Source organism: Anthonomus grandis, chromosome 12 (genome assembly GCF_022605725.1).
Source record: "Anthonomus grandis grandis chromosome 12, icAntGran1.3, whole genome shotgun sequence".
Lineage (NCBI taxonomy): Eukaryota > Metazoa > Arthropoda > Insecta > Coleoptera > Curculionidae > Anthonomus > Anthonomus grandis.
Window position 1 is genome coordinate 21427631 of NC_065557.1, and position 144179 is coordinate 21571809.

General features: G+C 31.6%; 2 protein-coding genes and 2 non-coding genes across 6 annotated transcripts in view; all 4 read right to left on the reverse strand.

Moving 5' to 3' along the window:
* Nucleotides 1–3573: 3573 nt before the first annotated feature.
* LOC126742945 (putative U5 small nuclear ribonucleoprotein 200 kDa helicase) lies at nucleotides 3574–93405 on the reverse strand. Its single transcript, XM_050449833.1, has 25 exons — nucleotides 93163–93405; nucleotides 89624–89787; nucleotides 89184–89458; nucleotides 88815–88964; nucleotides 88602–88696; nucleotides 88240–88489; nucleotides 88030–88149; nucleotides 86286–86507; nucleotides 81853–82053; nucleotides 80189–80464; nucleotides 66633–67028; nucleotides 63451–63677; nucleotides 63086–63224; nucleotides 59494–60202; nucleotides 57180–57770; nucleotides 47485–47761; nucleotides 36756–37045; nucleotides 33657–34053; nucleotides 33121–33310; nucleotides 32878–33041; nucleotides 31100–31412; nucleotides 26606–26834; nucleotides 25766–25994; nucleotides 19421–19663; nucleotides 3574–3938 (listed from the first exon to the last, which is right to left on the reverse strand). The coding sequence occupies exons 1-25, from the start codon at nucleotides 93205–93207 to the stop codon at nucleotides 3699–3701; spliced, it is 6432 nt and encodes a 2143-aa protein (XP_050305790.1). The 5' UTR covers nucleotides 93208–93405; the 3' UTR covers nucleotides 3574–3698.
* On the reverse strand, nucleotides 6126–6199 carry Trnan-guu (transfer RNA asparagine (anticodon GUU)). Its single transcript has one exon. It is a non-coding gene; the product is annotated as a tRNA-Asn (tRNA).
* Trnan-guu (transfer RNA asparagine (anticodon GUU)) lies at nucleotides 10889–10962 on the reverse strand. The gene has a single exon. It is a non-coding gene; the product is annotated as a tRNA-Asn (tRNA).
* Nucleotides 93406–115833: 22428 nt separating the features above from the next.
* LOC126742674 (uncharacterized) overlaps nucleotides 115834–144179 on the reverse strand; it is a 71652-nt gene continuing 43306 nt past the window's right edge. For all 3 annotated transcript variants that reach the window (XM_050449419.1, XM_050449421.1, XM_050449422.1), the window contains exons 3-8: nucleotides 140803–140966; nucleotides 140002–140196; nucleotides 134000–134103; nucleotides 133639–133752; nucleotides 128388–128490; nucleotides 115834–117439 (exon numbers count right to left, since the gene is read on the reverse strand). In XM_050449419.1, coding sequence (XP_050305376.1) covers nucleotides 117233–117439; nucleotides 128388–128490; nucleotides 133639–133752; nucleotides 134000–134103; nucleotides 140002–140196; nucleotides 140803–140966 — 887 coding nt within the window. In that variant the 3' untranslated portion in view covers nucleotides 115834–117232. The remainder of the gene's footprint in view (nucleotides 117440–128387; nucleotides 128491–133638; nucleotides 133753–133999; nucleotides 134104–140001; nucleotides 140197–140802; nucleotides 140967–144179) is intronic.

Sequence of the window (144179 nt, forward strand, 5' to 3'; positions counted from 1 at the left end):
AAAACAAAGGTAGGGACACAAAGTCACGGTCTCATCCAATCTATATAATTTCTTAAAAAAGCTTAAAAGCTACACGTGTTTCGCTCCTGTCGGAGCATCATCAGGCCTAGACCTACACAGATCACATTACAACTCTCTCAACTAGAGTTGTAATGTGATTGGATGAGACCGTGACTTTGTGTCCCTACCTTTGTTTTTGTTTTCGTTTGGTCTCTTAGAGAAAAATGGATGATACGTTTCTATTAGACAAACCAGAAAAATTATTGCCTATTTTTTTTAAATGGTTTTGCATTTCGATGTCACGTTTAATTAACAAGTTAAATGTTCCACGAAAATTGCCAGTGTTAAAAGAATCGGATTTTTCATTGTGGCCTCTAAAAGATAATTCTTGTTTTGCAAGATGACAAGTAACATCAATCAAATAGCTCAATAAATTTCTGTTTTTTTCTTACATCCTCGTTATAGGATTTTAAAAACAAAGAAGACTGTATTTTTAATGCATCCTGTATAGTGCTACTATTTTTTTGCAAGCGCTTTAGACTAAGGTAGCTACTCATGCTTCTTTGACGATTCATGTTTTTTTATGCTAGCTGACAGATTTTTTAAATCGCAAAAACCCTGAGACACCCAAACATTATTTCTATTACCTCCTAAAAGTATACAAGGCCAACAAAACAAACTTTGTTTAAAATAACTACCACATAACCATTGATGGCTTTCGAACCACTGGGTCTTAAAGGATCGCGAGAATGCTTGGCCTTGCTTTTTGTCAGGTTTTAAAATTGAAAGGGTGGTGTAGGGCGACCAATAGAAATTATTTCCCTACGATCATTTTCATTTAGGCGGGAAAATGGGGTTTCTTGTAAAGAACAAATTACATCATGCACAGGGGTTTCGGCGAGATTATTGGCCATTCTAAAAAAAATAGTAAAAGGATCAAACAACTAGGTTAGGTATGCACCTCTACTTCTACAAAAATTACCTACTTTCTACTCTATATTATAATATTCTCAAAAATATACAACCCCTTAATAGGTACCTCTACTACCTCTACAAACTTTAATAGCACAATTATTATTCTAATATACTTATACTTATCTAATATAAACCAAATTCACTGGAGAAGCAACCATACGACGTACGACAGCAGAAAAATCCTTCAAAGCTGAAAGAAACGGAAGAAACCAGCCACAAACCGTTGATGAATAAAAACAAAACCCCGCCAAGAAAAATCTGGAATTATTTTCCTCCTATCATATTATTAGTATTAGTACCATCACCATCTTTATTGCTCCTATGTAGTTTTAAATAAGTGCAACAAAGACGCCACATAGTACAAAATCCCGCCCCACCATTGATTTTCCATTGAACGAGGGCTCATCTCATCCGTGCTTTAAGTATCATACCGAAACTCACCCAATTGTACTAAAAATTAAATACGTTATAAAAATCGTAGTCATTGTTTGAAAATTTACAACAAAAAAACCTAGACTGCCATGAAAAATGTACATTTTTAATATTTTTTACATTTAAGTAAGAAAACAGAATTTGTATTGCGTGCTAAATTTTTTTCCACTTGTGCTAGATTTAGTACAATCGTACTCTAAAATCACCAGCCCTTTCCCCTTTATCGATCGACGAACGAGCGAATTGACGAAGACGGTCGAAGGCGCCCGAATTGTCCGCCTAACAGTGCACTTTTTGTCGCCTAGAATAATTTTGTTTGACGTCGGCCGCTTAAGTTTTGTATGGGAGATTGCCGCCGTAGAGACCATTAAATACAGGCGGTTGGAAACATCGCCTTCCCATATATAATATCGTATTCATTTGATTTTATGAGGCGAGTCGCTTTAGACTAGCTCAGGTTTCACTTAAAGTGGCGATAGATGCATGCGTATTAACATTAGACTAGGAGGTTTATCAGATATTTTAATATCACATTAAAAAGAATGATTATATTATATAAATTATAATGATCATTTTTTTTTTCAAATTTACAAGTGAATTTTCTATCAAATCATTTCTATGATGCTTCTAAGTAAAATAAAATTCAATATTCTTTTTATTGCAATGCATAATTTTCCATACAAATCAGTTCTTCTGATAAATGATTCATGGACTTCGTGACAAAAGGGTAAATGTCTAAAGTGTACTTCAAAATCAAGTTACCAAAAAAAAAATCAAACTTCAGTCAACCAAATAGCTACAATACAATTTAATGATCACCTGGATAAACCTGTTGACAAGCAATGATCACTAAAAATGTATAGTTAATAAAAGCAGCTGAGCAGCTTTTACAAAGTAATGACAAGCCTTTTTTTCACAAGAATATCCCGTATTTGTTCATTGAAATATTACGCTAAATATTGAGTAGCGCTAACCCATTGGATTGTTCTTCTCTACTCTTCTTAGGCAGATATCTCTTCAATCTCCGTCTAAAAACTAGAAATTACCGTTCACTTCAAACTATCGTGACTGGTAGATGTGTGAGCACAGACCGATTGACCAACCAGAGAGCTTCGAGAAATGTTTTTGGTCGCTCCCTGAAATGAAGTTTAATTTTAATTCATTCGTTTGAAGCTTCGAACGTGTTAAGTTTCATTCACATTTTAAAATCGGATTTTATTTCTTCAGTAGTTTCAGTAAATTCATTTGGCCATAGTACGATGAAAACAGAGATGGTCTTATCCAATTCAACTTCATCAATTTCTGCACATTTTGCTGAGATCATATTTTGTATTTTGAAAGGCAGATCTCGTTGCTTTAAGAATTCCGATTCAAGACCGTTCTGCTTGTGAGTAACAGTCAGGACGGAACCAATCGATTCAGCAATGTATGTTGTTGAATCGAAGATTTCTCGAAATGTTTTTTCTGCTCTAGTACGCATGTCCTTTATTTCATCATGAACATCATTTGCGTAAGCAAAGCATTTACTCAAGTCACAGTCTTTTTTTTTTGTAAATTAAGACTCAAACTTTCAGTTCATCAGAAAATTGGTTTGAGCAGTCGAGGAAATCATATTCGTTGCTTCAAATTGAAGCAAGCTTACCGTGAAAGACTTGTTTAAAAATTATTCAGGTGGCCGATATTTCTCTCCCCTGTTGATTAATCACCTGCGAGAGCGTCGAATTTGATTCCCGCCCTTCTTTTTATGGGAACATCTGAAATCAAAAATTTATGCCACCCAGCCTACATTCTTAGAAGATTTAAGAAACCACATCATTCATAAATGCCATCAAAGAATTTCTGGTGTAAAATTCTTCACAATATGCGGAAACACTTTAAACAGTTGCCAAAGTTATATGGAAGTAAACACCTGATATTTTCAATAATTAATAAACGTTAAGTACTAATCACTACAATTAAATTTTCTAGCAATCAATAGCTTAAATTCAAAAAAACATCCCTTCTGATCCCGCCAGGGGTTACAGTGATGAAATTTATGTGAAAATATGTCCCCCTGATATCAAAAATATATGGCTTCGAGAATTATTTAAAATTCTCACCTTCAATCATAAACCTTGCTGGACTATTTTCGATGGATCGCACTGTAGATAAAGCATTGCAATATAGTACTATTACAATTAATTATATTTTATTATTTATAGAAATATAACTTGAAAACTCACTATTACTTCACAAAAAGTCTAAAACAGAATGAATAATGAAGATACAAATACAGTTAAATCTACACTAATTTAATCGGAATCACTAGCGCTCGACTCGAAATCCCCAACATCAATGGAAAATTTGTATTCTTGATCGCATCCTAAGTAGGCGTCGCTCATGAAATATAAGGCGTAACTGTGATGACCGGGACTTGGTGCTACGAAGTCTAATTTTACTCGGGCTTTCTGCTGTAGAGTGAGCCTTTTGATTGATAACAATGAGTTTGTCCTAGGATCTCCAATTACTACCCACCAGCCTTCTTCACGTTTCTGTAAGTAAAAAATATTTAAAATCAGTCCCTGAATAAAAGTACGTTAGAAAAAGTTTTATTAAGTATATTTTTAACATATCTTAACAATCTAATTTGATACATTGCATAGGGTCACGTTATAATTGTGTTAGCCCATCATTTTTATAATTTTGGTCTTGCATAGAACACAAAGTTTATTACAAATTAATCAAACCAGATGTATTCAGAGCAATTTTATTTTAAAAGCTTAGCAGAGCGCTTTCGGCGTATGAGCCATCATCAGTGCTAATTGTCAGTTAAGCCCAGAAGTTTACCATAGTGGGAACACATTTGATATTACTAAAATTATACATAACACACTAAACAGGACGAACAGTATTAAACTAAATACTGTTCGTCTTGTTTAGTGTTCTGTATAGTCTTAAGTGTGTCTAAATGTTATGTATAATTTTAGTAATAAATTTGAAAATAATTTGCACTTGTGCATTACCACATTTCCGTGCTACATGACGTTATTTTTAGATGTTTAATACGACGTTTCGTCTTTTGCTAACCATTATTTTGCCAACTTTGTTTTTTCTTGTAGGAGCCATATTTGGTTTTTGCATTTTTAAAATCTTTGCAAAATTTCCTTTTCAATAATATATCACAAGGAATATTTCTTATTTTTAAAAACCTGAAGTTTTAGAAAAAACTAAATTTGCCGCAGGGGTAGGCTGTGCATAAACCGGCAAGACAATATTTAAACTATCAATAAATATTACACGTTATCAATACAAGATAGACAGAAATACTAGCAATGCAGTACTGCACTAGTCCACATATTACTTCAGGGTTACAACCTTATTATTTTCGACACACCTGTAAAAATTTCAAAAGATACTAAATTAATCTATTTACTAAAAAAAAAAAATAGAAAAGTTTTATTGACAATTTTATTTCATATTGAGTTTAACACGCGTTGGTAAATAAACAAATAAAATAAACAAAAACAAAAAACAAAAAACATTTTTTATTTATCTTAAAATAAAATTACATTAAGTACTCAAATTGTTGTCTCTGGGTACCAAGACACAATTGCACGCTCTTACGAATATTGAGCACCGCGCAATTTATTTCTTATCTATTTAATATGTTAAACTCCCTTATAATAGTTGACCGCATCTCCTCAATATTTTAAAATTTCCTCGTATAAACTCGATTCTTTAGCATTCCCCATAAAAATGTATCTAAAACATTGAAATCAGGAGACCTTGCCGGACATCTTACAGGCATTTCTATTGTATTTATAATACATTTTAATCATATCTCACTTTTCTTCATTCGTAAAAACCATAATTGCTTAAATTATTAGTAAAATACCTCTCACTCTGTACTACAATACTAACAAATTTTAAAAATGTAAAAATCCAATATGGCGCCTATAAGAAAAAACAGAGTTGATAATGGTTGGCAAAAGACGAAACGTGGTATTAAAAATCTAAAAACACCATCGGATGAAAAAAGTGGCAATGCAAAAGTACAAATTATTTTAAAATCGGATAGGAAATAAGCTCAGCAAAAAATAAAATCGATTTTTCAAAATTTTGTATTTTTTCGAATATCTTCGGAATTTTTATTTTTTGTAAACGGCATATTGCTAAGCTCATAAATTCTTTACTTTGCCCTAATTTAACCATCTTCGTATCTCTTATAGATTCCGAGATTCTCATGTTGAGGGTCGAATTTGAAACACCCTGTATGATAACAAAATATAAATACTATAAAATGCCCTGAAAAATGTCTAAAAGATACACAAAACGAATAAATAGACATTATACCGAGTAGAAAAATTTCTATTTATATGCTTTTCACAAAATTTCGTTCAGCATTAAAATAAGTAGCTTGATTTTAATTTAACTTGCTACACATAGTTACAGTTTTTTCGAGATATTGTAAAATAATAAATAGCAATAATTAAATTAGTAAGGCAAAATAGGGTTTTGCTTAGCACTTTCCAGTGACTAAACATCTACTAGTATAGAGATTTAAGAAAAGAGTTTTTAAATCTTGTAATAAGAATGAAGCCATTAATCATAAAATTGTACTCATGCTAGTTTAGATTAATTTATTTGTCAAAAATCTATATTCCAAAAATTGTATTTCTTTGTTTAATGAATTTAAGGCGCACATCTTAAAACACAAATAAAAATTTTAAAAAAAAGTGCGCCCCCGGGTGGGCTCGAACCACCAACCTTTCGGTTAACAGCCGAACGCGCTAGCCAATTGCGCCACGGAGGCCATGAGTTTTTTTGTTGATCCGCACATATCGTATGTCGATTAGTCACCATGTATGGGAAAATACTATAAAATTAAATTACATGAACTTAGGAAAATACCATTCCTTATTGGGAATACACGTTTATTACAAGATATGTATTTAAAAGAAATGTGTAACCATATTGACAATATACTGTTGTAATATACCGACAACCTTTTAGTCCAATATTACAATACTGTCTCAATCACCCACATACCATATATTCACTAGGACTTTCTCGGGTGCAGTTGCGGAAATTTGCCCCTTGCGAGTCTTTCTATGTTAGCGTACTATAATATCGACAGACATCTTTTAATGGCTGTTTTACTTGCTTGCCATGTATTTATAAACATGTTGGGGCCATAATGTACAATAAAATAAATGTACTTTTTATGGCCTTTGGAGTAGCAGCCTATCTTCACAAACTCAGTTTGGTAAAGGGATCATCCTTTTCACGTTTTGTTATTTGATTTAATTACACTTTTGACAGTTTCGAATTTTAAGTTAAGAACTTAAATCATTAATTTCTCTTAGTAAACCTTAAAAGCAAACTTTAATATACATATAATTGTATGTAAAATCTGCATTGTTTTTAAAAAAATGTGATATTTACTTTTATATTTATGATAACATCTTCTCAAAAGGTAATGCCCACCCGAAGTATATACCGTTTACAGCATCTTGATCTAATATTGTTTATAATTAATTATAGTTAATCTTGGCGCACTTCCTTTTATTAAGATTAAAAATTGTCAGTATTTTTATACCGAATGTTTCGTCCTCGTCGTCCTTTTTTAGAGTTTCCTTGCCCAAAGAATATCTGTTTTATTCTGTTATACTTATAAATGGATAAATAAACATATATTATTTGGAATTTAAGTAAAAATATTTTTTTTTTAATATTCAAGTTCTAAAGCGTCATTTGAAATGATCTAAAATAGTCTTTAAACGTCGTCCTATGTAAATATTTGACGTCTACCAGAAGTCCTTTTCAATTCCGTATAGGACGACTTTTAGGCTTTATTTAGGACGTCATTTTGGATGTGACATTTTCACGTTACTTTAAGGTAGTAAGGACGTCACAATGATTCGTCATATAGATCAGAAGTACGTATTCAAGATGTCATTTTATTATAGGAAATTATGCATATATGGTATATCCAGAATATGTTTCATGGATACCTATATACCTTAGGAATATTAAAAACGTATTTGTATATTCTATAAAGATACATGTAACAGATACATAGATAGTTATATATACATAGATGTTTATGAGACATTCATAAAATATAACCCTTGGATATAGTTTAAATATCTAGTATATTCAGGATATACATTGTACCGGGTGTCCAAATAAGAAAGGACGCCGGCTGTATCTCGGAAACTATTCATTCAAATTCATTCAAATTTCGTCTAAAATTTCGTCTGTTCTGGATACCGCATAGCATATATTCGAGAGGCAACCGTTGAGTTATGATTGCATTCGAAATAAACTGCTAGCATATTTATAGGCTACTTCATTTGGAATTTTCATTTTTAAACTTATTAATTTGTAGTAAAAAAACACTTACACATAAGAAATAACTTAAAACTGACAACTGTCAATTTAAGTAACTTTAAATGACATTTTCCAATCCTTTGTTTCTGTTTATATTTCCATAGGCCTCTTGATATAATAGTAATATTCAAATAGAATTAATAAATAATGCTCTAATAAATCATATTCGGAGATTCTCGAATGCCAATTATATTTTCAAGTGGAAATATGATTATGAGCTTTCAAATAATTTTCAGTAATTTTTGATAATATTCTGTCACAAAGACCGCCCTAATATTGCTAATAATATTTAAAATTTGAAAAATAGGTTATTTAAAAATTACTCGAAAACAAATGGAGATATCGAAACGCGGTTTTCACTGGTTTGTTAGTATGTTTTAAGTCTTCGAAACCGCAGTGAAAAAATCATATCACGGCATTTAACTTTTTAGAGAAAATCTCTAAAAACCCAGTCTCTGTTAAACAACGCCCTCTGACGACTTCACTGAAAACAAAGTGACATTGACAGGTGCATATTTTGAAAGCCCTTTGAATTTCCTTTTAAACGAGTACCCACTCGAATTACTTTTAATAAAGAATCTGAGTACAGGGCGATTAAAAAGTTGCATTATTTATGATCTTCCCCCACCCTTCTCATTGGAGATATGAAGAAAAATCTTTCGCAAAATTAAGGCAAAATTAATGAAGATTATTCTGATGTTTTCAAAATGGTAACTAATACTGGCTATTTTAGACGAAATTTGAATTTTTTTTAAATTACTGTGCAGTTCTACGCCCTATTGTGGTAGTCTTAGGAACTTGTAAATATTTTCCAGCCATTTTTTTGGCCACTTTTCTTAAGAAATTTTTTTTTCAGCGCTGTGCGATGAATAGTTTCCGAGATACAACCGGCGTCCTTTCTTATTTGGACACCCGGTACATAATAATAATATTACATTACGTAATGATATTCCATGTATTACCTAGTGCGTGACCAATGTATATTTATTTCATATCCATAAAATAAACAGAAAATTGAATATATATATTATATGTATATACCTCAGGATAATATGAATATACATAACCATTTACATATAATATATGTTTGCTATGTGGAAGGTTGGCAGACGACCAAAAATATAAAAAAACAATTTACTAAGATTCAGTTTTCAAAAAGTTTAAAAACTTTTTACAAAAGATTCTTCTTTTTTATGAATATGGCTGACTGTTTAAAACACCACCACCCTAGTTTTGCTGCAGATCAAGTTGTGCAGGAATATTTCCGAATGACTAGAATAAAAAAATCTACGAAAAAGTCTAAAAAGTAAAGGCTGGACAAATAGAACCTTCAAAGCATAGTACAGGAACGCCAGCCAGAGTCTTTGAGGAAGACACTAAACGTGTAGTTAGAAAAAAAGTCTATTATTTTTATTTCAAAAAGAAATACTAGCTTTGGACAAGATTTTAATGGAGCTTGGCAGAAACGATAGTATTGCTTTCATGAGTAGTTAAAGACTGCATGAGAAAAACATAATTGCAAATTAGTTCTAGTGGAAAGCGATAAAATTGTTTGCTGGAGAAGAAAATTTCTAAGAACCATCAAGGAAGCAAAAGAATTTTCTTATCCTGACAAACCCTGCCTTTGCGAGGATTATTTTGGAGAAATTATAAAATTTCTTCCAGGTGATTCGGTGGTGGCTTGTACAACGCTAGCTACCGTTCACGGCGAATAGAGAAGACACCTGGAGAAAACAAGAAATTATGGATTTGCTAGACTGACAAGAATATTGACTTTGAACCCCACATGATAAAAAAGAGCAAACTAGCCATAACAAATATTCACAAATCACACAAACCCAAAATTACTGTGCTGCGCTTACCGCAATATCATTGCGAATTTTAAATCCTATTGAACTAATTTGGGCGCAAATGAAAGGATTTGTTGCAAGACGGAATACCACTTCTAAAATTATAGACCTTTTTCCTAACTTCTGTAGTACTAAGTGACTACAGAAAACTGGCGAAACGCAGTCGAGCATGTTATTAAAGAGGAGAAGAAAACGTGATCTGGACAATCTAATCGACCAGGCGGTTATCCCTTTAATTATTATTTCATGGGGTGATGATAGCTCCTCATCACATGACGAAGACTAATTTTTTTTATTATTACTACATAATCAAATTATGTATTATTTATATTTAATATTAATCATATTTTTAAGAATGAATTATGTTATTTTATTAATGTTTATTTAAATCAAATGACGAAAAATACAATTTTTTATGATTAAAAACATAATGTATTATTATTTATATTTTTTAAAGACTTTCAATAAAGTTATAATAATCGGTTTCCTTTATATTATAGTATCCTGGCTGCACTATTCGATGGATAACAATGGAAAAAGCTCATAGACCGACCCAAAACCGAGCAAACCCGGGTGTTACTACCTGCGTTCCGTAAAAAGAATTAATTTCGCAATGCAAATTATGGAAGTGGCATACATTATTGGAGGGTCACCCCTCTTGTTTACCACATACATATTAGTAAGCTTTTATTACTTTTTACCCATTTCGAATAGTCTATAGGTGATGTGGTTCCTAAGATACGTTTCTGACCCTTTGGATATATAAAAATAAGGCATTCTACAAAAATGGTCCTACAGACACCATTTTGTATCCAAATTTGAACAATACTTTTTTAACATTCTTTCGAACTTCATTACTTTTACAATCTTCACAAAAAAAGGTAAAGCCCTTTTTATTCCTCTAGAGTGCTATTACCACTTTATAATTAGTTAGTGTGTGCAATGGTTTAACGAAAATAGGTAAGTCTAAATAAAAATAAGACTACTCTTGTAAATTTTATAACACACCAAAATTCTTTGTTCTCATCTCATAATTCTTTGTTAATTAAGGTTATTTCCCAAAGTTTAAAACACGTAGCTACAGTCAGATTTTGTAGAATAACACAAAAACATAGTTAATTATGACATTCTGGGGGTAATTATGTAAAGTCAACTTTCAGGTTATTGTGTGTTTTTTAATTATGACTATTTTGATGTACAATGAAATCGAAACTCGAAACAAACATATTATAACATGCAAATGTAAATAAAAAAAAATCCGCCCCCGGGTGGGCTCGAACCACCAACCTTTCGGTTAACAGCCGAACGCGCTAGCCAATTGCGCCACGGAGGCCATGAGTTTTTTTGTTGATCTGTAGTTATCGTATGTCGATTAATTTCCATGTATGGCGAAATACTATAAAATTAAATTACGAAAGCAATGTCCTTATCAGGAATACAAGTTTATTGGACGATAGGATCATTAAATAGAAGTGTGTCTTTAAAACAGAACATTATTAATTATTGTCAAGTTTTGCTTGCTGATGGACTAATTTTAAAGGATAAATACAGGGTAAAAGATTTGATGAACTGCAAAGGTCGATTTCTCAAAAAGAATAATTTGAAAATGTTGGAAGATTTAGCAATGTAAATTAAAAGTAAAAATGTATTTTCTAAAAATATTTTCAGTAGTGCGCTGTCGTCACTTCTATATAAAAAAAACATCTTCGGTATTTTAAATAGAACATGCTGATTAATATATTTTTATTTTACATTCACGTATATGTTTATGCATAATGTCGTATATCTAACCGTTTTTACGTTATTTTAAATTTTACGTAAAAAATTACGTACGGTGATAAGAAGGGTGTGTGTCTATAATTATGTTGTTATAATTAAGTTAAATTAATAATAATAATAAATATAAATATTTAATATAAATAATTAAGTTAATAATAATTATGTTAAAAATCTAATGATGTTTGCTGACAGTTTTAATTAGGGATCACATGAGAGAAATTCTATGAAAAGCTTTACGTCCTTGATAGAAAATCCGTAATCAAAAATGCCCATTAGATACTGTAGATAAAATGCTATTTTTAAGTTGATCCTTGATAGATATTCATTATCAACTTTTATTTTAAAAAATGGCTAAATCGTTTAATTTGATGGCGTAATCATTATTAGCCAAAAAAAAATTGCATTCCCTAAATGCGCTTTTCAAGTATCTATTTAGCCTTAGAACATTAAAAGGCTAGAATTAGCATTGCCGTGGAACTATGGGCAGTTTGTTTGCTTGCTACAACTCTGATGCAATGATGTCAAATGCTTAGTAGAAATGGCAAAAAACACTTTATAATATCACAAAAATTTGTCACTTATTTTGACAGGCGCAAAATAATACTATAGATTTCTTTATAAATTTTTATTGTTCTACGTTTATGACGACGATTGGCTCTTGATATGATGTTATGACAATATCGGTATTTACTTGTGAAAAGATCGGCTTAAATCGCCTTTTTCCTATGGTGCGGCACAAACAGCATAAGTTTTTACTATAGTAATAGTTCTCAAATGCGTCTTTTTTTAACCAAAAAGTAAAGAAAAAACAGAACTTCACAAATGCCGAATGTAAATACAAAGCCGTTTGTCAAGATGACATCAGCTTTTGCCTGCGGTGTTGCCATTTCAAATTTGTTAGAAGCGGTTTTAGGAATAAGAATGTTATTTTTTTTTTTGCTTTGAAGATGTTATTTTTGCGCTTAGAATAATATATATCTATTTCTACTTTTTATTTTTAATCCAGAATCTAACATCAATGAGTTAAATTAACATTATTATATGTATTAATAGCTGAAAATTTTCTTTTTTGAAAATGCGTGTAAACTTGGCAACAGAGAATCGATGAATATGTTTGTAAACAAAACACCCCCTTGCCCCTGTGCACATGTTAAACTCAAACAAAGTTGTTGTTTACTAATTCTAGCCTTTCAATGTTCTAAGTATTTCAATGTACTAAATAAAGTTTTTACAGATATTGTTATACTGTAACGCAGAAGTTATCTTATCTTTGACTATTTTAGCCAAAATTGTTAACGTCTACAATAAAAACATGGTAGCATAGTCATGTTAAAACTCAAATTAAAAAAGTTATTATTTTTGTTCAATAATTATAAGTCATTATTAAATTGATCGGTAGAGCCTACAGTGGCGTATGTTGACATTTTCAGAATGGGGATTTCAAAATGATGGTGTGGAAAAAATGTTTGCCTGTTAAGTAACCAGGAAAGTTATAAAATCTACTAAGACCCACCGAGAACCGAGAGAGGGAGGGGAGAATGGGGAAATTCCCCCGGCCCGAGGTTTTTGAGAGGCCCGGAATTCTGAGGTAATGAGTTTTTCTTTTTTTTTTCAGATGACATGATGGATTTTAATTGATTTTTGATGAATTTTGCTGCTTAGTGTAAATACACTCGAAACTGTTAATTTACAGTGCCTTCTCTTATTTTTAGCTTTCCCTCCCACGATTTCCTGGTTTATACACTGAAAAACTTGTTTGCTTCGATTCATTGGTGATGTGCGGGTTAATAGTTATTTATAAGAATTATTGCAATGTAAGATTCAATATTCAACATCATTAAATGCAGGGTGTCCCGTAACTTAGTGGACATACAGTAACAGCATATTGTTTGTTTGAAAATATTATTTATATTGTCTAGTTCAAAAATTGACTGAGACAGGATGTAAAAGTTTTAATTTTAATTTCTTTACTTCTTAATAATTCATAAAAAAAGAAACATCAGCACAAAAATTTAGTAATACAGGGTTTTTGGTGTCTAGAAATTCTAATTCAATTTTAATTTATGTGTAAACCCTAGAGGGCGCTCGGCGACACTCCGATTAGATAAAAACCTGCACAACTTTTTTGTGCCTTAGTGTATATAGATTTTTCATAGAAATCTTAAAATTTCAATCAATATTCTTCAAAAAAGAAATACCTTTGTCGAGTCGAGAGCAACCTTTTTTCAGATAATAATTTTGAATGCTTCAATTTTTGATTTTGTTTAATTAATCAATAGTATGGAAATAAGGTGTCATAGTCATAGTAGTGTATTTTGTAAAGACATGATATTTTATTTAATTGTTAAATATGTGTTGCATACAATAATTTATTACAAAATAAATTATTTATTCTAATATGGTATTCTAAAACGGCAATATCAACAGCATTACAATTTTTTTTTATCTTACAACAAATGCTGAAGGTTGTCTTCGTTAACTTCCATACACTTAGCTACTCGTTTATCGAAATAATGCCTGATATTAAACAATATGTTGTTGTCTCGAAATAATTCTGCTGCATTCTGGTTTTTCTCCCATATCTCCTCCCGAGCATTGATTATGTTTTGATAAATAAATGATTTTATGTATGGCAATCTCCTTATATGGCAAAGTCGAGGGGGTTAACATCAGGGCTTCGAGGCGGCTAAGGCATTTGGCTCTCATCACCGCTCTCGTGATATTCCCTAACAGGTCTGGAAAAGTGAGCATGAGCACTATCCTAGATGAAAATCATGTGTCTCCGTTGCAAGGGGAGAATTTCCAAAATCTCAATCAGCTTATTTCGTAAAACATCTAAATAGAGTTCGCCGTTTGAATTTGGTGGTAATTCTGTTGGTCCCGGAAAGTAATAACCAATAATAGCACACGAAATATTTATTATGGTTTTTGAAAGTTTTTTGCTTACAATGTTTTTTAAGGACGCCAATGGTTCTAATTAAGCACCAAATTTTGATCAGAAATAATATTTAATATCACAATAACGCGATCCCTACATTAATTTATTTTGTATTAAGTCAACAACGCAGGATGTGGCGCTTTCTTATTTTTTTATATGGGTTAGTTTTAATTTGTACTGCTTAGCTCTGTATGTATTTTCGAATAATTTGCCCCTCGATAAATAAAAAACTGAACTTCCCTAAAAAAAAGCGACTCGAGAAATATATAACTTTTTAAAGTAATATTAATTGAAAAGAGAGTTGAGGTATTGTTCAGGGTGGAGTGTCATATTATTGAGGGTAAGAAAATTAAAAAAAAATCCAAATTTCCACTGTAAGTTAAAAACTTTAATTTGCTCGACGCGTTTCGGCTATTGCCATTATCAACAGCAATCTTGTTAATACCTAAAACGATTATGTAATAAGATTAAAAATAAAGGATAACAAAGGACAACATTTATATCACTCTCATTACATTACAAGAGACAACAGGGGCACTAATATCTAATTAAAACACTTGATGATAACATCACACATAAACAATAATAATATAAAATAGTACTGTATACAGTTGAAATTACTTAAAACTAGCCGCTATCACCAGGTATAATATGTTCGAGCGGTGAGCCTACCGGGGGGACCCAAAAAAGGTTTAGAACACTGGCTGGTTCTTTAAAATTATTTTTGACCGGTTTTTCACCGCCCGATCATTTAGACTTTCCTTGGCAATTTCGATGGACTCCAAGGCATCTAGTTTTTTACCATTTAGGGCGCAATGAAGCATTTTAAATTGTTTGTCAATATCAAAATTATGGTTTTCTTGCTTTAAATGTACCCCAAAGGCTGACCTGTTGTCGTTCGGTAATCTAAGGAAGTTGAGATGTTCGCGTATGCGCGTTTTAAAATTACGACCCGTTTTACCTATATAAGTAGCCTTACAGTCATCGCATTTTAGGTGGTAGACTCCGCTTTTGTGCAGATTAGGAATAAGTAAAATCTGTATTGTTGTGACGAATTTATAATGAGTTACTTATTTTATTGGGTATTATGTCACTAATAGCAAAAATCAAGTTAGAAAATACTATCTCACACGCTCAAAAATTAAAAACAAAAAGAAAATAGACTTATTCACTTATTTAAAAGATTATAGTATTTTTTTTTAAGTTTCTTTTAAATACGTGAATAAGTCTATTTCCTTCTTCTTTTTAATTTTTGAGTGTGTGAGATAGTATTTTCTAAATTGTTTTTGCTGTGACATAATATCCAATAAAATAAGTAACTCAGATTAGGAATGTTATCCTTTAATCTGCTAAATCTAATCTACTACTGGTTCTTAAATTAAGGGAAGATCCAAAGCATATCCTATATGTTTTCATATGAGTTCTTAAGTATATTGCCTAATTTTAGTGAGACAGGTCCCAGAAAATTCAAACATAAAAATTTTGGTGGTTGTTAAGGCGTAAACCAGTGAATAAACCCTTGTATGGTATGTTAAAAATTCATAAAATAGGAAATCCAATCCATACCGTAAACATACTTTTTACGGACGAAGCTGAATTTCGGTATGATGGTATTGTTAATTTTCATAATAGTCATGTATGGAGTGACGAAAATCCCCATGCTTACGTACAATGTCGCCATCAAGAGCAATTTTCTTTAAATGTGTGGATGGGTGCTGTTGGTGACAATTTAATTGGGCCTTTTTTTTTTACCCTTAAGATTAAACGGTGAATCTTACTTAGAATTTCTTCAACAAGAATTGCCCGTACTGCTGGAAGTTCCTCTAAAATCTAAATATACGTAATCAAATAACTTTTATGCACGATGGAGCTCCTCCTCATTTTAGGTTGGAAGAAGTGGACCAATTCAATGGTCACCTCACCCCCCAGACTTAAATCCAATAGATTTTTATTTATGGGGACACCTTAAAAGTCTGGTTTATGCTAGTCCTATATAAACAATAGAAGAGTTAAGAGATAAAATTGTAAATGCTTGCGAAGAAGTGAGAAATAGACCTCGAATTTTAGCTCGAGTGCGTCGTTTAATGATTCGTCGAATCAGAAGGTGTATAGAAATGGATGGTGGACATTTCCAACATTTGTTATAGCTGTTGTTGTTGCAATAAAAAGCTCCTCGAAATGTTTTTGATCTTTTGTTTTCCAAGGCACCTGTGATTTTTTTACCAAAAATTAATAAACCAATTTTGTCCAGTGGCATGCAATAAAACGGTATTTATTTTTTTTGTCGAAAAAGAAGTGAGATTTAAAAAAAATACAAGAGGCGAAACAGTTGTATTTTTAAATGCTTAATCAAACAACAAATATTGAAGTTGAAAAAAGGCAGTGGCGTAAATTTTTTTGCAATAATAATTGCTGAAAATTGCTTATAAACACTACTTTGCCTTGTGTGTACAGGAATGGAGAAAAAAAGGCGCCAGCTTTGTTAGGCAACGCATGTCGAAAGTTGTACAGATGGTCGATGGGTGAAAAAGAATATTTCTTATTTTCATTGCCAACCAACGCTTTGGAGAGAACCGAATTATTCCAAAAATTGCAAGAATTTTATATATCCTGACATTTCATGTCAAAACCACGTCACGAAAATAGGCCTATTTTCCCTCGTACGTAGTGTTGAAAATTCATTGGAGTTTATTAACGGTTACTCTCGAATCCTAGTAGATAGACTGATAAATAGAAAAATGTACCAAACTCAACTAAATTTAATTTTAAATTGAGAATTAAGACTGGTTTACGCCTCAAAAACCACTAAATTTTTTATGTTTGAATTTTTTGGAACCTGTCTCACTAAAATTAGGCAGTATACTTAAGAACTCATATGAAAATAGTAGGTTATGATTTAGATCTTCCCTTAATTTGAAAACCATCTTTAGTAGATTAAAGGATAACATTCCTAATCTGCACAAAAGCGGAGTCTACCACCTAAAATGCGATGATTGTGAGGCTACTAAAGTACTACTAAAGCGCATACGCGAACATCTCAACTTCCTTAGATTACCGAACGACAACAGGTCAGCCTTTGGGGTACATTTAAAGCAAGAAAACCATAATTTTGATATTGACAAACAATTTAAAATGCTTCATTGCTCCCTAAATAGTAAAAAACTAGATGCCTTGGAGTCCATCGAAATTGCCAATGAAAGTCTAAATGATCGGGCGGTGACTTTAAATGAACCAGTCAAAAATCATTTTAAAGAAGCAGCCTGTGTTGTAAACCTTTTTTGGGTCGTCCCGGTAGGCTCACCGCTCGAACATATTACACCTGGTAATAGCGGCTTATAGTTTCAAGTAGTTTCAACTGTATACAGTACTATTTTATATTATTATTGTTTATATGTGATGTTATCATTAAGTGTTTTAATTAGATATTAGTACCCCTATTGTCTCTTGTAATGTAATGAGAGTGACGTAAGTTTTGTCCTTTATTATCTTTTATTTTGAATCTTATTATATAGTCTTTTTAGATATTGACAAGACTGCTCTTGACAATGGCAATAGACGAAACGCATCGAGCAAATTAAAGTTTTTTACATACAGTGGAAATTTGGATTTTTTAAAAATTTTCTTACCTTTAATATTAATTGAAAAGCTGAAATTGCGGCACAAAAAAGTTGTACACGTGTTTGTCACCTCGGAGTGTCGCTGATAGCGCCCTCTAGGATGTACACAAAAATTACCATTGAATTCGAATTTCTCGCCCTCAAAAACCCCTTAGTACCAAATTTTGTGCTGATATGCCGCTTTTTGAAGGACTTATTAAAAAATAATAAAAATAAAATTTAAACTTCAACACATTTAGTATCTCGGTTATTATTGGTTTTCGGATTAAAAGAGTTTGATCAAATCGTAATATTTTTGAGCGAAGAATTTGCCGTTGCTCTGTGTCGATTAAATTAATGGACAATCTGTATACTTAATTAACACATACGTATATTTCATGATTAGTTTTATTCACTTGAAGAAATTATGGATATTTGTATAGCGACCCGTACATTTTTAGACCCGGTTCGGTTTTTCTCTCGGCGGCCCTAAATCTATTACTACATTACCATATAACTTTATTATTAAAAACTAGAAAAACGATGGGTAAGTATTTAAACTTTAAAAACAAACTAAAGTCTTTAGAATATATTGAAATTAAATACACCTGAATTCATCTTAGAAACAGTGCCGAACCTTAATTTATCAAAAACACAAAAATTAATCAAAGTATACCTCGAGATTAATTACGTATGTTAATTCAAAGAAATAATATTTCGAAAATTCGAAATAGCAAAATTTAAAGAAAAGTTATAGAATAGAAAAGAGAGTCCTCGTTAATAGAATGTATAGTTATTAATAACAGCTTGACATCTATTTGGCATGCTCTTAATTAAATTTTTAATGGCGTTTTGCTCAATTTGTAGTCATTGCTCTTGCATACAGTTCAGCAACTGTTCCCTCGTCTGGAACATTCGTGCCATATCTCAAAAGTGCTCCATCGGATTTAACTTAGGAGATTGAGCAGGCCATGGCAATACTTTATATTGTGCTACTCTACAAAGTTTCTAGCGGTTCTTGCAAAATCTGGACATGCATAAGTACAAAATTTTCTTTTTTAAAAATAGAACGGTATTATATATAGATTTTTTTCCTTGCACCCTAACTATTTTGATGTGTATATTATATTTTAAGTCTATTGTAATAATAGTTTTCCGATAATTGTTTAATGCAGGTCTTCGCTTCTTTCTTATAAAACTATTAATGCGCTTTAATACTGAAAAATTTTGTAGCGTAAATGAAGCACTTATGGTTGAAATGGTTAGTTTACTAGTATTTCCATACCGTAGTACTCAAGTACCCTTCCACATAGCGACTTATTTACTAATTTCAGTTTTTTCATAAACGACACTTCACTGGGAATGCAAAGCGGATATATGACACAAATATTCATAATTTAATTCTAGAGAATTAAAATAATTCATTTGTATAAATCTTTAAAAAAATATATAAAAAATGTCTTATTTAAGATATTTACCTGAGGGAAAAATGGTGCAATAACTGGTCCATTCACTTCGTCCTCTCTTTCCAATTGTACGGCAATATGTACCGATGAGCCAGAATGAATTCTGTCCTTATCCAGAACTTCATATGTAAGCTCAATATTGGGGTATCTGTTACAAAACTTGGCAACATCCGCCATTTGAGCTTCAGTTAGGCTTAAAAGTTTTTGACGATCTTCATCCTCCAACTCCATGATATCGAAGACAGTTTCCACGTTCTAAAAAAACACCAATAAAGGTTATCATCATTGGCTGATTTTTTTTTTGAGCTTTTTTTTTTGCTATATAAGTATTTATACAAGATATTGTGGTATTTTTTTTAAACAAACAGATCCTTTATTTAATCTTTTATAATTACAATAAATTCTTATAATACATCGCTTGTTTTGGCTTGAGTTACAGCTATTATCCTAAACAGTACCTCTAGCGGAAAATTTAAAAAACTTATTCTACAAGATATTTGCCAGAAAAACTACTGTTACTAAATAATACATATAGAGCATAATGTATTTTTAACGCAAATATTTTAACATTAATTTTGGTAAAGTTCAATATTTAAGATTAAATAGTATGACCTGATTTAGTAATATGACCTTCGTCAACCTCAGTTGATAAATTATTATGAAGGTCAACAAAAACACTAGGTGTGCTACTTTTTTCCTGAAACCCGTACTGAAAACAATTATGATTTATGTACTTTGTTACAAAAGGAATCATCTGTGTTTGAATAACCGAATCAATTATTTTTCAAAACACGGTAATTAAGGATATAGTTTATTAAGGTTTGCGTTTTATAGCCGGATTTATATATGGAACATATTTTAACAGTTTTAATTTCCGTTGGAAATACTTCTATTTCTCACGTTTTATTTACTAATTTTGCAATTATATTCGTTGTAACATTTCTTACAGGATTATTTTTCCTACTTTACTACTAATTTTCCTACATTACGTATTGGTTAGTTAGGACTAAAAAAACATTTTACGGTTAACTTCGGGAAATTTTATGATTTTATGTACCTTAATTTATCTGTTTCTGTATCATTGGTTATGTTTAAACCTAAGAACAAAAAATATGAGTCGAGAGCAGTAGTAGGCTCTTTTGGGTTTTTATTAATTTTAACAAACTAAAAATTCTAAAAAAAAGTAAAAAAAACAATATTAAGTACAAGTTATATTGTTGTGACAAAGTCATGCTGTGACAGTTATCTATTTTGTAACGTATTACGTCACTATAATAAATATTAATTTAGAAAAGTACTATATTATATACTCAATAATTGAAAAGAAAATAGACTTAGTTACGTATTTGGAATAACTGTAAACTTAAAAATTTTTAACAATACCTTTCGTTATATTTCATTCAATCAAAATCGAATAATTCAATAATTCACTTAAAGTATAAGTTATAAGTATAAGTCAGTAGAACTCTGAGCTCCTTTCTGCTATTCAATGCCCCATAAACTTTCACCGTCCGTTTTTTTTTAATGAAAAGAAAACCAGTTTGTTGAATAAAAAATCTTCGTTAGTCAAATTTACTACCCTCACATACTTGTTACATACATACATTACATAACAAGCATAATGAGCGATAAAAATTATGAAATTCAGCTTTCTGTTATAAAAAATATTGTAGAATTATAGAAAAAGAGAGTTACAATATAATACATAATAAATACTCTATAAGGTTATATCGTAGCCATACTTGATAGGAACCGGTACTCGGTCGTCCCAAGAAGTTAAGTACAAGTCAAGGGTTGCGGTAGTTTAGAAAAAATCTAACCTATGCGCTTCAAAAATGGCCAAAGAAATTATGAAAGAGTTTTCGAAAAATATTAGCCCTCCAACAATTACTTGCACTGAGCTAAAAAGTTATTAAATAAGCTTTTTGGATCCTCAGAGATGGGCTGAATAATGTCTTGAGGAAAAAAGTACAGCTTTAAAAGTCAAAAATGTTTCCAACACTGAAGCTATTATCCTAAACAGTACCTCTAGCGGAAAATTTAAAAAACTTATTCTACAAGATATTTGCCAGAAAAAGTACTGTTACTAAATAATACATATAGAGCATAATGTATTTTTAACGCAAATATTTTAACATTCATTTTGGTAAAGTTCAATATTCAATATTAAATAGTATGTTGCGGAGGTAAAATTAATTTTATATTGTTTTTTTTTTATAAAAAATGTTTTTTTAACGAATTGTACCTGAATGTAATTTTAACTGTGTTCTGGTTTTTGTTGTTTTAATTTTTGTACACGTAAAGAACATTTATTTTAATAGTGTTTAGTGTCACGGAGCAGGTAATGTCTTAGGGTCTATCTCATCCAATGGTACAGGTAATGTAATCTTTATTGATAGAATTTAATAATGACTGTATGGATAATTTTTTGACATAATTTTTTTGATAATAAAATTGCTTCATTTTTAATTGTTTTTCTTAAGTAAATTGTAATAGGTAAGAGTTTATTATAACACGAAAATACAAAATTAAAAGAGATAAAAATATAATTGATTATCCACTACGCATCTGGCCAAGTCTAGTACATGAACGGAGTTCTGCTTAACCAATCTCTATATTATAGTAAGAAAAGTTTATAAAGAACCGGTGACATCAACAGGCGGCAAAATCCGCGCATCTCGTTATTCTATCGATCGGGTCAGATGACTATGTCGAGGTCTGAAGACAGTGGAGGCGGCACACTTGTTGAAATTATTAATATTTATTTGTACTAGAGTTTAAATAGCCCTAGATTTTTAGTAGGTATAGCTAGCGATATTATAAGTGCGTTTGATTTGGTTAAAATACCAACTAAGAATGCATATATTTGAATTTAATTGCTCCGAGATTCGTTTAAAAAAATGTAGATAAATTAAAATTATATTTTTTAGCATTGTGATGTGCCCATAAAAAATCTAATAAAAAATAGTTTTACTTACAGGAGGATGCACTTCGCTAATTATTTTTAAAACAGGACTTTAAATAGGTAGCTGAAAATTATTCTTTATTCACATTTTTTTTGAGGATTAGGTATTTTAAACGACTTGTGTAAAGAAACAAATTGGTATAAGCTTAAAGTTTTATTTCATTATTTTACATATTATATATTTTTATTCACTATCAGATAGTGTATTACAACCTAAATCAGATTCATCCGATGAAGACGATTCGATCTCTTCATCAGATGAGCCTGTATTTACTGTAAATTTTAAAGAATCCAATGCTTCATCAAAAAGGTGATAACTTTCGAAATATTGTTTTTCTGTGTTGTCTATATGGTTGCAAATATTTATCCACTCATCATTCGAAATTTCCGCAATTTTACTTACCTTTTACAATAAAAATTGGATAGCCTAACTAAAAAAAACTATAGTCTATTTCACTATTATACTTTAAAAAAAAACACACAACAGATTTTAAATGCCTTATAACACGATTAATTCACTTCCCGTACGAGACGACACTGAGTAGGCCTTCAGGCTACGTCATAGGCTTTAAATCCCCGGCAGGTACAAAGAAACGAAGTACGGCGGCTGCTTTGTTCTTGCGGTTTCTTTAATAGGAAGCGAGAGAAAATATATTGCGGTCGTCTTTTCTCTCTGCCACCAGATTTTCTATCGATTTTGTGTTGAAAAATGGGTTTGTGCGCATATTGAGCAGCCGGTTCTTTATAAACTTTTCTACCTATATTGTATATGACGCAAATACAATAATTTTAAATGATTAGTAATTCCACTTAAAGATGAGAAGAGAAAAAAGAAAGTTATTACTGGAGAATCATGTAAATTTATATTTACTGATAATTGGATCTAATTATGAAAAAATGTATTTTGAGTTTGAATTTAAATTTTATTTTTATTAGTTGTATCGAAGTGACTTCAGTAAGATCGTTTGTATAAGAATACTTGTTCGGCGGTAGTCGTCCAAAGTTACTATGTTCGATTAAATTATACACACAAAGATGATTAAAGTTTATTTAAAATCTAAAGTTAAAACAGTGTCTATTTGTTAAAAAAAATCTATAAAATAAAGGGCAATTGTCTTGGCTGCTGCACGTGCTCGTTAAAGCGTATTTGCGAATCAGCATATATATTATATATATGTATCAATTTCTGCTGGTATATACTATAATATATCTCTTTTTTAGAGGAGTTAGTAGAATATCGAACGTATGCATTATAAAAACATATTTTGACATATTTTTATACCGAGAATATCGAGTTTTTTGTAAAATTTATTGACAACTCAAAATGCGAAATATAAGATTTTGAAAGGCTGCCATTTTGCTATGGGTAGAAGTAATGACTTAATATTCTAGGACCATAAATCATTCAGTGGGAGCTTTCAAACGATGTATCATAGACCCCCCCTTTCTATTTAATTTCGTTTTGGCGACGGGACGCCATTTTGAAGTTTTGCAAAATGATCTAGGGACCAAAAAGTAGTATTTAGGTTGCTAATGGTGTGTGCCAAATTTCAAAATGAACGCATTTAAAAGATAAGAGGGAGGGGAGGGGGACAATTAAGAGCCATACTGTATATAGAACTTAATAACAAGAGTTCGTTGCCTAGTAGATCAAGCATCGTAACCCTCCCAGAAGACCCATCACTGATGATCGAAGTGAAGTATCTTAAAAAAATTATCGAAGAAAAAGACCCTGTTATCAAGATATTACACAAAAAACATAAGCTTTTTTCATTATCATCCAGAAACTCAAAATAAAATAGTTCCTTATTTATCTAGCGCGCATGATCAGTTTGTAAATAAACTGCATGATAAAAATCATTCCTAATAAAAATTAAACGGAACTGACTTATTTAGCGTTTAGTTCAAAGTCTGCTATGGATACAGCCCGAAATTCCAAACAAAAAAACTCATGGAAAAGGACAATATAAACTGGCGCCAAATAGAAGAATTACCTTCCGTAGATCAGATAAAATTTGTCGAAAAACAGTCAACTTGCAATGCGTTCTTCAAACGCAAAAACCGTCAACCACAAACATCAAAACGAAACATCGGTCGCGAAAAAACCCGAACCGAAAAATTGAGCACAGTGAATCATAATTGTGAAACCGCAGATGCGATTAAAGTTGCAAAAACTATTCGTGGTTGAATGTGGGCAGGATTGAAGGTAATGTAAGCGTCCTAAAACCCTGCTTAATTGGTATCTGTGAGCATTGGCTAACTGAACAAGAACTTGAGTTCTATAAGAAAAACAATCATAGCTATTATTGTCGAAATTATACAAGAGGAGGAAATGTAGCCATATTTGCTTTAAACAAACTGATTTCTAAGTCTGTTGTATTCAATACTGAATGTGTTGAACATCTATAATTCTCAACGTTTTCCCTATTTTTAAATTAAAACTAATTTTTTATTGGACATGAATAAGGATTTTTGAGGAGATGGCGTAGCAGGTTAGGGACAGTAAATCAAACCTCAAAATTGGCCGACATTTATTTTGACGTTTTCGTTAAGACAAATGTTCTTATTTTAGAGGTTCATGTAAACTGAGATATGCTTTTAAAAGTCTAAATAGTTTTTTATGTTCCACAAAAAAAACAACGAACAACACACTTTAGACATAGATTTGTTCCGAATACTTTGGTGTAGTATTAGAAAAAAATAAAGTCGAAACACATCTTTTAAAAAAACCACGGTTAAAATGTGATTTTTCCCATTATGGTGCCATTTGGAAAAAAACGATCAAACGTGAAAAATATACGGTTATCCTTTTTCAAAATTAGTATGAATTTTGAATTTTTTTTCCGTTTCGACGTTATGTGACAAAAAACGAAAAAATTACCATTGTTTTTAAATATCTTTTTCTAAGAAACTTGTTAAAATATGCTGGGTACCCCATTTAAAATTAGAAAATTAAGTCAATTTTCCACTAAACCGGATGTGAAAAAAGGGAATAGTTCAAAAAATAACATTTACGTTTCATAGCCACATACCAAATTTAGTATATTTTGCTTAAAAAGCAAAATCATTATATTATTTTAAAAGCATATCATTCATTTCTTTACAATTTACTCAGTCCCTAACTATAAGATAAAATTACCTAGTCCTAAAACTATAGATACAGACCGACGTCCGCAATGTATTAGCGCAGCGCGAAGCACTGCTTATCATACTGAATATAAAATACTAAAAATAGATCGAAACGAAACCTGGCAACAAACCGCCATACAACTAACGTCTACTAAGCCACTAAATCGTCGGATGTAAAGTCCATCATAAACAAAAATGTTTATGCAAATTTTATTTGTACAGTTATAAATTAAAGAATATGGGTATTTAAAGTAAAAATGTACCTTTTCTGTACACCTCTTAATAATGTCAGAGTTGAAATGTGGTAACTGTTTCAAGTACGAATCTTTGCTCCACATAGCTTGTGTGACCATCTGAGCGAGCTCCATGGCTGCCACTGCTGGTGATAACCAGCCGTTTGAACTTAATACATCGACACACGCCTGAATAAGTCGAATAGCTTTGGCCAGTACCACTTCGGTATCGCCCTGAAGCTCGGCACCTAACTGTAGTCTAAAAATAACAAGTATTAAGTTAATTTAACGCAGTTAACCTTTAACCAAGGAATTTCAGGTTTCGCTAACCAAGCATGTTCACGAGAAGATTAAAACTAAACAACAAAACTAACAGCATACTTTAATACCAAATATCTATGAAATAAAGCGTATATACCATAGAGCATGAATAATGAAAGAAATAATGAAAGAAATTTGTTGATCGAACACAGTATGTAGATGTTTTTAAGACATTTTTCTGACTCAATTAATTGTAAAGATGCTCTAAACTAAAGTAAAACCTAATTAGGAAACTATATAAAACCGCATTGTGCCTTATCTGTCATTTTTAATCTTTTCTGTTAATTAATATAGTTTTCTGTGGCACTAGTTTTAAAACATATCGGAAAATAAAACGTGAAAATTAATTTTTTTAAACCCACTTCTTAAGCAGATATGTAAAAGCAACATTATCTATTAAGAAAAAGAATGCGACTTACTTATTTTACGAGTTTATGTTGGGACGAATTATTTTTTAATTATTGAAAATTTCACTACTTATAAAACTACCCTATAATGCCGTCACATACATTTCATCCCTTTAAGTTAAATATAAATAATAAACTGTACCTGCAAAGATGAGCTTGTAATAACAAATTCGTTTTAACATGTGGATCATTAAATCGAGGTTGACCGCCTGATGGTGAAGTTAGTTTATTTGGCAGCTTCTGAGCCAACTGCCTTAAAATATTATCCTCACGGTGCCTTACAGGAATGTCTTCATATTCAGCAGCTGATGAGATAATTTCAAGCAAGCCTCTGATTTTCGTCTTGCTGTTTAGTGATAAGCTAAAAAGTTCTACAAAGATAATAAAACTATTAATATGCATATATACTTCGTTAAAAAAAACAGTTACATTTAAATGAGTAGGCTTTGTATAAAAATAGTACAATCAGTCTATTTTTTTGCAGTTATACCTAAGAGTTTATGGCAAATTAATTTAACATAGCATACCTTCGAATAAAGAATAGCATAAATCGAATAAACAATTATATGAATACACAAGAATAATTGGTCTTTCCAATACTACTAAATCGCAAAAAAATCCTTCCAAACAGTGATAAGGTCGTTTCGGGTGTATCAAATAACATTAATTCAAATTCACCAAGGGCTCTAGTACTCAAAACTCTTTAAGGTCTTAGTACTCAAATTTGTCCATAGGCAAGGAAAACAAAATTTTGCTGTTTTATTTCATTTATATTACGTAATTTAAGTTAATATGTTGAATGGCCTTAATTGAAAAAGATAGTACTACATAGGTTAATTTTATGGTTGGTTTTAGCAACTCAATATCTCATAAATAATTTTTTGATTTTTCTGAATTTCTACTTTTCCATCCTGAAACATAGGCTGTAATTCAAATCGTACACATAGTGCGCATCTGTTATCCATGCTTATTCCAAATTGCGCACTCACCAAAAAAGATTTAACCACCTTCCCTCTTGTTTTGCTATAATTCAGCGCATTAAAAATTAGGGGACGTTAAAAAAACTGTTGCTAAAAAGGGTGTAATATAAATGAATTGAACATTTGAAATATACTTTCCGGACACCATTGAAAAAACCGTACACTTAGTTATATTAAAATAAGTACAGTTGTATAATACGAGAGTTTAATTTTTAGTATTCTATTTAATTTATACCTAAAGCATTTAAGGCTAAATTTGCTCTTGGATTTTTTAAGTCTCCTTTAAGACTAAGTTGAGTATCTAGTTCTAAGTTCTTTGGTGAACAATGCAGATTTGGATATCGTCTGCAAAAACCAGTACATTACAAAAGTTCATGACTTAGCAAGTCGGAAGTATAAATAAGAAACAATAAAGGGCCTAAAGTAGATCCATGATGAACGCCGCAGATTATAACTGCCCTATCAGAAACTTATTATTACAAAATATATATTTTTGTCTGTGTGTCAAGTATATGATGTTATAATTGACATATTTTATAATTGATAAACAGAGAATATTCAACAATAAAACCGTAATAATGTAGTTCAGTCACTAATAATCATTATTGACTCTATGAGATTAACGATGAAATTGACTCTAGCAGGGAGAATAGGACAGCACACAATTTTTTTGGTACACATTTTAAAGTTTTTAAAGCATACGAGTTTTTGGGGTTCTTATTTAGTGATTCCATACATCTTTTTTCTTCCTGCTGATGACCGCCAGCTTAAAACTTCTCAATTTATTATTTATATAATAAATATAATTATTTATTATCAATATAAATTAATAATAACAATTTTAGCTAGCAAAAAAACCCTTATTATAATTTATAGTTTAATTTTATAGGGCCCAAGTAATTTTACAGTTAACTAACTAATTATGCAACTTAGTTTTTATACTACTATACTTTAGTTCAGCGTTACTCAAAGTGTGCTCCGCAAAACCTCCGGTAGGGCTCCGCCAGCAGTCATAATAAATGAATGCTGGTATAATATAAAGGAGAATTGTTTGGCGCGGAGAATTGATTAATCAAGCAACGTACCGCAAAATTTACTCACACCGCGCTCAGTATTTTATGTTCGCTTGTCTTGTTATTGTTCGTAAGGTTGTGTTGCAAAAAATGTGGTTCGCTTGGATGATGCGTCAAATTCAAATCAAAGTGATATGACGGCGTCAAGTTCTAGTTTCATGGTTTCAAGTTCAAGTAGTAAAACATCTAACATGACAACATGACACACTGAAGGTGAAAAAACGAAAGTATGACGAATCATACATTAATCTCGGATTTATTGATTCCAACGGCTTCCCTCTTTGTATGTTGTGCAGTAAACTCCTTCCTAATAGTTCGATGGTACCTGCTAAGATGCGCCGACATTTAGAAACTGTACAATACTGTACAATACTGTAAATCATCTTTCTACAGTGCCGCTTTTGAACGATACAGTTACGCGCCGAATTGGGGATATCACAGCAAACATAAAACAAGAACTGGTTTCACGGCTTCAAAATAACAAATTCGTTTTGCAAGTGGATGAGTCGACTGATGTTGCTGGACTGGCCATCTTGCTAGTAATTGTGCGATATCCATATAAACATTCACTCAAAGCTCATACTTGCTTATGTGCTCATCGCTGCCTACACAACCGGAGAAGAAATTTTCAACACGATTAATATATTTTTTTAAGAAAACCAACTCGATTGGAATGATTGCATTGATATTTGTACCGATGGAGCCAAGGCAATGACAGGTAGAACAGCAGGAGCAATATCACGAATAAAAATGAAAGCACCAAATTGTAGTTCCAGCCACTGCATCCTGCATAGACAATCACTCGCGGTTAAGAAAATGCCACCAAATATAAAATTGGTTCTTGATGAGGCAGTAAAAATAATTAATTTTGTCAAGTCACGTCCACTACAATCCCGATTGTTCTCAATATTATGTGAAGATTATGGTAGCGATCATAAAACACTATTGCTCCATACTGAATATACTGAACAGAATTAGAAGCTTTTCTTACAGATGTTTCTTTTAATTTAAAAGACCGTTTGTCCGATAAAAGCAGGTTATTTAGACTAGCATTTTTAGCAGACATGTTTGGAAAACTAAACCAATTAAACCTGTCACTACAAGGAAAACAGACAACAGTTTTCAATGCTAGCAACAAAATAACTGCCTTTAAAAGAAAATTAGATTTTTGTATTACTTGTTTTGGTAAGAGAGAAATCGAAAGTTTTTTATTGCTAAGTGAGTTCCTTAGTCACCATAGCCTTAGTGATATTACAGAAATACTTAAAAATGAAATATTTGTTGAATTCGTGCAATATCTCCATGATCTGCAAGGGACTTTTGAATCTTACTTTCCTGAATAACAGAATACAAAACTGAAAATAAACTCATGGATTTAAAACCCTTTTTCATCTAAATTGCAGAAGCCTGAAAATATGTCAAATCAGATCTATGAATCATTTCTAGAAATGACATCAGATACAAGCATGGAATCATTGTTTAAAACAATTTCACTAAATGATTTTTGGTGCAGGGTTCGTGATGAATATCCACAACTTGCCACAGAAGCTTTGAATGTTCTTCTGCCGTTCCCAACAACGTATTTGTGTGAAACGGGAGTTTCAGCATATACAGCTACAAAAACAAAATACCGCAATAGACTGGATGCCGAACCAGACATGAGAATTCAACTTTCTTCTATCAAGCCTGACATTACCCAGTTAATGAGGAATAAAAAACAGTTACATGCCTCGCATTAAATGAACTTAGTGTTATCATTTGCTTACTAACTCACTACTGTATCTATCTTTTTTTGTATGATTATTAATAAACAATTCACATATAACTGCTTTTGCTTTTAGTTTAGAGTTTAGGGTTCCGTTAAAAATTTCGTTTTTTAAAAGGGTTCCGTCACGAAAAAAGTTTGACTAACACTGCTTTAGTTCATATTAAAACTTTTTTGGCAAAAAAAATTTCTTAGCATTAAGCATTTCATAGGCAATGTTTTCATGTTTTTTCATTTAATTTAGCATTTTTTAATTAATATTATATTTATGTTAAATATTAGGTATATGTATTACTACTTTATTATAATTTGAAGTTTATAATATTAAATGTTTTTATTTTTGCTAAATCATTGTATTGCTTAGGTATGCGATATTCTTGTTAACGCAAGTGTGTTATTGCGTTAACAAGAATATCGCGACATGTAATGTGTTATTGCGACAAGTATTCATAATAGAAATGTAAATCAAATAGTGTATCATAATTATTATTCTACATAGTTATATTCTAAATTTAGTTTGTATTAAATTACTGGAAATTTTGATTTTGGTGTCTATTAGCGTTTAGCTATTATACTACTAAAGATTATTTTATTATTATTTTATATGTATTAACATTTTTGCAATATATTTCCATAATTTTTATCAAATTTGAAAGTTAAAAATCTTACTGAAAAAATGGCAAGGTAATTTTCAGGTCAACAACAGAACTATAATTTCTCTTAGGTAAAGATACTATTAGTATTACAAATAACTAGTGTGTATTATGTGCATGTCACATAAGTCTCATAAACCAACAAAAAAAGAAAATATAACTTACCAATAGTTGTATAATTAATGTAATAATATGCAGCAATCATCCCCAAATTTAAAGGAACACAATCCATCTCATCTTCAATGCTTATACACTTGGACTGCTCCAAATCGGACAACGTATTTTCCACTAATTCTGATAAATGATCTGATAAATGTCGATAGGTAACTCCTTGTAGATTGTAATAGTTTGGATTCTGTGGAAGGCGTCTGTATAAGAATGTCCACGTCACATAATCGACGGCGTCATGCTTATTTTCTATGGTTTTTGTGACAATTTCGGCGTTAAAATGATCATGCAGTCTGTGGTCCAAGTGACTCTATTAAAGAAATGTTGAGATAAAAGTTTTCGAAGAGAAAAATTACAGAAGAAAAATAAACATGTAATAAAGATATATTTATATTCTATCATTGTATTACCATCTTTTTAGACAATTAAAGAAACCCGACATTGTTGTATTTTTTAAATTCACTTAACGAACCTCAGTTTTATTACAAATTTAAAATTCACACATTATGAAATAATGCTTCACTAATATTTACAATTTTAAAATTAATTAAATGTACTATCAAATAATCTTGTTCTCAAAACAAAGTTTAGCTATTATTTAATTATTATACTATTGACTATGGCATGAAAAGTTATATAGCAATAAAGCAAGCTCTAAATATTTAGTCAAATATTGGACTTTTTTAACTTCCAGTTAATCTTATGAACTTTAAAAAAAGAAATCTCTATATAATATATATCTTTATATCAAGCCTCTATCTCTAATAAGAAGGAAATTATGACACAATTTTTAAAAATCCTATAACGCAAAAATGACAATAAAAGTAAACATTTGATTTTCATAACATTTCGTAAACATTGAATTCCTAATTTTTCAGATTTTTTAATATTGCGACATAAAATAACGCGCTTTGTTATGAATGCGAATGTTCTAAAATTTCCACATTTTAGAACATTCTTGATAAGGTAAGTTGTGTTCGAAAGAAAAAAATCCTTAAATAACATATTTTTTTATTGACTGAATATTTTACACTTCTAATTAAATTTAAATAAACAATCTTTTATAAATTTTCAGTTGCTGGATTCAGCAAAAAAAATCTATACCTTTTATATAAAGAAAATGTATAAAGCGTTGTTCCGTATGAATTTTAATTATAAAAATAAAAATAACTAAAAAATTATTTATTTTTAAAATACACATAATAAATATTTCAATCTAAAACATATTTTTACTAAACTATGGATTTTTTCAAGTAGTTTTATTCTGATTAAAAAATTAATCAACCAACAAAGATAAGATTTTTTAAAACTGGTCCTATTCTCTTGGAATAGAAACTAGTAGCCTATGAAAACGCACTATTCACTAAAATAATGCATAGCTTGAAAATGTAACTTCACACGAGATCGAAGCGAACAGATGTTTTTTAGCATTATGATAATATACTATAAAGAATGATAAAATATAACATAAACTTATATTGACTTGACAAGTGGCATATATGATACATATTCGGAAAAAACATAATTTTATAGACACCTAAAATTTGACAAAAAATTTAAAAAAGAAATATATTGTAAAATTCTGTTACATGGTTGTTGGGGGATTGATATGTTAGGTTCCAAGCTTTTAATTAAGGTGGTTTATTAAAATATAAGTTATTTTTCCCTATAGAAATAGAAACGCCGGACATAACAGTTACTATATAACAGTATTTATCAAAAAAGTTTGCATCAGGTTAAGAAAACGAAAAACTTATGAATATTTTTTTACTTACCTCGACTGGCAAAGGATCGCTTAAGAATTTTTTAAAGAAATCTTTCCTTGATGACTGACACATCAGAATACATTTAGCATCATCATCTTCTAAGGGTCTATTCGCTCTGCCTACCATTTGTAATACGTCAGTAATAGGATAATCTTCGTAGGCATGATTTTTTCCTTAAATTAAAAAAATACAATAAACAATTGCATGTCATGAAAAGTTTACATTGAAATATGAAAAAAAAGCATTGCATACCATTAAAGAATTGTGTGTCCATAATAATAACCAAATATGCAAAAATATTAACAGCCCAACACAAATCTCGGGTTACTACTGCAACCTGTACTGCTCCTGAGTCGAATACCTGCTCAACTAAACGCAAATCTGAGGCATTTAGACCTTCGTGCATGTAGGCTACTCCTTGAGATAAAGTTTCTTTTAGTGTCTAAAACAAATATCAATCTTCGATCAACTTTAAATTTTGCGGTGATTATAATTTAATATGATAATGCCTGATACTGTATACATTATTTTTATTATTAGAATAACGCTTTAATTTTCATTTATACGGCATAAAACATCCCGCTGACCCATGCGGATTTTACAATCATGTATGTAAAATCTGCATGGAAAATTGGTTTGAACATATTTCGACTTTATTTCATCAAAATTCAGCAACCTTTAGCGTTTCATTAATACTAGGCGTATAGTAATTAAAGTACAAAAATGAAACTCATTTTTTAACGCTTCGCCGTAAGTAATTCATGAGCGAAAAATATGCATATAATTACCTTATCCGTCATTCTGTCCAAGAACGGCTTAATATCTTCTTCGTCAGCATGGAAGAATTTATTGGGTTGATTTTCTGCAGCAGCGTATGTAAGCAGATCAATAGCAGTCAACCTAGCCTGCTTTCTTGTCGGAACAAATATTATAACCGGCTTATGTGGGCTGTGTCGATTAATAGCATTGTAAGCCGGTTTTCCCATGGCAATAAGCCTAGACGCGTTATGAGTCAAGTTAAAGCCTTGAACATGTAGTTCTAGAGGTACTGGTCTCACGCTTGGGTGAAAGTTAAAAGTGGCATTGGCACTACAACCAAGCCATTGAGCCACATCTTTATAGTCCGTTAAGGATGCACTGAGAGCGATTATGCGGATGGGTTCTTCGATTTGGGAAGATATATACCTAGAAGAAATAATTCATTTAACTAATTAAAATTTTGAAGAGGCAGGATTTAGGATCGCAAACAATTAGTTGGTGTTCAGTTCAGGTTTGTATACTTAAGATTTAGATAGTGGGAGGCGAAATTCTAAATAAGTTACCACATACATATCAATGTTACAGTGCAATATTCCTTACATTTAATAATTTATATATTTCCTCTTCACTTAGAAAATTGTGAACACTCTTTTGACTCTATAATACTACTCCTTCAGAGAATTTGAATTTCAACAGTACCTTAAGAAATTTGCATAAGAGATTGTATCTTCGATATATATAGATGTCGATAATAGCTAACGCTTGATTGCAATTTTTGGGTTCTGGTAAATCTGCATTTAAGTTGGCTTGTTAATGATAACGTTTACGTTAACGTAAATCTTTTACAGCTCTTCTGATTTGAACGATCAACTGATCAAATTAGGTTCACCTAAAGCTAAATAGTAATAATAGTAAGTTGATTTATTACGACTTAATTAAGACCGGTCTCTTTGAGAAAAAATAATGGACTATTTCTTCGAGTTAACCTAAAGCTTTTATCTTTTACCGGGCCAATCTTCTGAGCGTCTTTTATTAGAAGGAGTTATACACAGGCAAATGGGTACTGATGTAATTTGTTTCAGCTCAGGCCAATACTTTTCTTTATTTTTTTATACCTTTTCATTCCCCTTATTTTGCGCTCCTATTGAAGAAGTATTAAGTGTGATATATTCTTTTAAAGGGCATACAATCCACCACCCTACAGTGTATAATGTAAGTTTATAGACTTATAAACAGTAAGGAAGTAAATAGATGTTTAAAAAATAAACAATTTAATCAGTTCATAGAATTTATTTTATTAATTGCTCAGTTATCCGCGAGATAATAATAAAATCTGTTTTGAAATTCCTCATGAACATTGGCAAGTGTTTATTCGCTAATATCTCTACATTAGCTAGCGAGTAATTCGATCCTTTAAATCATTAATATTTTCAGGTGGAGTTTTATAAACTTTGCTTTTTAAATAGCCTCAAAGGAAAAAATCTCGTGTAATTTTTTAATTTCGTGCAAGTCTGGCGACCATGCCTGCGAATCCACATCCCTAGAAATTGTTCATTATGCCACTCTCGAACTGTCAAAGCGTCGCACGCTGAGGGCGTAGTGCGACGGAGGGCTTCATCTTGTTGGAAACACAAATTATTTTCGTTTAGTATCCCGACACCATTATACTCTTTCAAGGATATTAGTTCAACCATTTGACCTACTAAAGAAGTTGATAAAATGTCTTTTATTTTCACACATTTTTGCTTACTATTGGCTTATACGTCAAACGATTTAATATTTTTTGGACTGTTGGGTAGATATTTTAATACTGCTTACAATGATGTATCACACGATGGGGTTCCCATTTGACATGTCAAAGGAAGGTTAGCTGGAAGTGAGGAGGTGATTGACAGAACTTTGTCAAATATAAAATTAAATGTCCCCCTATATATCTAAATTGACGTGTTTCTTTTTAAGAAGTTTTTAAGGGTGGTTCGTTTTGAAATGAAAGCACTGTATTTAATTTATAGTTATTATTCTTTTTTGTAATCTTATAAACTCGTTGACCTACTTATCTAATAGACTCGTTGAATTACTTAAAAACCGCGGCGATCTGACTGTTTTTTTTTTGGTCCTTAAAATCAATCGAGGCTGGCAACCAAACATGACCGCATGGCTTTAAGCTGATGCATCCTAATTTTCTTCGGACGATTTTTCAAGCAGTTTAATCGCAAGTTTAGGACCCATAGCCGTGCAAAAGTAAATTTAGTATTTTTTTTACAATTTTTGTTTTTGTAGATTTGGTGATATGCAGGTTATTTCAAATTCGACCCTCAATATGGAGATCTCGGAATCTACCGAAGAGATACGAAGATGTGTAAATCGGAGCAAAGTTAAGAATTTTTGAGCTTAACAATCTGCCATTTAAAAATGTTTAAAATTCCGAATGCTTCCGAAGTTCTAAAAAAATACTTTGAAAAATTGATTTTTTTTCCTGAGCTTATTTCTTATCCGATTTTAAAATAATTTGTACATTTGCAGATTTTTAAAAATAAAAAATATTACTTCAGGTGAAAGTTTTGACGTCAATAAAAAAAGGTGTGTTACTCACATAAAAATGTAACACTGAAGTAAGTGTATTCCAGAAGGAGTGTGTCTTTGAATTTCGTTACAATATGTTTCAGTTTCTTGTTTGTGTCTCGGTTTTTGTGGTATAAAATAATAATTTAAAAAATGACAGTGATTAAGCGCATTAAGGTTTTAAAAACCGCTAATGAATAAGTTTGAAAAGAAATTCGCGTTAAGGCCATCGGCAATTCGGCAGATTAGTAAAGACAAAAAGTATTTTCGCGAAAAACCATGTATGAATTGCGAAAGGTATGAAAATATTTGTACCAAACGTCGGCACTGTAGAATAATGGATTGCAATTTATTAAGTAATAATGCAATTAATTTATAGTCTGCCTTACGCGTAATCTTGGTTATCATATAAATACCAAGTGAGAGTCTCTGATACCCCCATTCATGCTTAAACAAAAATTAAAGTTAATAAATTAAATGCAAAAAAAAATTAAGTTGTGTGTAACAATTTTGAAAAAACTATTATTTTGAAAATAGAATCATTGTTAAAATAATTGATGCCATACCTCATACGTGAACAAACAACTTCGATGACGGGACCGTCCTCGCCTCCAATCAAATGCAGCTCATCTACGATGAATAAGTTGACATTTTGAACGTTTTTTCTTTGTTTCCACCTCCTGGATAACACATCCCATTTTTCCGCAGTCGTGATAACTATTTGACCTTTGGCGAGCAACTTAAGATCAGTACCGGTCTCACCTGTCAATTGTACTACTTTCTTTCCTAAAGTTTTTTTCCCAAATTTAGCATCCCAGTCAGCAAACACCAAATCAGCTAAAGCGTCTCTGGCTACCTATAAAAAATTATGACTAATATAAACTAGGGATAGTAACTATTTGAAATTTAAAATTTTAGTAAAATAAAAAAAACAAACATTAGGTTTAATTTTGAAAATATTTTTTTATGGAGGAATTCTTTGCTTAGCTTAACAAAGAATTAAAAAAAAGAAAGGAATTTAATATGTTATTTTAGTGATCCAGTCCATTGTTTTTAGTTTTTTAAATTTATTTGGTTAATGTTTGGCCCCATATGCAAACAAATCTAAAAAACTAAAAAGAAATTAATGAATTTTTAAAAAGAAAATGTAACGTAATTTGCAGTGAAACGCCTTTACTATACTAGATCCGCTCGTGCAATTCTGACAAAAATCGTGGAACGTAGTCGGTATATACCGCCTGAAATCTATATCCACAAGACGGAGTAAATAAAAAGTGTTCCGAGTGCACATAAATTTTGAAAAATAGTTAATACGTAAAATAGATATTGCTTTACTTAGTTACAGATAATTATTTTAACCAAAAACATCCAAATTGCTACAAAATTGCCATTGTTTTTATTTGTGTTAAACCGCATGTTACAAAAATTATATTGAATGAAGTAGCTGTGCGAACATTTAAATGTGACAACTGTATAAGGAGGTTGTGCGACATTTACGTCCTCTAAAGTGAAAGTAATAACATTAAAAGATCGTATTATGAAGTTCTTTTACAAAGATGCAATGACTTTCATACACTTAAACTTTTGAATGATCTTATACAAAGCAAGCAAGAAATAATATTAAGTAAAGATGAAATAATCTCAGTCCTTAGGCAAGAAGTAAAAAACTTAAAGTCAAAACTCGAAACCGTCCAAACTCCACCAGTACAATCATTTGCAGAAGTCGTTACCAATAAAAACAAAAAATCGACCAAACTTAATTACGAAACCAAAGACTGTGTGTTCTTTGTGTTGTTCTGTGTGACTTTGAAGATACAAAACAGGAAGCGGAGCTGCTTGAAACTATTACTAGTGGCATTTTTAGTGAAACGGTGGAACCTCTTCAGATCTAGACAAAAATAGACATAGATTAGAGACATTTAAGATTTCTTTTTGTGGTGCGATAGTTCTAACTGAATGTTTTCAACTTAGCTCTTTTTTAGAATTCACTATTCAAGGCTTTACCACTCACTATAGTAATGGGAATATCACACGAAATGATGGTGTTCTTATTATGCTATGTTCTAAATGCTTAATTAATATTTGATGAACTTGATTGCACTAAAATAAAGGTGAGTCGCATAACTCTGGAAGATAAAAATGTGCATTATGAAATCTCTTGCATCTACTGATCTCCTCACTCATCCATCGAAAGTTTTATATCCTGTATAAAACTTAATGTATATTTCACAGAAAACAAGTCAAATAATATTAAAATTTTGCTTCGGGACATAGATATTAACCTCTTAAATAATACTGATTTAAATGTCGTCAATTATATTTCAACATTGAGTTCATATAGGTTTCAATCATATATAAACTCAATCACCCGTCCGGAATCAGGCACATGTCTACCATATGTTTGTAAAGAATAATAAGAATTTTCCCACAAAATCGTATATAATAAATTACGACATAACAGCCCATTTTCCAATAATGTTAAATTTTATACATGGTAGAAATATTGAAAGAACAAAAATTGATGTAAGAACTGAACCTAAAATTAAAATAAACGATATAAAACTAAATTATTTATTTGGACATGAAAATTGGATTGATGTTTTTAAAACAAACAATTCAGAAGAAGCCTCTACACTTTTCATAAGTAAATTTTTGAACTCTACTCAAAATGTAAGACAACAGCAATTTCATACAATAATGTTAATAAATTAAACCTTGGATCACAAATGACATTATTGTATCAATAAAAAAAGAGATAGATTAAAAAAACAATTACAATAAAACTTTACAGAACAAAAAGAAAGAGAATATAAAACATACCGGAATAATTTAAAGAAAATAATTGACTACACAAAAAACTTATACTACAAGACGAAAATTGATGAAAATAAAAACAACTTATAGAAAATATATGAAATATTATATAAAAAACAAAAAGTCCCTATTAATACTCTCATGGAAGACAAAAATAATTGCAGATAAATCTAATTTTTGTAAAAATTACTTCTCTAAAATAGGCCTTGATATGTATAATAAAATACCAAACTCTTCAAATATATTTTAATTAAAACATGCAAATAACTCAATGTTCTTAAGACCTATAGATCATAATATATTAATAAACCATATAAACTCCCTAAAAAATAATAGTGCTTTAGGACATATGGTATTTTAGTCAAACTAATAAAGAAACCTCACATTTACCTAATTGAACCATTAAGATATATAATAAACTAAATCTTTAAAAACGAAATCGTCCCTAATTCTTCTAAAATTTCTATCATAACCCCCATTTTTAAATACTGCACATTTAACAAAAAACTAAATTTTTTAGTTTACAAATTTGACACCACTAGAAATATTTAAAACAAAAGTATGCTTATAACCATATACCAATGTTTAGTGGAACCAATGCTAATATGAAATATTACTCTGGAGCAGTATCTATCACAACTCTTTAAGCCCTCTTCAGATAATGCAGAATAAAATACTAAAATATAATCTTTTCAAGAAATTTATAATACAACCTATATGAATAATATAAGAACTATAATGGTGAAGCACTATATTGTGAAAGATCTTATAAGTTCAACTCGTTTTAACCTAATATTGTAGTTGCCTTCAGCATCTTAAATATTTTTTTTCTCGACTCCAAACATAATTTTCCTGATAGCCAAAAAAAAAATACTTCATCAGTGCAACAAAAGTAAAAAACTAGACTTGTTGGAGACAATGGAAATTAGTAAAGCTTTTAAAAGCCCAGATCTGTCCTGTGTTAATGAAAGGTTTGATTTTGATGGCCACCTAGTTTTTAATAACCTTAAATAGTTCTAGACTCTTAAATGATGTTAGATTTCTAAAATGTATAAAGTGATTTGATTGTTTAGTTGAGTTCTTTGTACATAGATAGTGCCACTTTATTGTAAGCCTTGTTTACTTATATGTCAGGTGTTTTGTGTATGTTATGGTAAGTTTTCGTTGAATTTTCCTTTTTTCGGGATACATCATTTTAATTATTGTTTAGATCTGATGATAATTTTATTAAATGTATTTGTGATGCTGTAGATTTTGTGTTTTTACCTTTTATAAAAGTGTATGACCAGCATCTTTGGGATAATGGATGAATTTTTCGAGTTGAATATTTTATTACTTCCCTGTCAAGTAAGTTGACCAAAAAAATGGAAATTATACTTTTTTTTTCCTATACAGATGCTTGCAATCGGTAAGCAGACGGGATGATGCCGAATGCTTGGTGGAAGAGACAGACTGACACCTCGCGAAGCTGACAGCTCTTAATCTCACTATATAGTAGGGCGTGGGAGAGCATTATTAAACAATAAGTTTTCGCTCAGTATACAAACACTAGAAACGCGGGTACAGAAAGTGATTTCAATAACCATTGCAGGTTAGACCATGACCGTCTTACTGAAAGAACTCATACGGAGAGATAAAATGCAGAAAATGAAATTTCTACTACACTAAAAAATATGAACTAAAATGATGTTGTTTATTTATTAGCGAAAGCCTAAATTAGATCAGCCACTTATTAAAAAAATTTTGATAAAATACTGGTTCACCTTAAAGAAACATGATCTGATGAAGAAGCCTTTGTCAGCCTCATACCTTGTCTTTGGAAAAAATAAATTGAAATCACTGAAATAGCCAATTCAAATAAAAAAATCAAACGGGATTTTTATATGGGTTCATATATCATGATGAAGAAGTAAACTCTATGAAAGAAATTCAGCGCACTGAAGAGGCTTGTGATGGTATTTGTGGTACACCAACATGTTATTTCCTACGCTTATAAGGAGTTGTGGACACGCCGAGCAAGACTTTACAATCGAACAAATAAGGACATTTTTGATCATTTTTGTAAAAAGAACTGATATAGGATTTTTCAAATATTTTATAGATGAGTATGATATAGTACAGTCATTCTATCTAAAAAAAAGCCAATTTCGTTCTTTAACATTTTGGGAATCGATCGAGGCTCACGTAAAAAAAATATTAATAAAGCATACATTTAAAGAGATGCGACTCTCACTCCATTATTTTTAGAGAACTTAACGTTTTGCATTGACACTTCACAATTTGCATCGATGTTTTTGATCAAAAAAAATATTGGGTAGTTAAATATTTTTAATATTTCCAGATTCAATTAGCAATTCGTAACAAATTTTAAATAAATTTTGGTTTCGAAGCCTTATGAAACCAAAATGCCGGAAAAGGAAATGTTTTCATGCCAGTAAGTAAGTTAGAAAATACATTTTGTCATATACTTACTACGCACTTATAATTACAATAATATGCCACCTTTTTTATACCCAAGCAGGCACACAAAAATTTGGAAACATTTTATATTTATTTTACGCGTAAAGAAAAATCTAAAATCAACTAATGTTCTATACATAAAATACCATAAATGTATATATTTACCATTGTGTTGTTCATATTCTTTACATGGTAAATATTTCGTAAAATAAACCTTTCTTTTTCTGCAGCCTCAATAGTTTTAAGTTTTGAAACAACCTTGTTTCAATCTAATATTTAACCCAGGTTCACAGCATTTGGTATGTAGAAAATATTAATGCAAGTGAACTGAAAAGGCAAAAGTAGAAATGTATTTAAGTGATTTGAAACATAAGATAATGAAGCATTTTAAAAGTGGTGTAAAAAATTTCAAATTTGGTAGACTATTGCTTTTGTATAGAGGAACAGTTTCCAAAATAATTAACGAATTTAAAAAAAACCTATGGATCCACTAAATTCGACCTAGACCCAAAAGAGTGAAGAAAACAAATTAGGTTGTTGATTTAAAGTCATCTCATTCGGTCCCTCAGACGCCAGCAACTGAAATTTTTTTTGAAGAAGGCGAGGGAAATATGGAAAATTGAATGGTTTGGGGATGTTTTTCTAGTTATACAATAGTCGTCTCGCCGAACAGATAGAGTTCTCATGGCCGCGTTATGCGGTACCTTTTGGCCTGGGATCCTTATATATTTAGTCGAGCGGAATAGGTTATTATTTCAGTTCGTAATTTTGCAGTTAATTGTGACTCATTTGGGCAGAATAATCTTGAAATAAAATATGGCTGATATTCCTTGCAATACTACGTTGTCACCCTCCCCCCAGAAAGCGATCTCGTAAACATTTATTTCTGCTGATAAGCAAAGTATTACAAATATATCTTAAACGTTTGAAAAAAGCCACCCAGAATAAAAGAAAGTACAAAATTTTACCGGGTACCTTCTGTTTTAAAATCAAAATACATTTTTAAATGTTTATTATCAATTATCAATTTAATCAACTACGTGTTTATCTGACGCCAAAAACATAAAGGTATTTTAAATCAACAATAACTTTTTGTCTGCCCCATTACTCTTTACTTTCTATACTCTTATATTTCTGTCGTAATCGTTTTAACGATTGTAGGGCTCAAGTTTATTTAGTGACCTTGGAGCCTTAATGTCTTCAAAAACATATCATTTACTGTCTTTAAAATTAAAGTAAAACCGCTTGTTTTTACCAAAATAATAATAAAAATACCAAAATATAAAGCTATATTATAATAAATGCTTGTTATACTTACTAAATGTATGTATAAATATATTTTTCTAGAATCAAAGTCCTTATAGTTCTTAAGTCTTCAAAAAGCATTTTAGTTGCAATATAGAACAATAGTGGACGTAGCGATACAATTAAGACTAAAAAAATCTAAGGAATAATGATAACAGCAAACCACTTATTAACAGATGATATTTATATTCAATAGTTGATTTGTTTCCCACACAGTAAGCTAAGTTTACATCGGGAGTACCAATTTAGTCTTCCAACTAAATACTGTGTTAATTTTATTAAATCCTTAGGCTTTTACTCCAACAAAGTCAAGACTATTATTTTAATCCTTTGTTTGGCCCTAGATATCAGCTTCAACTTTAGTCCTTGAATAATGTCCATATACATTAGACCTATATGTTTTCCCCGAAAAAAACTAAATTTAGTCTACCCTGTTTGGCATTGACTAAATTCCTTTATTAAATTTTAGTACGCGGTTTTTTCCAAGGAAAAAATACAAGGTACACCTTCTAATTCTAAACAGTTTGCAAACTTTTCTGAAATTGCAAAAAAATGTAAAGCAAACTTCAGAAGAATACTTAATGTAGTCAAGCTTAACCACTGAAGGAGTTTTTAATTCAGTTTTTAATTCATGTGAATTGCAGAATAATATAAATCAACTTTTGCGCTATTACTATTTTGCGGTTCAATGGTATGTATGGCTACGTTGAACATTATTATCAACATAAGAGTATTTTTCGCTATTTCAGAAGTTTACCTAGGGTGGGCCGGAAAAACTTTTTTTTTTTAATTGTAAAAAGCGCTATAGCAAAAATGGTGCGTTTTTTTCTCAAAAAAATAATAAACAAAAAATTTACGACAAAAAAAAATCCAGCCGGGCCCAGGGGCACTTCAAGGGGCTTTTTTTTTAATATTATTTTTTTAAAGGGCGCTACCGAAAAATACATTTGATTTAACCTCCTTATAACCCAAAAAAAATATTATAAAAAAATAATTTTTAGCCGGGCCCATGACATGAAGAGAGGCTGAGAATATCGGTCCGCCCTCGTATATGATCTCCTTATTATTTTAAGGTCGTTGAGCTACACGCAGTCGAACCATTGCCTTTGGTTTAACTTTAATCTTTAATTTAGTTCCCTGTGAGTCGTTGTCTAATGCGGACTGTTGTTGCGAGGTGCGTCGTTTAAAAGTAGTTGTGTTTGTTGTTTTTGTGGACTTTTGTTGTTTTTTTGGACGTTATTAGTGTTTTTATGGACATTATAAACTCTAGTAAAGTTAAGTTAAGTTATAATGTCAAAAACTTTAGTAAAAACTCGTGCAAGTGCCGCGTGCCCAATATTTGGCAATTCAAAAGACATTCTGCCAAATGCATCTCAGCTTCCGTATGAGGATGATGAAATGTTATTTCGAAGTTCGATTGGAGTTGAAGAAAGATAATGGTAGTAAGCAACTGCCAAGTACTACAGTTGCCAAAGTTGTTGCGAATAAAATAGAACATGTTTGGAAACGTGCTTCTCTGCCTACAATAACTCATGAAAGAATAATTAAACTTAGTTTGAATTATAATAAAAAATACCAAAATATTATTAAACCAATAAAAGGAAACATTTCAAAGTTTCTGCAAGCTAAGTTAGATACGTTTTAAGAAGAATCGAAAAAACTTTTTGATATATAAACTTGTAAATGTCTCATTTTGGAAAATTGCTGTTGCGAAAAGGAAAGAAAGGTTCCGAAAATAGAATGGCTTTCTTACAAGACCAAAGATCTGAGAGAAAAATGCAATTTGGAGGGATTGATAAAGTTGTGACAAAACAGGTACAAAAAAAGAAGAAAGAAAATACAAAATCCTTAAAAGAAATCTTGAAACCGAAGAGCCAATCCCAAGTACAAGCGGCCTTACAAATGTAAATACTATTCGATAAAACGTGAATATAAACCAAAGTTCTAGTGAAAGGTCAAGTGAAGAGGAATACCAATGTCCAGTTTCAACAGAACAAGAACTCCGTATTAAGAATCAGTCTCGAAACCCAAACAGATGCGACTTAGCTTAGCCAACACTGCCAGAATAGACACTGCCAAACCAGACTGGAACTGGAACAGGGCTGTAGCTAAAATTGTTAATGCCGTATTGGAAAACTTTAACCTAATTTCAGCAAGTGAACAATCGAGCGTAATAGACAAAAATAAAATAAGACGAGAATTAAGTAAAAATCGACAAAAGCTTTAACAGAATCAGGAAAATAAGACTATTGTAGGCCTCTATTTTGATGGGCGAAAGGATCAAACGCTTTCTATGGTGAATAAAAAAAAAAATATTCAACAACAAGAACACATTTCAATTATAAAAGAACCTGGTAATATATATTTCGCACATATATCTACAAAAGGAGCTTCTACTGCAGTAAATATTAAAAATGAACTTTTAAAATGTTTAGAGAATTATCAGACGGATATAAGTTTTTTGTCTGTAATCGGTTGCGATGGAACGAATGTAAATACAGGATGGAAGGGAAACATTATTCGTCTTATGGAAACTCATATCGGAAGACCCCTTCAGTGGAGTATATGTCTTCTCCATACCAATGAATTGCCTTTACGTCATCTTCTTCAAAATTTAGATAGCGAGACCAAGGGACCTTACAGTTTTTCAGGGCCAGTGGGTTTGCTACTAAAAGACTGCCAACAAATGCCATTAAAGAAATTTAAAATTATAGACACAGAGCTTCCAGAACTAACAGCAGATATTCTAAGCACTGACCAATAATATTTGTATAATATTTGTTTTGCTATTGAAAATGGACTCTGTCCTAAAAGTCTGGCAAATAAAGATCCTGGAAAGTTGTCCTATGCTCGCTGGCTTAGTACAGCCAACAGGATACTGCGTTTATATGTAGCCACCGAAAACTCCCTATCAAACTTAGCTATTTTATCAGAATTTATTATGAAAGTATATGCCCCTGTTTGGTTTGATATTAAGACACAACCACTGATCTACAACGGAGCACGACATTTGTGGAAAGCCATTACTCTTTCCAGAACTTTTCCACCTAACATTACTAAAATAGTCGACAGTCTTTGCCGCCAATGCCTATTTTGCCCATTCTGAAAATTTGCTCTTAGCAATGCTAACAGACCCAAGGCCTCATATAAAGACATTGGCTGTGAGAAGAATAAAAAAATGCAGAATGCATCCCAGCAATGAAGTGAGAGTCTTTAGGGTACCTTCGATCAACTTAGCCGCTGAGGATTACATTGATTTAATAGACTGGCAAAAAACAGTAATTTCTGAACCACCCTTAACAGTTGCTCTTAAAAATAAGGATTTGGATAATTTATTAAAAGTATACATTTGTGCCAAACTTTGAGAAATTTCCATGTCACACTCAGGCAGTAGAACGCTGCGTCAAACTGGTTACTGAGGTCTCCACTAAAGTATGTGGCGATGAGTCCAGAGACGGCTACGTTCGAATGAAATTAGAAGTTCGACAAATGTTACCAATTTTTGATAACAAGTCGCAATATTTTGAAAAACGTAACGTGACTTAAGTAAGGTTAGAAATATATGGGTGGGAGGGTCCCCAATTGGGAGGAACTCCAGGTGCAGATACCTCCGCGTGGTGGGTTCTGGGTTGATTAGTATAGTTTTATATTTAAAATTATACTAATCAAGCAAAAGGCTGCACGAGTGCACGTGCACAATCATACAAATATGTTGATTTATGGTATATATTTGATTTTTAAAAAAATGTCTTCGTTCATCGGGTGGGTTAAAATGCTTACTATTATCTTTACATTTTTTCTGGGAATATAAGATATTAATTAAAAAAGATTTTAAGGTAGCGCCCCTAATTTTTTTGACGAAAAAATTTTTGGACTTCTAAAATTGCCCCTGGGCCCGCTAAAAATTTTTTTTTTAATTCAATAAATTTCCCTGCCTGTATGATAACCATAGGCACCTTTTCCAAATTAGCGTCTTTTATTTTTTGCGACTTTTAAAAAATCGGCTTTTTTCGGCCCACCTACTGTACATTATGAAGCGAAACCTATATTTTAAAATTAAACCAAATTTAGGAATGGACTAAAGAAATTACGTTTTACACGTACGTATTCAAAAGTTGTATTTACGTACCTTTAAAAGCCCAAAAGCCACTATTAACATTTTTAAAATACAACACACCTTCAAACATTAGGTATTTGTTTTCAAATTTTCCAGTCGCATCATATTCATTAAATATTTAAACATCCTTTATCTTGTATATTGAAATCGCCAGCAAAAAAAAACAAAATTCAATAATAATAACAACATAAATAATTACACAATAATTAATAATAATGTGTTACTACCCATTTTACAGCACCAAACAAAACAGATAAAACATTTTTCTTTCTAATGCTCTGTAGCGTAGTATAGTATGTAGTGATAAATAAGCACATTTCTCAACTACATATTATACTGCAGTGCAGAGCCGCCGAGTGCCCTGTGCTGTAGTATGTAAATGCGTAACCCGGCTGAAAGCTGGTGGATCGAAATATGGGTTATTCACGCATTTTTATTATTCTATCTATTCGCCGCGACGACTATAGTACTGGTCCGCTCGTGCAAATTGACGTGAAATTTTAGCAAAATTTATATACAAAAATTCTTAATATATGGATGATTTCATGTGCTGAAAAGGAAATCAACATTACAAATAGTGCACACATAAAAATACTTACCAAATATACACATTTTCCTTCAGGATTTCTATCAAATAATCGCAGAATAGCAAACTCCGCTATTGTAGTTTTTCCTGAGCCAGTAGGAGCTCCGATAAATACGTTTTCATCGCCATTGTAAACCGTATTGAATACCTGAGTTTGAATAGGATTAAATTGCGGGAACTTTTTATTATATAGAGACTCATAAGTTTCGTTTCTTAATGCAGTTATAGGCAGAGGCTGTAGATCGAGAAGTTCTGTTGGCGGGAAGTTCTTTTCGGGAAGTATAAGATGTCTAAAACAATATATTTTTTTTAAATTTCAAAAGCATAATGATTTCTCAAATTTAATGAGACTTAAAAAAAACAATTTTTAAATCAGTTTGTACACACAGGTAGTTTGATTAAGGATGGTGAGGTACCATATTTCAGCAAAGAATTATTACCACATGTCAGAAAGACAAAGTTCGCACTAAGTTCATTCGCTTTACCAGCATTAATGAATATAAGAATCAATTTAATAATTTTAGACACACCACAGTTTTTCTTGTTTATGTGTAAATTGATATGGTTAGGAGAGGATAACATGACGCTAGACTTCGCCTGTCAATGCTACACGAATATATATATTTTTAATTCTCAAGACATATAAGTTATATAAAAGGAATTATCAGTTATTGTAACATTTGAAGTAGTATTGTAACATTAATGTCGTTTATTATTATTATTTTGAGATTTTGCAAATCATTAGAAGCTAGAAGCTAACCATGATTTTTGCAGAAGATAATATCATAAAAAGTTACATCATTGTAACCAAGGTAAAAAACAGGATTTATTGAAAACGCAGATTGGCAAACCTTTCAATTAATATAATTTTTAACATTTTATAGTAGTTTTACGCTTTACGTAATAGACAGGTTTGTTATAACTAAAGTTTAATGCATTAAAAACTATTACCAATGGATAGATACTACTGTAATCATTTGGGCATTATTTACTTTTGTAGGTGATGTGTTTTCTTTTTAAAAGGTTAATGAGTTTTTCATTGAAATTTTCCCGCGCCAAAATTCTTTATATTTGTAGATATAATGATTTGTTTTACATAATATACTGTGACACTGTAGACCTTGCGTTGTTGTTTCTACTTTAATAATTGTAAGTATATTCGTGAAAAATGAGTGATTTTTTTGATCCAAAGATATAAGATAAAATTTAAGATAATAATAAAGTCTAAAGATAGCCAAAAGGATAATCTCAGGCTTCCAAGACTTATTCAAAGTCATAAATATCTTTGTATTCTAGTCTTGAGTGTTAGTTTAAGTTTTAATCTTCAGTTTAAGTATACTTGTTCGTATCTTTAGGCCTTTGAGTCCTTATTAGAAGAAACATTGACAATGCCCTTAATTAAAATATTTTACTAGAACACATGAGTCAAAATCGAGTTGCTAAATACTGATTATCCCGCTATGAATTTTCTCAATCATGTTTTCTCCTTATGGTTGGTCAGTTTTTTCCCACTAGTAAAAGTACGGTTATAAGTCCTCCCTATAAATAATAAGTCCTGAATTCTAAAGAGCGAAACCAAAATACATTTACCAATCTAACGATTTTAATAAGTAAATGATAAATGGCCGGCACACTTTTCCCAGAGTTTGAAATTTTTAGAAATGTATGTTGTACGGGTGACAAGTTTTATATTCATCAATATTATATCACATTATGTGTTTTCTGTTTTGGACCAGTCCTGATCCTAAAAAGCTTTACGAAAACTGCGTAACTACTTAAAAAAAGAATATATTTTTTTATTTTCTATGAACTGCTTCTTCTCTGATTTTTTACATATTTGTTTTTTTTTTGATGATTATTATTCTTGTCACTACAACTCCAAAACAATAAAAATATCCTCTTTAATCTTATACATTTTTTATCAAGCTCATTCTACTTTTCGATTATGATTCAAAAAAATATATCATTTCTTTTAGAGTTCTAGGAAGTTTTACAATTAACACCCTCTAGCGAGGACCACGGAAATAGATATTCCGGTGTCGTAGTGATCATTCTCTTTTACCTATCAAGCCTTATTAAATTGAGCTATATGAAAAATATAAATACATTTTTTATTAATACTTTTTCCCTCCTCTATTGCCTATTTTGACTGATTGATATTAATTTAATTCTAAATTAAATCATTACATACTACCACAACAATATTTAACTTCTGACATTCAGATTTCCATGCGGGGCGAAAACGTTCCGTGATTAGCGTGACGTCAAAAGTTAGTTCGTGACGTTCAGCCGAACTTAGTATCTCGAACTACTAGACAATCAAACTGTCTTGGCGTCTGAGAGTTGGGTGCGCGGTGGCAAGACCGACGGGAGCTCATTTAAAGCGTTGCTTTCGTGGTGTTCACATTGTTTACATCGCAATTTTATAGTCGGTAGATAGATTAAGGGATTGACATATTGTGCGTTTTTTCTTATAGAGTTTTCTATTTTAAAATGTCGTTTGAAACTAAATTAACAAATAAAGTATTAGGCGCCCAAAGTCGTGAGATAATTAACAATATACTAAATTTTATGCAAGCAGAAGCAGTGGTTGGAGAAGTTTCTATTCCCCTAAAAAATATATGTATTTTTTTATTAAAATCATTTTTACGTTATATGCGACTTTAAGGATGATATCAAGAAATTTCTAGCCTATTTGTCTAGTTTCTGAGCTCAGTCAGTTTTTAAGGCTAATTTTTTCGAGATATTTATGTAAGTACCTAATTCTAACACTTTAGTTACTTTTGTGGTTATTTACATACATTTGAAAAATTGCTTTAATACAACTGCTATCTTAACTAATATAATAAAACTTATAATATTTGACAGATTTATAAAAACCCTTATTCCATAGGTTCAATAACGTGTTGCAGCAGCAACATGTGTATCGCTTAGAAGTATTCGACGAGTTAAAAAGGAAGCAAAACGAGTTGAAACGGGCCAATCAACATCATTTTCAACTCCCACTAGAACAAAGGAAAACACAAAACTTAAAATTCGCCTTGACGATGCAGATCGAGGAATTTTGCGAAGAACGATCATTAATTACTATTTTACAGAAAAGACGATTCCGACATTAAAAGCAGTACATAAAAAATTCGTATAAGATACTGGATAACAACGATGTAGAGAGACTTTGCGAAAGGAAGTCCATAAAATTGGTTTTCGTTGGAAGAAATTTAGCAACAATAAAACAATATTAATGGAACGTCAACCTATAAGACTGCTGAGAATTGAGTTTCTTAGAAGGATGCGTCAATACAGGGAAGAAGGGCGCGATATTAATATACATGGACGAGACATACATTCACTCATCATATACTTATTTAAAAGGATGGAGCGATGACTCTTTGGAAGGCTTAAAAAAACCAACAGGCAAGTGACCACGTCTTATTATAGGTTTGTTCCTAATGCCTATATTAGATGGAAATCGAACAGCACAAGTGGCGACTACCATCATGACATGAATTATGAGAATTACAAAAAGTGGGTTTCTGAGAATCTCATTCCCAATTTAAAACCAAGGTTTGTTGTGATAATTGGTAACGCACCGTACCATAATAAACAACTCGAAAAATCACCCAAATCGTTAACAAAGAAAGCGGAAATGCAACAATGGTTACGGGTAAGAGGTATATCTTATGATGATAAGTTATTAAAGCCACAACTTTATAATATAATAAAGGTTCATAAACCAAAGTTCAAAAGGTATAAAATCGACGAACTTTTTAATGCAAAAGGTCATGGCGTACTACGATTACCTTTACGCTTTCACATGTAAAAAAACTGTCGTGGTAATAGTTTTGAAAATTCTGAGACCAAATTGTGCGAAAAAAAGTTAATATTAAAATGGAAAAAAACAACAATTTCAACTTTATTACATTTTTTAAATTCAGCAAAAATGTTTTAGTAAGAAGACTAAATTAGTTATAATTAGATGTTAGATATCAACTTTTATTTATATTTTTAGTCCTGGAATGAAACGGCTGATAGTATAATATTGGGACTTAATTTTTGGGATATCCTGTATACTGGTAAATATAATATTGGTTTTTAGTCAACCATTTATCTTTATAATATTATCTGACTAAAAACATAAATAAGAAAAAGCGTGAAATACGCCGAATGAAAACGCAGTATATGTACCCCGATTTATTGATTTTTCCATTTTTTATCATTGTCTTTTACGGACTCTTTCGCTTCTTCGTTAGCGTCGGTCAGAGGCCAAGACAGTTTGGTTGATTAGTAACTATAATAAAAATTGAAAAAAATATGCGGAAACCACACAGCTGGACGAACGACAGGGTGGTTGCTTTGTACTGCTTGAGGCATGTGTTCATGTTTTTTTTGTGATTTATTTTATTTAGAGTGTATTGATTTATTTTAAATGCAACCCCGACTAATATTAATATTAATAATAATTATAATAATTAGATTAATAAAAAACATTTATCACATAAAGTTATTAGATTATACAGGATGGTCCTCCGGGAACTGCATCGGCCAGTACAAAAAAAATAAATGTACAAACGTTGAAAATTTGCCAAAGTAGCAGAAACATTGGAAGTCATAAAACTTTAGTTATTTAGTCAAGTTGTTTAAACGTCATAAAATTTAGTTGTAGAACCTCGATTTAAACTGCCATGTTGCCAAATTTTCAGTCATTTAAAGTTTTTAGTTCTTTAATTTTTTTTCCCACGGATGCAGTCCCTTTTAAAGTTTTTAATTCTTAATTTTTTTCTCCACCGATGCAGTTCCTAGAGAACCATCCTGTATGTACAGGGTGGCCAGATAAGAATGATGCAGTCCCTTTTAAAGTTTTTAATTCTTAATTTTTTTCTCCACCGATGCAGTTCCTAGAGAACCATCCTGTATGTACAGGGTGGCCAGATAAGTATGCAAAGTGCTGTATTTTGGAAACTATTCGTCGTAGAGACTTCTTAGAGACGTCGTAGCGATAAAAAATTTTATAACTAAAGTTGCCAAAAGAATACCGCGGAAAATATTTTTAGATTTCCAAGATGGTCGCCAGGGGGGCGTAACCGCCATCTTAAACCTTTTAAGTGATTTTTCACTGAAATCTACCCAGTAAATGTTACAAAAAAATATATGCTTTTTAAAGCTGAGCTCTACTCGAGTAATTTTTGTTTAACACTTTGTGACGTATCTATTAAAATAAAGTGGTGGGGGATAATTTTTTTAAATAAACAGCTGTAACTCCTAAACGACTGAACGGATTTTAACAAACTTGGTCTCGCTGGAAAAAACATTTATTGTATTCTTAGTAATGCCGCTAGAGCGCGTTTTTTGATCTACTAACAGAAAATTGCAAAATTCTCTAAAAAATTAAATGCAATAATATGACTTTTTTTTCATAAAAATTTAGTGAAATGATAGCTAAATAGGCCAGTGAAAACCGAATCTCGATATCTTATTCGTAGCCTGAAATATCGAAGAAAGAATATTTAGTTATCATATAATTTTAATAAGACGATATTATACCGATATTTATTGTTATTTATCTGTCTTTTTTCAAGGTTCAATGACAAAATGTCTTAATATAATAATTTTTAAATAATTAAAATACTCTTTGTTCAAAAAATTCAAAAAAAAAACGCGTAGGGGCATAATAATCAATGCATATAAAAATACAAGTGCAAGGTAGGCAGAATATTGAAGGGTAGGCCATGGAGGAAAAAAACAAATGCCTAAAATCAACTTGTCAACAAATATTAAAATTAGTTGTTTGCTGCACAGATAAGCAAAGCGTTAAAACTATTAAAATGCCTTTTACACATGAAGCTGTCGATATGATTGCGGTATACTTTGAATGTCTTCAAAATGCGGCATTTGCTGAAAGGATATACAGAGCTCGATATCCAAATCGGCGTTTACGCGATGCGAGAATTTTTCCGTGTTTAGTGCGAAATTTGCATAATACTGGCAGCTTTTGACCTCAGTTGCGAAGACACTCGGCTAGAGCAAGGGAAGACAATATTATTAATGTCTTAGCATACGTGGAATTCAATCTCTACGTTAGTACAAGAACAATGTCTCGCGCGTTGGGTATATCACGTACTACTATTCTAAACATTTTAAAGGATCACAGGTAAATTTTTATGTCACAAAAAATACTACTTTACATATTTCGCAATGGGTTTGTTTCAAATTTTTAAACTGCGCCCATATCATATGGTTTTACATGAAGCCTTGAATCATGGAGACTTTGACCGATGGTTAGATTATTGCCATTAGATGTTGGGCAGTATTAGGAAAAATAGAGAATTTTTATCCGAAGTTCTTTGGACAGACGAGGCCACTTTTAGGAGTGATGGAAACATTAATTTGCATAATATGCATTATTGGTGTGACAACAATCCTCACTGGTTGCGGGAGCTCCAACATCAAGGCCATTGGAGTCTCAGTGTGTGGTATGGCACTCTGGGCAAAACTATTATAGATCCCTATTTCTTTGATCAACCACTAAATGGTGCCGTATTTCTTGATTTTCTGGTAAACTAATTGCCTCTTTTATTAGAAGATATACCCCTGCAATTACGACGAAATATGTTTTTGCAACTAGACGGTTGCCCAGCACATTTCTCAAGAAATGTGCGAGAACATGTAGATTTAAGATTTCAACAGAGGTGGATTGGGCGAGGAAGTCTATTTCCTTGGTCAATTTTCTGTTATTGGATCAAAAAACGCGCTCTAGCGGCATTTCTAAGAACTAGACATATCACAGATAAGACGGATTTGATGGAACAATAAATATTTTGTCCAATGAGACCAAGTTTGTTAAAATCCGTTCAGTCGTTTAGGAGTTACAGCTGTTTATTTAAAAAAACATTAAATTACCCCCCACCACTTTATTTTAATAGATACGTCACAAAGTGTTAAACAAAAATTATTCGAGTAAAGCTGAGCTTTAAAAAGCATATATTTTTTCGTAACATTTACTAAGTAGATTTCAGTGAAAAATCACTTAAAAAGTTTAATATGGCGGTTACGCCCTCTGGCGACCATCTTGAAAATGTAAAAATATTTTCCACGGTATTCTTTTGGCCACTTTAGTCATAAAATTTTTTACCGCAAGTCTCTACGACGAAAAGTTTCCAAAATACAGCACTTTGCGTTCTTATCTGGCCACCCTGTACAGGTACACTAGATCAATAATGCTAGAATGATTTTTTTTATTGCATATCTATTGCAAAGTTTAAACAAAAAATTATTTAAAAGTTTATTTAAATAAAACACGTGAATTCTTGTAAAAACATCGACGATTACCGAGCATTCACACTTGCATTCCGCAGCAAAAATATCAGTTAACTACTTAGAACATTGAAAAGTTAAAATTACTAAACAACAACTTTGTTTGAGTTTCACATGTCCACAGGGGGAAGGGAAGTGTTTTGTTTACAAACATATTCATCGATTCTCTGTTACCAAGTGCACACACATTTTCAAAAAAAGAAATTTTCAGCTATATGTCAACACATATAATAATGTTAATTTAATTTATTAAATAATTAAAAAGTAGAAATAGATATATATTATTCTGTAAGTGCAAAAATAACATCTTAAAAGCAAACAAAAAATTATTAACATTCTTATTCCTAAAACCGCCTCTAAAAAATGTGAAATGGCAACACCGCAAGCAAAAGCTGCTGTCATCTTGCGAAATGTCATTTTTTCACACGATTACTATTACATTTTTCAACTGTTACTATAGTAAAAACTCTGCCGTTTGTGCGGCACTATGGGAAAAAGGCGATTTAAGCCGATCTTTGCACAAGTAAATACCATGATAGAATACTAATACTCATAAGATAAACCCACGCGCATGAGATGAGCCTATCTCTCTCGCACGCCTGACGTCAGTCGATGACAAATTTCTCCAGGAACAGCTTTTAATACATGAACAGAGTTTTAATACATTTTAATATGACGTTTCGTTTTTGCTTTAGATGTTCGATGGATTTAGGGTTAGGGCATGGTTTATTTGTTTTGTGTGTATTTTGTGTTTGTTTTTAGTGACAAATGTGGCAGAGTTTATTAAATTATAATAATTAAACATTTTTTATCATGGTGTACTGTGCAGTGGTGGGTTGTTCAAGCAACAACAACAAAAAAAGTAAGGCAGTTTCGAATTGCCGATTCTTTAGATTTCCAAAGGACAAACAAGTTTGCCGACAATGGATTACAGAACCATTTTAATAACACGTCTACCCATAAGCAATTTAAAAAAATATAGATTATAGATACTTAAGAAAGTGAAATTAATTGGTTGTATGTCATCAATGGCATCATGCATTTTCTTTTGGCATTTAAGGGTAACACTATTATTATCAACAACCAATACTCATATGTATACTTAGCGCACACAATTTTATGAAAGTTAATTGTCACAATAGGCTGTATATCAATCCTCTATTTTTATTTTATTTTTTTTACAACATAATAAAATATGTTCATATTATATCACTGATATTTTTCTGCAGAGACATTCGTTTAAAGTAAAAAAAAGTTAAATAAAAACCATAAATCCTTTTTTTTTGCCTATAAAGTATTATTACGGATCCACGAATCCTACACACTATTAAGGAAATATTTTACATACTATTATAATAATCATATTTCATATAACAAATAGTAGCATATATATAACAAATATAGCATATTTCATATAACAAAATATAATAATACTTAATATTAAATAAAAAAGGCTTTAAGTAATGTTAAATAAAAAAGACTTTAAAATACTGCTTATAACCGACAAACAGAATTTTTGTCATCGAGTGACGTCATGCGCAAAGTCACACGAAATTACATCGCCAAGTGGGTTTATCTTTCCAGTAATAGTATCATGAGTAAATACCAATAGGTAAAAACCAAAGGGACAAACGTCATCATAAACATAGAATAATGAAAACCTATTAAGAAATCTATAATAACTTTTTATTAGATAAATACGTTTACTCTAATGAAGTACATACGTTAAAAAACAAACGCGTACAGGCTTGATAAACGGTAATATTGTTTATAATGTAAAGCATAATCTATTAATAATAAATATTTATCATGTAAATATTTTTTGACGATGTCACTGGTAAAGATTGCTTGGATCGGTCGCGTCGGTGGAATAAACAATGCGATCGAGCGGCGTTGCGATGTTGTTGCCTTTTTCTTTAATATACAACATCTGCACTCATTTAACTTAGAATATTGACTTCTTTACTTTATAGAGTATCTTATCATATATTATGAAAAAAAAAATTCATATTTTATTAAAGATGAATGGTATTGTGAATGAATGGTATTGTTTTGTGCCTGTCAAAGTAAGCGATAATTTTTTATGATATTATAAAGTGTTTTTTTTGCCATTTCTACATAACCATTGCATCAGAGATGTTGCAAGCAAAGAAACTACCTATAGTTCCACAACAATGCTAATTCTAGCCTATCAATGTTCTAAGGTTACTAGCAAGTGACGTCACGCGTCATATCGCTCTCTAAATGATTTTTGATGAATTTAAACTTTAAAGTAATATTTTTTATCTATATGAAAAGATACAAATCACCAACATACTGGTAGCGCTTGGACATTCCAGCAAAAAGCTGCTAAATTATTTACTTAATCAAACACTGTGTATGGTTATATGTACTTACTTGAATGACACTGGTAATTGTGTTTCAGCACCAATCCATCTATCAGACACGATCCTTAAGAAATAATGTGGTGCCAAAGGTTCATAAATCGGCACAAAAAATTTAACTAAATGCTCATCTTGGAAATATTTCTGCTTTAACAAGAAAAATTCGTGATGCAAAATAACTTCAGAATCGACATCCTCTACGAAAATCCAAAAGGCTTCTGCGTGTCCGTGCAACTTTTCATCCCACTGAAAATCTGGTGTAATAGTTAGTTCTACTTTAAGCATGGATCTAGTGATCGGCTGGATGTGAGTAGACAGCTCCAATTTCGGAAATTGGTGGACATATTTATGAATCGTTTTGCCCAATTTGGGTACCCTAATCAGTTCTCCAATTTCGTTAGGTCCAAGGTCGTAAAGTCTTTCCCATGGAAAGTATTTTTTCTCAATTTTTTTAACGATTTCTTCAGGCATTTTTTTGAATTGCCTAAGTGGCGACATAGATTGCCACATCCTCTTATCTACCATTTTGCATAGGGTTAAAACTTTATCAGCTAGTTGAGCCCAGCCCCTGTGTAATACTATTTCAAAAATAGCTCTGATAAGCCTAAAATAAAAATGAGATTAATGAGTAATTTTTTAATTAAAAATTTAAGTTGATGTGGGATCAGAATTTATCTTTCTGCATTTTAAACAAATTTACTTTTTTAGTCAGTAATATTTGGAATCATTGTGATTCCAGCGAATGTAACAAAACTACCGGGGATGGAAACGCCATTCAACATTTAGAGAGTTTTTTTTTTCAATCCAAAAAGTTTTAAGTAATTTTTATGTTTTAAGTAATTTTTATGTAAGGGTTAAAATAAAAGGTATTTTAACTCGACCGTCGGCGCACAATGGCTCGAACGATTGTTAAACTTACGTTGCTCATTAAATACAATCCCAGATTAGTTAGAAACTTATATTTAAAATGATAACCACATAAAAAGAAAGACAATACTAAAAAATAATAATAATGACAAAAAAATTAATTTATTAATTAATTTTTTTTGTCATTATGAAAATAAATGTCATTATTATTAAAGTTACCATATGCCTAAAGGCAATGGTTTGTCAATATGACTTAATAGACTAACGACACATGAAATTAAAACAAAAAAATGTATTATAGATTTGTTGCAACTAATGTTTAATTTGTTGTCCATTTGTTTCAATGCGTCCTTTGCAATGACAATTTTGGTTACAGGGTGTCTCAAGTAGAAAAACTATGACGCCAACATTAATTTTTTGTGATTTCGTAAAAAGTTGATTTAGTAAAAAGTAAGTAGCTTATTATTTTCGAACAATTCTTGATGCAATTTTTCCTGACGCATAGATTGGACGAAGACGATCGACTGAGTGGCCACCAAGATCACCGGATATAACCCTATTAGATTTTTTCTTATAGGGCTATTTGAAGTCCAAATTCTACGTGATTAGACCAAATATTGTTGATGATTGCAAGTGATTGAAAATGTGCAATTAGAAGTTATTTCCCGATATAGATTTTTATTTTCCAATGTCATATGTTTCCTTAGTCTATTACGTCAAAGTTGACAAACCGCTAACTTTAGGCCTATGGTATGCTATACAAAAAGTATTCAGAATATATTGTAGAATTGTAAAATGTACATATGATGTATATGATATATAGGGTGTTCGATTTAAAAAAATTAATGTTGACGCCCTAGTTTCTTTTTGAGGTACTCTATAGAGAAAAAAAGAACACCTACATTTAGAATGAATTTGTTCCTTTCATCGTGAATGAACTGTATACAGTAAGTTTTCATTGCTGGAAAAAATTATATTCACACTTATCGCAACAAATTGTTGAAAAACGAATTTTTATTTTTTTGTCTAGTTTCATACGTGGCCATCGTAGAAAGTTCGAAAGTAATGTGAAACAATTATTGTTTAATGAAATGACTCAATTTTTTTTTTATCTAGAAGAAATACTACCAACATTTAATATTGATCGCAAAATTTTTATATTAAATATCAACTTCATTTAATTTCAAAAATAACTGCTTTCATCTTTAGAAAAAAGTACGATTGGTATCATTGAACACCATGTTTAAATATTTTCTGTACCGATCATCTATATTTTCAAAACAACACTATCGACGTTTTTGTAATGATCGCTTAGTATAATTTTTTTTTGTTTTTAATTAAACGTCATTACTTAAAATTAGTGCCAATTTTATGGAATCTGCAAACGAGCTTAGCCAAAACGTTTTTAAATTAGGATACTTGGTCGCAAAATATAAAGTTGAATAATTAAAATAACAAACCTGGACGCTGATTGAGTAACATAAACCATATCGGACATCAGGGCAAAACTTTCCAACTTTAATTGGGAAATGTACGCTTGCAAAAGCACATTTACTTTCGCACTAGGTTCCTCAATACTCTCCTTAATGGGTATAGGTACTCTCTCCATTAGTTTTTGCAATTCCCCGGGCTCTCCTTCCCTCACGGCAATATTTTTAAACTCTCCAGATAAAGAAAACACTCTAAACAGATCGATATCGCTCAGATAAGGCTTGAGCAGCTGGTTATAAGTCGCCATAGTTTCGTAGGTGCAATAGTACTGTGAAGCTATACGTCCTAACTCGGTGCCTTGGAATTGACCTGTTTTCCTATCATATTTAACTAATCCACTTCTATCCAAATAAAGAGCAGCAGTGTGAATGAGATCAGCTCTATGTTGTTCCAGTAATCTGTCGTGTTTTATTTGATCATGCGATATTCCGTACAAAGTTGGAGCTCGCATCATTCTGATGTATAGATAAGTATAACCTAGCCAGGTAACTGCATCTCTAAGGTTTTGAACGGTTCCCAACACAATTTCCGCGTTGAGCATGTCTGGTAATTTCGTTATGAGTTGAGATTCGATGGGTAATTGTTGGTTGAGAAGCGAGAGGTAATACTGAAGTTCGCTGTGGTTGGTTATTAAAATACCTTCACCCTTGGTATCGTATTGTGGTCTTCCTGCACGACCTATTTAAACAAAAAAATAAATATAATAATTTTGCAAGTAATAAAAAGTGTTAAATAATTATTATATTTTTTTATTAGTATACTGTAGCCCTACAGAAGAGAAGTATTAATCTTAAAAGAAAGTAATTGTAGGTTTGGCGATATTTGTTACTAAATGCTCTAATGTGTGGTGCTGTAGGAAGCATATTAAACGTTTTGAGAGAATCTAATAAAATTAAAATTTGGAAGTGTCGCAAATCAAAATTTCCTATTCCAAAATTTTTTAATGTTAGAACGTATGCAACTTATCTTGCGTGAGTGAAGATGACATTAGTGTCAATTTTACACTCCTTCCAAACGCTAGTTGACGGATTTCCTACGACTAATCCGTTCCCGTGGTTAATTACTTTTATAATCTTAGTAACAGTATAAGAAAAAAATCCTCACGTGAGGTTAAACATTTGTAAAATAACTTTCTAATTAATGTGAGCGAACTCACACCTCCTATTTTGTTTTACAATCCATTAAGATATACTTTAAGTTTTTTGAGATAACACATTCCGCTTTAATACAACAAAAAAAGACGGAGGTAGAGTAAAAGCATATGTTTCACTTTATTAATATGACCCATTAAGTGTGGAGCAGGGGTCGGTTAAAATGCCACGGAATGTATGTAAAGTAAACGCAAAGAAGTTTTGTTATGATTGTGGCGGATACATCGTCTCTCGAAACAAGGAAACGTGATGTGAGATTCGCTGAAAAATGCTTATAAACACTATTTTGGGTTAGGGAACAGAAAAATATGGTTTCCCGATTTGTTATGCAACGCATGTCGAACTCATTTGTAGAAATGGTCGATGAGTAAAAAAACATATTTATATATACATATTTATATAAGCATATCGTTCAGAAAAACCACGTCGATGATTGTCATTTTTGCTTGACGAAAATTCTGACTCTTCAAATCAAATCAAATCAAACTTCTTTATTTGCCCAATATATACATATACAAATTATACACAATCAATTTTACAACTATATACTATATAACCCGAGGACAAAAAGGACTACAGCGCGACCATAGTGGCCGATAACACAAAATACACAAATCATGTGAATTTGTGCGCGGTAACCCTGTATCACTTAAACTATACATAAATAAGTAAATAAGTCAATAAAATTTTCAATGGAACAGCAAATGGCAGAAAAAAAGGGCGAAAGGCGTGCGCGAGACAAAACAAGGGCAGTTAACAGTAAAAATATTAATTTCACAGGATATCCTATGTTATTTTATTTTATTTTTGCGGGAAAATCTGACAACAGCACAGCACACATGGCTTGGAAGAAATGTAGGTTATTTTTTTTGCTCATTAATAGGAAATTGCTTAGCGTATTTTAGGAATCTTTTATAAGTAAATTCCTTTACTTCATCTGGTAAATCATTCCACAATTTAATCCCTATAAATGTAAAAGATTTCTGAAAAGCTGCAGTGCGATGTTGAGGTACCCTGTATTTATTAACAAATCTTGTATGATGCTGATGTAAAAATGGATTAAATAACGCTGCAAGGTATGAGGGTTGTCCAGTTTTTAAGATTCTATGTAAAAAAGTATAAAAATGAAGTTTTCTACCGTAACTCATATTAAGGATATTTTTATTATTTAAATGAGGTTTAATATGTTCTCTAAATGGAATATTGTAAGAAAAACGCATACAGCTGTTTTGTATTTTTTGTATTTGGTGTGCTAATTGCATCGTCAAAGATGAACCATAAACCACATCACCGTAGTCGAATAGCGATAATATTAAACTGTCACATAATTGATACTTTATTTTGGATGGTAGCCATTTTTTAAAATAATTAAGTTTTTTCAATCTTATATAAGCAATTTTTAATTTATTATTAATATGTGCTTGAAATGTTAGCGAATCATCAAAAAGTATACCCAAATTTTTCACCTCTGAAACTGAGGCCAGAGGCATATTATCTATTTGTGGAACAAATAATTGCCTAATTCTCTCAATCTGATATTTAGCATTAAAAAATAGCGTACAAGATTTAGAGGAGTTTAGTTTTAAATTATGATCATCGGAGAATTTTTTTAAATTATTCAAGTCCGTGTTAAATTTGTCAATATTTTCGTTTACATAATCTAAAGAAAATGAAGTGTATATTTGAGAATCATCAGCATATTGTTGAATTTTCGAGTTTTCAATAGAATTGCTCATATCTGCAACATATATGGAAAACAACAGAGGGCCCAAAATTGAGCCTTGAGGCACACCTGTGGCAATTGGTACAAATTCGGATCGAACGCTTTGAAAATCTCTCACAATTTCCACACAAAAGGATCTATCTATTAAATATTGTTCGAAAAATTTTACAGAATTATCAGAAAGTCCATAGTAATGAAGCTTGGCTAAAAGCATATTGTGGCTAATCGTATCGAATGCTTTGCTGAAATCGAGAAATGCCAGGCAAGTCATTAGTTTCTTATCTTCACTGTGACGAACATCATTTAAAAGATTAACTAAACAAGTAGAGGTGCTGTAACCAGATCGGAATCCTGACTGGCTCGATGAGATAAAATTTGACGTGTTTAGGAAGTCGTACAATTGTTTATTAATATGTTTTTCAAGAAGTTTAGAAACTACCGAAAGAATACTGATCGGTCTTAGATCCTTTAGTCCTTTAGGATTCGTATATTTAGCTAGGAAACCGCACGATTGCTTTTTTCCATGAAAATGGAAAATAACTTTCTAAAATACAGGCATTGATAAAATTAATTGATTTCAACTGAACCTTATTTCTTATAATTTTAAGAAAAAATTTTAAGAATAATATAAAAAATGCTAACACCAAGAAAATCGGCTTAGTTTCGAACCCAAAAAGATATACGTACCTAACATCTGCAGAACATCTAATGCTCCTAGTTCAACCCATCTTCCTTTAGTAGGATCATATATTTGCGTACCTTTAATAATAACCGTGTGCGCGGGCAAGTTTACACCCCACGCCAAGGTAGCAGTAGAAACTAGCACCTAAAACACAATATCGACTTAAGTAAAAAGTATTCAATTCAGGGACATTAAAGAGTGTTTAAGTAAAGCTTTTTTTAATCTTAAGGGAAAAAAGTTAATTTAAGAATTAATGAAATATGTAATATACAATAGATTAACAGCCTGACATTGGTGATATGCGAAGTTAAAATAATCTCGAAAGAGAATCCCTTTTAATTATTTTATAAATTCAAGCAAAATGTATTACCTGTATATGCCTATCAGCAAACAAATCCTCAACAAGCGTTCTGTCAACTCTGGTCATACCAGCATGATGAATTGCAAATCCATACGGAAGAAGATCTTTAAGTTCGTTATTTTTAACTTGTTCTGCTTCGGTCCTTAGAACTTCCATAGATGCAGATCCTTCTCTTAAGAACTGACCCAATGTGTCTTTTTCTAAGCACATATCTCTAATTGCTCTCGCAGTTTTACCTATTAAATAATAAGATATGAGGTTAATTCTACATTAATATTAGAAAGTATGTTAAATGAAGCCAAAGTGAACTTTTGTTTTTCTTATGGGCGCCATATCCAATTTTTGCCATATCCATTTCCTTTAGAAATACTCTTCAACCATGTCCGGTCAAGATAAATAATTAAAATGAGCAAAATTAATATTTCATTGTAGAAGGCTTTGATATTTTTCTTTAACTTCCCTATAGTGATGTGGTAATGATTTGACAGACTTTCAGATCGAGTACTGAACGTGAGTACATAGATGGAAGAAAATCTATTACTCAACTCTAGGGATTTTGCAGAAGATCAAATATCAAATGATAAAAGCACTGGAAAATATTGGATCTATAATCATATTTCTACAAATAACTTTAATATCGGATTTCATCAGCCTAAAAAGGATCAGTGCGATCAATGCTTATATTTTTTTAATGCAGTCGGAGCAGCCAAAGCAAAGTTAGAAGACGAAATCATTTAGTTGAAAAAGCATTATGCCGGACAGAAAAGAAAAAAGATCGCTCTGAACTGTCGCATAATAAAAAAGGCGTAATTTACGATCTTCAAGCGGTCCTACAGTATCCCAGGAGAGATACCAAACAACTTATTCACCGTTACAACTTCACCGTTTGGAAAAAATAGAAAAAAATGCCAAAAAACATCATGCGTCAAAGATGTTCATTGTTTTTATTTCGATGAAACCGAAGCTAAGCGTGATAGAATCGAAATAGACATATGCATTTTAAAATATTTTGATACATTTTTTAACAGCGATCCAGTTTATCCCAGACAGACCTACATATAATATTCTATTCTGACAACTGCTGTGGTCAGAATAAGAATAAATTTATTAAAAGTGTATATTTATATGCAATTAATCGGTATAACATAAAAAGCATAACACATTAATTTCTTATTAAGGAACATTCACAAAATAAAGGAAACAATATACACTCCCTAATAGAGAAGGAAGTAAAAAGAAAGTTAACATTCGGACCATATACACTCCCCATCAATATATAACAATAATACAAAATGCGAGAAAAACAAATCCGGCTTTAAATGTTCATGAACTATCAACACAAATATTTTTCTTGATATCAAAAAATTTCAAGAACATCTGGGGTACAATTTTAAAAAAAAGATGTTCAATGAAATGTTGTATCTTGCAATTTTTAAAAGATAAGACGTACAGCTTCTTTTAGCGGACATCGTATGCTCAGATCTCTGATAATTATATTGAAGTAATTGTTGGATCTCAAAGAAGAAAAATGAAGCCAATCGAAAAGTTGACATTAGGACTGGCTTGCCCCAAAAAATTGAACCGAGTGATAATAAGAAAAAAGACATAAAAGATCTTATCTCAAAAAGTCTAATATCTAATTCGGATTTTTTTAACTCAATTTTGTAACTTTAATTACTTTTAATAAGAGTTATATATTTAAGTTCTTTTTTCGTTGCCAATTATTTTGGCGTTGACTAGTTGTTTATTAAAACTAAAAGTTATAAGTTCTGAAAAATTATAGAAATATTTTTTATTATTGTATAAGTCATTAGGCTTACTCTATTTCAAAATGAAAATATTTTATTTGTATGCAGTTCGTTTTTTTGCACCTAGTATAATAGAGTACCCATCATTATTTTACAATTTAAATATACACAATAGTAAATATAGTTAAAAAAATTAAAAGTTTAACAATAAATAGCATCGTTTCGAAATAAGGTTCGGTTTAAAACCCAAAACGAATCAAAAACTGTCACATTTCTAATCACATTCTTTTTTTCCTAAATAAAATAAACAATTAAAGGGGCATAACTTAACTTTACATCCAGAGTACAAATTTTATTGCAAAAATCCTGAACAATTTTTTAGCTCAACCATAAAACTGTAATAAAAAAAATATTTATGCTCAAATACCATACAAAAACATTTTATAACAAAAAGAAAATATTAAATATGCAACATAACATCGATATGAAAGAAATTATATGGAACAAATTATCCTATAATTCTTTTTGTAAAATACGCTGCCGTTTATTTTTTATTAACAATTAAATATATTTGCTGTGAAATAGGACATAATTTATATCAATATCAGTTGGTTTTACTTAAATATTATCATATCGGTATACCTCTAAGATACTCTTAGTTAAAGGTTAAATTAAATATTATAATTATTATCAAAAAAATAAAATTTGAGAGATTAAAATTCTTAAAGCAAGAAAGTTCATTTGAATCTATTTTTCTACCAACTATAACAATATTTTTCCTCCTAAGTAAACGAAAATATTTCAAAGTTTCAATTTATTATGTTAAAACATTATTATTTTCATTTGCCTGCTTTAGATACCTATGTGAATAACAACAATAATTAATAAAATATATTTTTTTTAATAACATAGCATATATTTTCATAATAACATTAAAAATAAAAATGGCTTTAAGAAAAATGGTGCCTCTGTCTCTTCTTTTTATAAAATACACTAACTAAAATATTTAAATCAACAAGCTAGTTCTAGGTATTGATAATTGATTCTCACTTAGAATTTCGTACATTATACAAAAGAAAAAAATTGCTAAAGCTAAAGTAAACGTTGTTTTTTGCTGCAATATATCCGAATAAATCGGATTTAGACCAACATTAATAACATAATAAGTTTTTTTTAATTTTTGGGCTGTATCACCAAAGTTGTAATTATTTTATTACAATCCGGGAGCAGTTTATTACAATCCACGCGCATCATTACGTGATCCACGATGACTCCTTTGTACAGAGTATATGCTTTTAAAATCACGTCATTTACTTATTCTTAACTGTTCCTAACTTATGATATTTAACATTATAACTGGATCTTTTCAAAGGATATGTTTTTTTTTTTAAAATAATTTATGTTTGCATAAGAAGCATTTTATTTAATATAAAGTGGACTCACCTGTCTCATTACGAGAATGCACGAAGATGAGCACCTGATTTTTCCCAGCATGTTCCATAGTCTTTTCATAAACAATTTCGTTCATAATCTGACAGCGCTTAGTAGCTTTTTTCTCGGTCACACCGATGTACTGTTGCTCCAGAGCAACAGGTCTAAAACTGTTATCAAAATAGAAAAGACCAGTATCGGGGTTGACTCTCAAAAACGTGGCGACATCTTGGTAGTTCGGCAACGTGGCCGAGAGACCGACCAATCTTACCTCCTCTTGTGTTGATTCGATCATTCTTATAGTTCTCGCAACAAGAGCTTCGAGGACCGGACCTCTCTCGTCATGTAACAGGTGAATTTCATCAATAATAATCAGTCGGACTAGAGAGGTAAATGTTTTCTCTCCACCTAAAAAATTAAAATAGTTGTTTATCGTCAAAGGAAATTTAGTGTCCTAATTTGGGATATAAAACTTCTGAAGGGTTCGAAAAAACAGAGAAAACAATCTTCTGGGCAAGCAATCTACTAGGGACACCAACAATATCGACGAATCGCACACTTTTTTGTGCATGTGCGATTATATTTGTAGTAATAGTAATATCAATGGTTTCTCCAGCGTGTTTTTATGGTGAATGTTATTCTAATATCTGAAATTATCTTTGTAGAAGTTTTATATCCAGAAGAAAGGACTGGTGATAAGTTTTAAACCAGCATTTATTTAAATGACGACGCCTCAATGTTCGTATGACGTCCTTATTAAGATATTGCTACTAAATTAAAGAAAAAAAACAGAGAAAACAATATTCTGGGCAAACAATCTACTAGGGACACCAACAATATCGACGAATCGCACACTTTTTTGTGCATGTGCGATTATATTTGTAGTAATATCAATGGTTTCTCCAGCATGTTTTAGGGTGAATGTTATTCTAATATCTCAAATTAACTTAGTATTGTTCTAAGTGTTATTTTGATTTTAGTGTGCTATATTTTAAGACAAAAAAATTATCTTTTAGCTGAAAGTATTATTATGATATTGATCATGTAATTTTAAGATGTTCTGGATTTTAAAATCTTCTATCTAAAATCTAAAAACAACAATTTTTACTACAATTCTTATTTTATTTCATACACTGTTTGTCAAATGTCTTCACGCTACTGTTCAGATAGTTAAATAATATAAAAAGAGCTTTTTTATGATGGGACCATTAATGAATAACAATGGGGATACTAGAAAAGGCGCGCAAAATTACCCGTCAACGAAAATTTGGCTCAAATTCAATCATTACTGATTACTTATTTAGTTGGTGATTTGATACTACATATATACAATAGAATAAGACAAGTCAGGAGAAAGAAACTGATAATCCTAACTAACTTATTTAAAAGAGTAAAACTATTATAAAAAAACTTAATTACACGCATCTAAAATTTAGAAACTATAATAACCACAAAAGTACCAACAAACAGTACAAAAAAGTCCAGACACTGACTAGGCAGGAGTGACTTTCAGCATGTTGCTAAATTCATTGATATCATAGACGACAGAACTTATAATAAGCTGTTTTAGTCTATTTTTAAATATATTTAAGTTATCTATTCGTTTCAACGAAGCAGGCAGTTGATTAAATAAGCTAATTCCTTCATAAAATGGGGGTCTTTTTTTTTAAATAAACAAAGTTAAATTTTGGCAAATAAAGAGCATCCTTACATCTAACATTATATTTATTAAAATCACTTACTTTGGAGAAATGTTCTTGATTTTTAAATATGTATAACAATAATTAAAATATTTAAATTCCGGGCATTGTTAAAATATAATATTTTTTAAATGTTTCACGGCAGCTCTCACTATATTTCAAACCAAAAATCAGTCTCATAAATCTTTTCTGAAATACAAATACCCTCTGTGCCTCTGATCTACTACCCCAAACAGCAACATGTGAGGTCAGGAGAGGGTACCCTATAGGACCACTAGGGTACACTAAAGGGACCTTTCATTCCTAGATGCCTTTTAAGGGTAAACAATGAAAAATACAGTCTAGATAGTTTGCTGCATATCTCGTCAATTTGAGAAAGAAAAGATAGGTGTTGGTCTATTATGCACCCTAAAAAATTAACTCACGATTTGCAGACAATTGAAACAGTATCCAAAACCACAAAAAAACTCTGAGCCTCCGACACATTCTTTGAGAAACTTATGCCTTAAGTTTTTTCCAAATTCATTATAAGATGATTTCCCCCACACCAATCGTTAAACTTTTTTATAATAGAGCAGGCTTTGAATTCGATTTCCTCCATACTTTCTCCTGTAACTACAATAGTAGTATCGTCTGCGTACATGAACAATTTAACATCCCCAATGAATTCTGAGAGATCGTTAACATATAATAGGAAAAGCAACGGCCCCAGAGTGCCACCCTGTGGAGTTCCTTTTTTTGCCCAATTTTATGCCGTTTTGTTGTCATAATTTTTTAATATCGAATCTACATAAATTTTCAACGGATTTGTTATTATACAGGGTTTAATAAAAAGTTGAATTTTACCCTAAACTGTTTAACACTCTGTGGAAAAAACTCACAACCGAATAATGAATCTTTTTACTGCATTTTCAAGCCTCATCTTTTCTTAATAGCTTGTTTTTTAATTCATCCTGATATCTGTATTCTTAAAGAAAAAGCCTTGGCTTAAAGAAAATAATTCAATAATACTTTATTAGCAATAAAATGTTGTAAAGAAATATGGATAACGGCGTTATTAAAATTTATAATTTTTTCCTAAAATCGGGTATTTCTCCCACCAGCTTGAATAACGACTTCGGGTTGCTTCGTTCGGGTATAGATTCAATTATAGAAGCAATCGCATCTTGGGGTATTTGTTGCCACTCGCTTATCAGTGCTTCTTCTGACGCAGCCAAAGTTTGAAACTAGCCGTAGTTCTGCCTTTTCTTCCCAGTATATTCCACAAGTGCTCAATAGGGTTGAGGTTAGGACTTATGGGGCGCTAGTCCAATACATGAACGTCAACATATAAAGGTATTGGTAACAAGTATTGCCTTGCTATTTGTGCTTTGAGCATTATCGTACATCAAGATAAAATGTTCTCCTATATGTAGCTATCGGCATTAATACCCCCTTGAAGTGTAACAAGGTCTGTACGGGCTTCCAATGAAATTCCACCGCACACCATCACTCTTCTGCCACCAAATTGCACTCTAGGAGAGATACAACATTGGCAGTATCTTTCTCCAGGCTTACTCCATGCTATTTGAACATCTAGTAAAACGAGACTCGTCTGTAAAAAGAATATTTCGACCTTTGTCCAAGTCCCAAACTGCATGAATCCGAGCGCAGCCTTCCATGACCCGCATCTAATAGAGGACCTATAGCAGGTACACGAGATGTTAAACTCTGATCCGTTAACCTTGTTCGTACGGTATCAGGTCAAACCAAGGTACCGCGAACACTACCACTCGCGCTCGAAAAAATTGAAGACAAAGAAATTGATCCTCAACTACGTTGCTCTTCGTCCAGGTCTACTTGAATAAGAACCGGTTTGTCTGAACCTTTGTATCGCATCGGATACCGTACTGCGTGGATGGCCAAGCCCTTCTGCAATTCTTTAAATCAATTCAATTCTTGCTTTCTGCTAAGTGAACGACCATCGTCTCGTAGAGCAACGGCTTGTGCCTTTTCCGAGCTATCATTTTTAAACGTATCGCTTATGCAACAGCTCCGTAACACTTTCAAAAATAATTTAAAAACGCTTCAAAAAAACTGAAAAATGTACACCAAAATTACATCTGTAATTCATGGACAATCTTTTTGACATGCCACGGTGCCATGGAAACTTGTCCACATTTCTTTTGTCAGCCAACTTTGCAATATTTTTAAGCCAGCGCTTTTTCTTTAAGAATACATATATCGAAATGACTCAAAAACAAGTTGTTAAGAAAAGATGAGGCTTGCAAATGCAGCAAAAAGAATCATTATTTGATTGAGAATTTTCTCCACAGGGTATTTAAAAGTTTAGAGAAAAATTCAAGTTTTTATTAACCCCTGTATAACAACAAATCAGTTGGAGATTTCTGAGGCTTCGATATGAAGAAATTATGACAATATAACGGCCTAAAACTCGACTTTCATTTTTATTGAAAAGACTGATAATGTAAAGTAATTTAAAAATACTCCGTAAAACTTGAAGCAGAAAAAACAAAGGAAAAAGCTGAAAATAAACATAGGTGATCACGAACAGGTTGGATGAAAAATGCAGCATCTACACTAAGGAAGCCTAGGGCACCTGTGTGATAGATACAACCTTAACACCTCAAACAGTTTTAAAGTCAATATAGCGTTAAAAAAAGAAAGACTTTTCATTCTTTAAAACTATAACTCATTTGGAAATAACTGATGAACGTAGTCGATATATAACGCGTGAAATGTTGCTCCGTAAAACGGCGTAAATAAAAGTGTTCCGAGTGCATATAAATTCTGAAAAACAGTGAATCTATAAAATAGATAGTGCCTTACTTAGCTAAACATAATTATTTTCACCAAAAACATCCAATTTGCTGCAAAATTATCATTGTTTATGTTTGTGTTGAACCCGCGCAAGAATGCATTAACAATGGAATGAAGTAGCTACGTTCCAATTTTAAAATCGAAAATTTCGAAATGGAGTGCGATGTTTGCAAGCAAGTTACGCGAACATTTAAATGTGACAACTGTTTGAAGAGATTGTGTAAGGGTTGTGCAGCTCTTACGTCCTCTGAAGTAAAAGTGATAGAATTAAAAGATCGTGTTATGAAGTTCTTCTGCAAAAATTGCAATGACTTTCACGGACTTATACTTTTGAATGATCTTGTACAAAGCAAGCAAGAAATAATATTAAGTAAGGATGAAATAATCTCACTTCTTAAGCAAGAAGTAAAAGACTTAAAGTCAAAAATCGAAGCCATCCAAGCACCAGCAATACCATCATTTGCAGAGGTTGTAAACAACAAATCATCCATACCAATAAAAACAAAAAATTGGCCAAACTTAATTATAAAATCGAAGGGCACACAGGACTCTCAAGAAACAAAAACCGATATAATGGAGAACATCAAACCTGGAGATATTAATGTAAGTATTGATAAAACCCGATCTTCACACCACGGAAGTTTAATAATTAAATGCAATGACACAGAGAGTGTTACGAAACTAAAAAATGAAATTAAACAAAAACTGGGTGATTACTATGAGGTAGAGGAAACAAAATTACGGAATCCACAGGTCAAAATAGTTGGATATCCTGCCAAGAATAAATCAGCAACTGAAGAAATTGAAAAATCTATAAGAATGCAAAATACATTTTTTAATAATGAAGATTCATTTAAAATTACCTTTATGAAGGAAACTAAATTAAATAAATTAACCATCTTCGCCGACTGTTCCCCAAACCTCTTTAAAAAAATCATGTGGACCAAAAAAATATACATTGGATGGAAACGATACCCTGCATATGAAAATTTAGCAGTAAAACAGTGTTTTAAATGTTGTGGATATTACCACAAAAGTCCAGACTGCCCAAATGAAACCACCTGTTCATACTGTGGAGGAGAACATAATCGAAAGGACTGTCACTTAACCCAAAATAAAGAAAATAGGAAATGCGTGAATTGTGAACATTCAAATAAAAAATATAAAACGAACCATAATCTCAAACATGATGCCACGGATTCTGAATGCCCCACAAACCTATACCATCTAGAAGTATTAAAAAGTAAAATAAATTATGGCTAGACAACAAGAAGTGGAGCTGCTTGAAACGATATCCAGTGAAATTTTTAGTGAAACTGTGGAGCCTGTTGAGATCTGTGGTAAAATAGACACAGATAAAAAACTTTTAAATATAATGCATGTTAACATAAGAAGTGTAAAAAAAAAACTTTGATGAACTGTTACTATTTTTAGAGACTTCAACTTTCAAAATTTCTTTCTGTGATGTTATAGTCCTAAGTGAATGTTTTCAACTCACCTCTTTTTTAGAATTTATTATTCAAGGCTTTACCACTCACTATAGTAATGGAAATATCACACGAAATGATGGTGTTCTTATTATGGTAAAAGACAATCTAAATGCTAAAGTGGCATTTCATGAACTTGATTCCACTAAAATAAAGGTGGGTCGAATAACTTTGGAACATAAAAATGTGCACTATGAAATCTCTTGTATCTATCGAAAATTTTGTACAGGATCTTAATGTATATTTTACAGGAAAGTCAGGAAACAAGTCAAATAATGTTGAAATTTTAGTTGGAGACATAAATATTAACCTCTTAAATAATACTGATTTAAACGTGGTAAATTACATTTCAACATTAAGTTTATATGGTTTTCAATCACATATAAACTCAATCACCAGGCCAGAATCAGGCACATGTTTAGATCATATATTTGTAAAGAACAATAATAAAATAATTAACATTCACACAAAACCGTATATAATAAATTATGATATAACGGATCATTTTCCAATAATGTTAAATTTTTCACATGCTTTAAATATTAAGAGAATAGAACATATTGTAAAAACTGATGTTAAAAATAAGATAAATTACATAAAACTAAATTATTTATTTGAGAATGAAAATTGGAATGACGTGTCTAAAACAAACAATCCAGAAGAAGCCTATACACTTTTCATAAACAAATTTTTTACAATAAAACTAACAAAAAAATTAAACCCTGGATCACAAATGGCATTATTGTATCAATAAAAAAAAGAGATAGATTAAAAAAACAATTACAAAATAACTTTACAGAAGAAAAAGAAAGAGAGTATAAAAGATACCGTAATAATTTAAAAAAAATAATTGACTACACAAAAAACCTTTACTACAAGACAAAAATTAATGAAAATAAAAATAACTTAAAAAAAATATACGAAATATTATCTGAATATAACAATAAATATAAAAAACAAAATAAAATCCCTATTAAAATTCCCATGGAAGCTAAAAATAATTGCAATTTAAAAGAAAAAGCAAATTTTTGTAATGATTACTTCTCTAAGATAGGCATCGATATGTACAACAAAATACCAAACTCGTCAAATATATTTCAATTAAAAAATGCAAATAACTCAATGTTCTTAAGGCCAGTAGATCACAATGAATTAATAAAACATATAAACTCTTTAAAAAGTAACAGTGCTCCGGGACATGATGGTATTTCAGCAAAACTAATTAAAAAACTTCACATTTATCTAATTGAACCCTTGACATATATAATAAACTTAATCTTTAAAACCGGAATTATTCCTAAATCCATTTTTAAATCTGGAGACAAAAGTTTAATTGATAATTACAGACCAATCAGTACAATTTCTAATTTCGCAAAATTGTACGAAAAGTGTTTAAGGGAGCGACTAGCCGGGTTTTTGGATAAAAATGGACTTTTGTCTGAAAACCAGTTTGGTTTTTCTTCGGGCTTGAGTACTGGCGATGCCATGCACAAACTCATTGAACATGTAAGGTATAAATTGGACTTTGGCAAAAAGTGCTTAGCAGTATTTTTGGATCTGGTAAAGGCCTTTGACACGGTGCCCCACAAACAGCTTCTTGATGTCCTCGAGAAAAACGGGGTGAGGGGTCCCGTGTTACAGGTCTTTGCGAACTATCTTGTGGAGCGGCAACAATACGTTAAAATAGGTGACACTTTAAGTGACCCATGTACAGTGAGAATTGGGATTCCACAGGGGACCGTTCTGGGACCCCTGTTGTTTATTCTGTACATCAACTCACTTACAACTTTAAACATAAACGGTATAATTATTTCATACGCAGATGATACTGTTGTTGCTTTTGACGGAGATACGTGGGAGGAAGTAAAAAAATGTGCTCAAACTGGAATTATGCTTGTAAAAAAATGGCTTGATATATACAAATTAACATTAAATGTCCAAAAAACCAACTATATTGCATTCTCAAAGGCTAAAATAAATCGACCATTGTTAACACACTTAGATATTCAAAATCTACCAGATAAAATACAGGAAGCATCAAATGTAAAGTATTTGGGAATTATCATTGATAGTAACATGAAATGGGACTTACATACTGCACATTTAACAAAAAAATTTAATTTCCTAGTCTACAAATTTTACACTATTAGAAATATTTTAGACAGAAATATGCTTATAACCATATACCAAAGTTTAGTGGAATCAATACTAAGATATGGAATATTACTCTGGGGCAGTATGCATTACAATTCTTTAAATCCTCTTCAGATAATGCAGAATAAAATATTAAAAATAATCCTTAAAAAACCATTCTTATACCCTACTAAAGAAATTTATAATGAAACCTATATAAACATAAGAACTTTATTCTGTATAACTGTTTGTTGCTTCATACACAATCGTGAAAATATTAGATATCCAATAAACCATAACCAAAACACTAGATCTAATGAAGATAATCAACTAATTCTTCCTGTATGCTATAGTGAGTTCGGAAAGAGATCCATTAAATTTATAGGACCAAAACTGTACAATTTATTACCTAAACATATTAGAAACATCAAAAATAAAAATTTTTCAAAAATAGTGAAGGAATATATTGTAAACAATCTTAATAATTTTAAGTCTGTTGTATCCTAATATTAGTAGATGCCTTTCCTTGTTAAATTGTACATTGTACACTGTTCATTTATTACTTCCCATACAGATGCTTGCATCTAGGGGAATATAACTGCATAATTTTGATATTGTAATAACTTATTATAACTGTATAACTATAATATGATGTTATAAATAAATAAATAAATAAATAAAAATAAATAAATTTGGCCCATACTTCTTCTTCTCTGCTAGTAGCACCTGTTGGCAGTTACACCTTCAAACAACAAGGAAAGTTCTTCAATTTCTTATTGACCGAAAAGCTCTGGTTTCGTTTGATGTTTAAAACAAAGCGGACAATTACTGCGCGGTGTTTAGAATCTAATGATTTTCCAATGCGATAAATCTCAGTTATATCACATGGTATTTCAAGTACTTCATTGACTACTCCAGAAACTAGGGTCACGTTCTCCCAGAAAGGAGAATTCTTTGATTCCACACATGCGATCCCTGTTCGAGAACTTCCAACTTCTCTTTTAATATCTTGAGTTCGGTACTATTAGATTGTGGTCGTCAGAACTGGGAAGTGAAAATAAATAGACTAGAAATTAATTGCTAAAGTAGCACACAATTAATTTTACTACGTCATCTCTATCTTTATATGAGGCTGCACCTCTAGTTCATAGAGAAGCCATTATTTTAGTATATACCCGGATAATAGTGAGAATAACAAAACTTGTTTGTGTGTTAAAACAAATTGAGTGTTTAACACAAACCAGTAGAACAGGCCAAAATAACTATATTTTATGTACATCACTTAAATTGCTAAAAAAATGCGTCCGCCCGTTGCAGACTACTCACTTATCTATAATTTCTCCTATCGATCGTCAAATAAATGTGAGTATTTAAAAAGTAAATTTTATAAAACGTGAAGAGTGCGTAAAGTAATCACTTCACGCAGAGTTATACAAAATAGTTATTTATGTAACAAGTAGGTAAAATGGTCCTCGTTTTATCAGCAATATCAACATAAAGAATATCAAATTACTACAGGGCATTGTTGATAGGACGACTTCACGCAGATTGTTGTATTATATTGCGGCCGGTTTTTTAATATACAGGTTATTCGGCAGAAATGGCAACAGCGCACCGAACGCCGCACAGTGTTTGCCCAATGTACAAAAGTCACAAAAATAATGACGCAATTTAAAACAAGAAAAGCCATTAATGGTAAGTATAATGATTGAAGATTACAAAGAATACAAATATTTTAAATTCCAATGCTCATACAAAAAACTGCATAGCTTTAAACTGATAAGAGCGAGAATTTTTATTTTTAAATACATAAATCTTTGTGTGTGCAGCAGGTTCTTTATAAGTTTTCTGCAAGTGCAATTTATATTAGTAGTATGGCCAAACATGGATTGTAATTTAACAGGTATGTAATCCTTCCTTTCCCTATTACTATAAATATTCCACTCAAAATTTAGCCTATAAAAAATGTCTTACAACCTCACAGGCTTTGGCGCTTTTTTACGACATTAATCTTTCTGTCAGAAAATACAACATTTTGCGGTCAGTTATAAATGCGCTTCATCCATACTGTTTCCCGAGCTACTATTCAGTGCTAATAATGAAAAAAGAATATTTACCAGACAAAATTAAAGTAACTGAAACCTCCGCTGAAGTCGACCTTCAACAACTTTTGGAAATAACCGGAAGAACGGATAGCATTTTCAAAACTTTAAATTTTAATAATATTCAAGACCACCATCTCAAACTTGTTTGTAAGTGGGGTTTCGATGGTAGCTCGGGACACAGTCTCTACAAACAAAAATTTTCATCGGCAACAGACACGGATGAATATATGTTTTTGACAGCAATGGTTCCGCTAAAGTTACTTGACCTTGACAACCACGGCAATGTGATTTGGGAGAATCCAAAACCGTCATCTACATTTTACTGTCGGCCGATAAAATTTATGTTTGCCAAAGAAAACTCGAAAGTTGTTCGTAAGGAAGAAGAAAAAATATCCAAGTTAGTAAGAGAGCTTAACAAATATAGAGTTCCCGTTCAAGAAAACACTATTCTTGTTTCCTTTAAAATGATTTTAACAATGTTTGACAGCAGTGTTGCAAATATTTTGTCCGATACAAACTCCACTGCAAAATGTATCATTTGTTGAACCAGTCGCAAAGAAATGAACACCGATAATGTTCTGGAAAAACCTCCCAAAGAACAAAATTATCGCTTTGATATATCAACTCTCCACTGTTGGATAAGATTTTTTGAGTGTTTGCTGCACATTGCATACCTTTTACAAATGAAAGTATGACAAGTTAAAGGTGACGAAAATTAAAAAAAATTAGAGAACACCAAAAAAGTTATACAAGCTAATTTTAAAAGCAAAATGGGTCTGATAGTAGATAAACCAAAACCTGGGTATGGCTCCACAAATGATGGAAATACTGCCAGGCGCTTTTTTCAGAATTCTAATTTAAGCGCCGAAATAACAGGCATTGATAAAGGCTTAATAGAAAAGTTTCATTTAATATTAAGAATATTGGCATCTGGTCGTAAAATTGACGTAACTAAATTTAGGGTTTTGCTTAATGAGGCCCGCCTTTTGTACTTAAGCCTTTATAGCTGGCATTACATGCCTAGTTCTGTTCATAAAGTCTTAGTCTACGCGTGCGACATTATTGACTTTTTTTTTAATTACCTATTGGCCAGCTTTCAGAGGACGCGTTAGAGGCTAAGCATAAGGAATTTCGAAAAATCCGGCTGTGTAACAGTCGTAGAACTTCAAGAGCAGATGCCAATACTGACATTATAAAAACTTTCTTACTAACTTCGGATCCTCATTTATCTACATATAGACGATCTTTAATTAAAAACAAAAAAACTGCCTGTGACGATGAAATTAAAAAATATCTGATAAATGAAGAATCCCACGATATTCAATCATTTTTAGATATAACGGAAGCTTTAGATACTGATACCGAAACAGAAACTGATAATTCAGACTAAATTTTAAGTGGAAAATGATTTAGAATAATATCCTTTAAGTTTTTATATAGGTATAAGTAATTTTTATTTTTGTTAATAAATAATTTGATTTTTTATTTATTTTATTACCTAGATACATTTTTCAAAAATATCGAAAATACAGTTTTTTTAACTACGTATTTATTATTAAATAATTTCAATTACCCGCCTATACTCCATACCTTTTTAAAATCCTATAAAAATACCTTTTTAAAAATATAAAGGTATAAATGAAGCTGTATCTATATCTATAGATATAGGTATTTACATACTATAGGTTTTATAATAAACATAAATTCAACTTTATTTTGCTCAAACAAATACCTACACCTACATAATAGCCAGATATGGTTTGTTGTATGTTCTAAACATTTTCTTAACACAACCACAATAATTATTCTAGTTTTTATGACATCTCACTAGCTATAATATTAAAAAAGGGAAGAGAGGTCCCGTATTAAAAAAAACCCTGCGCAATTTCCAAAAATATGCTAGCCATGTCTCTGTAATGCATTTTGGTTGTTCTTTAATATTAATAGATTAAGACATAAATATGTTTAAAACATAGGTTGTATATTACTTCCAAAAGTTCCAAAACTCCTATCTTACGCTACACTGTGCGCCGTAGTACAGCATTATTTGCAATATGACTGTCGTACTGTTAGTTAAGTTAAAAGCGTTATTTTCATTCGCAATGGCTGTTTATACTCCTCCCGAAAGGGTTCAAACAATCAACTGGTATTAGGGCGGCAGTTCAGCCACAAAGTGTAGAGATTTATTTGCATTTACATCTGACGATAGACCCATTCCTAGAGCAGAAACCATTTTAAATGTTATTATAAATTTTAAAAAAATGTTTCTGCCTCAATGACTGCAATAAATAACCACAATAAACAAAAACTCAAAAAGTGGGTGTTAAAAGAGGTTGAGAAAGAAGAACGGCGAGATGAAAGGGTTTGTAGTGCCCTAGAATTGGAGCAAACACGATTCAGCAGAATTGTTGGGTATTTCAAATTCAACCGTTCCTAACATTTGTGAAAAACATGGTTACAAATGTTTTAAATACTCCAAAACTAAGGATATATTTCCCGATGATCAATGGCGATGAACAGAATTCTGTGAAATCATTATGGAAGAAAAGGTAATACCGGTAAACTTTTGTTAAAAAAAAACCATCTCTTTACAGATGAATCATCTTTTCCATTATAGAGGAAACACAACTTCCATTGTTCAATGTTCAATTTTGTTGAATATCGAACCCAGTATCCTCAAAAAGTAAATGTTTGGGCAGGTACTCTAAGAGACCATGTTATAGGACCATTTATGGTACTTTGAATATCCAAAAATATTTAGACCTACTACGAAACCAGATTCTTCATGTCCTTCAAATTCTCTCTGACAAAAATTTGAAATTGTTAGACTTGCAGCAAGACGACTGTTTAGCTTATAGTACAGTTAGAGTAAAAGAATATTAAACAAGTTCATTTCCTAACTGCTTTACTAGTGGAATCAATGATAGTAAGTGGTCGCCTAGATATCCTGATTTATCTCTAAACGACTTTTTTTATGAGTTTATCTTAAGGAGGTCATCTACACTCACCACGGTAGGCAAAAGAGAAATTAAGCCACCACATTATTGAGTGTATTAATTCCATTAGCTCTTTAGGGTTCAGTTTACAGGCTAATATACTGTTTAGCTGAAGAAGGTGATTTATTTAAGTCTTTTATTTAATATTATTTATGCAATTTTTTATTAAGTTAGATTTATTATGTAATAGAGTTTAAACAGGTCTCTACTTGTGTGTAATATTTCTTAAAAATTTTATGAGTTTACTATAAGTAATTCGAAGACGGACAATCTGTATCTGTATATGTTAAAACAAATAAAAAACAAAAAAAAACATTATTTTCCTACCTTTTCTTGTGATGATATCCCACTTTTCCGGTGTACAAACTATAACTTGAGCTTCAGCAATTTGTTCTCTAGTTAGTTGATGATCACCAGTTAGTTCATGCACGGTCATATTATAGCTGGCCAGTCTCTTGCCAAAATTACCCACCATTTCCTGTACTAATGACCTCATGGGCGCAATGTAGATAATTTTAAATTCGTCGGCGTTTATGGTGCCATCTGGATTTATGTGTTTTCCTATTTCTCTCATCATTGTTAGCAGAGCAACATTAGTTTTACCTAAAAAAAATTATTGGCTAATCATAGCTTTACGCATGACAATAAATAGTAAAAACAATGCATGTGTGTTGATATACATATAAGTTATTTTGGAAAACTACCGACAAAATCCACGATTTTTTTGTAACTCGTCTTTGTTTATATTAAGGAATCGTCAAATATTTTAGAAGATATATAATATAATATAAGATTTACGTGTTCAAAATGATTTTTCGAAATTAAAATTGGTATACTTTTTTCGGGTAGAAAATTAAATACCTTTTAAATTAAATCTTTTTTAAAAAGCAGCATGGTATACTGGTATACTAAGCTTTTATTTTTTAAAACGGCATTTACCTTTTAGTTTCTCTTAAATACTCTGTCTTTGCACCGAATAGAACTCATCTGTTTAAACCTTCCTATTAGCAAGCCGGGTGAAACCGAATGTAGAAAAAAAAAGTATTTAAAGAAAAAAAAGTCTAAAAACAAAATTTACAAAATCAAATTGTTTATTTGTGTCAAATTGTCCAAAAATAGAAGGATATTAAAATACATTTTGCTATTTTTTAGGCAGCAATTATTTCAATGTCTTTATAAAATATTTAATTACTTAATTTATTTATACCCTGTATATTTTAAAGTAAAATTTTTGCATTTTTTTTCTGAATACATTGATGTATTACAACCTAATCTTTAATAAATTTTAGCTTAAAAAATCAGAAAAATCCATATTTATGTTTGTTTTTTAATAGTAGGCCATGAATTATTTCACACGTGCGTCTAATTATTACGTTTTTAAAATGCCATGTGATATAAACCTATTTATTTAATAAGATTTTAATCATAAACTGAAAATATTACTCTTAACATAAACTTAAAAATGTTGAAAAGAAAAAAATATATCGGTACAAATTTAACATTAAAAACTGTCATTACAACATTGACATTTTGTCTTATACATAAACCACATACAGTTTCAATTCGCCTTAAAGCATTTAAAATTACAAAGGGTTGCCTTTGTAAGTTTCTGAATGCTTCTTCAGTTGAGACCGAGTTATAAGTCTAAAATACTATAATAATATTTATATAATAATATATTATTGACTTTTTACCTACGGTTTCTGCGATTTGTGAATAGTTTTCTATTCTGTATTCTAATTATTATTTGTTTATCATTTTATTCATTGACATTGTCATTGATTGATGATGCCCCAAGGCAACGTCTTGAAAGTAGTAATCAATAAAATAGAATTTCTTAGAAACGTTAACTTTTCTTTAAAAAATCTGATCAAAAATATTAAAAAACATAGGGGATACATCACAAAATGTAAAGGCTTTAATATTCTGATACAAATTGATCAGACCTAGTTACGTTAACTATGAAATGACGTTAGTAGAAGATTACTTACCGGCACCAGTTGGAGCACACAACAAAATGTTCTCATCGGTATCCAATGCGGCCTTACATAGTCTACTTTGTATCCTATTTAATGTTTTGAAGCCATCAAACACTGGCTGTACATATTTCGGCAGTTGATCAATGGGTTGTAGCTTTTCGTTATCGCCAAAAGGTTTTGGTTTTAAAGCAGGAACATGAACTTCCTCATACCCTAAAAGTGGTCACTAATTTAAAATATATTTAGCAGTCTCCTAAGTATAAAAAAATGTAAATTGCAAATATAGCCCATCTTTTCTTTTTGTACTGCATCCGGCTTTCGGGGTTGTATTAAACATTTGCAAATTTGATAGAGATCGAATAGCCACGAATAAAAGCAAAAACTTAATATAGTAAAATTTTTTGTTTGTATAAGGGAACTCTTGAAAATCAATTTTATTAGATGAAAGATAGTATGTTGTCCTCCGACTTAATGAATATTAAAGAACGCCGTGTTTAGTACTTCCAAATACTATAAAATTCAAACTAAAACAAAATACAAAAAAAAGAATTTGTTTTTCTTTTTCTAAAAACTTCTCAAAAAAAACTAACACAATTTTCCTAATACTCAATCATGTTGATATATTCATAAATTATAAATTAAAACTGTAGTTTAATATAATCTTTAAATAAATTTTTATCAAAACAGGTGGAGATTATTAAAAAAAATTGTATGTGGTCTTAAAACAATTTTTTCAGCTTACTTTTAAAAGCAAAAAAAAAACTGAAAACTTATAAAAGTCTGCATTTATTTTGAGGTTCAAATAATCTGTGATAAAAAATTCCAAACCAGGATTTTTTTTTAATCTTTAAAAAAAGTTTCAGCAAATAGATTGGATTATTATACACATTTTGTGACAATAATGTTACTGATGAGTGCGGCTTCTGGGATTAATTCGTTTATTGATAAATTAGATATAATTTATTTTAAATGTATATTTATATTTATTTATCTTTATTTTTCCAACAGGAAAGAGCACAATTACAGGAACACCAAAATTAGCAATGGTAAAATGTAACACATAAATTACTAAAATCTAACAAAAAAAAACTAAACTCTGGAATAAATTATTTCAGAGCCAGAGTTGAAATTAAATTACAAAATGTAATACAAAGAAAAATTAAATTCTGAGAATTATTTAAAAAAAGGTACATACAAAACAAAAAGGAGGATAAAGTCATCCCATCCTTCAGCGACTGCCCAACTCACTGTGTAACAATCATGATTACCTATGAAACTAGGTGCCTCAGAAAGCATTGAAAGATACCACAGGTGGGAGCAGATTTGTTGAAGTTTTTGCACATGTTAAAAATAGGATGGTGATATTTAATGCAAGTTCTGGCACGATCAAGAGCAAAAGTAACATTTGTTCTGGAGGAAGGGCGCGACACCTGGAAAGAAATGTGACCAATACGTGTTGGAGAATCTATGTGACCATTGAACAATTTCCACAAGAATGCCACAGAATGAGTCTCTCTCCTCAAAACAAGAGCTTCTAAGTTGAACCGGGATAACAGATACAAATACAAAAAGATTTTATTTGTCAGTTTTACAATCAAGTTACATTTTTGTGTTCACTTATTTTATTATGATAAATAGGAGTGTCTCTCAATGAAAACAATCGTTTGCCTGCACCATCAGTAAACTGCAGTACAAGTGAGGCAACCCTTTTAAAAACCTTAAACAACTACATATTTACATTCCAGTTGCAATACATTTCTATATTTTAATATTTATGAGACAAAATTAAAAGAAGCTATATTTGAATAGGAATGTAAAAACATAAAAAAAATCAAGAAAAACAACTAAGAAAAATATTAATAAAAAAAAGACATGCACACTCATGAAGTGATATACCCTCAATGGGGAATTGAAAGGCAGCGCTGATGCGAGAAAGCGAGAAGGGGGACCGGCATGCAGAGAAATGCAGATGAACGGGCGAAACTAGTCGGAGACACGTAAAACTGTTTTTTTTTGCAAGTACGCAAACAAAAAAAAACAAAATGAATTATTATTTTGACCCAAAAGTATTTTTAATTTGACTTGTTTAAAAAAACTTTGGAGAGGTAATTCCTTTAGTTCTTGAGAGAGACTGTTCCATATCTCAACAGCAACAAATTTAAAAGAACGCCTAAAAGCTGCTGATTTGTGGATAGGTATAATAAAATCGTTATTTCGAGTTGCATGAGAATGGACAAACTCTTAAAGCTGGTGTCTTAAATATGCCGGTTGTCCTCTTTTTATGACTCTGTATACAAACATGTGCATGTGCAGTAGTCTTCTATTATTCATATTAAGAATTTGATTAGCGCTAAGATCCGGTGTTATGTGATGTCTATATGAAATGTTATATGCCAATCTTATGCAGGAATTTTAAACTCTTTGAATAGCGTTTTTGGTGCTTACAGATAAGGTATCTCCATAAATTACGTCTCCATAATCGAACAAAGACAAAACCAGACTTTCGCAAAGTATATATTTCTGTTTTGGGGTGAGAAATGTTTTTATTTTATAAAGCTGCCTTAATCTTAGATATGCAGCTTTAATTTTGTTTTTAACATGGGATTCGAAACCCATGGATTGGTCGAAAATTATACCCAAGTTTTTTGCTTCTGCTACTATTGGCATTTGTGTATCATTTATTTCAATAGAAATGGTATTTTTTATATTTTCCCTTAACAAATTATTTGCCGACATGATCAGAATTTTTGATTTAGTAGCATTCAACTTAAGGTTATGATTCTCTGCCCAAGCATTTAGGTTTAATAAGTCTAAATTCAGTTTTTCTTGCACTGTATTTAAATTTTTGCCGCTCACAGGTATGTATATTTGGGAGTATTGTTGTAATCTCGAGTACTTTATTGTTTCCTGCATATCTGACATACATATATTAAAAAAAGCAGGGGTGAGAGTATCGACCCCTGGGGTACTCCTCGATTACAGGGCAATGTGGAGACTTTCTTTTCAGAAACCTGATTAACGACCACACAACTGATGATTGTGATTATATCTCTAAGTGGATAGGTCCATCGTCTCTAAAAATAAGATATAACAAAAAGCTTTCGATGTATTCAAGGGAGTTAATGCGCAACAAGAGATACTTGAAATCAGGTCATTGACATACAGGTTGAATAGTAGTGGACCTAGATTGGACCCCTGTGGAACTCCAGAGGTAATCATAAAGGATTCCTTCAATTTCGGCAAATTGTTCATGACCAATGAGATAAGGACAAAGCAGTATGCCTTTCAGAAAAATTAAATAGTTTCCTCAACTTTTCTGGTAAGATGTAGTGACCTATTTGTACAAAGGCTTTGCTGAAGTCAGTATATATTACACCAACTTGGCTTTTTTCATCAAGGGTAGAGGAGAGAAATCAGAACAAGGTATAAAGATTGGTTATACTTGATCTTTTGGTAAGGAAACCATGTTGCTCAATCAATAAATTCAATTGAACTAGAGGAAATATGGAATTGTAAATAATAAACTCAACGATTTTGGAAAAGTTACGTAGAATGGATATGGGACGATAATTTTCAATATTCTGTAAGTCATCTTTCTTGTGTATGGGAACTACTTTGGCAGTTTTTCAAATAAAGGGAAACTGGCTGGTTTTGAGAATTAGGTTAAAAAGATGACATAAGGGGTTACACAGAATAAATGCACAATCTTTAGCTATGAAACTGTGAATTCCATATGGGCCAGCGGTCATTTTATTTTTTAATGTTTTACCTGCAGCTGAATTTAATCATTGAATTTAATCCAAGGAACAACAGTCAATCTGGTCGGTTAGAGTCTGTATATGAAGTCCGAAAAAGAAAATATGCAAATGCTGAAACGTGTTGAAGAATCGTGTTGCTGGCACCAAAGACCTCCTACTTTATTAGGGCCCTCCTTGCCCTAATAAAGGACCAAAAAGAGAGAAGGTCCGCAGAGATTGCTTCCTCAGTCATAGCTTTTATATGTTATTTATACGTATAATTTAGTGATAAATGCTATCTTCTATAATATCAACGCTCAGTTGAGGCATTTTTATTAGAACAACAATATTTATGTGCTCGTATTTCTTTGCTTACTACGTATGTCTTATTTGTTTTGTAACAAAACATCATGTTACTGGCGAAATAATTCGAACGAGTGATTAGAAAATTATAATACGGTGTCTGTAACACCGATGTTATGAATAACCGAATGCTTAATGTGGTATTGGAGTTTTATTATTTTAATTATTTATAAATGTGGTGTGTGTAAAGTATGTAAGTCTTATAAATGTGTTTTCACCTTTTATTCTTTTATTCATCTGATGGGTTTTATCCTTGAATAACCGAAAGTTCAAACAAACTAAATTGGGATTTCTTGCCAAACAAATTCTCGCAAGTACCAGAAGATAAGTAATCATATATATTACCTTTTCTCTGTTTCCTGAAAGACCCATCAGGTAACTGACATCTCTTATTCGCCATAAAATGTGAACCTTGGGAAAACACCAAATCTTCAAAGTCGACAAGTTTTCTATTTCCGGCAACCTTTTTCTTTTCGTCATCGTCGTCGACGTCTTCTTCATCACTACTGTGTTGTTTTCTTTTACGCGATCTTGATGACGTGTCATCATCTGCATTTTCTTCATCGCCTAAAAAATATAAGTAATTGTAAAAGCGATGATCCTGTAAAGTTGAACTTTGCTACTACTGATGCCGTAAATATGTGAAACCACTGAAAATAGCGGGAATGTGGGAAAATTTACGATATTAAAGACTAATTTTGCAAACTATTAAAGATCTATCGTCAACATATGCTGTGGCTTTCAAATAGAAATAAAGAGCCAGTTGTAATTGTCTGTTAATGCCACAGCACTGGCATTAATGACTGCGTAAAATTAAAATACCTATGTACCTTTACATTCTGTAGTAGTTTTCATAGAAAATTGTTTAAACGTGATTTTAGTAAGTAATTTCAATTTTTTTTGTGTTTAGAGCACTCTGTGATAATTTTAATGACTACTTATTAGTTCAAAAAAACCTTGAAATTGTCTCTATACCAAACTATTTTGTGACACTAAGTGCTGATTTCTTATATAAACTTTCGCATCCATTATTTAGTTTTGATAATTTTCATATTTTTAATGTCGTTTCTTTTGAGGATTTTGTTGTGAATTTAAATCTTTTAGATTACTTTGTTCAATTTTTATGTTTTGACGTTCAAGAAATAAAAAATAATAAAGAAATGTTATCTGGTATATATACGAATTTATTCTAATGATAATTTTGTTGCATTTATGTCTTCCCAGGGTGAGTGAAACTTTGCAGAATAATAACTGGCACACGTGCACATTGATATTTTTTTTCATATATTTTCTTATTGCTATAAGAGCTGCTTTTCATTAGTAAATCAAATTAAGTAATTAAATAGTAGTGTCGTATAAAATCTGAAGCCAATATGTTCCCTAAACTATATAACAAAAAAAATATCTAACATAAAAAAATGTATTGAAGAGAACCAAACGTTAAAAAGATATTCAGAGATGCCAATAAATCAAAAACTATGTGAGAACTTCTTTACGACTTGCAAAAAAAAAACATATAGTTAACTGGCGTTGAGATGCAGTAAACAATATTTAACTCGAATTATACTCTACATCGAATATGTCTTGAAAATGATTCAAGGTTTAAGAATCTCACAGCTTTTACCCTGCAATTCAAATTTGTGTATATCAAATATTTCTATAACTCGAACTGATATTTAGCTCCAAAAATATATATTTTTGATTAGCATTTCCATCTTTCTAATATTGATTTTTAAAAATTACTTCTGGTAAACTGAGTGTAATTCAAAGCACACACTACGTTATTTTTTCCCAAATTAGTTAATTTAACAAAAGAAATTTTATTTTTCTTTCATATGTCTATCGAGAAAACTTAAAATGGAAAATCCGTAAAGCCCACTTGCAGTTTTTTGGAGAATGTAAATTGTAGAGAATTTAATTATCTTTATTTCATTTTATGTATAACACTTTTAATACAACTTATGGATTAGCTAGCAAATCAAATTAAAAAGTGGCAAGGAGGGGAGATGAGGTGATAGACGGCCATTTAACAATAGCAAAAAATTATTTAATGATATAAAATAATAAGTAATCTATAACTAGAACTAACCTTTTCCTGTTTCTAGAAGCCTTAATATCTTTTTCAAAGTCTGATCTTCTGCCATTTTTTCCTTTAGTTTCTGTCGTTCAGACTCACTTTGAGATTTTGCAAGTAAAGTACAATATAATACTATAACAAAAAAGTAATATTTGACTATTTTAGAAAAGAATTCATTGTACGTAATTTAACTAAAAATTAATGCATTAGAAACAAACTTACTCATTTTACGGTTCTTCTTCAATAATTTTATAAAATCAAAGCAGTCATATCCTAACAGCAGTACTAACTGGTTTTCTAACTCTCTATCATCACCGGCATCCCTTAAAACGTTTAATACTTCAGCAGCTTTTGCTTGTGAAATCATGGCGTCGTCGTAAATTTTAGACAATTTTCTCTGCAACCAATAAGCATCAATATCCATAGGATGCAATGCTTTTTCCTTTTTCATTTCTTCCACACTAACACCAAGCTATAAAGAATGATGAAATAATTTAAAAAAAGAACATCTATATTGGAATTATATATATATTAATACCACAAAAACAGATACATTATATTGCTAACTTATAAGTTTAACTTACATTTTCGGCATGAATTGCTCCGTCTTCTTTAGCTTCTTCGCCCTCTTCTTCATCAAATTCATCACGTACTTCACCATACATGTCTTCATCATCCTCTGAAAATTGTAAATGTGTAAGTTTATTTCAAAAATGTTATTATTTGTAAAAAAGTAAATAAACATGCATAAACACTGGATTCTATTTCAATTCTATGAAAATTATTTAATAACTAACCTTCTTCTGATTCTTCAAATTGAACGTTAATTCCATAGGTTTCGTCTATGTTTTCTTCAGCGGAATTAATTTTCATTTCATCTGTACCAAAATCAGTTATTTTTTTCCCCAAGTTTACCAAGAGGGCAAATCTTTCTTCAGGTATTGAGCCTATTAAAACAAATTGGAATAATACAGTTTTAAAGTATCTGTCCAAAAACAAATTATTAAACAACCACATGACAATGATTAATTAAGGAGAATATACTATTTTCATCTCAAAAATTTTTTTAAAGAAAAGCAAATTTCAGTGTATTCCTAAAATGTTATTTTTGAAGAAACACAAGTATTAAGTCATTATTTAAGTCCTAGTATTCTTTATGTTCTTACCTATTAGCTGTTCTGTTTCCTTTTTCTTTTCTCTTTCTTTTAATCTATCATTCTTTAACACTGACAGAACTTCGTCAGCTGCTCCACAAATGATATCTCTAGGCTGATCACCTAAAGCTTCTTGTAAAAAACTAAGAAGCACTTCATAAGTTTGCCTTGTTTCCTGAGTTTTGGGTTTATAAATAATGCCAACCATTTCATCTACACCTTCTGATAAAAGGGTAGCCCCTTTCATTCTGGCAAAATCATATTGAGCTTCATCTCTTTTTTGACGTCTAAAAACATTTAAATCAATTAACTAGTTTGCAAACTAAATTGCGTAACTTAGACTAAAACTGTAATTCATTTTAGCACTTAGACTATGGATGAGCTTAAATTCACAACTCTGAATTTTTGACTCTGACCAACATGTAATAAGACTTAATAATTATAACACTTACTTGACTTTTCTCTCTTCGGCTTTGCCTGGCTTGGTTCTTTGAGCTTTATCACCCATTTTAGTACTGGATAATTTTCCCACAAGAGACATAACTTCTCCAGTAGCTTCATCTCTGCTCCTCCTCTCAATAAGCCGAACATCAGCTTGTAGTACAAGATTTGAATTCTAAAAGTTGCAAGAGATCTAAATAAATGATCACATTCATTTTATAGAGGAAATTACAAAAATCTACATTTAAGACAATTAGTGCTCGCAATGAGTGCTCTTCTCTAGTTAATACTAGATCCAATATTTTTCAAAATACTACTTTTTCAGTATCATTTCATATCAGTTCAGTCAGATTTAAAGGATACATGAGATTTTGTTTGAAGTAGTTGAGTGTTATGTTTTATTCCTATAAGTAAAACCTGATCAAATATATTATGATCTTACTAACTAGACCATAAATATCAATAACTCTGAAATCTTGTTGCAATTTAGCTGTAGGGAAGTTTGAGATATTGTTACACTTACTTACTCTATGTACTTCTAGCTTGAAAATTCATTACAATATAAAAAAATCAAAAACACAGGAAAAATATGACAATTATTTCATTTTCATGGACAACCAATCACACAATTAAACACAGGCACTTTAGGTTAAAAGGTAGGTATATAGGCATATAAGGATTATAAGATAATAGGCATACCCATATTATATCATCAAACTGAGGTACCAAAGTCCTTACATTAATTAGAGATTTGAGTCATATTAAAAGTGATTTTGATATGACTGAGTGAGACTTTTTGCAAGATCTTAATAGGTTTCATAACCAAATCAATGACAGGAGTTATATTGAGGCTTAAATACATTAAAAACTACTTATTACTTCCCATTTCTTTCCATTTAACATTTTGGGGATAACTAATAAATGAGATTAAAAGTATAAAATTCATTTGTCCCTACCCATATAATAAAAAATGTATAAGTGTTAAGATTGATGAAATATGAATAAATAAGTTGTTTAAAAAGATAAATAATATTTAAACAAAAACAAGAAAAATTATAAATCCAATAGTTATAGTATCTGATATTGTGCATTTTTTTCTCTAAATATGCTGGGCCCACTTATGTGAGAGACACATTTTATAAGAGAATATTAGACATATTTATATACATATATTTTGAAAATCTTAATTAAATTTTTGAATAAAATATATTTTCACTATGATTTTAATTGATATATAAAATTATCTCCTGCTCAAACTCCACCTTCCAAAATGGTGCTCCTGCCCCTGCTGAACCCAAACTGACTCTTCAATGAGCTATGATTGTCCTCAAGAAAAGTTACCATTTTCAATGCATAGCCTTCACAACAAACTTTGAAATCACTGGCAACAAAGAGATCGATCTATAGGTATTTTTATTTAATCAATCGATCAATAGTTTATTCATGTCAGTTACCTACATAAAATATGTTTACACATGTAAAATAATATGGACAAATAGGTCCTAAGTGTAAACTATAATAAAGATTACAATTTAAAATATAAAATATACATGAACTACTACATATCAAGACTAATATAAGAAAACAGATCCAGGACTATTAAAACAAATTAAAAGTTGAATTAAAATATTCTTCATGGGAGTAGAAAGCTTGATTAGTAAGAAACCTTTTTATATGAGTTTTAAATGGAGACATTGGCAACTCTCTTATTCTAACAGATAATACATTAAAATATTTAATTGCCAAATACCCGAATTAAAAACTGCAAAATAGGTTGTTCACCTTACTTTGGTAGAAATATGCAGAAGAAGATGAAGGTCCTTGGCAAGTTTTTTTGCAAGGGCATCAACATGCTTACACCATTGACCAATTGTAGCTTGGGATCCAAAGTCACACCCAGAAAAGACACTGCCGAGACACCCAGGGAAGGGAGAAAATTACCATCTGTGTCTTCTCTGCATTCAACAGTAGTCTGTTAGAGCAGAACCACTTTTCTGCCCTCTCCTGTGCCAACTTGGTAGACTCCAATGCCTCACCCAATGTATCAGCAGCAAGAGAAACAGTGGTGTTATCAGCAAATGGAGTATATTTGGCTATTAGGACACTATAAGGAATGTCATTAATATATATTAAAAATAATATAGGCCCACGAATTGACCCCTGGGGTACACCTATGTTAATCTCACTCATTGCTGAGGAGACCCCTACCACTCTCACCACTTGATGTCCGTGTTCTGGGTATGAGAAAATTCACAAGATTCACCCTTGGGGTATCAAAATTGTAATATTTAAGCTTTCAAAGGAGGATACCATGGTCAACACAGTCGAAGGCTTTGGTCAAATCCAAAAATAAAACAGAGTAATACTGCAAAGTATTACTCTGTTTTATGTGGAAAGCATCCATAATGGCAGATACAAGATCTACTATTCCATGTTTGTGTTTCTCTTTTTTCTGAAACCAAACTGACATGGGGAGAGAATATTTTTGGTATTGAAGAAATTCACCATTTGAATGGCCATACATTTTGCCAAAAACTTTGAAACTACAGGCAAAAGAAATATTGGCTTGTAGTTTTTTAGGTTGACCCGGATCCCCTTTCTTAAAGAATGGAGTCACACTTGCAACCTTTAAAACATCTGGAAACACACCTGTTTTTATACATAGACTGATTAATTTTGTCAGAGGAACAAGTATTTAATTTTTGACCTATCTTAGTAGTCATTGTCTTAGTATGTCATGTCATTAGTATTATATAGTGCTGAGTATGTTAAGGCCATATATGTCATGAAGGTGTTTGTTACTTAGCTGATTGAAAATTTCCCTTATATGATTAAAACTTACTTCTTTAAAGTAGAAGGCAGATTTAGACTTGATGATATTGTTTACATATGTTAAAGCATCTGTATCTGATTTTGGAATTTTGCAAACTATATGGTCAGTTATATTAGAAAAAAGTAAAATTAAAATCCCTAGGACTGGGCAAGAATTTCATTTGAATATCTTGGACCCCATGATGGATGATGACCCCCTTATTTATTTTTGCCACATGGTCTTTTCGGGATTTGTAGAAGTAAGAATTAAGTGGTCATTTGCTTTGATTTTTTCCTGAATTAGTTGAGTTCTTCTCGCATTGCCCTAAGATCTTTGCCAAACCATGATATATTACAAGATTGGTCAGATCTTACAATATAAGACTTTTCCGGAAAAAGATTCTGGATATCCATTTTTCAAGAGGTTTAAAAACAATTTGAATTTTTGATTTTTTGTTTATTGCTTTTTTTTTGTCTTGTCGACTAGCAGGCACACATGTCAAACTGGTATCTTCACTGTACTGGGGTGGGTGATATAAAACTGGTGCTGCATGAAAAATGTACCATTACCATGCTACAATAGAAATTCTAAGAGACCAAGTTTGAGACAATATAACTAAGAAACCATTTATCACGAATTTAATCAACAATATTTACAACCATATCATTTACAATTTCATATTTACAAAAACGTTTTAGCCAAATAGAAAGCTAGATTGTAATAATTAAATGTACTTACAGCCTTGTATTCATACTGAAGCTGTCTAGCTGCAGCATCCGCCATAGCCTAACTCTTGGGTGTAAAATTGGTATTAGTAATATAACAGAAATCTTTAATTTCTGGATCTTTCTTTTCCTAACCTACTGCACTTGCAGCTCTTTCTGCTATTTTCCTGTTTATTACAAATAACCAAGCCAAAACAAACTATTCAAAACGTATAAAACTCAAAATTCAATGAATAATAAGCGAAACGAGGTTATATTATAATCAGTCACTTGTCATTTCTGTCAGTAAGGTGCTGCTTGTTATTTTAAAGCGGCTTACACTTGCGGCGATAATAGCTACACAGCCGACTTTACTCATGCCGCGAAATAACAGTTGGCAAAGTCGCACCACGTGGGAGATTGGGATTCGTTTTAGTGGATCCGTTTACTCTTTGAAAGCGCGGCTCTCCTGAGATGGACGTTCAATTTTGATTTTGCTTTATTTACAAATAAGAATATTTTATTTATATGATTGATTTATTGTTTCAAATATGTTTAGGCGCAGTTAATAATTATATAAATGCATTATTAGACTTTTTCCCATATAGTCTAGTATTTTAGTTATATAAATTTCATCAATTAGTAAATTAAAAACTTTCTCAGTCGGTGCTAAAGAAGTGGATACAATGTTTAAATAATTAGTGATGTCGTTAGTTTTATTTAAGTCAGAATTTGGTGAAGAAAAATACTGCACATACCTTTTGGTGGGTAGATTAAAATAATCTCTAAGCAATTGATATGCGCAAGGAGATATAATATAAAACATAAAAGACATTACTATAATTGATGGACAATAACGTTTTTGCTTTAAAATAAGTAAAGGTATTTAGTTTATTAAAAGTATTACTTGATTACAAATGTCACTATCTTTTTCATCCTCTAAGTTGTGTAAATCAGAACTTTCCAATAAATTTAACGCCTGTTTTAAGAAATTTCAATTTCGGTTAATGAAGTCATGAAACTTCTCGAGAGATGAAAAGTATGGTTTACTAAGCTCACAATGCTCAGAAGACTTATACCTAGTTAATAGATTTTCGAGTTGAGACCACCTACTTAATTTCAATTCGAAAGGTAAAATCAATTTTAGGTCATTTTGGGACTCACACTCAGACAAAGGACGACATCACATCATGGGACAGGACACACAACTCATTGTTTCTTAAAAACACTTTGACATACATTGATATTTGATTAATAATATTTATACAAGCATCGTTCAAGTTTAAAGTATAGAAATATAGTTTTTATCCCCAAAAATTGCTCTATTCAAGAGGTCAGATATTAGTATTTTTGAGAATAATTACTCATAACTTCTTGAAAATTTGTTATGAAATCAAGTTGCTTAGAGGCTTCATTGGAAAGTTCTTTAGGTTTTTGTTGTTTACTATTTCTTTCGTCTGGACTTTTTTTAGGAAGAGGCACTGTTTTTGTTAAATATGCAGTTAAATTTATAAAAATTGGAGGCACTGCTGAGCAAACTTAACAAGCTTTAATTCTAATCTTAGTGAGGGTGCCATCAGCTAAAAGATAATCATCTCCACGGATAATATCATTCGGGCTAAAATGCTTGGCACAAACCACAGAATATTGAGTAGGAGCCCAATTATCTCTAGGTATGACTTTTAGCCATTTACTCTTAAGGTAATAGATTTACTTATACTTACTAATAAGATGGGTATTCCTTACCAGATTTTCTCCAAATATGTTTATAAATTAAACAAAACCTAAATTTTTTGATGTGAATAAAGCATGAACCTTGGCTCTAGTACTAAAACTAGGCATAAGTTTCTAGTTTTAGTGGAATACAAGATATTCACAAAAAATTCCAAATCACACAGAAGAGCACAACACAAAAATCTTAAAAGTGATATGTAAAATAAACTTGAAAATCGAGAAATAGCACAATGACCCACTTAAAAAGCCGGCCGGCTCCTGTTTCTGTTTACTAACAAGGTGTTTATCTTTATAACCATTTATCACTGTTTTTATAGTATATAACACACCGACACTGGCTAAGAGATGTTATTACATTTGCAGTGCGGCTCTTAATTGTCCCCCGCCCTCTTATATTTGGAATGCGTTTATATAAAAATTTGAAATTTCGCACACATCGTTAGCAACCTACTACTTTTTGGTCTCTAGCTCATTTTGCAAAACTTTAAAATGGCGTCCCGCCGCCAAAAATTAAAATAGAAAGGGTAGTCATGCGATACATCGTTTGAAAGCTCCCACCGAATGCTTTATGCTTTTAGGATATTAAGTCATTACTTCTACCCATAGCAAAATGGCAGCCTTTTAAAATCTTATTTTTGACATTTTTATTTTTTTTACCACATCTGTTCAGGTGTAATTTGTTTGTAGAGTTTGTATTTTTTATCAATGTCAATGTCACATTATTATCATAAAACATACTGTTCCAAACAAAAACTTATTTGCTTTACCAATATTATTTACAACCTTTAAAAGCGAATAATACCGAAATGAGAAAATATTTTTGCTTTTCGTTCAGTGCAATTTTATTCATACCTTGATTTAATCGAGAAAGCCTGATCCACGTCGCCTTACTGAAAAAATTGAAAATATTTTCATTTACGGTGAAAATCGTATGTACATGAAACGAAAAGAATTGTTAATGCTCGCTTTCCTGACCGTCCAGTATATCGAAAGTATATTCGCGAGCTAATTCAGAAATTTTCCGAGATGGACAGTATTGACAGTAGGAAGAATCCAGGGCCTCCCGGCTATCCAGAAGAAAAACAGGTAGATATTATAGCAGGTATGCGAGATCCACAACAGTCTACTTCTACAGTTGGTGACACGTGTGATGTATCTTCTGCTACTGTGAAAAGGGTACTTAAAAAAACATAAACTTCATCCGTATAAAATTCAATTGGTTTATCAATTGACAAATGATCCTGATCGACATATAAAATTCTGCGAAGTATTCACCGAGAGAATAGGACACCAGTCTACTTATGTGAAAGACATTTGTTTGAATGAGTGATGAATGTACTTTTTTTTAATGGTAATAGTCATAATCAAAATTATCCGTTATTGGAGTGACGTAAATCCTCACATATTTCGTGAACATTTTCGTTCAAAATTTGACAGGGGAACTTTACTTAAACATATTGGAAAACGCAGTAGATTCACTGAATTTGAGTTGGAAACAGTTTTTTAACAATATGGGACACCACCTCACTTTAGCAGAAATGTTAAAGAATATTTGCGTAATACTAATCAATAGATTGGTTATCAAGGGCCTACCGAGTGGCCAGCCAGCTCGCCTAATCTTACACCAGAATCTATCTTCGATCTACGTCAAAGAATAATTAATGCATGTCGCTATATTGATGTTACCACTTTCCAAAATGTTCATGAGGAGTTGTCCAATAAATTATTTCACTGTCTTGAAGTTATGGTGCACATTTTCAACATCTTTTGAAGTGAAATAGTTTTATTTCTGTGTTATTTAAAGTTTAATTATTGTAAATGAAAATAAAAATGCAAAAAATAAGTTTTTGAAAGCCTGCCATTTTGCTCTGGGTAGAAGTAAGGACTTAATATTCTAGGACCATAAAGCATTCAAGCAGAGCTTTCAAACGATGTGTCGCATGACCTCTCTTTCTATTTAATTTTATTTTTTTAAATGGCGTCCTGCTGCCATTTTATAAAAGATTTACAAAATGAGCTAAGGACCAAAAAGTAGTATTTAGATTGCTAATGAGGTGTGCCAAATTTCAAATTTTTATATAGGCGTTTATCTTTATAATCATTTATCACTGTTTTTTTAGTATAAAACACACCAACACTGGCTGGGATATGTTACTAAGACTTAGTAAGTCCTTAATAATAACTACATTCACTTTCCTTTCTGAAATTTCACTTAAAAACTCAAATTTAAAAGAGGAATTCAAACGATCCACATTAAGTCCCATGAGAACTGAAACGAAAACGGATCTAAAAGCCATGTTGCCAATGTTATCATTTCGCGGCTTGAGTAAAGTCGGCTGTGGCGTAGGCTACTCATTTATTATTGCGTAGTGGCAATGTATAAAACCTAATATAATCTAAACTGGAGTTCAAAAGTTTAAAATGGTGAATTTTGCATACGCTGAACTAGCAGACCTACACCTGGCTTATGGCGCTGCTGATGGTAATGGGAAGTCGCGCATTGCGGATTTACCAAGAATGCTTTCGTAGTGGCGCTTACCCAGTCGGGGACTATTTGCACGTTTGCATTCAAGATTGCGAAAGACCGGATCATTACGGCTAAGATTTGTTAATAAAGTGTTATTCATCCGAATTGTTTATGGCAACGAAATATTTAACTTCCAGAAGCTTTCATAATATGCGTGTACCAGGCATGGAGGTGAAACTAAAGAGTGTGAATACTAAACTTTGGTCTAAAAATACCTTTAAATAATGTAGACCAAATTCCTTGCTGTTTTTAATGCTTCAAAAAATATTGGTTAAAAAAATTGTTTCAAATAAATCAAATCTAACACTCTTTATCTTCTTAACAGACTATTTTTTTATTACATGTTTATTACAATTCTAATTATTATTGGTCATCCTCTAATATCACTTCCTAAATATCTTCATTGTCAATAATAAGGAACAATAATCTGCCCAAATAAGCATGATCACTCTGCAACACAAAACTCACACACTGCTCTTACAAAACTGCGACAAAACCAATATAGTCGTCCGATGGCCGGTTCATCCATTATGTCAATGAAAAATATCTACTAATATTGAAGTATTTAATGGCTGCGTTTTTAATTTCTTTTACCACTGCATCCTCAGGTTTCTGCGTCACCAAATAAACACCTGGTTGCTCCTTTATTTTCTCAGCCCGTTCCCTGATTCCTTCCCTCTCTTAGCCGGTGATTAATTGAATCTATGAATGAAGGTAACCAGATACGATGCATCATCAGAGAAGCAAACTATGGTCCCCCAAAATTGCGAACTCCTAACCCTAGTACAGAGTGAGGCGAAGATTAAAATTATTGAACAAGAACCCCTTGCTTAGTAGACATAATCTAGAGAGAAGTTTACAGAAATTGGTTTGAATAGCCGTAGCAAAAATGTAATAAATATAATTATTCTTATTTAATATCAGTTATTAAATAAAATAAAATAAAACACATTTTTTAAGAACAGATTTCCACAAACATTTTTATATAATGTGTAGGTATGATTTTTTATTATTAGGGTGACCCAAATTGCCAAAAGCTTCACCAGCGTATAAAAAATATTAAAAAACCTGTATACATGCATAACTAGTTGAAAATGCCTATTTTATACACTTTTCCCCACCAGTTTGTACAATTTGACGCAGTACAAGGTTGAATCAGTTTGTCGTTATTTAAGGCTTCTTCTTGGAGAACACCTCTAACTTCACCAAAATCTGGACTATATGTCGCAATTAAAGTTTTTATGGTCTATTTAAAATGATAAAAGGGTGGACGAATAGTGTCCGGCAGGTAGGCCTTAAAGTTCCTTTCTGCCAAACCTTAAAACCCCGCCATTACCTTATACCAGCCACCCTCTCCAATCTCCCCACGCAGGCGACCCGCCCTCCTAATGAAGGAGAGCAGGTTTTCCCAGTTAAAATCCTTTAGTTCTATGGTATTAGAAGTATTAATCCATGTTTAGTTCCTCTCGTGGCAGAAAGAGGGAATCTAATTGCAAAAGGATACATGAAATAAAGGTTTTTTAAGTGTACAAACATTGAATAAGTGCAGCAACAAGAACATGCTCACTCACCATATGAAACAAAACCTTTACGTAAAAAGCAGAAAAAAACATATTGGGGAATTTTGATTTGGCCTCTTAGATATTCCCCTTTAGGATTGAGAAATAACATGTCTTAATTTTACAGTCTTGTTTTCTTTATTGGGCATTTTGTAACATATACAAATTACAGAACTTAACACATAACTTGACTCTTACGAATCTAAGAGAAGAAGGGACGCTCTCTCGCACGTACGTAAATCACGGTGACAGATCAGGTTCGCAACCATTGGTTCGTATAAAGCATCTATTACACAGGGCGAGATTACTAGCCAGTCGTCGGCGAGTAAAATTTAAAGCGAGTGAGCGAGTTAGAACACGCTTAGCGAGCGCAAACTACACAGGGCTAGTTAAATCGCTTTACTCGTAGGGTATTGAATTTTTCGAAGTTGTTTGTTTTGTATTTTTCGTTCGAAAATTCAAAATGTCTGTTAAATGGATTAGTAATTAAATTATAGAGTTTTTAAAAATTTATGAGCAATTTCCAGTATTATGGAATATTAAACACAAATATCTTTTATCTACATATTAAACTGAAAGACGTATTATTTAAGAACATGTGCAAACAATTAAATGATAAAGGGCTTCTAAAAGGAATGGATGAAAAACAATTGAAAATTAAAAATTTGAAAGATGTGTTTCGTCAAGAACTGGCCAAAATAGAACGAAGCAAAAAAAGTGGCTGTGGAACAGAAGACATTTACACCCCAAAGTTAACATGGTTTGAGGCTGCCAATTTTTTCGCAGAAGTTTTTTCAACAAGGCATAGTAATTCAAACTTGGTGATCTTTTAGAGCTAGATATTTTTTATTTTTACATAAGTAAAATGTGCATGACAAATACAGTTTAATTTTCTCATACGTTTTGGGCGACATTACGTTGGAAAATAATAAATTTTTAATAATTAATTATAATACTTGGCGTACGTGCGTCTTACTTCCTCTGCGGAATTTTTGTGCTTATTACTCCCCAAAGACTAACCGATGACAGATTATCCACGTAGTTTCTCTATTGTCCAAAAGTAATATTTCCCGTGTTCAGATCCTCTCTATCCATAGCATTTTCAGGAAAATAAGTAGCGGGGTTGCTTTTTCTCAGCCAGTTGTGAAGACTACATGCTGCCAAAATAACATCGTCAATTGTTGCTTCTTTTAATTAAATTGGTCTTGAAAATATTCTGAAGCGCCACACAAGAATACCAAATGCATTTTCTGATACTCGTCTTGCTCGAGAGAGTCGGTAGTTGAATATCCTTTCAGTATTATTAAACTCTGACTTACTGTACGGCTTCATTAAGTTGATTTTTAATGGAAAGGCATTGTCCCCCACAATGATCGAATTTTCCGGCATATTAAAAATTATTTTCCATAGCGATGTTTAAAGTACTACCTCTAAATAGTACACTCACTAGCTCGGCCGTTTGCTCCAATATCAAAAGCAATAATCTGCATCCACCATTGCAAATAACACTATACTATAGGTTTTTTTGTAATTAAAGTACACTGACCCAGACCTGGGAGGTTTTTTAATCAGAACGTGCTTACCATCAATCGCTCCACAACATCTCGGGAAATTCCAACGAAGAAGAAAATTGCTTTGTATTTTTTTTCCATTCATTGCTTGTTGTAGGCATCATTAAGAAGAAAAATATTATATATTTTAGAAAATTTGTTTACTTCTTAAATGAAGCAAAAGATAAACACATTTATTATAAATTTGTTCTAATTTTTTTCAGACTCTACTCAGCACACAGAATATATCTGAGGTAGTCTCAAACTCTCAAATTGAACAGCCTGATGATGAAGAGCCCGATACACCGCCCAAGGAACAAAATGTAAAACTCTCACAGGCGATGGGACCTTCTAAACCTAAAAAAAGAACAAGCAGATCCAGAAATTACTGATGCAGTCGATCAGTTATATAGAATTGCTGGAAATATATCACAGGTAAAACTGTACGACGAATTTGAGAAGTATGTAGCTGCAGAGCTACGTCAATTGCCACAACGTCAAGCTATTTTATTGCAGCAAAAAATCCAGAATTCTATTACACGTGTAAAGCTAATCTGTTTAGAAAACAATAAACAAATAAATACTTACTACGGAGAACCCCTTCAACTGCAAAATTATCCATCGTTATCCACCTTAAGTGTTCCCAGCCCTCCCTCAACCACATATGAAACACATACCCAAACCCAAAATAACGAAGATAACGGATATGGTCACGATGTTCTTCATCAAGCACTTATAAATTTGGCACAATTTTAATCCTTAATGAATAAATAATATTTTTTATAAATTAGTAACTTGTTTCATAAATAGTGTGTGAAAAACAAATTGATTATTAAGTTATGCCAACCTTTATATATATGTTATATCACTGATTTTAAAATTAACTTTTTAAAAAATATTTTTATTATATAAAATCAAAAATTACAGTATCATGACTTAACTTAAAGAGTCTAATCTAATAAAATCTTATACAATAGTTTTTGTTATCCTATTTATACGTAAAATATGCCGATTCAGTGGGAACAGGCATCTTGGTTGACCGTGTGTGTGGGTGTCTGCTGATCCGGCGTCTGGGAAGTGACTTATCTGGTTTAGATAAGTGTTATTTGATCCGGTGAGAACCAAGGACTGGGTGACTTTGTGAAGGTGACATTTGTTGTGGGAAAATCGGATATAACAGCTCCCCCATTAAGAAAAAAGTTGATGGGTGACAGCAACTTTTTAACACATCTGTTTGTTCGGGTTGAGCTCTAGTTCTTCTCCCTCTTCTACGAGATCTCCAATATGGATGCTTGGTCTTCTTCTGGGGAGGATCTTCCTCCATTGTCTGGTAAAAGTATTGCCTGGATGCTTAGGTGGTGAAGGAGGATAGTCATCGCTTGAAGTGGCGATTCCTATTTTGAGATTTCTTCGTTTTTTGCATTTACAGGTGATGTAGAGGATGAGCAATACTACAATCAAGATTATTGTTACAATAGTAAACCAGCTTATGTGTTTGTTAACAAAAGGTTGCTTTATGAGCCGGTCTAGTTCGTCAGAATATTGGTTTAGCTTATGTTGTGCTATGTTGAGGTCCTCTACGTTCAATTTATTCAGTTTAAGTGGTTTCAAATCGGGCAAATGTATTTTTTCTGGTATGTGGTCACAGCAGCTATAGGGTATAATAACTGGATGACTGCTATAAGTGATGTTGTCATGTGTGTCAATCTGTTTTTGGGCGTGGATTCTCGTACTGCCAACAAATGCATTACATTCAGGTTGGAGTTTCAAGAGTGTATTGTTGTTAGTGATTTTCGTGACGATATCTCTGGTACCACATTTGATTGTTATGGGAAGAGGGTCAGCAACGGCTATTAGCCATAAGTTTTGACTAATTTCTTGGATGTTGTAATCTTTTGCAAGTATTATGGAAGTCTGGCATGTCCTGGGTAGATTACTTAGTTGTCTGAGGAGTTGGGCTTCACAGATGGCGTCTGTGTCTATTGGATATGGAAGAATACTGGAACATAGTTTTGTTCTTCCTCCAAGAGATTTACATGTTGCTAGGTTCCGGATTATTACATACAACAGTGAATCATCATTTCGCGCAATATGTTTATATGATGTAGTTAAAATATGATGAAGACCTGTTCGACTATCCAATATTGGAATTGGATACAAATTAAACAAAGTATATTTTTCAGGATCTACCAGTGGTATGTTGAGAACAAAAATTATTCTAGAATCTATTTGGTATGCTTGTAGTTCAATTATATCGAGATATTGAGCCACACTAGAAGTGTAGATTGGTAATGGAAGGTTATTGGTTTGTAATGATTGTGATATGTGCTTTAAGGACTCAATTAAGTCTTGCGGGGTGATGATTGAACTATGTAGTATTTTTAATCTTGCGAAAGTTATTGCATTTATGACATCATTAAGATAGTTTTCAATAAATGAATAACTCTCCATTAATGATTCACAAATGTTTAAAATTGCGATTTGGGATGAGTAGTATTTAAGCTGATCAGAAATATCCATTATTGAATTCCTAATTTCCTCTATATCTTTATTAAATGTTTCCTCGTCAACTTGAAGTTTCTGGATGGTGGCGTTAAAGTTCTTTATTACTGAGGTTGTTACGGAAATTTGATTTTTTAAGAGGTTCTCTAGTTCATGTTCGTCACGTGCTAGTTTGTCTATCCATTCATTAAAATATTCACCGTCTGAGGCATCTAGATTTCCAGTTATGGATTTCCAAATTGATCCCATACCGTTTATTAATCCACGTTTTTCTCTAAAAATGTATTTGCGTGTGTCAACCATAATGTCTGAGTATTTTTGATTTATGGAGTTTGATATTTGTCTAAGGAGACTAACGTGAGTTTGGACTTCCGTCTTAAAAGCTAACATTCGAGGTACGTCTTCATCGAGGGTGTTTAACAGGTTGTTTAGTATTTTATCATTATTTTCTATTGTATTTTTTATTAGTTCTAAATCTTTATAAACAAGAAGGGTCCATTTGTTATTAGAAATTTTTAATTTTGATTCTTCGTGAAAGAAGATTCCAATGGTATTGTTGATCGGTGTTATGGAATATTGGCAAAGGATGACTGGAAACAGTCCGAAGAATCTGAAAGAGAATTTACTCATGATAGGGTTTCATTCTATCAAAATTTATTTTTGATTTTTGATTTGTTTGGGGATTTAATACAATTGCTGAGTTTTTAAGAATTTCGAGAATTTCAAAGGGTCCGTTAAACTTATTCGCTGCTTTATTTGCAATTTGAGATTCTTTAATATATACTTTATTACCTACTTGATAGTTTGGAGGGTTTTGGGAAAGATGTTGATCAAAACGTTCCTTAGCTTTTTCTTTTTTTCTAGCAGTTTTAGATCGTGCAACTTTATAGAAGTATTGCATTCGATTGCTTAAGTCTCGTACATATTTAGATATTAAAGCTTTTTCATTATAGATGGTTTCAGGAGGTCTGGAGGACGTATGCCCAAAAATAAGCTCATATGGTGTGAATCCGTGTGTTTTATTTTTTGTGTTGTTATAACAAATAACAGCATATGGTAATATGTTGAAAGGGTGATCGTTTGGATTTTCGGCTTGATTAGCCCGAATCATTTCTCCTAAAGTTGCATGGAATCTTTCGATTGAGCCATTGGATTGAGGGTGGCTTACACTAGAAAATGTTAGTTTTATCTCATAGAGTTCGCAAAGATCTTTCATAAGGATATTGTCAAATTCACGGCCATAATCTGCATGGATCCTTAAGGGAGTGCCATAATGTTGAAAGAATAATAGAAGGGTGTTGATTACTGTTTTGGCAGTTTTGTCACTTAAAGGGTATGCCTGCGTAAATTTAGTGAGTTCATCTCTTATGGTCAGTGCGTAATTTCTAGTTGGGTATTCATAAATATCGAGATTAATACGTTCAAATGGTGTTTTAGGAGTTTCGGTTATTACAAGAGGGTTGTTTAGGTTTTTCCTACAGGCTTTAACTTTTTGACAGGTTTCGCATGATTTTATAAGATTTTCAACGTCTTTTGAAAGACCTGGCCAATTGTATTTTTCTTTTATTCGACGTGTCGTTTCATTAATGCCACGGTGTAAGTTAGTTTTACCGCGATGGTAATGATCTAGAATTTGGGGAATTTCGTCAGCGTCGGGAGTTTTAATGAGATTTTGGCAAATTTTGATTTTAATGTCTTTGTCGGCGAAAACGTAAGATAAAATTTCTAAAATAGGTAATTCAAGGCGGTTTTCGACGTAATAAGTGATTGACATATCAAATTTATTTTGTCCCGTATAAATCACGTAAAACAAATGCTGAACTACCATTTCAGGGTCGAAAGGAAGGGGAATTATTAAATAATTTCGATTTTTGACAGATCTGCTAGAAAATATATTAATTTGGTTTGCTCCAAAGTTAGCGTCTTCTTCAAAGATGTCATCTAATATTTTATGATGAAGCTCTTCTAGTTTGTTTTGCCAAAAAAAGGTGACTATTCTTTTATGAGTATTTTCTAAAAGTTGTTCATTTGAAATTTCGATTTTAGAGTAGTCAATTAAAGATGTTGTTTCGTATAAATGGGCAAAATTATTATATTCTTCAGTTATTTTTTTATCGTCTACTATTACTTCATCTGATTTTTCATCAGCACTTAGGGTTGAGTCAGAATCGTCTTCGTTTGAAGCGAAAATTGAAATCTTCTTTTGAAAATTTGAGCAATCTTGAAAATGATTAATTTTAATTCTAGAAAGGGCGTCCGCGTTTTTGTTTACTTTTCCAGGTTTATGAATAATTTTGTAGTTATATTCTTCTAACTTTAAACGCCAGCGTGCTAATCTGCTTCCGGGGTCTTTAATTGAAAAGAGCCACGTGAGAGGGCGATGGTCAGTGACTAGAGTAAATTTTCTTCCATATAAGTATGGACGAAATTGCTTTACTGCCCACACAATTGCAAGGAGTTCCCTTTCAATGGTGGAATATTTTGTTTCAGCACTGCATAGTGTTCTTGACGCAAAGGCAATGGGTAAATCTTTGCCAACGGGGCCTTGAGATAGGACAGCGCCTATTGCATATGCACTCGCATCAGTGGTTAGAAGGAATGGTTCATCGAAATTTGGATATATTAAAATTGGGTCTGAAATTAACGCATTTTTGAGCTCGTCGAAAGCATGTCTGCAATCTGCATCAAAGTCAAAAGGTACATCCTTTTGGAGTAATCTTGTTAATGGTTTAGAAATTTTGGCGAAATTTGGGATAAACCGTCGATAATAGCCAGTAAGACCAAGGAAGGACTTAATATCTTTCGGAGATTTTAATGTTGGAAAATTTTTTATGCATTTAATTTTTTCGGGATTTGGTTTTACTCCTTCTTGTGTTATCAAATGGCCAAGGTAAGCTACTTCTTTTCTAAGGAACTCACACTTGTCTGGTTGAATTTTAAGGTTGGATTTCCTTAGGCGTTTGAAAACATCGGTTAGTCGGTTAATGTGATCATGAATTGTGGATGAGTAAACGATTATATCGTCCATATAGACAAGACAGCGTTCATTTAAAATGCCAAGGAGGATATTGTCCATGACGCGTTGGAAGGTGGACGGGGCATTTTTAAGACCAAACGGCATTCTGATGAACTCATAATGACCGTTTTCAACAGAAAATGCTGTTTTCGGAATGTCTTTGGGGTCGATTTCTATCTGGTGAAAACCAGATGCGAGGTCAAGTGTAGTGAAATAATGACACTTTCCAAGTTGATCAAGTAAATCAGAGATGTTGGGTAGTGGGTATTTATCATCCACGGTAGTTTCATTAAGTTTTCTGTAGTCGATGACTACTCTCCACTTCTGTTTTCCAGAAGAATCCATTTTTTTGGGCACAACCCAAACTGGGGAGGACCATGGGGAAATAGAGGGCCTGATAATGCCTTGATCTAACATTTTGCTTACTTGAGATTTTACTTCCTCTTTATGGACGTGAGGGTATCTATAGGACTTAGTGAAAATGGGCCTGGCATTATTTGTTTCAATTTGATGTTTGATTTCATTAGTGAAAGAAAGTATATCGCCTTCGAGATAAAATATGTCTTCGTATTCAAGACAAAGATTAGTAATAAGTTCAGTTTCTTCTTCGTTTAGATGTTCTGTGCGAAGTTGGTTTTTGATATTCTTAATTCGATTGCTGGAAGAATTGGATTGAATTTCAGAAGTATTGTAATTTAGTAGGGTATGTGAAACAAAAGGTTCAATTTGAATATCGGAAAATTCTATACTTTTAGGGATAGCATTAGCATTGACTATTGACGTAAAAAATTCACCATTTGTATTTATGTGAACTAAAGCATTAGGGATGTGGACTTTTTCGATTTCTTGTCTAGATAAAATAGCGTCTGTATTTGAGAGATTGCATTTAAGTTTGAATATTTGTTCTGTTCTGGCTGGAATATTAATTTTATTTGGATAATTTCTTTTAGAGGAAGAACTCTCTTCTTTAAAATCTGTAGATTTCTCAATTTTGTAAAGTGGCACGGTTTTAAAATAAGTTATTAATTGTTTGTTGTTTAAATCAATAGTGCATTTATAATGTTCCAAAAAATCAAGACCTAAGATTCCGTCAAAATCAATATCTAAATTGTATATATAGACTTTATGTGGGTCTCCGACTTTAAAGGGTACAAGGGTCGATTCTGTAATAAGAAGTTTTTCAGCGGTAATACCTTGGATAGAAACTTTTTCGGGAAAACGTTGTTTAAAATTTTTCACGGCATTTTCTTTAAATATTGAAATACCTGCACCTGTATCGATTAATAGTTTTAAGGTATTTGTCGCGTCTGTAATGTAGTATAAGTTTTTAGGATTGACTGTTAAAAGGGGGTTTACATAAAATTCTGTTCCGGGAAATTCAGTGACGGGTCGAAATCGTCTAGATTCAATGTCTGAATTTGGTCTTGGATTTCTGTCATTTCTGACTGGTTTTCTGATTCGTGGGTCATATTGGACGTAAGGTCTGGTGGGTGGTTTTGATTGGATAGGGATAGAAAATCCTGATAATTTTGGATATCGATCTGATCTGCTGATTGATCGTATTGGTTGAATTCTGAGGGAAAATCATATCTATCGTGTGATTGATAATAGTTATTAGGGTAGCTATTTTCATAGTTAGGATCGTGATTGACAAAATGGGCTCTAAACTTGTCGGGATTTAAATTTGGATTTCTTTGTATTACTGAAGGACGTGATTGAAAATTATTTGGTTGTGGGTTAGAAGATGAAAAGTGGGGTCTTTGTTCATTGGGTCTATTTTGTTGAATAGGATTAGGCTGATTGTTATTAAAGAGGGGTCTTTGGAAATTGTTGTTGTTGCCATTTTGAAAATAATTTGGTCGTTGTTGTGAGCGACATTCATTAGCATAATGACCAATGCGGCCACATGAATGACATTTGGGTGGTTGAAGATTGGGTCTTTTGTTTATTGGTTGATTAGAAATTGGTTTAGGAGGGTTCGGTTTAACAGCTTTTTGATTTTCAAAGTAAGACAGTTGAAGTTCACGTCTTATGCGAACCTGGGCTTCTAAAAGATCTCTTGGGTTACTTGCTCGAATGATATGACCAATTCTGGGTTCTAATCCTGTTAGTAAGGTACTGAGTGCCATTGATTCGATTAGGGTTATTTGTGCTTGTTTTTCGTCAGTTGACAAATTAGATTTCTGAATATTTGCATGCATTTTTGCATTTAAGGTCTGAACACGATTTAGGAATGTTAAAGGAGATTCGTTTGTTATTTGTTTAACGCGTTGCAAGTCCTGAATGAGTGAGGATAGGTCTCTAGTATCACCAAAATGAGAGTTAAGTAGATGCTTTATTTCTGAGTATGATAAAGGGTTTCTAGAGCTTATTAGCTGTGCTGCTCTTCCGCGTAATTTATTTTTGATATGAATTACTAATAGATGTTTCTGATTTCTGGTGGACATGTTATAAGCACAATCGCAAGCATTAAGAAATGTTTGAAGAAAAATTTGATCTCCTTCAAACTCAGGAATTATTGAGAAAATTTCTGATAGTTTATATGGTTCTATTTCTGCAGCATTATTCGCAACATTATTATCGTTGTCTGTCATGGTGATCAATAAATCGATAGTAAATAAAATAAAACTACAAGCAATTTGTAAATATTTTAACTTAAAAATAATTGAAAAAGTAATTATTTGTTATTACAGATAAATGTATTGTTATTTAAAATTTTTAAATACTTCTTTTATTGAAGTTTAGTTTCTCTTTTTCTGATTAACAGAATAATCAAATCATAAATATTAAATAGTCGTGCAGTTTGACTAACTTTGATTAAATATTCCAATCAATAAAATTATAAAAACAATAAAATACAAACACGTGATGATTCAATATTGTACTTACAGTAAGGAAATCATCTAGTTGATCGTCTTGTTCTCTACGCCGATTTAACTACCAGGGGCTTCACCAGGTGTTCCTTCCGTAGTTCGCCGTGAGTGAGGACGTCAGGACGTGCAGAATTATGACTTCGGGATTCTTTTATGGTTCTTTTTCTGTTAAAGGATAGGGATCCACCGTTACTAGTTAGAATGCTCGTGTTCTAGCAACGTTGTCAGATCCTACTATCGACTGCGCCAATTGTTATATCACTGATTTTAAAATTAACTTTTTAAAAAATATTTTTATTATATAAAATCAAAAATTACAGTATCATGACTTAACTTAAAGAGTCTAATCTAATAAAATCTTATACAATAGTTTTTGTTATCCTATTTATACGTAAAATATGCCGATTCAGTGGGAACAGGCATCTTGGTTGACCGTGTGTGTGGGTGTCTGCTGATCCGGCGTCTGGGAAGTGACTTATCTGGTTTAGATAAGTGTTATTTGATCCGGTGAGAACCAAGGACTGGGTGACTTTGTGAAGGTGACATTTGTTGTGGGAAAATCGGATATAACATATATATATATATATATATATATATATATATATATATATATATATATATATATATATATATATATATATATATATATATATATATAAATGGCTTTAGAACCTGATAAATTGCTGCAAGTACTTCGGGTACAAACAGTGAAATTGTACATTCAGGCACTTGTAGCAGTTGGTATCGCCATCCTCATTTTTGTATTTTTTTGAGGATTGTTTCGCCAACCATTTGTAATAAATTATTAAACTGTTCATTGATCATTCTCAAAACATTCCTGTACGCCAAAGGATCTTCATCTTTTAATTGTTTCAATAAAATATTAGAAGCCCCATATGTCTCTCCTTTTGAAATCCAATTCCTGATCCATACCCGTCTTGCTTTTCTTTTTTTCATTCAAGTAAATATGCGACTAGAACGGATTCGAGATATCAAAACGTATATACAAAACACCATTTAAAATAACGACTTTCCACCTGGTTTTGCCCAAAATAGCTCTTACTTTTTCTCGGACCTCTCTCTCATGTGTCGACAAGCGGATAGTTGCAGCCCCCATGTATCGATTTTAAAATTTTATGGTGAGGCAATGCTAAACGGGCAGTGATGTTAAATTTTGTGTACAACTCGATGCCGTCACGTCACAGAACACAAATAGGAAAATAGAAAAAAAACATAAATGGGAATTTGCGCAACGCAAAAGGTTCGGATCGCGTCCACTTTGGCGCTAGTAACACTGTCCCATTTTATTTTCTGTTTTCTATTTTGATTGACAGATGGCAGCACCATATGCAAGAAAGTGTGCTTACTTTTCGTTTCCTGGTAGTTGGCTGGGAATTACAGAAAAAATTTAGAATTCATATTTTTGTGCGAGTTTATGATATTTATCCGCATAATAGATTTTCTTTATATGTGAATAGTGTTTAGTTTTATATTATATACCGTTGTGACAATTTGTGTTGTGTTTTATTATTAAAAAAACAAACTAACAGGACATTATAGAATAGATTATATTGCTGTAACCTGTGGTAAATTTCCAGATTAAGGGTTGCAATTTACAAAACTATTATTATTTGTTTAATAAAGACCTAGTTTTCAGGTAAGATTCTATATACTCTCTTTTATTTTAATTTTAAGGTTTTAAAATTTTAGTTTCTCTATAAATAATCATGTTTTCTACTGCTCCACAGTCACACCCAAAAAAATGTTGTGTAGCTGGGCGTCTGAATCAGGATGGTAAGAGGTGTAGATTTCCAAAAAATGACCCAGAAATATACAATATATGGATTTCCATTATTAATCCACCTAATTATCATTATTTATTCTTGGAACAAATCTATAATCGTTTTTATGTTTGCGATTGTCACTTTAAAGAGTACTGCAAAGTGCCAACCAGTAAGAGAGGACTCAAAAGAGCAGCAATACCTACTCTTAACATTGAAGGTAAGTAAATAAATGAATGAAAAACTATTAAAAGAATATCTATGTAAATCTTATTTAGTAAGATTTACATATATACTTATTTTATTATTTAATTTTTTCCCTTAAATTGTTGGCACAAATTGGTGGCAAACCTAAAATATAGGGACCCATATTTTTTTATTTTTTTTTTCATTTTTTTTTTCTGCTCTAAGCTCAATAATTATGGCTTTAGAGGTGTGGCATTGCAATGGCTGGAATCCTATCTGTCTAATCGTACCCAAAGAGTTACAGTATCTGGATGTTTATCCGATTCCAGATCCCTTAAAACTGGAGTACCTCAGGGTTCAGTGTTAGGACCACTATTATTTTTGCTCTATGTAAATGATTTGGGTTCATTAAAACTGCAGGGCAAAGTGGTTCAGTTTGCTGATGATACCACCATTTTATGGAATCGAGATTCTTCGAGATTCGAGATGGATAGAGATTCTGATAATGTTAGAGCCCAGGTTTTTAAGGATCTTAAGATTTTATCGGAGTGGTGTGCTGCAAACAGGCTTGTATTTAATGTGGGCAAAACCTTTATTATGGGATTTAAGTGTGACGTTCAGGGCCTTATGTTTAGTGAAAACTCCCCCTTGCAAAACAAAGAAAGCTGTAAGTTCCTTGGTATTACCATTGATGGTCGCCTTCGCTTCGAAGATCATATCCTAAATCTTGCATCAAAATTATCCTCTGGATGCTTTGCATTAAGAATGGCGGGGCATGAGCTGGGAGGGGTAGTTGCATGTTCAGTGTACTTTTCTCTTATTGAGTCCCACCTTCGTTATGGCTTGCCTTTTTGGGGTTTAAGCAAGAAGGGATTATTAAACATAATTTTTGTGATTCAAAAAAAGGCAGTTAGATACCTATGTTCCGCTGGGTTAAGAGATTCTTGTAAACCTCTCTTTATATCTCAAAAAATCCTAACTCTTTTTATCTTAGAAACAGCTACTCTTATTCATAAATGTCCTAAACCTCCCTCTAACAGTGGTCATATGACTCACCAGGTTAACGATTTTCCCTTACCATTCCCTACATCCTCCCTCACCAAGAACTCACTTATATACCTTAGCAAAAAAATTTACAACCATGTTCCTCTATGTATCAGACAAATTTTAGAAGTTAAGAGATTCAAAAAGGAATTAAAATCATCTGACATCATTTTAGTGTTTTAGTTTTGTTTCCTGTTAAATAATTTAATTTACTTCTTCTAAATTCTGTTTTATTGACAGCTTTACTTATTTTTTAATGAAATTTATCAAAAAGATGCTTTTTTTTTTCTCAATCTGTTTTGTTATGATTAATTTTGGTAATGTGTGTAAATTTTATGGTAAAGTGTTTTAGATGTTATGTCTTTGAAATTTAAAGTCAATTTGGAATTTTTTAGTTTTTACTATGCTTGTACACAAGATTTTGTTGTCTTACGTAATATAGCACATTTTCTTTCTTTCTTTCTTTTAATGAACAGGGTTTTTCATATTGAATTTATTGCAATTAAAATTTCCATGTTTTACTAGCAAAAGATCTTTTAAGTTCTTAAGTTCACTCCTCTTTCCACTGGGGGCTTTGGGTATAAAACATTCACCTTAGAAACTGTTTTTTTTTCTTTTTTATACTAATAAAACAGAATGCTGAGTTATTAAAAAATAAATTTTTGATTATTGGGCATTAAAGTATTTTATAAAATAGTGAAAATTGCTTGTATCTTGTACTCAATATTACCTTTTGGCTGAGGGGAACAAAATAATTCGATATTTTAAATCCCACATCTTCAACTGGGGGCTTACATAATATGTACTTACCTCAAATTTTTGTTTCCGAGAGCAGCTTTTCAAATATTAAAGATAATGGATCTGTCTTTAATTGATTTTAAAAAATATGAAAAGCTACAGATTTTAAACTTGAAAACAAATGATAAAGCATCAAGTAGGTACTTGATGTAGGTACTTGGTGTGGATTAAAACATTCAAAACAATAAAATATTGGTTTAGGTATCAACTTTATATAGGGATTCATTAAATTATGTTAGGAGAGGTTCAAAATATCATATTGATTTTTGAGGCTTAAGCTTTAATAGAATCATTTTAATTTGCTTTAAAACATTTTTTTGCAAGATTTTTTATACATATATGTAGATCTTATTTATAAAAATAAATTTATTTTAACATCTTGATTTTCTGAGAGTAAAAATTATTTAAATTAATTTATATCATCTGGGAAGCAACTTTATATTTAAAGCAATATTTATTTTTTAGGGTATGGTGCTTATAATGCTGAGCTATTATTAAGCAATAAAGGACATATAATAAATGGCATATATTATGCAAAAGGTAAGATTTCTTCAAAATTCAGAATAGAATATATTTATATACATTTTTGATATTTTCTGCATATTTTTTGTCACTTCTAATAATATATGAAATGGCGTTTTCATGCGTTTTATGCGTTTTTTTTGCAATTTCAATAATAAATAATAAAATTTTTATTAATTAATTTAGTACAAAAGCCAGCACAATTTAATAAAATTGTAATTGAGGATTGAAAACTTGCTTCTACAATCTTTAATTTAAAAGTTTTTAAGTGATAAAAAATATTTAATTTTTTATTATTTATTTAAGTAATATTATTATTTTTACAAAAGTTGTTCAAATTGTGCTCCTCCAACATCAATACAAGCATCTAATCGACGTCGCATTGATTGGCGGACACGTTCAAAAATTCCTGGTGTCTGCCGAATTATGTCACAAGACGTTATAATGCGATTACGCAATTCCTCCACATTATCAATTGGATTTCTATAAACCAGTGATTTAAGGTGGCCCCACAAAAAAAAATCGAGCGGATTTAAGTCGGGAGACCGTGGGGGCCAAGGGTGAATACTTCCCCGACCTATCCAACGATTTGGTACGAGCACCGTCATGTAAAAAAAACATTTGCTGTCTCAGCTGAATGGGGACATCTTCTAGCATCGCTGGTAATTCATTTTTAAGAAATTCTTGATTCCAGTCAACCTTGCTGGTAAAAAAAATGGACCGATGAGAAAGTTTTCAATAATGCCGACCCATATATTAAGTGAAAACTGGTGCTGATGACGGTTTTCTGCCACAGCATGTGGGTTCTCATAATGCCATATGTGTTATTGTGGAACTTCATAATTGCGTCCCTGGAGAAATTAGCCTCATCGGTATTTTTTTTATAAACGATGTATCTTGCCTTATGCGTTCTTGCATCCAACGACACAAAGCCGTTCTTTTCGGAAAATCGCCTGGCAAAAGTGCCTGCACCCGCTGAATATGATACGGATATAAAAGGTTTCTTTTAAGAATATTCCAAACTGTAAAGTTACTAATGTGTACCGTTTGAGCAATTTTCCTAGTGCTTGTGATGGGATCTTCCTCGAATTCATTGAGCACCTGTTTTTCAATTTGAGGAGTAACTGTTCGGGGATGTCCGTTTTCAGCGGTGAGTTTTTTAAAGCTGCCGGTTTCACTTAGACGTTGGTGTAAACGCGTAAACATGGAGTGATGAGGAATAACACGATTCGGGTTAACGTTCAGCATAAATACGCAAGGCTTCTCGTGCGTTTCCGTTAGCCAGTGCATATCGCACATTTTATTATTTGTGTAATTGTTAGCCATTTTTTTAACAAATTAATCTTGTCAACTGGCAGAAAGTGACTATGATTTAAAATTTAAAATATCACAAAATCTTACAAATATCAACTTTATCGTGGGCAGAGGTAGAATGTGGTAAAAAGATTAAACTCTTAAACAAGAATGTGATTATCGTTGAGGCGGCGTTGTCCGTAGTTACGTTAAAAAAAATAATGTTCACAGGCTACTTCGCGATTTTGGAAGCGTGAAATATTAACACGTTACTCATAAAGTGACATATTAAATAAAATTAAAAAAAAAAATACTTTTTATAACGATCATAGCAAAAATACATTTTAGCGACCAGTCAAAGTAGAAAAATGGTTTTTAATTTTTTGTGCGAAAACCGTGCATCTAACGGACAAAGTCCAAGGGATCAAAAATGTTGCAAATAAAACGGGGAATTTGCCAATTCCACTGTTCCCCGGATCATCTAGTACAAACTGTGATGTCGTTAAAATGTTAGACAATCAAACAAGCGACAGTGAAAGTGAGTTCGAAGAAAGTAGTTTTTGTAGAACTACTTTCACAAGGATTTTCTCAAGAGGAGCTTAATGACTTGGTTCGTGATTTGAATTTATCAAAAAAATCGGCCGAAATTCTTTCTTCCAGACTAAAACCAAAAAAAATGTCTTCAACCTGGTGTTAATACCATTACATCCTTTAGGACCAGGAAGACCTTCTTCGTTACTGTATTATATTTTGTAACAATGTTTCAGAACTCTTAATTAATATGGGCCTTCCCGAATATAAGCTTGAATATTGAAGGCTTTTTATAGATAGCTCAAAAAGAAGTCTAAAATGTGTATTGATGATCGCAAACATGGAAGCTGTTTTACGATGGACGAGTCGTTATTTTGAGTAGGGGTATTTTTATTGTCTTTTAAAAGCAAATATTTAGTAACATTTCGATACTCGATTTTTACCAAAACACGTGAAATAGTTGTTGAAACGACTGGGCGTCTAAAATTGTTGAAGATTGGAGAGGAATTTTGGAAATTAGCTCTAAAAAGATAGTAGTAATTCACTAACTTTTCTCGACTATACTTATTTTAGGTATAGATATCATAAACTGCATAAATAATTATTTCAGTAATACTTATTATAGGCAAAACGACGTTAAGTTTCTTTTTGAAGGTAATTTATGTAAATTATCAATTTGGTAAAATTGTTTAAATATTATTATTATTATTATTGAAATACCTAACTAGAAGTACTATGATTAGGGATAACAAAAGGCTACGGAAACAATATGGTAGAAAAGAAAAACGATTTAAATAATAATTACTATAATACAAAAATCACTCACATAAAAATATTCTCTAAAAAATACATTTACTACCAAAATTAACTGTATTTTGCTGCAAAAAGCTATTTAGGCATTTTATTTATTTTTTATTCATCGTTTTCATTCAAAAATCGTCGGTCGTCTTACACAACAAGGCCGACTATTTTGGTTTTTTAATTTGTGGCGTATTTTTTCCTCAAAAAGTAATTTTTGTCTTCTTGTATTCTCCAGGGGGGCGAGCAGCTATGTTGAAAATCACTCTTTGAGAAAAAAATAGATTTGAAAAGACGTAAAAAAACACTTTTTAGACTATTTGCAAAACTTTTTTCAAATTAAAGTAGTTTCATGTATGAAATATCGTGTTGATTTACTACTAGACAATATTGAAAGTAAATTCTTTTCATGAAGTTAAGTTAATATGCCTGCCTGCGCCTAATATAGACCAAACGCAAAATAAATACTTAACGTAGCTCTAATCAAATTATTAAATCAATCTGGAAATCACATTTAAAAAAAAATATTAAAATAATTTATATAATTAATGAAAAGTCCTTGTTACGTCGATGGCTCTCATACACTGACATCCTACACTTATATTGTAATAATTAGTATTTGAAGTATTTCAATTTTATTTTAGGACCAGTGAAAGAAGAGTCTAAATATTTTTAAAAAGAAGCTAACGCTTTGCAACATACAGGGGGCCAAGGGTAACGGAAATACATAATGATGATAACTTGTTTAGAATCCTATAATATTACTCGCATTTTTATATTTATGGCCATAATTTAAACCTATTTACACCCTGCCTAGACATTCAGTTAATGTGTACCTCGTACGTTTAATAAATACACATTTTTACAATAAATATACATTTTTTATTACAATACCTTATGTAAATTAGCCGCAATTAAGGTCTATTGTTGAAAATAAAAATCTAATTTAGTAAAGTATTTTGAAGGCCGTATAAAATTTTTATCTTTATTTTTTTTTTAAATATTGTAATTATGAGAAAGTAGAATGGAAAAAAAATTGGCTTGAGATTCTTAAAAAGTATACTTCTGCAGATCTCTACCTAACCAGACCAGTATCATAGACAAGAAAATGAAAAAGGGCAAATTCAACTATTTCTTAAAAACTTCGATTTCTTTAGCAACAATTTTGGAATATAGAATAGAGTAAATTTTTACTAAACAAATGTTCCTTAAATTCATTTGTACTATGATCTCACCCTTCTCGAAACTTAAATAATCAACAGTTACTTTTAACAAATCACAATCACGCCATGGAATGCTTATTAACACATTTAATTATAAACTCACTACAAAAAAAACATATGCAAACGACGATTTTTCATAGCGTAAAAGTCAATAATATAAAAATTAATTATATATAAATAGGGTGATACATAGACTTTTTGGTAAGCCTTTTTCTACATGAAGGACAGCTCTTAGTAGATTTAATAACCTGCTGGAGACAGGGCTCACAAAACATATGACCACACAAAGTAGACATCGCTTGCCGACCTCCACCTAGTTGTTCAAGGCAAACCGGGCAACAAGGGGCATCTTTTGTAGGTTCCACAGTATTCTTCTGCAATAAATACAAAAAAACAATTAGAAATGTTAGGTGTATTAGAAAGCTGGAAACATAGCAGGACATATTATCCTATTTGGATTCGCTCAGATAAAAGTATGCATTAAAAACATATACACATTCGTGTGACAAATATTAATTCAAATTTAAATTCATTTATTATCATAAAGCTCAAAATAGCCATTGGTTCGACAATTTGAAAAGCAAAATTTACCGGGTGGTCCAAGATAGAAGAAAACACTATACATTTGCTCGTTACGCAAAACTAATTAAATTAAGTATGGAAGTATAATAAGTAAATGCTAATTTTCTGACGTATTGACTTGTTTTTTGTGATTTCTGGTTTAACGGGAAATTACCTTAATTTTATAATTTTAAATGGGATGCCCGATTTAGGTTTACATATCACGATATAAAATTACATTCTAAATAGGTTAAAAATGTTAAATTTTTATTGGGACCGAATTTATTTGTTTCATTTAAAAAGCAAAGAAGTTATTAAGTAGTCTCTTTATCCTGGAACACCCGATATATTCTCCTTACTTATATCAGTTAGTTTTCATTCTTAGAACATTGAAAGGCCTTTCAATGTTCAAGTTTTCATTTAAGGATCGGAGGGTATTGGATCTGTTTTGGAAATGTAAAGAGCTTTTTCCATACTAATAAGTTTTTCCTGCATCTTTTTTTATATATACATACAAATTTTCTTTATATATACATACATATACCGGGTGTCTTAGGAAAGTGGTTAGCCCCTATAACTTTTTTAATTTTTAAGTTAAAAAAATAATTTAGTACATGGGTGTAGCACCCAAATTGGGATTGGCTAACGTATTCAGTTGTTTTCTGTCACTTACAGTTTAACCGGAAATGACATTTTTTTTTTAAATAGGATCCCCCAATTTTCGTGACATATTTTGATAGAATAATTTAAAATTGCTAATTTTACATTGAGTAGTCCTAGAAAAATATAATTTACTGTATTTTGTTTTTCACAGCTTTCCTAGATGCGTCTAAAGTTTGCAAAATCATATTTTTGGCTATAACTCATTTTTTGCAAATGGAACCGGGGTGGCTCATTACCATAATTAAAAAGTGTATTTTTTTACAAATAATTTGATACCAGACAATCAATATTTGGTAATTCTAATAAGTCTGAATTTTTAAAAAAACAGTTTAGCGCCGCATACCTACCTAGTTTTTCCCAATTAAAAAACCCAAAGATTGCTGTGAATTAATAAATATATATTTGTTTACGTTTTAAATAGATTTTGTGGCGACTTTTTAGCATTTAGTAGCATTTGCGTAACATCTATTAAAAATCCAAGATTAACGATAAATTGAAGAGCTTTTGAAGTGTTTTTTGTCGGTATTTATAATACAATAGTAACTTGCCCTGTGATTTGACATATCATTGTTATGAATTATCACGACAACCTGTCAATTTCTGATAAAATTCGAGTTATTTGGAGATTTTTTAATAATAATACTTATTCAGACAATTTTGCCAGCAAGAAATGGGTGGGCATTTTGAGCATTTTCTGTCAAATAATTTACTTGTTTTTTCATCGGGTAAGTCACGTATCACTGCAGTCGATTTCGACGCGACGGCGGCGCTGCGATCAATCCAATATCAAGAGATAAATAATAAAATTTCAATAATGCTGGTTTTTTGAAAGTACCCACTATCGATTGTCTTATACCAAATTATTTATAAAAAAAAACACTTTTTATCTATGGCAATGAGTCACCGTAGTTCCATGTCAAAAAATTGAGTTAGAGCCGAAAATACGATTTTGCAAAAAAAGTGATAGAAAACAACTGAATACGTCAGCCAATCCCAATTTGGTTGCTACACCCACTTACAAAATTTAACTTTTTACCTTAAAAATTTAAAAAGTTATAGGGGCGAACCACTTTTCTAAGACACCTGGTATAGTCAGGTTTCTAGCTGAAAAAAATGTTGAAGAGTATTATTCTTTATCGCGCTGTTTTTTAAAAAATGAGATTCTGATTTTTTTTCTTTAATCTCATACTGGGCCGTCGTACAAAACTTAAAAGAAATGTTTTTGACTCATTTTTATGCCATACGTTAAGGGTATATTGTAACGCTGCACCGTCGGACAAAATAATCAATTTTTCAACTAACTTTTTCCTTTTGTTGGATATAGGTAAAAAAAAGCTAAAGACGATCAATTATACAGGGTCGTCCAGTTTCGAAAGCGGAAACTTAAATGGCAAATACAAAACCTGAAATAAATACCAGTTTGTAATTTAAATTATATTCGAAAAATTATTCGTTGCAAAGAAAGCGGGTGTCGAGTTTTAATTAAAATATTTAAATCTGATTATATAGCGATTAAAGTTGTCTATATTAATAACTTAATATAGACAACTTTAATCGCAATGTTAATAATAATTATTTTGAAAATAAATGACCTAACATTTAAAAAATTGTCATAATAAAATGCAAAAATACTTACATTATTAATCTCATTTGTTTCATCATTTCCTACTCCAACATTTGAAAAAAAGGTCTAATTGCCTAATGAATTTAATTTTTTAGCAAGTTATGTATTAAATGAAAAAAAAATCATAGTCATTTTTCGTTGTGAACTAATCGAGGACTCCAGACATTTTTATTTAAAATAAATCGGTGACGTACAATTTTTTTTCAATAAAATTGTGCTTAGATTTTTCCATACGCATGCCACTGGTAATAGTAAAATAATAATTTTTGCATAAAAAGATCTCTTTATTATCTAACCAAATGTGCCAAGCTTCAATTAAATATCTCAAGTAGTTTTGAAAATATAATCAAATGTAGATAATTCAATTAAACTTTGACACCCTGTATCTTTATAACAAAGCATTTTTCGAATAGTTTATATTACAAACTGGTAGTTTATTTAAAACATTATCCGCCATTTAAGTTTCTGCTTTCGAAACTGGGCAACCCTGTATGTTCTGTTGAACCTTCGACCTGTATGAGATCATCCTCATGACTCTAAAAGAGACACTAAAAGAACATTTTTTGAATTAAATTGCAATCATTGAACAAATTTTAGATAAATGGTTCGAAGAATCGGTTATTAAGGTGTAAATCACACTCAACACAATTTCTAAACCTTCCCAATTTAAAAACCAAAAATATTCCAATAGATAACATGAGGAACATTTTATCAAAATGAAAAACTGCATACACTTACAATTATCGTAGATTGTCTTCGTCAATAATAATAATAACTGTAATACCAAAATCAATACTAATAGGGATTTAAAGATTTTTTCGTGGTCTACAGTTTTTAATTTTTTTATTATAACCATCTATCTTGGGAGATGAATTTGGATTATAGCTGAGTAGTGACATAATCGTCTTTCAAGCAGCTAATCTTCTTATCAATTCTTTATCGACGAAAAAAGCAAAACATTGATAAACTTTGTTGTTATAAACTTTTCGGATAAACGACATATGCTGTGTTCTCGATACTAGATATCGATCGGACCACATGTCCTGGACCTTTAATAATTGGAAAAATGAATGTTTTCAGCGATGAGTGTAACTTCAATCTGTTTGGGAGTGACTGTGCACTGAAAGTTCGACGTTCCAAGAATAAAAGTCTAAAAAAATACACATTGCGTACCTTAAAGCATGGAGGTTGCGGTGTCCTCATATGAAGGTGTTTTTCAGGCTTTGGGATAGATCCGCGACATACGAGATAGATACGAGGGAAAATGGATAGATTTATATTTACGGACATTTTGGAAAATGTGATCCTTATACAGATAATCAAGACCAACGAACTTATTAATTTACAAAATATTCATACAAACTAGAAAAGGTAATCTAATTAAAAGGTAAATAAGAAAAAAAATATTGCAATGACTATGGCCAATGCTGTATATTTGATGCTAGCATTTCCTCATATCTGTATTTTGTTTTTTTAATTTATAATACTAATGATTTAGATTGGAATTTTCTCAGTGTATAGGTGTGTGAAAAAAATCCTATTTCAAGACACGGCACTGCCCTATTTCAAAGATCATTTTGACACCAAGCTCCAAGTTCACTAATGGAACATTCTGGACGTTTAAGGTAAGGTCAACTTGCAGTTTTAAGATTATTTAAATTACATATTTATACCCTTCCATAGTTTTATATAATTATACCCGTCCATAGGTTTAAATTGTAGCTTAGTAGAACTTCTTTTCTATGAGAGAGTTTTGTAATTAAGATTTATTTAGTATAACTTGCAGAATTCCTTTCAGCTTAAATTAAAAATATATCAAAATTAAATTTTTGAATTCCAACTGAATTTTTATTTATTTTAAATATTTTTTTCTTAAATTAAAATATAAAAAAAAGTAAAAAAAAATCGAATAAAAATATTAATTTTGTTTATGGTTGAATGATTTAAATATGGTGTTTACATTTTTGTTTGATGATTTTTAAATGTGGATTTATTAGAGTTATTGAAAATTCATTTTAATATTTTTTTTAGAGCATTTAGAAAAAATCCACATATAAAAAGTAATTCTTCCTATTCGGTTGTTAAAAAAAAATGAAAAGACCTCAAAAATACAGCCAAAAATAGGTTACAACTAGGCAAACAAAAGTAGAAATAAACCAACATGACATTTAGAGTACATTTAAGTATCAAAGACTTGGTGGGAATCCTGACCGGGCACAACAGTCTAAACAGGCATCTACACCTACTTAGTATAAGAGAAAGCCCACTCTGTTGACTGGCACAACGTGCAAGCCTTTATTAAAAGGACGTTCCGACTCAGTGGAGACCGCGCAATGGGAGTGGAGACGTAGGGGTGGGTGATTCTGGGGTGGGCGAAAAGGGACTATTTAGGCCTACTTGCCGAGCTCTAGCTTTACCCCACCCTTACTACTACTACTACTACTAGAGTACATTTATTTTTTCTTTTGAGGTTTTAAAAATTAAATAAGAGGGAAGAATAAATGAGCTAATATATAGAAGTGCATGTCCACAATATAATAAAAAATACCTTAGTTATATTAGCGCGTAACTTTTGAGATTTTTTAAAAATATTTGGAAATTACCGGTAACCATTTATTATCTTTTGTCATGTTGTCAAACGGCTTTTGTATTTACATTCGGCAATTGTGATTTTCTGTGTTTTTTTCTTTTGTTTTAGGTTAAAAGGGGATTAAGGTCTTACTTGAGTGTTTTTGTGAACTGTTTCGATGGTAAGAACTTGTGCCCCATGATGGAAAAGAGGTGACTCAAGTCGATGTTTTCACAATTAAATAGATACTGATACTTTCATAATATCATATCAAGTAGAATAGGAAATACTAGAAATAAACCTCAATAAAAATTTGAATGAGAAGTGTGGGTGAAATACAAGAATCTTTATATTTTTTGAGAACACTTATCTATTGATAAGCTATAGAAAATGAAAAAACTCAAGTTTTGTTATTGGTTTTATTAACAGAACTGATTTTATGTTTTTTGTTGTCTTGGTAGAAAAATTATATATTTATAGGTACCTATTTATTATGTACTTTTAATAAAGACATAAGGTTTGTTTGAAGCAGTCGGCAGTATTTAAAATAAGTGATGTAAAATTGACTTTTCTTTAATATATATACACGTTCGGCGGTTGATAAATTTCGAATATGATTTTTGCGTAATGTGCAAGAAGGAGACGGAGTAGAGCGAGAACAAACTTGGTTCCACCCAGGGCGGCTATCGCGTCGTCGTTGCGCTTATCAGTCCGGTTGCAATTCCTCGCATACCTATGTACGTGTTAGCCGATCATGTTTACAATTTATTTCAACCTTTGGTAGATACGAAGACGAATACAGTAATAAAATAAAAATGGTTTTCACTGTTGATCAAAATATTAATATCATTAAATGGTATTGTCACGCGGATAATGCAAAAGAAGTTGTCGGCCGTTTTATATTTGCATATCCTGATCAGCAAGTCCTTACTGCTAAAACAATTTATAATATCTGGCATAAGTTTGAGCAGTCGGGATGTGTAAATCGGTGTGCAAAATGTTCTAGTGGCGATCAGGAACCTCGTCGAACACCTGACGCTAGGATTGAAAAGGAGGAGTGTGTGCTTTTGTGGAAGTAAATGAACCTTGTTCTAGCTCCCAAATTTCTGAAGAACTTGATATTCCAAGTCGTACAGTGCGTGATATTTTGAAAAGAAATAAGTACAAAGCCTATAAAATTAAAAACACTCAAGAAATTTTTCCAGAAGATCAAATAAAACGCTTGGAGTTTTGTGAAACCTTAAGAGAAAAAATTGATCAAAATGACGACTTCACAAGTAATATTTTATTTACAGACGAGTCATCTTTTTCTCTTCTAGGTCGACATAATTCTTCAGTCGTGAGATATTGGTCTCGGGAAAATCCACATTTGAGTGTACCATTACGAACTCAATACCCGCAAAAGGTAAATGTTTGGGCTGGTATTTTAGCCAAATCACACTGTAGGGCCTTTTTTTATTGATGGTACCTGAAACTCTGAGAGATATTTACTTTTATTGCAACAAGATATTATACCCGCTGTACTACGCTTGGATGTTAATTTTGAGGAAATTTGGTTTCAACAAGACGGATGTCCCGCTCACAACGCTAGACAAGTGCAGGACTATTTAACAAACACTTTTCCTGAACGGCTTGTTTCCACAAGAGGTACCATACCATCGCCTCCGCGATCTCCAGATCTGACGCCTTGCGACTACTTCTTATAGGGCTATTTGACGGAAATTCTTTACCAACACCGACATGAAAGAGCCGTTAATTTGGACGAATTGCGACTTAGAATTATTAATATTTCTAGGTCCATTACACCTGAAATGTTAGCCAATGTACGTAGAGAATTTTACGACAGTTTGGGATACTGTGAAGCCCAACAAGGAGGTGTATTTGAACACCTTAAATAATCCATTTAATCAGAATTATTATTTTGTTTAAGAGTTATTTTTCATTTTATTTTAGAATATTGTATTTAGTTTTCACCAAAGGTTTTTAAGATTTGAGCATATTAAAATTTTTTATCTTTCGTGTGCGCGTAAAATTCCAATACTTGATTCGACGCTAACTCTCCAAGCGCTTGCTAAAAATCACTGCGAGCAAGCCGAAATTAAATTCACATTGCGAGCGGTACGGAGAATCGGCGTCGCTATCGGTGGGAGGTTACCGATGCAGTCGTTCTATCTCTACTCTCTATCTATTAGGTCTAATACATTAAAACTTAATCCGTAAGATTCAACCGTAGCCGATCGAGAGTTCTAGCCGTGACACTGGTTTCGTGGCGTCAAAATTGAAGCCGAGATTTGGTGGCGCACGCCGTACAGTGGAACGACTAAGTGGAGATACCGCGGGACCTAATATTTTACATTTTACAAGATAATATATTTTTTTTATTATTACGTATTTTCAGGTATATGATAAATGTTTTAAATATTTTTTATTATTTATTTTATTGGAAAAATATACATAAACGGTGTTTCAAATTCGTCTACCGCCAAAATACGAAAATGGATAATTTACCCCAAAGTTGCACATTATTTACTTGTAAAAGAATATGCCATATGAAAAAATATATATATTATATTTTATGTGGTTTTGAAGATTATCGAAAAAAAAACAAATTTTCAAAAACTTATTCTTGACACTTTTGTGGGTTATCTTGGTTGCTATGGGAAAGTTTTTGCATTGTTGTATTACTTTTTCGTAAAAATGTTAATGCCGAAAACAAAATTAGGTAGGTACCTACGCCAAATTTTTGTTGCTTATTTAAAAAATCGAAAATTTGAATGATTCCGAAGATAATCAAAAAAAACCAAAAAAAAAAAATTAAAATCCATTTTAATTTTTTCTGAGCTTACACAGGAATGCAGCAAGAGGTAGGCATTATTCTAAATAAAATTAAGATTGTAAAATGTAAGTTAAAAATAAAATTGTTAATTTACCCACCTAATTTAAATACCGAATTTTTATTCTTTTTAAAACTCAAAGCGAGTATCAAAATAGTTTGGTAGTTTAAAATTTTTAATGCGTAATCTTACTATAAACTACAATAATAACTGCAGTAAAATATTATTTCGAATCAACGCAAAATATGTGCCCCAGCGCGGAATTTTTGCCATCGCGATGCGGTCGCCGCCTTGCATGATTTCGGCTTCTGTTGTGAGGTATCGATGGAAGCGGGCATAAGTGTCCAGGCTAGAACTATCGATCGGCTACGATTCAACTCGCCAAACGTATATATGATTATTTTATATAATTTACATAAAAATGCTTTTTATAAGGTACCTAATATTGCTTATATTTAAAGTATGTCTTTATTAGTAAATTTTTTGAAATCACTGGTGAATATTCTTTCTGCGTTGCGATGCGATGTTGGTACCCTTTTCTCTTATAAACGTTTAATTCATTAGACTTTGAATATTGACTTCTTTGTAGAGTATCTATTCATATTTTATTTTAAAAAATGCTTGATATTTTATTGAAGCGTTGCGCACAAAATAGGTGACACATTTTTATGAAATTATAAAGTGATTTTTTGCCATTTCTACACAAGCTTTTTACTTATTTATTTATTTATACTAACTCTAGCCTTTCAATGTTCTAACTTCTACGGAGAAAAGGGATATAAATATCAAAAATATTAAGTAAGCTGTTTAAAAGTTATATTTATGTCTAACTACTTTAATAGTTCTAATTTTGGTTAATTCTATCATATACATATGGTTAGTGTTCTGTCAGGCTTAGTACTGTACATTTATTCTAGTTGTGACAACCCTGAATATCTCTACGCCAAGGGCGACTCGCTATTGGTTAGCGGTAGGTGGCCTGATCGGGCTCAGCGGAGTAGATCTTTGACCGTCCTCGGTGTTAATAAATAGTATAAACCAACAACTATCTAGCTTTATTAAAAAAACCCAACAGAACAGAATTAAACAAAAGGTAGTATGTAATGAGCTCATGCTTTTTTAAAAATAATCATGTAATTGTAAATTAATCAGTGGCTAGATATACCTAGGTAAATTAAAAACAAAGGTAATAAATAATGTTTATTTACGAATTTACAAAATTATTTCTCATGATATAACTTCCTAATTAAATGTAAATCAACAAGTTACCCAGAAGCATAAGTAACTTATGCTTGTAATAGAAGTTAATAAAACTACTACTAAATTTACATCTTATTATTAATTTACTTATACACTTGTTTTACACTTACTTAAATTACACTACACTTGTTTATAGTACGTATACTCAAGTATTTTGCTACAATTTAGGCTTTTAACTATAAAAATCATCAAGCCGACAAAAATAAATAGAAACACACACTTCTAATAATATTTAAAGTAGATTTTGTTGCATCATATATGGTAATTATAATATCGGAAAATAACTTTGAGCTACATAATTTACTGTATAATCTGGACTTGCTGAGTCAAAATCTGGGTTTGGCCCTGTCAATAACATCTTTAAAGTTCACACATATTCCTGCAAAGGGTGGTACGGGGTGAGCAAGCCTGGCACCACTTGTTGGCTCCCTCGGCGGGGCCTCAAAGCTGTTCGCAGTATTCGGCTCCGTAATGTAGAGCCTAATACCTGGAATCCAATACTTGGAAATACTTGGAATCCAAAGCAAATTTTAAATTTTTTACAGCTGATCAAAGTTGTACATATTTTTTCAACAGTCCAAAGAAACCCCAATTTGCCTCGAAATACTCTAAAATTCCCAGTCTACAGCCGAAAAATTATTTTTTTCAAGCATATCTCTTTGGAGTGCTGGTATTGCCATAGTTAGGGTTCTTCGGATAGTTAAGTAAATATAACGGTTCTGCTGTTGATAGTAACGTCTTCTACCGCTTCTCGGTCTATCATGAAGAGAATTATTCTGGAGATAACAGTTCCAAGTGCGAGACACATCACTTTGCTAAACCCAAACTCTATTAGCCAAGAAAGTTTGAGAATGGCCTTCTTTAAGTAAAGCCACTATTCTTGCATAGTCAATCTCAGTTATGACTTATCGAGGCATCTACTTACTTGAACTCGTGAAATGTAACTAACTTGACCTTAAAAATCGAACCGAAAATGGTACAAAAAAAATTGTTAACATTTTTATCGAGGAACACGAAATGCAACGAATACGAAAGATATTAATTAAAGAAAAATTAGAGCAAGAATTATAATTTCTCCGTATAAAAACAAGGTGATGCAAAACTTTAAAATGAAATTTAAATGTTTTTTATAATATATGAAAACATTTTGATTTACTATTTTTTATGACAAAAGAAAGAAATAAAATCATTGCTAACAATCTATCAAAAAATCTAATAAAATTAATCTTTTGTTATTTGCAGAAATATTTTACAGCTATAAAATTTAAATTATCCATTTTAAGGAAACTCCCCTACTTAAAGACTTTTTCGATTAAAAAAAATCTCTCGAAATGTGTGCTTAAGAGCGTTTTCAATCCCGGTATTTTTCTTCAAATTGGTCAATTACATACGCTGAAATAACTTTTTGAAAGTAAAATGTTAAAAAATATTAAAAATATCGTATATTTTTAAAACCAGAAATACTACTTAGAAAAGTAGATATCGCTTGAAAATGCATTTTGAATCATTTCGTGTGGGCAGTTTGATAAATTCTGACTCAAGATCCAAGGATCTTCCAAATGTAATATAACTAAAACACTTCCGGTGGCTCTCCTAGGTAAAAAAAAACCCTGTTTTGAATTACGACAAAAGTGTTTAATTAATTATTTACCAAAACAGAGAATGTATTATATATAGGTCAAGAATCCCAGGACTTAATTTTTATAATTATATTTATTACTGACGGATACATTATTTAACGTTATTGTAATTCACGAATAGAAAAGCGTTAGTATTAAACAAATTGAATGCTAGAAACTATAATCATTTACCTCTGTTTCCTTTGCCTTCAGATCAAATATGTCCTTTAGATTTTTTGCTTCAGTTTCGACATTTGCCAAGATTTCTGCCGTTTTCTTTTTAAGATCTGTTAGACTAAAATCCCCGAAATTTAATAATACTCTAATAAATATCATTTAGAACCAGTTTCACAAACAATGGGTAACTACGGATAATCGGGATAAGGCTTAGCTAATATAATGTTACTATGTACTATATTATTATTACTGCGGTCAATTTAAAGAATATTATTCTATATACATTAGTCTATACCTTTAAATTATTTCCTATTGATTTCATTATACATTTATTTAAAGTTATCAATTATTGCAACTCTGAAAGAGACAACTTTTTGGACAATTTATTCACACTTTGTAGCTAAAAAGTTAAAGTTAATTTGTGCTATCTTCAGGACTATCATAAAAATACAAATATTTTTAAGGCCACTGACAATTATTTAAAAGGCGCCCTAGATACTCACTGCCACTGTTTGGCGTTAGTTAATTTGAATTTTTGGTTAAAGTTGATTTAAATATATTAAATAAACATAAGTTTATTAGCTTGGTATATACAAACTGATGGAGAGCTGTGTGAAACATAAAATAGATAATCAAATTAAAAAATCAATATTTTTGCTTTTTTTACAGAAATATATATATAAAATAATACTCATGCTTGTTACATGTAAAGCAGCAATATTTAGAATTAGTACTTTCGTGCCGAAAAAAAAAAACCTAAATCTCTTGGTCTATTAGAATAATATATTTTGTTGTCAACGTTAATTTAATTTTGTGACAGCCGCGTCAACAAAATCGTTCTTTCAAAATGCCTGCATTATCTCTTCAACAAAAAAGCGATAATATACACTAGTCTGATAGATGGAGTTCCTATAAGAAGAATCGCGGAAGAATTGGGCATTAGTAAAAATACCGTTTCCTTAGATAATGCAAAATTGTAGAATACAGAGCTATTGTAAGAAATTCAGGATCTGGTCGACCAAAAATTTCAAACGACATTCAAGATAGAGAGTTAGTTGGCTTTCTAAGAAACAATCCGTTTGAAACAGCAATAAAAGCGAAAGAAGCCACGCATTTTCCTGGTTCAGCTAATACAGCTCGTAGTAGGATAAGAAATTCGGAAATTAAAAGTTGCTGTGCAACAAATAAAATATTTTTGAAGCAATCAAACAGAGAAGATTAGAATTTGCCCATCAATATGCACACAAAAACAACATATACGTAATATTTTCGGATGAAAAAACCTTTCAATCGTGCAATAATGGCAAAATCCGCGTTTACAGGCCTTCTAATACCAGATGTGATGAAAGATATACACATAAGACTAATCAAAGTGGATGTTTTAGTATAAACGTTTGGGCCTGGATTAGTTTTAGAGGACCAGGCGTTTGTCAAATAGTGCAGGGAAGGCTTAATGACTTAGGATATTGCAATATCCTGAACAATGTTATAATGCCATCGGTTGGTGTAGTCTATGGGCAAGATTTTATCTTCCAACATGATAATGCTCCTACACATACAGCCCGTATAGTTCAAAACTATCTAGACAAAAGACGAACTCCAGTTTTACCGTCGCCCTCGAAAAGCCCTGATATCAACCCACTTTGATTGGAAATTGATTTGGAAACGTTTGAGGTAAAATGGCAAAATATATGTATAAAGATAACTTTAGGCCTAGAAATCAGAATACGCTGATGAAACTTAATTTTAAGTATGCCACGATCTTTGCAAGCTGTAATTGATAACAACGGTGCGCTTACTAAGTACTAATAATTTTTTATTCCATATTATCAAAAAAGATATTAGTTAGTTTTGGTTTATTTATAAAAGTTGCCCAAATAAAAATAAATATCGAAAAATAAAAATGTATTGTATCAATATTATTATTTAAATATGTAATTATTAAGACTCCAAAAATTCATAATGCGTAAATATGCATTATGCATACCATACCCAAGGAATGCGATTTACTATAATAGACTAGGAGACAATTCCCTACCTAAATTTTAATGTCCCAGTTTTTTTTCGGCACGATGGTACCTAATGTTAATATAACATGTTTTAAAAAACAAATTTAATGGGTACATAATAATATACAAATATCAAAAGGGTATCAAAACAAAAGCTATTATAGGTTATATTTTTTCAAAACCATAAGTACGTAAATTCAATATTTAAATGGGACACTTAATTATCATAAATTTAATTCAACCCAACCTAACCCCTAGGAGAGGTTGCAAGTATAATAAAATCTTAAATTAACAATAATAATAATAAATGTCTTTATTTTTGTAAACATATATGTTTGACAAAAAAAGGCGAAGTTTAGCTACTCTACTTAACCATTAAATTGAAAGGGTAATCGAGTGATACCTTATTCTGAAAGTCTGTCAACACCCGATAAAACTGCAAACTTTAAATTTGAGGTTAGCCAGTCTCTATTTAACCTTTAAGTGTATTTTTATGGAATGGATATTTTCCAACACAAATGCCAACACACACAACACCTTATTTTATAAAAAAAAATTAATAAGATTAAAATTGTTATGTAGTCCATCTATGTATTTATGTTAAAAATAAAATGGAAAACTAAGCAATTGAATTAATCATGCACATAAATGTACCGCATTTAAAATATATATTGTATTTAGTTTACGACGACAAATCCCTATGAAACATTTTACAATAATTTTTATTAGAAACAAAATATATATAACAAATAATATTGCTAAAAAAGCCCATTATTATTTTAAAATAAAAGTACAGAATTCGTTAAAGGTAAAATATTTTTTAGTAAAAGCAACTAGATACTGATAATATTCATTAGGCAACCTTTGATGTTTATTATGACTATCAATAAATAAAATATTTGAAACAATTTGTTGTTTGCTTAGTTAATTTCCTCTGTTAATCTAATTCTTTCTATAATTTCTTGCATCGTTTATACGCCGAAATACCAGGTGAAAACAAAAAATCTTAATCACTTAGTTATTATAAGATGTTAAAATTATAATTTTTTATGCTCGTATTTATATTGGATCAAAAACGTACTTTTATTCTGTTTATTTACTTGATCGGCCAGTATTTTTGCAATCGCATCCTCTTGATTTCACATGTTACCGGAAGTCTTATAGCATTATTGTGTTTAATATTGAAATATAATTTTTCTCTATATGCGGAGTTGTCGTTCGACCAAAACAACAATATATTTAAGTTGAATGGGACTAATGGAAATAAAACAGAAATATAATTGGTATTTATATCGACATTTCGAATAAAATATTATTGCCTCCTCCTTATTGTTTGTTTGTTACACTAATTTTTTTTTTATAAAAAGTTATCAGAGATAAAAGTAATCAAAAGAATTTTACAAATAAAATAAAAACAGACAATACAATATGTATATATTTAAGAATTCTCCTTCTTTATATGTACAATAATTTTAAGTAACTAAAATATAAACAATCTTAAAACATACCGTGAAAGAGTGACCAAAGAACTAGGTTAGGTTTGTTGTGAGTGGGGCACCTTGTGTCCTTCCACTGCGACCCTAGGTCTATTGTGGCTCACTCTTAGGTGCTTATACTCCCCCAATCAAGTCTGCTTTCTTTAAGAGTTTGACAATCTGACTGGAAGAAGCATTCTTAATGTCTTCGGTCTTAGGTAAGGTATTTCCGAAGATGACCTGCCTGATTCTCTCTAGTGTAGACGGAGTTCGCAGGTTTAGGACCAAGAAATCAAAAACTTCCTTCGTTGAAAAGGTGCCGACGTTTCCACGTTTATTTACGACTTTTTCAAGGCTGTTTACTGAGAAGAAGCTACTTTGTCGACTGCAGTCATTTGCAAAAAAGCTTCTTCATAGTAAACAGCCTTAAAAAAGACATAAATAAACGTCGAAACCTTTTCAAAAAAAGAAGTTTTTGATTTCTTGATCCTAAACCTGCGAACTCCACCTACGCTACTTACTAAGGAAGCTATTTTTAGTGAATATTCTCTCTAGTGTTGGGCATCTGCATAGGATGTGCAGTCTCGTCTTCTTTCATGCATAGTCTGCATTCGGCAATTCCCGCCAAACCAATCCTATTCATGTCGTGACGCAGTCTGCAGTTGCCGGTATACATTCCCATTAGGGATTTTAGGTACTTCCTGTTAAGTTCACCAGAGGACTAACGACTGATATAAAAATAGTCTTTAAATATGAAGACAGAATAAATTGCAAGAGCGTTTATGTGGGACAAATACACAGATACTCAAAAACAAGAACCTCAGAGCACTCGAGCATACAGTTTGATAGCATGAAATGGAAGATCCACAGACAGATCATGCAATAAAATGCGGACACCAATTTTGAAAAAATGCTAGTGTTCGCAGAAAGGCTTCGGTATAATAATAAAAAAAAAATATACATTAACAAAAAATTGATTGAAAAAAACATTAAAATGATACATCTAATCATACAACATAAAATGATAATTACATCTTAAAAGATATTATCAATCTTAGATTATCATCAACAATCAGAGATTTTGCTAACTGCTAAAAACAGTGTAAATAAGGAAAACTAGTTAATGATTTAATGTTCCGTTTTAAAATTATTCACATTTTAATTATTTCAAACTAACTTATATGATACTATAACTAACAAAATAGTTTCTCTTGTTCGTTATAAATAACTATTTATTTAATATGTAAAATTCCTTTGAGTGTTTTTATTCTATATGATAAACCTCTCATAAAAAATATTATCCGATGATATAAAAACACAATTTCTGGGTTTATTTTTCTTGGTTCGACCCAACTTATATTTATATACATGAAAATTATACATTTTTGGGTCACACGCGCACTTTTTGAAGCACACGTTATTTAACTATTTTGCTTCAAAAGATGCACTGATAACTATATAATTTAAAGTAGTAATTAAAAATGTTCAATGCAATGTTTATATTAATAATTATAAAAGCACTAACATTTAATATACCGTATTATGAAAATATAAAATATATAATTCTTTGTGTATGATACGCAACATTGTCGACTCTGGTGATACGTTTACACCAATCGTTTTATATCTTAATCGAGTGAATTTGTTAATCACGCAATAATTACGGCATAACAATAAAAATAGTTCATTGGTAACCAATGTTAATAAGTTTTAATTAACCCTTAACCTTGTGAAACTGGTTTTAAAAAGCATTATTTTTAATTTATCCATAAATTTATTTACCTCAACTCAGGTATATTTTCCTTAGGCTTATCATCCTCTAAGACAAACACCTCATCACATTCTTTCATGACCTCATCTACATATGCAAAAATGTCTTGCACTTTCTTATCGGAACTGAAAACATATAAATCGAAAATTATCAACTAAATTATTAACAATTCAAATATGAAAAAAAGAAGTTTGCTAAGACATCTCAAAAGGTAAAAATAAACTAAACTAGTAGCAAATGTGTTTCTATTGTAGTCTCTTCATGTTATTTTAGTTATTTATCAAATAATTTCTTGTTTGTACGTTAACTATTAGTACTAATACTGTCAGGTTATGTCAAACCCAGCAGAGAGGAAAATTGCTATCTACTTACTTTAATGATGGAGCTGATGTTAATAACTTTAGGCCAGTTGTCACAATGTTGCTAATTGGCACACTACTTGTACTTGGTTTAGATGTAACTGGCTCATTGGGAACCTACAAATTAGTATTTAGTATTGATTATAGCTTAATATACAATTTTATTTTAGCTAAAAAATAACGCAAAAGAAGCAAAATGATTATACTATGTATATAGCCTGTACCAAATAAACTTCGATGCACATTACGGTAACGTGCACCGAAATTTAGATGCCAACCGTATAAATTTTTGGCGGTAACCATTTTTTGATTAAGTTTTAAGCTCTCTAATTTTAAATATTTTAAAATTGAAAATAGTGGTTTGGTACCATTTTTTAGTGTAAAGATGTATTTAAGTGGCAATAATTTAGTTTAAAGAAAAAAATATAAAAATCCAGCACATTGTATATGTTACAATTGATGGTTGAGGTTTTTTTATTACCTCTTACTGGTATTACTTAAAATATTGATACAGTCTCTTACACAATGCTAATTAAACAGTGGGAACCAACTGAAATCCCAAGAAGTGTACTTAAATTATTTAAAGATTATCGATACGACAGATCGGAATATGTTAAGTGTGGTTTACCTCAGGTAACGGTCTTGGTGCTGCTACCCTTTATAATGACCGCTGACGATACAGCTATTTTTTATTCTTCGGACACATGATATGACGCCAAATATAAAAATTTGATCTAAGGAAAATATTTCAACAAAATAGATTCGCCTTAAATCAGTCTAAGACAAAATATTTTTTTTTGTTATTCAACGAGTCTACACCAAAAATATCCAAAATGTCAACTTAAAACGATAAGTTTTAATAAAGTTAGGTAAGTCATAATAACTTAAAAATAATTTATAATTTTAAAAAATGTAAAAACTTTTGATTATTATGGGTTAAATACAGATATAGTGAAACACGTAAAAAATTTCTAATATTTAATTTAACTAAATAAATCAATTGTTGTATAAAGGAAGGCATATATCCTCAATATACAGGGTGTCCAACAACGATAATATTAAAGGGGCTAGTGGAGCAAATCATAAGCACCCAGAAAAACATAAAATGAACTGAATAAAAAGTCGATGGCTTTCGAGATATTGTCACTTTGGTGAAAGTCACCAAAATCCTACTATTGGATCAGATTTTCGATTGTGACGCTTTAAAAATAGATATTTTTTAGATTTTTTTTAGCTTTGCAACACCGAATAGCGATTTTACTGATCAAAAACAAATATTAAACTAAACAGCCAAAACATTTAATAGGACATTCATTCTAAAATGAAGTATTACTTATTATTACCTCAACTTTGACCAAAAAATTTCACGGCAACTTGGTTAATACCTTAAAAAGTTCGCTCATTTAATCTACTGTTAAAATTATCCAATACGTTTTAAAAAGCGGTTTATTGTTATTGCGATAGAGTGAAACAAAAATCTAATCTAGGTACCTTATGAAAAAAATAAAACAAATATATAATTATGTTATGTTCAAAAAATATTTTTATTTAACTTAGAAAAATTTTAAAAGATCAAATAATATGTTCGAACTGTCTACCACCAACGTGAATGCAGGCGTGGCATCTTTTAATAAGTGACCTATTGATCCATCTTGCATTACTGGCAGCATTAAGATATTGGGCTGCGTCATTTATTCGCTACCGTAATTCAGCAATATTATTTATTGGTCTAGCATAAACCTTTTCTTTTATGAAACCGCAGTAAAAAAAATGGGGGTTTAGGTCTGGAGACATGGTAGGCCATCAAATTGGACCAAGACGGCTGATCCATCTGTTGCGGTAAGTTTGGTTTAAATATCGACGAGCGTCATGGGCATGTGCCGGGCAACCACCATTTTGGAACCACATTATTCGGCGACTGGCCAAGAAACATCTTCTAAAATAATTGGTAGATCGTTTTGACAAAAACTTAAATAAGCCTGCCAGTTCATATTTTCTGCTAATTCATATAGGCCCATTAAACGTTCGTTCAAGATACCGGTCCACAAGTTTACTTTAAATCGGTACTGCGACCTTTCTTCTCGAACAGAGTGGAGATTTTCCAACGCATAAGTGTGCAAATTGAGTGTTCATAAAACCACCCTTTTTGAATGTACTCTCATCCGACCACAGTATATTATCTAAAAAATTCGGATCCTCTTGATTTGCTTGCAACATTCTGCGGCAAAATTGTAGGCGTGGTTCGTAGTCTCGAGGAGGTAGGCTTTGCACCCGTTGAACATAATATTGTTCAACGGGTGCAAAGTTGTGGGTGATATTGAAATCGCCTAGTGATGTCGTTTACTACCGATTTCGGTATCCCTGTTTTTCTTTCGATTGCTTATGCCGAAATAGTCAGATGATTTTCAATTTCTTCTAAAATTTAGTCAACATAATACGAGGCCTTCCCTATCGATACAGGAGCATGAGACATCCTGCCTCCGGAATATGAGCGGTAAACATTAATAAATATTCGATAGTTATACGATAGTCAGGATATCGAGCCAAATTTGGATATCCTTCTTGACAAAGATTAGATGCTGCTAGAACATTTCCTCTGCATTTACCATAAATGAAATTCATGTTTTTATACTCTTGGGCGGTATACGGCAACCGCATAATAAATGATTAACCAATAAAGAAACAGCTTACAAAACACAGTCCACAGAAAAAGGAACTCAAAAACAAATCGAAAGCAAAAGGTAACAGAAACTTTAGGATACAATCAAAAAAGTAGTTTAGCCGTTTTTTAAAACCTATTGAGTGATTTTAAAAGTAGATTAAATGAGCCAACTTTATAAGGTATTAGCCAAATTGCCGTACAATTTTTTGGTTCAGTATGAGGGGTCAAAGTTGAGGTATTAAAAACAAAAATAAGTAATAATTCATTTTAGATGTCCTATTAAATGTTTTGACTGTTTAGTTTAATGTTTGTCTTTCTAATCAGTAAAATGGCTAATCAGTGTTGCAAAGCTAAAAAAAAAATCTGAAAAATATCTATTTTTAAGGCGTGACAAAGATCCTCTGGATCAGATTTTTGATTGTTTGATTGAATCTGAGTAGGATTTTGATGCCTTCCACTAAAATGCCAATATCTCGAAAACCATCGATTTTTTTACTAAGGTCATTTTATGTTTTTTTGGGTGCTAATGAGTTGCTCCATCAACCCCTTCAGTATTATCGTTGACTTTCCGGACACCCTGTATAGACAATTATAGGTCAATTTCGATTCTACCAATTTTTACGAAACCGTACGTACAAATCAGCATTGGTGGATCATTTTGAAACAAATAATTTTTTTGATAATAAACAATTTGGTTTTAGGTCAAACAGGTTAACCTCTGATGCAGTAAATATATTTATTGAAATTTTATAAGAGGTTTTACATATGGCAATTCCAAAAAGTGGATACTGGCAAGCTGATTTGGCCTCTGAAGATTGGGAACAAACTCCTTTCATGATGGGTGCGAGATTATGGCAATTTAACGTGATGCCATTTGGGCTGATGCTCCTGCCACTTTGAACGACTAATGGAAATAATTTTAAGGGAACTGTCCTGGAAAACTTGACTGGTTACCTTGATGACATTATTCTCGTACGAAAACCGATAAGACAAAAGTCCAGACTGTCAAAGATTGACCAGTTCCCAAAGATAAGCATGAGCTACGCAGTTTCTTAGGATTATGCACTTACTACCGCTATGTGGTGGGATTTGTCAACATCGCAAAACCATTGACCAAAATGACAGAAGAAGAACGGAAATTCCAATGGTCCCAAGACTGTCAGGAAACTTTTGACCTTTGAAAAGAGGCTCTGACAAGCGCATCTATCTTGAGTTATCCATTACGCAAAAGAAAATTTGTACTGGACACCGACGCTTGCAATGTGGTCATAGGAGTCGTGCTGTCCCAAATTCAGGATAGCCACGAAGAAAAAGTCATTGATTATTTTAGTAAGACGTTGTCCAAGCCATATCGTAACTATTGCGTCAACCGCTGAGAGTTCCTAGCTGTTGTCAAAGCGATGAAGCACTTCTATAAGTACCTCTATGGAAAAAAGTTCATGATGCTATCATATTATGCAGCTTTTAATGGCTTCTTCAGTTTAAAAATCCGGAGGGGGTTAAGTGGCAAGATGGATAGAAAGGCTACAGGAGTTTTCGACTTTGACACTGAACATCGAGCTGGGAGAATCCATGAAAATGTAGATACCCTATCAAGAACACTCTGCTTAGAGGATTGTAACAGAGGAGATCGTCGATGATAATTGGCAAAACGGAGATCTTAAGATAAGAGACCAAGAGGAAGATCCGGATATTCAGATAGTCCTAACCTGGATAAAGGAGGGGAAGAAGCCAACTTGGGAAGAAGTTGTCAGATATTCTTCCAATCTCAAGTCATATAGGCATAATAGAAGTCCGTAATTTTGGAAGATGGACTCTTGAAGCGAAAAATGGTTGACGACGAAGAAGAAGGAAGGCACATCGTTGTGCCTAAATGTCGGATTTCGAAGTTGCCAAAGGAAATCCTGGCCGGCGCGACGTGTTAGGCGGCCACCTTGAACGAACAAAGACCCTGTGAGAAGATTTTATTGGGTTAACAGCAAGGTAAACTTCAAGACTGCTGCGAGAAATGCGTTGTATGTGCGAGAAGTATAATAATAATAATAATAATAATAAGACGTTTATTAGCCACCAATACAAAAAAAGCATAATTACAGAAGGTAATATGATTATATACATGGAATTGAATATTAGAATATTAAACAAAGAGAGCATATTAAAAACAATAGGTTATATAAAGAATTTAGTTAACACAAGTAAGGCAACTAAAAAGCCATGCATTCAGACTTCCAGAAAAGAAGGAAACAACTTCCTGGATTCTGTTAAGGCTTATAATAGAAGAAGTGGGCCGGAGAGAACGCAGATTACTTTGATGCGTCAGTACAACTTTGGAAGTCCCTTTGAAAGGATTGCTATTGACGTTGCAGATTCGTTTCCCATATCAGACGCAGGAAAGTTTGGTTGCTCGTTAGAAACCGATTTTGCCGGTAAGGACTACATCAGTGAGCTGCGTACAAAAATAAAAACCACGAAGACGCTGAGTTGCAGCAAATCCAACCAGAGTTGAATTTGACACTGCTGTGTGACTAAGCATTTTTAAGTGTCGGTTTTCCGTAGAAAGTTCGGAAAAAATTCAAGAGCTGTGTCCATCTAACCCCAGAGTCGGGCAAGCACTCAAGATGAGAACTGATTAAGAGATTGGTAGAAAGACTTTCTACCCGGTTACCAAAAATTCTCTAAAAGAGAAGTTGCTTGCCGAGGATATGAGAAGGCTAGCAATTCCCAAACTCGCATACGGACTGGGTAAGCTAGAATGTAGGATGATTCGCAGCATGTTAGAAGTTTAGTTTTCAAGTCTGCAGGCGTGCAAAATCGGTGCTATTATACTCTTCAACGTCATTATCTGGAGAAAATTGTTAATTGTTATTCCTACAAGAGATCCAGTTGGAACAGGGGAACCTTCTGCCAATATCGACATCCACCATCTTTGGAATTATTTCGGGATGAAATCAGTGTATGATATTGGCAACGCCGCTAATACTAGGTGTTCGTCGTCATTCCGGAGTGAGGCAACCGAAGGTTAACAAATCTTCTGGACAGTGTTCTGCCGAGTGTACAAGGAACCTCGTCGCCGTTGGGAGGACAGTTGTCAGTTGCAGGGCAATTCGGAATATTAGCGCGTATTTAATCGAATATTTAAATCGGACATCAACAGTAGTAAAAAAATACGGTAAAAATAAATATTTCTAGTAGTCGTAAGTAATTGTATTTAGTAATGTATGTAGCTGTGTAAATAAATCAGTTGACTATTTTCGTGCATCTATCGTATAATTCACACCCACAGTAAAAACATTACTAATATACAGTTTTTTATATCAATTTCTAATAAGTCCTTTAAAATACATAATATTTACCTTTTGTGTATTTTCCTGTTCTTCCTCAGTATCAGAATTAAATGTGTAAAATTCTTTGCTTTTCTTCTCCGCCATAGTCGCGGGTTTGGCTCGTTTTGAATCGTAATCATCATCGTCTGACTCAAATCTTTGAAAGAACGTATCTACCTTCTTCGTTATCGAGTCCTTGTGCGACTCGGTTACAACTGGGTTAATCTGCATAACGGAAACAGTAAAAAACTTTGTTTTTTTTTTCAAACAAAATAAATGAAACTCTATATGTAGGTATGTTATGAAAATGTTCATTTTTTTCATGTGTCCACTTATTTTCTGTCACTTCAGCTTTAACAGGAAATTGCAAAAAATGTTGGCATGTCCACTGTCTCCAGCATTTTTTTTTGTTATTGTGTTGAGGTAAGGTATTTATGCTTGTATCTTAATGAAAATCAGTAGAAGAGGAAATATCTAAGGAAATCAGAAATTAAAATTCTAGTCAATACGATGGTTAGCACGAGGACTTCAGAATATTCGGTAAAATCTGTGTTTATATTAATTTTTATATTATTTGTATATATATTTTAAAAGAAAAAAGCGTCATCGGTGGTTTGCAACAATTGGCTAATTTTAATTAAACAAATGACACAAATACGTCATCTCATATTTATGCATGAAACCTAAAGATGACTTATCAATGCAAAATATAAATACCTTACTAACTGACTTTATAACAACTACGAAAATATATAACAAAAGAAAGAAAGAGACACAAACACAATATAGAACATTAGAAACACACTAAGTAAAAAATAAAAAATATAATACCTCATCTCCTGAATCAGAATCAACTAGATCTATATTGGTTGCCGTCGAAGTTGAAGCACAACATTCCTTCATTTGAGTTTTTGATGCTGCACTTTTCTTAGTAGGTCTCTTCTTAGGAGATCTACGATGGCGATGGCACCGGGAACAATCAGATGTATTATCATCTGAAATATAATTACAGAGATAATTAGATAAATACAGTACTGTTGTTTTGTGTTAACCAGAAAAAAAGGTATTAAAATAAAGACAGCATGCCCTCACAATTCATGTTTATGTGGTTCACATTATGGAAGAGTGAATTAATATACTCAATAGTCGTTTTTAAATATTGAAGATATCAAATACACTAGAAAATTACATGATTTAACCGACACTTTATTAAAAAAATATTTTGTATGGCGTTCTTTGAAAACATGTATTACAATCTTAGAACCACTGTTCATTCCTTTTTTGGTCTGTTTGGTTTTTTAAATGCTGTATAATCTTCCACAACTATGAACAACTTAGGTTTTTAAAATATTCTTTAAATAGTATGGTCCTGAAATGTTCATTTTCTGATTTCAATATGAATTCTTTATGAACGGTTTGATAATAAAAACGTGCTATGGCAGAAAGTTATTAGAAATGTTGCAAACGTTACAACATATCCTAAAAAATACATTGATTGAAGTTCTACAGATGTATATTGAATTAGATACACATAGTTAAACATATCATGGGATATATCTCCTTAAGGCACCCGTCAACAATTATTGATGTAAACCCAATGTTTTGCAGGACAATATTGAACTGCCCGCGTGATATTAGTCTGGATTAAAATATTATTGTCAATTTGTCAGATTAATTAGAAAAGAAACTTTCTAACCAACCGACGTCCGTCAAAGAATTTATTAATACAACAATAAGTTTCTTTAAAGATATTTTGAATTAAACAAATATAAATGTCGCGATTCTTGCATAATTAATGTTGGTAGAGGGCATAGCACAATTAGAAAATCATAATTTTTTTGTTCTTTAGGACAGACCAAAAAAATTTAACCCCCAAATATAAGTGCGTGTTTTAGGTGCAACAAATATTGTATATATGTGGACATCACTAAAGACAACAACATCAAAGACCTTTTTGGAGGACCATGTGATCTCTGCAAAAATACGGTCTATAAGGATTGCTCACAATCCAGCGATATACGCGCACTGATGACACACCCTCGTATAGTACTGTTCTTCTGTGAGGACTGCTTGTGCAATATAAAGCAAATGGTGCAAATGTAAGAAAAGATTTCAAGGATCTGTAGCAAAAGTATGGCAGCCTGGAAAAAAGATCAATCAAAGTTGAATTCAAGGTTCGTACTAGGAGGTTTCGAAGGACCTTAAACTGTCCTTTGATAATAGTTCTTGACATTATATTAGACCATGAGATTATTGACAATGAAAGATACTCCATCTTTCGACGTGATAGGATGACGACTTGTCCAAAGAAGTATGACGGTGGTGGTGTCTTTGTAGCAATAAAAAAACAAATATAACCGATTACCACTGCCAAAGATGTTTCATCCCTTCTGACCATTGGACATTTTAAAATTTATTTATGCCACATTTATCTTTCCCTCAAAAAGCAGATATAATTAATGAACATATTAATTATATCTGCTTTTTATCTAAATTATGTTTATATCTGGATAAAGTGAAGAACCACCCAGATGCTAATTTGTGGGGACTTCAACTACTCAACGCCTTCGCTACTCAACTACTCAATACTTGTAAGTAAGGCATACTTTAAACCTTTGAATGTACCACCCAAATAGTGTGAACTTTTGGAGATTTTTTCTCACTATGGTGTTATGCAATTTAATAATATATATATAAGGTAAATAATAGACTACTGGATTCAATTTTTGTGTAACAAAATCGATATTAACAATTTAGGCCAATCTCACCACCGCCTGTTACCAGAAAACATAAACGACCCATCCTTGGAGTTCTTATTTGACTGCTCAAACTCTAACTTAAAAGAGAAAATCAAAATTAAACAATTTAGAAATTTTAAACAACAAGCAAACTACGACAACATTAATAATGAACTTTTTTTATTCGACACTGGCCTTCTATTCTTAGTTTTTTTCAGTTTAAATTAAATTTCTTCAGTTATACAAAATAGGGTACCTCTCAAAAGTGTAAAAAACAGTTCCTTTATATGTTTTGAAAGCCACAAAAAAATTAATAGTAAAAAAAAAATAAAATACACAAAAATAGAAAATGAACAAAAATACAAATTACTACAATACTCTTAAAGAATTATGTTCACAAATCAAAATGTGCGTTTATAATGACTAATATTCATATTTCAACAACATCGAAAATGAAATTCGTAAAAATAGTAAAAAATGTTGGCAATTTGTTTCAAATTAAAAGCCACATGAGAATACTTTAAAAGAAATGAAATTTGAGAACAAGGTAGCATAAAGCGGTGCTGAAACTTTCAAGTTATTTTCAGATTTGTATTTGTCCCAAAGCAATGAGCAAAAAAACTTAATAGCGAACATTGCTTAAATGAGAATAAGTTGCTTTCAAAAGTAATCTTTACGGAAACTAAGGTGCAAAAAGCAGTGGTTTCATATATCTTTGCAGAAAAATGTTCTAGCTCCCTATGATTATCTCTTACATTGTCATTCAACCACTCTCTGTCATTCTCTACCCATTGACAAGCTAGTTAATGATTGTAATAGAATCGTTAAGTTTTATGAAAAGACAATGTGCAAACTTTTAAAATTATAAATCAATGATAACACTGTATTATTCCTATGGGTTTAGTAAGCTACAATTTGCATCAGTAATATGGAACCCTAGATACAAATTAACAGTATTAACAGACCTAAGAAAATCCAGAACACATGTTTGAGGTTTTTATGTTATAAAACTCGTTCACAACAACACATTAGCCCAATCTCATTTTAACTTTCCAGAACTTGAAAAGAGACCTACTATGTCTGACATTTTAACATTATTTAAGATTATTAAGAACTTGTCAAACACTCCAAATATTCTTTTTAAAATTATGTTTAATGTACACGGTCTTTCCCCATATATTGAACCCCCCCCCCTATGCGAAAAGTTAAAAAAAAAATTTTAATACAAAACTTTTGGGGTTTTACTTTAAATTTTTGAATCCGATGTCAAAATTTTGACAGATGATCAGTTTTTTCTTATGGAACATCCTGTATATGACTTCATAGTTAAAAAGAGCCGAATTTTCTGATTTCAAATATATATAGTTTAACTATGTTTTATTAAACCGTTTCGGAAATATCGGAATTCCAAACTTTAAAAAAATAATATATTGAAGATCTTGGTAGGCGCTGCATTGTTATTGTTTGACA

What these genes read in the sequence shown, in the direction of transcription:
- LOC126742945 (XM_050449833.1), bottom strand. Translation starts at nt 93,207, where the DNA reads ATGGCGGATGCTGCAGCTAGACAGCTTCAGTATGAATACAAGGCT. An exon ending in GGAAACAGAACAGCTAATAG is followed by an intron (nt 88,965 to 89,183) that starts GTAAGAACATAA and finishes TTGTTTTAATAG; the next exon opens with GCTCAATACCTGAAGAAAGA. An exon ending in TTGCTGATAGGCATATACAG is followed by an intron (nt 63,225 to 63,450) that starts GTAATACATTTT and finishes ATTGTGTTTTAG; the next exon opens with GTGCTAGTTTCTACTGCTAC.